Raw genomic sequence first — 144,179 nt, forward strand, 5'->3', positions numbered from 1 at the left:
ACAAGTACACACTACAGGGAGGGATGCACTTTGTTGATATTTCATGTCTGAGGTTTTCAACCACTTTAATGCACTGTTTGATCGGGCAACTATGTGGGAAATTAGGTTTAATGTTGAGCATTTTAAAATTTGTACTTGGGGGCCAAAAACATGCATGCATCATACATTCAAGGATGGGTACAACTGGGGGAGTCAGTGGCCAAGAAGGATCTGGGCATTCTCATAGAACATAGCCTTACAATTAGTATGCAGTGCCAAGCTGCAGTTTCTGAAGCAAGCAAAATACTTTCTTGTTTTAAAAGAGGTGAAGACTCCAGAGAGATTCATGACTATGCCCTTAGTAAGACCTCATCTGGAATATGCAGTTTAGGTTTGGGCACAAGTTCACAAAACATATATATGGGGAGCTGGAGAAAGTGCGGAGAAGGGCAACCAAACTGATAAGAGGCATGGAGGACCTCAACTATAGCAATGGTTATCTGAGCTGAATTTATTCTCTCCTGAAAAAGATGATTAAGGGTTAATCTGATCACCATGTATAAATGTATAAGTAGAGTTGAGCGGACACCTGGATGTCCGTGTTCGGCGGGTTCGGCCGAACTTGAAAAAAAAGTCCAGGTCCGTGTCCCGGACTTTTTTCGAACTTTACCCGGACACCGAACCCCATTGAAGTCAATGGGGACCCGAACTTTCAGGCACTAAAATGGCTCTAAAAAACCAATGGAAAGGGCTAGAGTGCTGCAAATGGCAGCAAAATATAGTTAAGAGCATGGCAAGTGCTCTTAAAAAAAAATCCCCTTTAAATTTGTACTTTTTAAATAGCAGATTAGAACAGCAATCTGTAGTAAAATATAGCTGAACGCTGCACACAACAGACTGATAAAAATATATTTTTTCTCCCTCCTCCTCCTCCTCCTCAGTGGGCTCAAGTGAGGGCAAAAAGATTGTTCACTGCACCACCCCCCACACAGCAAAATCGATGTAGATCGCTAACGGACGATTGTTCTGTCCTGTGTCTCCTAATCTCTCTCTGCCTAATCTCTCCAGCCTGTCCCTAAAATACTCAAATATCTTTCCCTGCCTACACTCCGACCTGTCCCTGCATTCTTTTCAGCACAATGTTGTTTTACCCTGTCTGTCCCTAATCAGCAGCAGCCAGCACCGTTCTGTGTGCTCTCTCCCTACACTACAGCAGACTGACGCACCGCGCTGTGTGTCTCTCGAGCTTATAAAGACCTGGGTCACATGCTTCAGCTGGCCAATCACAGCTTCTAATACATTAGTAGGCATGGCTGTGATGGCGCACACCAGTTAAACGCTTGTTGATTGGCTGTTGAAAGCCCGCCATTAAAAGCGCGCCATTACATACAAAACAGGAAATAAAATTACCGAACACGGATTTTAAACCCGAACATACAGTAAAGTTTTCGGGTCCGTGTCCGGGTAACAAAAATCCAATTATCCGGTATGGACCCGAATAATACAGTCCGTGTTCGCTCAACACTATATAAAAGTGGTCAATATAGTGAACTTGTTGCAGAGTTAATCACTTTAAGGTCATTACAAAGGACAAGGGGGCACACTTTATATCTGGAGGAAAAGAGATTTAACCTCCACATATGGAAAGGTTTCTTCACAGTAAGAAAAAACTATAAATACGCTTGCGGCAACCATAAAATTATATATACAGTATATCTAATGTAGCACTACTCCCTTCGGAGCTGCTGATTATGGGTTTTCCTGGGTTACCATTAGCAAAAACATGACAGTTTGATATTTTTCCCAAATGTTTTAGCTCAGTCAGGAAACAGTCCTGTAGCTTTGCTTTTTGTGTTTTTATTTGGAACTTGGATAGGAGAAGGGAATGAGTGGGATACTCCAACTTTATACACTATGCACAATAGGCTGGGACGACTTGAAAATGTTGAGTAACACTGAGTTACGCTGAGTAACTCTAGTCACGGCTAGGCCGCTGTTTCACTTTGCCCTTGGCTGTGAAGTATATTTAAATGAGCTTTCTGAGGTAAACTGTATCCTGAGGTAAACTGTACTGTACTGTAGAACAACTTCAGGGCCCTTCCTGGCACCCCCTTTTGTTCCTAATCTTCAGGGTCAGCTACACAGCACCCCCTTTACTGATACATTCCTGGTGTGAGCTAGCTCCTTGATCCCCTGACTTCTCTGGAGTGGTCCCCTCTCCTAGACTGACCTTTAGGCAGATCTCCTGGTACTCACGATACTGTTTTTTCCAAGATGATTCTGCCAGCAGCTCCACTTGTCAGCACTCTGGATCCTCTGCAGATCAGCCCTACACCTGGTTCACTAGGCTGACTGCCTGAACCACCTTCCTCACACTTACAGGAGGAGAGACAGCCATCCACCTCCTCCTGGGACTTTGCTCCCGCCAAAAGAAGCCCTGTCACATGCTCCCTCCCATTTATTGCGAATCCCAGGATGCATTGCAGCAATACCCACCCACTGAGACAGCCATAAACCCTGGTGTGCTACTGGCTAGGTTTCCTCCACTGTCCAACAAGCTCCCTCATTGGATACCAGTGGGGACACTCCCTTAGACCCAGTAAATCACACCTGGAAACATGCCACAGGCAAAACTAACAGATCAAGCTCCCCTGATAAGCAGCAGGAGCAAAAAGATGATTTTACCTAGCACCTGTCTAGGAGGGTGCTACACAAAAAATATTGAAATGCTTGCAGCTGCTGTTCCAAACCTTTTAGTCAAACAATGATAAATGATCCACAAGAGTATTCTCTGTGAACAAACAGTGCTTGCTTTTATAATTATGACAAATGTGCAAAAAAAAAAACACTTAATTATACACAATTTAGAAACATACACAATTTATAAGTGAAGTCCAAAGAATGGTGGTAAAGAGCTTAATTCCTGTTGACATGTATAACATCCAATATACAAAATTCTTCCTAAAAAGGACTTGTGCCGTATAGTGCCTATAATAACTGACAATTCCTCCCGAAACAAACACCACTTGCAAAGGTGAAGTGAAGATCCCCACTCACCAGATGCTGTTGACCCACTATCATTTCACTATGACCCACTATTTTTTCATATGAAAAAAAAAAAAATGACAAAAAGGGGTCAGATATAGTTTGGAAGATCTTTGTGACCAGGATGTATTCTTCGGCCACCTCCCCATGTCCCCTCCTCACGGTGGTCAGTGGTTCCAGTGTTAAAGTTTGTTAACAGGCAGGGTGAAAGGAAGAATGAAGAAAAAACTCCTAATGGCATAAAAAGTATTGTCAATTTATTAAAATCCTTTATATAAGGTCTGGCATGCAAAAATAATTAAAATTTCAATCCGTGCAGGTATCCCCACTAGCGGTGAAAACCAAGACCCGCCTAAGTAACAGCGTGCGTTCCACCTAAGCTCAGCGTATCACACCGTGCATCCTAGCTTTTAATCATCAATGTGATATCTTCAGAAGCCCTGAAGCCCTTCACAGTAAGAGCTGTGAAAATGTGAAATAGACTCCCTGAAGAACCAGGTATGGCCAGCTCAGTAAAACAAAAATTTAACAAAGTGCTGGATGCATTCCTAAATGCACAAAATACAATTGGATATCAATATTCATAGGTAATAATAACAAGACTCTAAATCTAGGAAATATCCGATGGCCTTCGGGGGATCAGTAAGAATTTTTTTTCCCCGCTTAAGCAAATTGGCCCATGCTTTATATTTTTTTTTACCTTTTTACCTTCAAATGTTAGTATAGGGTTCTGTATATGGAGTTTTTAGACATGTGCAATTTGTTTCTGTCCGAATATAAATTTGGAAAAATGTTTGGTTATCTGGAGATTCTGATGTATAGGAATCTCTGAATGAAATAGTAACACATTTAGTTGAAATTCATTTTATTTTTTTTGTATATTAATATACAAATTCCAAATTCTCAGGACAATTCAAATTTGGATCGGTCGAAAAATGATTGACAGATTGGCATTCTGTGTAAAGAATAGCTAGTTGTTAAGGAGCGGGCTGGGAAGCCAGAGGGCGCGTCCTTAACAACCGATGACTCATTAGCTGTCAGTGGGTTTCCCCACTGACAACTGAATGTAAAAACAAGAACTGCCAGCAATGAAAAACTAAAGAGAAAAAAGCTGCATGCCCCCCCCCCAAAATCCATAACAGACCCTTATACGACCATGCAGCCTGACAGGCTAGGAAAGGGGGGAACATCTGAGCGTCCCCCCTCCTGAACCATACCAGGTCACATGCCCTCGACATGGGGGGTGCTTTAGGGCAGGGGGCTCTACTTCTCCCACCCCAAAGCACCTTGTCCCCATGTTGATGGGAACAAGGGCCTATTACCAACAACCCTGGACTGGTGGTTGTGAGGGTCTGCCGACGGGGACTTATTGGAATCTGGAAACCCCTTTTAACAAGGGGACCCCAGATCCCAGCCCCCCCCATGTGAATGAGTACACATAGTACATAGTACCCCTACTCAGTCACCAAAAAAGTGAAAAAAGTAAATAAAAACACAGAGACAATTTTTGACAATCCCTTTATTAAAAATAAATAAATAAATAAATAAAAATGCCCCCTAAAATAGATACAATCAAAATGCCCGGCACTATGGCAAACCCCAAAGAAAAAATTGCCACATGGGGGAGTGGTCACCCCATGATGTCACCGGGTGACCCCACCCCTTAGCTATTTAGGAACCATCAGAGCTGGTAGATGACAGGAGCCTTCCTTGGGACCACAGGTATTTTTTTTTTTCGGGACTGCAGTTTTATTTTATTTTATGAGTATACAATTCTATATTCAAACTGATCAATCAATACCTATACATGTTCACAGCGGACATCACTTGCTTGATCTAATATATACAAAATTCTCTATAAGTGTTGGGCTAGCTCCTTCAGAAACCATCATATGGATCTAGAAAAATACATTAATTGTAGCATAAATTTGAGCTAATTAAAGGTTCCTTTTTGTGTTGTTTATCATGATTCCATGATTATTTTTGTTTAAGGATATTTTGTATCATCTTTAGAACCCGTGGTCTGAACTTTGTGACATCTGAGCAATTTGTTTTTAATTTTTACCCCCTGCAGTCTACCCTGGGATACAGAGTTATCATTGCATGGTACCACGGTACTTACGTAAAATGTGCTATACCCTCAGCTGCCAGTACCTTCCCACACTCTCATATAAAGTGTGCTACAACAACATCATATACCTATTGGTACAGCACTAAACTTCGACTAGACTTCAAGGAACCTGGACGTTTTATATCTGTCCTTATATCTGTCCTTTCTGAGGACACAAGTCCGTTTGATCATGGTCTGACAAACCATGCACCTTCTACAGGGATAGAATTCCTTTATCTGATCCTTTTATGGGGGGGTTTAATTATGGAAGTCTGTAGCCTCAAAGGAGGGCCGCCCCTAAAAACAACAGCAGGAACCTCTGGCATAATTGGGCCCAGAGCTGTATCATTCCTAAGGATGCCCCAGTGCTTCTTGAGTATATTTTTAACAATAAAATGTTGAGTAGAGTATGAAGAAAAGAAATAAAAATTGAGGGGAAATTTGGATGAATTTTCATTTGTTCTCCTAGTAGGAGGAGCTAGTATATCAATCCTATTCTGTCATACACTTCCTGGATGACACGGCCAAGCTCTACAGAGTCATACCCCTTTTCCTGGAATCGTTTTTTCAAAGGAACTGACTCTTCGGTATGGTCTTAAGCCAAGCCTTATGGTGACAACTTTTTACATTAATATACTGTTATGATTGGTGTTGTTAAAATGGGGGGAGGTCACCAATTTGTTGTTTTGTACCCTGATTTTTAAGTCAAGAAAGTGCACGTCTTTTTTACTCATATTGTGTTGGAGAATAATCCCATGGTCATTATTATTAAGGTAGGACATGAATCCATTTAAGTACCATCTCAAAGTCACCATCCCATAGGAGGAGGACCTCATCTATATACCTCCTCCAGAGAACCAATTTGGGTCTCTAGGGGATCATCAATGATGTCTTTCTCCCATTTGGTCATGAATAGATTGGTCATAATTATGTTCCACAGAAAAAAAAGTAATTGTAAAATAAATTATTGTTGTAAAGGAGGTAGGGAAGAGTCCTTACTAAGAAAACATTGCACATCTTTTCTCCAATGTTGGTGGGAAACTATGATGTAAAAAGAAACCCCATACGCTGTAACTAAGATGTAGCTCTTTTTCCACTCTTTATTTAGTAGGTTAATCACTTCAGCCATTTCCTTAAGGTAGGATTGAGTGCTAGTAACAACTGGTTGTAAGAAGTTGTCTATGTAGCGACCAACTCTTGAAGTTATGGAGTCTATCCCATTTATGATGGGCTTGCCAGGTGGTTGACGGGGCTTCTTGTGCACCTTAGGTAGATAATACATGACCGACACCTGAGGGGCCACTAGTACCAAAAAGTTTTTCTCCTTTTTGTTAAGAATGTTTTTCTGATAGCCCTCCTCAACTATGACCTGCAGTTCTTTTTTATGTCTATAAGTGGGGTTACTAGATATTGTGGAATGAGCACACACATCTGACAGGAATCTATAAATTTCTTCCGTAGATTCCCAATCTAAAATGACAATCCCACCCCCCTTATCAGTGGGGCAGACTACTATGTAATTTCTCTTTTTTAGGGATTCAAGTCCCTTCCTAAATTTGGGCTCCAATCCAGATTTTTTTAATCCTAACACTTTCCAAATCTTTCAGGACAAGGTCTTTAAAGACACCCAAGGAGGGAGCCGGGTTACCGGGGGGATTGATGGTCTCCCTGAGACCATCACAGACCTGGAACCCACATTGCACACGCTAATGAAAGACCTAATACCTTACATATCCCCACATCACCTGGAACTGGACCACTTCCATCGAGCCCTGACAGCTCCAAGATCCGATGGCTTACCTAGAGACATCATTGTAAAACCCCATTTTTATAGAGTCAAAGAGAAGATCATGGCGACAGGATATCAACCTAGTGGACACTAGATCCAAATTTTTGCAGACATCTCCCAATTGACCATACAAAAAAGGAGATCACTGAAACCATTGCAGACACACCTGATAAAACGCCAGATAAAGTAAAGATGGTCATATCAATTCCGGCTCTCCTTCACATACAAGGGGAAGTCATATTCCTTCTTGAGCTTCCATGATGGGGAAGAGGTATTGCTTGGATTAGGCATAATATCCAAGGATGGCCGATCGACCAGCTCACCAACCAGATCACCAGCGGTACCTACTAGACCAATTTCACCATTGTGGTCTCAGCCAAAACTCACGGCTCCTGCAAGGTCCCAACTACCACCCTGAGCAGATGGAAGAGAGTTTGAATTGTTTGAAACTTGAGAGGCCTGGGGGGGGGGGGTGCATTCTTGTGTCCGCTGGGATTAGAGTCTGGCTGCCCGGGTGACAAACAGGAACACCTTGCAACATCTGCAACTCCCACCAGGCCTTGATGATATAAGGTACAGGTAATGAATAAGGGAGTAGAGGGGGGGGAGACATGGTGGGCCCCTGACCTCTCCTAAAACAGACCTCCCCATCAGCCTCCAGGGCACAGGCCACATTCCAGCGGTAAACTGGGATCCTCACTTTCTAGAAACCTTTCGTACAGTCCCCCCAAATTCTTTACAATAACAGCCTCCTGATCGTTGGAGACTTTGAAACATATTGGAAGTTACAGATATGGAAACAAACACAGTGGGATCTAGAGGGCCAATTTGTTTGATGCACACAAATAGTTCTTGCTCTAATCTTGTTTAATTTGGTTTAATTCTGTTCCATTGTGTTCAATTCTGCTTACTTTTAATCCATGAGTTATTACAATCTTAAGGAGAGAAGGGAGGGAGTGACAGCCCTTGATCCCTCCCTTTGCCTCACCCTGCTCCCTCTCGGTTATTGTTTTAAATGTCTGGAGGGAAATGGGCGAGACAATACCACATGCCACTTGCTGCGACCTTGCTCATGGCGGATTGCAATGGGCAACTTCGCCGTAAGCAAAGGGGAACTGGTCCCCACAACCAACTACGAATATACAAAAAGTGTATAAAAATGATAACTCTATTGGCATCCTACCCCCTACCTGAAGCAGGGTGGGAGGGGGAGGTCAACATTTTCATTTCTAAATACCTATAAAAGTGCTGCACCAGAAATACTTAATCAATATATAAACAGGTGATATTGATGGTGTAATAAATATCAAAAGAGTCTAGAATAAAGTCCATAAGTGTCCAAATAAAGGTGAAAAGAAGAAACTTCCAACAAGGTAGTGAAAAAACCAAGGTGGTAAGAAAATCATAAAAATTTCTTCACAAACACAGCTGTGCATATATCCCACCACCGGCTAGATTGGTCTCTCACCTCAGCCACAGACCCATAAAGAGTCAGAGATCGCAGTAGGGGTCCCCTACTGAAGAAGTCGAAGGCTATTGGTTAGCTCTGACGTAACGTGTATAGGGGCGGAGCCTGCGTACCTGACGTTGTACTTTCCCTTTGTCCCAGCTGCATGTGTATCTGTCTGCATTGCGTGCACCGCTGAGTGTCGCTAAATGGGAGTACCTTTTACTATATCTAATAAAGACATTGGTATTCAGACGGAGAGCACTATATATGTCCCCTTTGTTTTATATATACACCGATTTCTGAGTTTGATTGGAGTTCATCCATCCCCACCTGAGTGATCTATGTTGGGCTGTCTGAGAGAGGTAGGAGAGGATAATCCCCAGGCTGCTACAGCTGATATATGCGATCTCTGACCCTTTATGGGTCTGTGGCTGAGGTGAGAGACCAATCTAGCCGGTGGTGGGATATATGCACAGCGGTGTTTGTGAAGAAATTTATATGATTTTCTTACTTCCTTGGTTTTTTCACTGCCTTGTTGGAAGTTTCTTCTTTTCACCTTTATTTGGACACTTATGGACTTTATTCTAGACTCTTTTGATATTTATTACACCATCAATATCACCTGTTTATATATTGATTAAGTATTTCTGGCGCAGCCCTTTTATAGGTATTTGCATATTATTTGTGAGGTGTTACACAATTTGTGTTTGCAGCCGGATTATTGCACTGATATTTGTATATTTATTTGCACCAGTATTAATTTGCCTGTTTCAATTGTTTATACCATTTTGGTTTTTTCACTAGTTGGTTGCGCTGATAATTTATTGATTAACATTTTCATTTCTAACCCTTTCTTTTTCTCTCCCTATCCCTATACTGTATTCTGCTACATATTTTTGGTAAAAAAAATTCCAATAAGCATTTATTGATTGGTTTATTTAAAAGTTATAGCGTCTACAAACTATGGGATATATTTTTGGAATTTTTATTTATTTTTTTACTCGTAATGGCGGCAATCAGTGACTTATAGTAGGAATGCGATAGTGCGACTAATTGGACACCTAACTGACAATTTTTGGGGACCAGTGACACAAATACAGTGATCAGTACTAAAAAAATATGCACTGTCACTGTACCAATGACACTGGCAGGAAAGGGGCTAACATCAAAGAGTTAAATGTGTTCCTAGGGAGTGCTTGCAAATTGTGTGAGGGAGATGCTTGTACTGTGGGAAGGCAGAGATCCGTGTTTCAGCTTAGCAGAAACACAAGATCACTGCCTTCCCTTTTCACAGAATGGCGATCTGCCTTGTTTACATAGGCAGTTCGCCATTCTGCCAGTACCTTGAGCCATCAGCCGGACCTGATGATTGGTTCCCACCGTGTCCAATTACAGCAGGACTGGGTTGCTGGCGCTGCATCTCCCCCCCCCCCCCTGAAAGTGCAGAATCACATACCCGTACCCTTGTTATGTGGAATTGGCCCCTGTCCATAACACTTTTGGCACCATTTGATTGACTTCTTGAGGAAGCTGGTCATTGTAGTGCACTTTACTGATTTGTGAATGTTTTGTCCAATAGTTATTTAGGTGCGTTGCACTGCAGTGTACTGTCCCAGTCCAACTGGGATGTGTTAGATAGTTCCTTCTCACTCCCATCAGTTGAGGTACAGCAAGCTGGAATATACAGTCTCTCACAAAAGTGAGTACACCCCCTCACATTTTTGTAAATATTTTATTACTGTATATCTTTTCATGTGACAACACTAAAGAAATGACACTTTGCTACAATGTAAAGTAGTGAGTATACAGCTTGTACAACAGTGTACATTTGCTGTCCCCTGAAAATAACTCAACATACAGCCATTAATGTCTAAACCGCTGGCAACAAAAGTGAGCACACCCCTAAGTGGAAATGTCCAATTTAGGCCCAAAGTGTCAATATTTTGTGTGGTCATCATTATGTTTCAGCACTGCCTTAACCCTCTTGGGCATGGAGTTCACCAGAGCTGCACAGGTTGCCACTGGAGTCCTCTTCCACTCCTCTATGATGACATTACGGAGCTGGTGGATGTTAGAGACCTTGCAAAAATGTGATGGGTGTACTCACTTTTGTGAGATACTGTATATATCTCCTGAGGATCCACTTGTCTAGTGGTAAAACTCATATGCTTAATTGGCACTCAATCCAGCCATAGACATCAATTGCACACAGCAATGTAAACCTATGTCAAAATAATGAGCAGCATGTGTCAGAAAACCCAATCATCCTTAGAGGAAAAAAGTACATTAAGTGCACTATGGTGTCCAAGGAGTAAATGTGTATAATTCTCTCAAATGTCTTTTGGATCATCAGGACATAGTAACAAACAGCTTGTATGTGTATACAATAGCTACTGCAGAATGTACCCATACACGACAGAGGTACCAATGATGCAAAGTCATTAAGTGAAAGTCAAAGTATACTTATCAAGAACTGATGAGGACCATGCTGAGCCCATGCTCTGTAGAGAGCAATTATATAGGGTAAGGAAGACAAGCTTGTGTGTGTCACTTCCATGTGCTCTTAAAGTGTTACTAAACCCACAACAGTAAAATCAGTCTGTATATGCAGTAAAGCATACTTATTATATTCACTGTGATATCTAAGGGTTTAATCATTTGCATTGTGTAAAAAGGCTGTTTGATCATGCCTCTTCTGTCCCTTACATCCTTTCAGTGTCTCCAACTCACCTCTGGATAATATAGAAGCCAGGGGACAAGCTGCACATGCTCAGTTTGCTGTGCATTGCTAGAAAGTTTTTCTTGGGAGAGTGCATGTGATTAGCACAGGGCCAATCAGCACTGTCCAGACAGAGGGTCAGGGTTCCTACAGTCTTATTTGACAGTGAGAGCAGAAAAAAACTCCTCCTACAAGCTTAAACCAGACACTAATAGAGTTCACAAGACTGTTATGTACTGCTAATGAGAAAATATATTTAGTAGTTTATGTTTACTAAAACTATTGCATGTCCATGTTCTGTGTACTTTGGGAGACTAGATATAGTGAATGCAGGGTCCGGGGTTTACTAGCACTTTAAGAGGGAGTGATGGGAACAATGGCTATCATTCTGGGCAAAGGCCAACATGCTAACATCATGCAAACTTCTCCAGAAAATGCATTTCCACACACTTCCCACTGCAGCAAACCCACCTCTCAAAGGGAACATGCAAACATTAACACCCATAAATACATTATAATTAAAACTAAAAACTTAAAATGCAAAAATTAAACTTAAGCTCAAACTCATTTCATACCCATTTCCCCTGACAACCTATGAAAAAAGTATGAAGCAGTATAAATTCCAGCATTTGATTTATTTGAAAATGTACTGTATATTTATTTTTATTAGTGTTATGTTTATCACAATTATTTCTAAAAAAAAAAAAAAGAATAAAACAACAAAAAAGAAAAAACTTAAACTAGCATTCAGCCCCGGGAGTTTGGTTGTCTCTGGATCGATCCCAAATCCATTTGGTTTCTTTGTGATAGACCAGCTGATCAAAATTTCATCCACGTTGGTTGTTGTAAACACATTTCACCAGCCAACATTTCAACAATTCGGTTCCCCCTTTACGCTTAAGTACTTCACAGGAGATCTAAGGTTGCACACGTTGTATGGTGCAATGTCATAGATATGATCATACAAGCATCTTCTAACAGTTCTATATGTTTTGCCCATGAAGGATCCACAGGCACAAGTCAACACATAAACCACCCCCCTCCGCACCTTTTCCACACTTAATGTGTTCTGCCCCTGTGAAGTCACGCCGTAGATAATAGTATTGTACGTCCTTTTATCATTACAGAACAAAAGACACAGCCTCTATGTCTAAATCTTTTCCTTTTGTATGGCTCTGCTTTCTCCAAGAAAATGTATTGTGTGTATGTAAATCTCGCAACGATTGAGCTTTAGGAAACACACACTGAGGTCATGTAGGGATAAACTTCGTTGTCACTCAACAATAAGTGCCAATGTTTGGCACAACTGTCCCTAATTTTTTAGGAAATGTTTGTGTATTTTAAACTGAGTATAGTAATCTCAATAGATTTAGGGTCCCTGCGTTTATATAGAGGCTCCTCCCTATACCTTTTCTTTACTCTGTAATAAAGTTCGCTAAGCCATTTTTGTCTGTATACCCATTTCACAAATCTTGTCCTCAGAGTTCCTCCCTCCCTCCCTTCAGAATATTGCAACAAATCTGGCAGGTTCTCAGATACTGCCCAATTGGAATGCTCCTGATTATTCTCTGTAGGTGGAAACTGTCTACACGGAGCAGGCTATTGGCAACAGTGCGCTTGCCTTATAATTCTAATAATAATCTCACCATTAGTTCCAGATTTTATGGCTATTTTTTTAAATTTTTTAATTTAACTATTTATTCACAAATTTTACACAAATTCACTTGGCTTCTCTGCAGACCCCACTCATAGTATTAAGATGTCTTCAATGTACCTGTACCAGACCAGAATCCTGGCTAGGTACACCAATGAAGTCCCATCATCAAAAATAATGTTTTCCCTTTCACCATGACAAATATTCAGAGGCCACTGTACATTTAGTGCCTGTGGCAGTGCCCTGAGCCAGGCAAAAATACTGTCTGTCAAAACAAAATTTGTTGTGTGCCAATAAAAACCCAAGGAAGTTTTGTATAGAACCCTCACCCGCAGAGTCTTCTTTATAATGTCCAAACCCTTTTGATGAGGGATAGACAAACAAAGTGCCTCCATAGGAGGGTTTGCTCTGGAACAGAAAAATTATCCCGGTGGTGGGAAAAGAAATTAGAAATGTCCCTAACGGAGGAAGGGGGATTCAAAATAAATTGTTTCAGTGTCTACTTTAAAAATGTCACTGTCTTTTCAGTCAGAGAACCCCTACAAGAAATAATGGGCCTACTAGGGGGGTCCCTGACCAACTTGTGAACTTTTGGTAATGCATAAAAAACTCATACCATTGGATGAAGGACCTTCAAAAGCGTTACCATTAGTGTTGAGCGAACACGGACTGTATTATTCGTGTTTGTACCGAATAATTGGATTTTTGTTACCCGAACACGGACCCGAAAACTTTACTGTATGTTCGGGTTTAAAATCCGTGTTCGGTCATTTTATTTTCCGGGTTTGTATGTAATGGCGCGCTTTTAATGGCGGGCTTTCAACAGCCAATCAACAAGCGTTTAACTGGTGTGCCTTAAGCCATCTCAGCCATGCCTACTAATGTATTAGTAGCTGTGATTGGCCATCTGAAGCATGTGACCATGTTTTTATAAGTTCGAGAGCCCTAGTGCGCAGCGTCATTCTGCTGTAGATTAGGGAGAGAGCACACATCATACGTGCTGGCTGCAGATTAGGGACAGACAGTGAAAAATTGTATTGTGTCCGAAAAGAATGCAGGGTCAGGTCGGAGTGCAGGCAGGGCGAGTTATTAGGGCATTTTAGGGCGAGGCTGGAGAATAGTGATGTCGCGAACACAAAATTTAATGTTCGCGAACGGCGAACGCGAACATCAGCAAATATTCGCGAACCGGCGAACTTTGCGAACCGCCATAGACTTCAATAGGCAGGCGAAATTTAAAACCCACAGGGACTCTTTCTGGCCACAATAGTGATGGAAAAGTTGTTTCAAGGGGACTAACGCCTGGACTGTGGCATGCCGGAGGGGGATCCATGGCAAAACTCCCATGGAAAATTACGTAGTTGACGCAGAGTCGGGTTTTAATCCATAAAGGGCATAAATCACCTAACATTCCTAAATTGTTTGGAATAACGTGCTTTAAAACATCCAGTGTGTGTATACGATCAGGTATGATGTTGTATCGATCAGGTAGTGTAAGGGTTACGCCCGCTTCACAGTGACAGACCAAACTCCCCGTTTAACGGACCGCAAACAACCGCAAACAGACCAGAACCGACCAAAATGGGACAGGAACTGGGCTTTAAGGGTTAGGGTTAGGTTTAGTGTTAGGGGATAGGGTTATGCCTTGTACACACGTTCAGATAATCGTACGAAAAAACTCGCTTTCGACCTGGTTGCACGATAATCTGATCGTTAGTACACTGCTTTCGACAGCCGATCACAACAGTTCGTCCAACAAAATCCGAAGGGACAAACAGGAAAACTTCTGTCGTACGATAGCCTAGTGAACGACAATCGAGTAATCAGTACACTATGCGTCCGCTAAAGATCGTTCGACAAACACAGCGCATGATCGGAAACAGCGAAATAACCCACGCATGTCACGCGCATGTGACGTATGTGACATCACTTTCCAAGACGTAGCTACACATTCAGGTTGCTTTCACACAATTGTACGACAGAAATCATATGTTTTTTTTTTTTTTTTTTAAAGCCCGTAGCGTGTGAAACACACTCAAAAGACTTCACCCGGTGCATAAAAAAGGGCACACACACAAACGTGAGGAACACAAAAAGTGCACAGGGTGTGCGAACACAAATGGTCTTCCCTCCGAAGAGGTAGGACCCGAACCTCGATCCCCCGGGGCGCAAGACTCCTGACAGGGATTTAAGGTACTCATGGTCTGTCTGGCCGAAACCAGACTGACCCCGTTCTTCAGGGGGACTGCCGAAACAGCCCCCACCGAGTACTAAGTGGGGCTCCCCCGAAGGGAGACCCCATGAGAGAGGGCGGACTAAGCCAAAAGGCCATATCCACCCCCTCCCAAGACTCAAGGCAGGGCCCGAGGACCCACACCCTACAAGTCGTGCAGTGAAAAAAGGTGATAGAAAGTGACAAACTACAAAGAAAAAGCACACACAAACAAAAAGGTGGGGAAGGGGAAGTGGAGAGGTGAATTAGTGCCCTTGTGAAAATACAAGGGCAGGCCTTCCGGCCGGAATAAAAATTCCTCTGGTCGAAGCCAAAAGGCCTTGCCCAAGAGGCAGGTGCTTAAAAAAGTGTGCGTAGGTGCAGTGACCATGGTGCCGAAAAACTCAAGGCGAGCTGCCCCTCACCAGTGAGAATTAAGGCACCCCTGGGCTGCCACCCCAGGGGCACATACACTATGGGCTTTTTCTACCCCGGCCCAAAGGCCAGACCAAGTGTAGCCCTATCCTACCAGGAGGCATCAGAACTTTAGACAGCTTAGGGTGAGCCTGCCTTCAACTGGGGACAAGCCTTTTGCAAGGCCAGATTCAACCCAGGAGGAAAGGCCCTCCCACTGCCATCCGCCGTTCCTTACCAATCACATACAGGAGCAGTACTAACTGGCCACAGATCCAGTTTTCTCGCTCCCTTCAAACTGGTAGGGGCGGACCCATTCAAATCAGGAAGGCAATGGAACCATCCGGCTTTCTCTGGTTTGGCCTACTCCGGTCCTCCAGTTACGCCCAGAGCGCCCCGGTTAACTTCGGCCACCACCGATACTAACCTTCCGGTTCCATACCAACACTGATAAGAACAGATACTACACTTGATCTTAGCCAAAAGGCCGAGAAGCGATCATATGGTTAGTACACATGGTTGAATTCAACATTTTGTAGCATGCTACTTTACTCGAACGATATGTCGTACGATTATCTGAACGTGTGTACGAGGCATTAGGGTTATGGTGAGATACTTAGGGTTAGAGTTAGTAACCCTACCCCTATGCCTCTAACCCTAACCCTCTAACCCTAAGCACTAAAAATAACCCTAACCCTAGCCCTAACCCTAACCCTAGCCCTAACCCTAATTCTAATTTTTTTATGGTTCTGGACATGCTACAGAGCTGAAACTTCACAGGTCCACATTTTAGACCCCCCCCCCCCCCCCCCCCAGACAATAAATCCAAAGAAATTTTTTTTTATTTATTTTTTTTCATTTTTCCAATAATTGTCTCTCTATCAAAAATGACAATTTTTAAGAACTTTTTTTGTGTGATTTAGTGTCTGGGGGGTCTAAAAAGTGTACCTGTGAAGTTTCAGCTCTGTAGCATGTCCAGAACCAGAAATAAAGATAATTTTTCAGTAGAGCAGGGATGGTGGGAACCCTCCTTTTACACCTATGTGATCTTTTTTTTCTGGTTCTGGACATGCTACAGAGCTGAAACTTCACAGGTACACTTTTTAGACCCCCCCCGACACTAATCCCAAAAAAGTCATGCCTGCCTCCAAAAATGCCTGATAAATATATAGAAAAAAATACTCAAATACCAGCCCTAAAAAGGGCTTTTGGGGACAATATATATATATATATATATATATATATATAAAAAATTACACGAATACCAGCCCTAAAAAGGGCTTTTTGGGGACAATAGATATATATATATATATATATATATATATATATATATATATATATATATATATATATATATATATATATGTATATATATCCAAAAAAAAAACTCAAATACCAGCCCTAAGAAGGGCTTTTTGGGGTGCTGTCTTTACAGCAGGAGTGTACCAAGAACACTGACTAACAAGACCGGGAACACTGACTAACAACTGTCCCTAGCTATTAACAGCAGCAGCACTTTCCCTGCTCTCACTATGGGGGAGATTTACTAAAACTGGAGCACTCAGAATCTGGTGCAGCTGTGCATGGTAGCCAATCAGCTTCTGACTTCAGTTTGTTTATTTAAGCTTTAACAATAAAACATGGAAGCTGATTGGTTCATGTGCTGAACTGCACCAGATTTTGCTTGCTCTGATTTTAGTAAATCTCCCCCTAACACACTGCTTCAGAAATGATCTAAGATGGATGCTGCCCTTGCTTATTTATAGGAGGTGGGAGGGTGTGGGAGGGAGGTATGCTGATTGGCCTGGAATGTGTCTGCTGACTGTGAGGTTCAGGGTCAAAGTTTGCCTCAATGATGATGTATAGGAGGCGGACCGAACATCGCATATGTTCGCCCACGGAGGCGAACGCGAACATACGAAGTTCGCCGGGAACTGTTCGCCGGCGAACAGTTTGGGACATCTCTACTGGAGAATAGGCAGGGTCAGTGTTCTACATCGATTTTGCTGTGTGAAGGGTTGATTGTGCAGTGCCAGTGAACAATCTTATCGACAATATTAGGGCGAGGCTGGAGAATAGGCAGGGTCAGTGTTCTACATCGATTTTGCTGTGTGTGGGGTGGTGCAGTGAACACAATCTTTTTGCCCGCTGAGGAGGAGGGAGAAAAAAATCGATTTTTATCAGTCAGTTGTGTGCAGAGTTTTTGCTTCAGTGCTGTGTTCACATGTGCTATTATTGACTGATTTTAAATTTTATACACTTTTTACACAAACTTAAAGGGGAATTTTCTTTTTTTTCCCCTTCATAGCCTGCAGCAGAGCTGATTGACATAAGACACTGCTGTGTTCACATGTGCTAGTGATTTTCAATATTATACACTTTTTTCTATTCCACTATTCAATATACACCCTTTTGGGTTAAAAAAATTTAATTGTGGCATAGTCTGTACTAATCTATTTAAAAATTGCAATCTTAAAGGGGAATTTTCTTCTTTTTTTTTTTCCCTTCATAGCCTGCAGCAGAGCTGACTGACATAAGACACTGCTGTGTTCACATGTGCTAGTGATTTTCAATATTATACACTTTATTCTATTCCACTATTCAATATACACCCTTTTGGGTTAAAAAAATTAAATTGTGGCATAGTCTGTACTAATCTATTTAAAAATTACAAACTTAAAGGGGAATTTTCTTTTTTTTTCCCTTCATAGCCTGCAGCAGAGCTGACTGACATAAGACACTGCTGTGTTCACATGTGCTAGTGATTTTCAATTTTATACACTTTTTTCTATTCCACTATTCAATCTACACCCTTTGGGGTAAAAAGAATTAAATTGCGGGATAGTCTGCATCGGTACGTGTGAGATACACCTTTCCAATTTTTGGGGCGCATCTTATACCGCCGAGGATTGCAGGGTGCTTCAGTTTGCCTCCTGCCTGTTCCGAACTCCTCCTACTCCTCATCCTGCCTTTAGGGTACAAAAAATAGTAATCAGGGCCTAGTCTGGGTCTGTACGTGTGAGATAGATACACCTTTTGATATCATATTTTCTATTCCGCTATTCAATCTACACCCTTGGGGTAAAAAGAATTAAATTGCGGCATAGTCTGTATCGGTACGTGTGAGATACACCTTTCCAATTTTTGGGGCTCATCTTACACCGCCAAGGATTGCAGGGTGCTTCAGTTTGCCTTCTGCCTGTTTTGAACTCCTCCTACTCCTCATCCTGCCTTTAGGGTACAAAAAATAGTAATCAGGGCCTAGTCTGGGTCTGTATGTGTGAGATAGATACACCTTTTGATATCATATTTTCTATTCCGCTATTCAATCTACACCCTTGGGGTAAAAAGAATTAAATTGCGGGATAGTCTGTATCGGTACGTGTGAGATACACCTTTCCAATTTTTGGGGCGCATCTTATACCGCCGAGGATTGCAGGGTGCTTCAGTTTGCCTCCTGCCTGTTCCGAACTCCTCCTACTCCTCATCCTGCCTTTAGGGTACAAAAAATAGTAATCAGGGCCTAGTCTGGGTCTGTGCGTGTGAGATAGATACACCTTTTGATAACATATTTTCTATTCCGCTATTCAATCTACAGCCTTGGGGTAAAAAGAATTAAATTGCGGGATAGTCTGTATCGGTACGTGTGAGATACACCTTTCCAATTTTTGGGGCGCATCTTACACCGCTGAGGATTGCAGGGTGCTTCAGTTTGCCTCCTGCCTGTTCCAAACTCCTCCTACTCCTCATCCTGCCTTTGGGGTCTCCAAATTGGGCACATGGCCTGAGCTTGCCCTTTACGCCTTGGAGGTGCTGGCGTGCCCTGCAGCCAGTGTATTATCTGAACGTGTATTTAGCACGGCTGGGGGCGTTATCACAGACAAGCGCAGCCGCCTGTCCAGAGACAATGTGGACAAGCTCACGTTCATTAAAATGAACCAGGCATGGATCCCACAGGACTTTTCCGTACCTTGTGCAGAATAGAGATGGATACCAACCTTACCCAGCCATTGTTCTATTTTTGCTCTTTCTCACTCTTTTGGGGTGTACCCTCATTTAAAATGACTGAAAAAAAGCAGTGTTGGCTACCTCGTCCTCCTCCACCGCCGCTTCCACCTACACCGCCACATCCACCACCACCTCAACCTCCCTCCTACTCCATATGGGCCTCGTCCTTCACAGATGAAGAAAAATTTTTTATTTTTCTGTTTTTTTTTGTTGTTTTAAGTTATTTCCCTATCCACATTTGTTTGCAGAGCACTTGCCATGCTCTTAACTACGTTTTGCTGCCATTTGCAGCACTCTAGCCCTTTCCATTGGTGTTTTAGAGCCATTTTAGTGCCTGAAAGTTCGGGTCCCCGTTGACTTCAATGGGGTTCGGTGTCCGGGTAAAGTTCGGAAAAAGTCCGGGACACGGACCCGGACTTTTTTTTCAAGTTCGGCCGAACCCGCCGAACACGGACATCCAGGTGTCCGCTCAACTCTAGTCACCATTGTTTTTATCAGTGATGTTGTCTTCAAGGACATGGTCTATTATTCCAAATAAACCCTTAATAAGGCACATAGAGGCATATTTACTACAGTATATAGTTACAAAGTTGCCCACCTTGTCTGCAGTCCTAATCTCTATATCATAATTACATTGAAATTCCTGTAAAGCCATTTTTTCTGATGTATTTATATTGTCTTTAAAATTTACCTTGGATACACATTCCTCAATTCCTATGTAAAAGCTCTGACAATGCACACTAATCCTGGAACCATTGATGGGGGAACGTTTATGTTTTTGGGTTTAACCACTTAAGCCCCGGAGGATTTGGCTCCTGAAAGACCAGGGGGTACTTTGCAATTCGGCACTGCGTGACTTTAACGGACAATTACGCGGTCGTGCGATGCTGTACCTAAACAAATTTGACGTCCTTTTTTTCCCACAAACAGAGCTTTCTTTTGGTGGTATTTGATCACCTGTGCGATTTTTTTGATCATGCGCTATAAACAAAAAAAGAGCATCAATTTTGCAAAAATAACAATATTTTTCACATTTTTTTATATGAAATTCCCCCCCAAAAAAATGTAAAAATCAAAATTTTTTAACATTTTCGGCCAATTTGTTTTATGCTACATATGTTTGGTAAACACATTTTTGTTGTTGTTTTTTTTTTTCAACGTGTAATGGCGGTGAGCTGCAATTTTTTTTGCGGTACTGCGATATTGCGGCAGACAGATCGGACCCTTGACTGACATTTTTGACACTTTTGGGGTTACCAGTGACATTTGTACAGTAATCAGTGCTATACATATGCACTGTTACTGTAAAATTACACTGGCAGTAAAGGGGTTAACTTTATTTGAGAGGGAGGGGCTGTGTGTGTCCCTAGGGGCATGATTCTAACTGTGATTGGCTGTGGCTTGAGCTGTAGGAACAATGATCAGCGGTCCTACATAGCAGAACCGTATGATCATTGTTTCTACACAGGGGAGAAGGACAGGCGGCTTGTTTACACTAGCTGCCTGCCTTTCCCCCTCTCCCCCGACGATCGCTGAGTGACCGGCGGACATCGGGTTTGGCGGTCACACGCGTGGGGGGGCCCGTGACCGCGCGGGAGCGGGAGAGCGCCGCTGGCTGCGCGCGCTCGCTCCCAGAGCCTCACAGGCTAGTGACGTATATATATATGTCACTCTGCCTGTGAGGGGCTGACCGCCGCAGTATATGTACTTGCGGCGGTTGGCAAGTGGTTAATACAGATTTAAAAGCTTTTTACTTTAGGCCCACTATAGAAAAGAACTCTGACCAGAGAGATATTGGGCAGGAACTAACACCTTTGGCTTGTTTCGAGAGCTGCCATATGCAGGTAGTTGTACTGACAGGGTGGCAGGCCTCAGTGTAGTCAGTGGCCTGTACTACTGCCCTATGCTAGCCACACATTTACCCTAGGCATATGTTAGGATTTCCGGGTAGAAAAATGCCCCCTACTCAGTAAGTTGAGAAGGTGTGGAAAGTAGGAATGAGGTGAAAGACAAAAAAAAAATATGTATTCAGTACATTAAAGCATATCCAAACTCACAAATAAATAAGTCCTTAGATGTGGCGGTGATATTTATTTTCTTCCTTTAGTTTTTCACATTAGGTTCACATCGTGATCCTGAAAATAACACACTTCCTTTAGGCTCATGTCAACATTTGCTTCTTTATTCCATTAAAGTTTAACTAAAGTCAAAACTTTTTTTAGTTTTGAAAAGATTGGGGGCTTAGAACCCTTGCCAGTTTTTATTGCTGTCTGTTCTCTACTTATCCTGTTTACCCTTGTCATTAAAAGTGAAAGTACAAGAAAATCACGTATTTTGTGTTGTCCCCAGAAAAGTAATAGAGGAGAAATCTTTCACTGGGGACACTATTTGTCAAGGTCCAGGGTCAGACTTGGAGACTAGTAGCTATATCAGTAGATAGGCTCCCAGTGATCAGCAGAATAAGTACACAAGTAGGTTACTTGGCAGATGACACGGTCTCACCAGGGGTTAGGGATCTAAGCAGTAATCAGTATTCACCGGAGCTCTTGATGGTGGAGATAGGTTTTGCTGCATGTTAGTCATGGTCAAGTCATGGTCCTCAGAATCGCCCCACCAGGAGGTGAGAAAACCGGGGTCCAGTAACAGATATAGCAGGTAGGAGTCAAGTAGAAGCACAGTCAGTAAACAAGCCAAAGGTCAGTAAAAAGTAGTTTCAGGTTGGGTTCAAGCAAAAGCACAGGTAGGTAACAAGTGGTAGTGAAGATAGGGACAGCTGCAGGTAGGCAAAGGAGCAAGATAGCGGCTGGAGAGAGCACAATAATCTGGTAAACAGGAAGTGCAGAGACATGGCTTAAATCGGAAGTTCATGGGAGGAATAAGGAGTTCAAGGTACACCACATACAAGAGACAAGGCAAGTTTGTTCTAAGAGATCAGACAGGAAGCTATCCAGCATCTGAGCAAGAAGACTAATAATGAGAACCAATCAGTGCAACCAAAACAAAACACTAAATGAAGCAAGCTGGGCACTGTAGGCAATTTTCAAAATAGCTATAGAGTAAACACAGGAAAAGAAGTGTAGCGAAAACAAAAAATATACAATAAGAAAGTCTTTAAGCTGGAATCTTAAAATAGTCCTAATAAAGTATAAATCGATACACATATTCATATTCAGGAGGTACTCAGCATGTTTACCATATTAATGTTTCATCTGTCACCCTCCACTTCACTGAATATTTGTATCTATTGATACTTTTTTGGGACTATTTTAAGATTCCAGCTTAAGGACTTTCTTACTGTACTGTATATTTTTTGTTTTCACTGCACTTTTTTTCCTGGGCTCAGCAAAAAGATCTTCTGCCAGAGGCAGCAGGGGTTGTGGGTTTAGACCCTGGTCCTGATACTAAGGAGGCCCAAGAGATTCCCTTAATTTGCAGGAATTTCCTCTAACTTTCTGGTGTGGCTATGGGACAGGAAGTGAAGGTAAATCTCCCCAATGGGAGATGGATGGCAAAAAAATATCTGACAGAGGTTATAACCCTTCCTTACTCTATCCAAAATGGTTTGCCTATAGTTCTACCTTAAGGAGGGAGTCAGGGTTGTCACATAGGCTAAAGTTCAAAAATGTCTGCCTTTGTTCATCTTTTCATTATGTGGTGAATTAATGGGGCTGGTAGTGTACACAATAAAGTTATCTTTATTGTGGTTTCTTTTACACTCTCAGAAAGTGACAAATATACTGCATTTCTTGCAAGAACAACCTATTTTATATATTAACCACATAACGACTGCCCACCACAGTTTTACTGCGGCAGGCAGCCGCTCCTGGGCAAAGCGACGTTATACTACGTCGCTCACTCAGGAGACTCTAGGGGGCGAGTGCGCCCCCGCTCGTTAGCTGGGGAGCCAGTGCGCCACCGGTCACTCGCAATCTCCTGCAGCTGAGAGAGAAGGACAGATGGCTGATGTAAACACAGCCATCTGTCATTCTCCCTGAAGTGATCACAGAGGCTATGTGATCCTGCTATATAGGATTACATGTCTCTATGATTACTTCACAAGCCACGCCCCCTGACAGTTAGAATCATGCCCCTAGGGACACATTTAACCCCTTGATCACACATACTGTTAACGCCTTCCCTGCCAGTGTCATTTTTACAGTAACAGTGCATATTTTTAGCACTGATTACTGTAGTAATGTCACTGGTACCCCTAAAAGTGTCAAAAATGTCAGTTAGGGGTCCGACCTGTCCGCCGCAATGTCGCAGTCCCGCAAACAAAAATGCAGATCGCCACCATTACTAGTAAAAAAAAAAAAAACAATAAAAATGACATAAATCTTTCCCGTAGTTAGTAAACGCAATATCTTTTGCGCAAACCAATCAAAATACGCTTATTGCGATTTTTTTTACCAAAAATATGTAGTAGAAAACAAATTGGCCTAAAATGTTAAAAAATGTAGATTTTTGGATTTTTGTTTTTGAGAATTTCATATAAAAGAATGTGAAAAATATTGTAATTTTTATAAAATTGTCACTCTTTTTTTGTTTATAAATAAAAATCGCACAGGTGATCAAATACCACCAAAAGAAAGCTCTATTTTTGGGAAAAAAAAGGACATCAATTTTGTTTGGGTACAGCGTCGCACTACCGCGCAATTGATAGATAAAGTAATGCAGTGCCGAATTGCAAAATAGGGCCTGGTAATTGAGCAGCCAAATCCTCTGGGGGTTAAAGTGGTTAAAGGTACTTATATACCACTGACAATTTAAGCAGTGCTATACATATATGTAATACATTCACATCAGTCCCTGCACTCAAATGCTTACAGTCTAAGGTCTCCCACCCTCATTCATACATACACATACTAGGGCCAATTTAGACATGAGCCAATGAACATACCAGCATGTATTTGGAGTGTGTAAGGAAATTGGAATACCCAGAGGAAACCCACCCAAGCACAGGGAAAATAGGCAAACTCCAAGGAAGTTGTGCAATGGTTGAGATTCGAATCAACGACTCAATAGCTGTCGGGCAGAAGAGCAAACCACTTAGCCACCATGCTGCCCAAAGTGTATTTTTTATACTTGATGCTCTTAGCCTAAAAAAAGAAAAGTAATGCAGCCACCATCCCAGGACTGGTAAGCTGCAATATATGACATTGGCACTGTCTGACCTAATTCATACAGTATCGGGCATAATATACAGTATGTCCCTGGGATGTACAATACACCATGGACCTTACTCAATGAGTATAGAACAAAGCAATATCTTTCCATAATGTTTGTAAAGTTTAAAGTTTAATGCATAGACCTTTGTGTTTTTTTCTCTATTTAATTTTTCAGATAAAAGTTTGATTCTCTCAGATGTAATAACTGAAATATTAGATGATATCAGTTGTGATAAATACTGTAGCTTATGGTAAGGTTGACAAAATAATTGTGCATCAACTAGAAAACTCTAGATCTCAGTGTTCATCATATACAGTTTTTTTTTTTAGTAATGTTTTACTAATATAAAGAATAAATGTTTACATATCTAACTATACTTAATGTTTATTAGATTTCTAGATCAATATTTCAGTATAACACAAAAACCTCAAAGATAAATAAAGTAATTTGTAAGACTTTAAAGACTGTTTGGGTTTCCTGTTGCTTGCTGTTCTCACTGTTCTCTAAAAGTCTGTGTAAACTGCAGTTGTAGCATAATTACATATATACAAACTTCCCAGGTCCAAGAGTCACAATGGAAGCATTCACATGTCAAAGTAAACTTCAAGCTGAGACATCTGGTACTTGAAAACCAAAATCAATGCATAGTGGACATCATGTTTCAATATAAACAGAGGACCATTAATATTACTAATTCTAGCAAACACAAATCCAAAGACATTAACTATGGAGTGAATTCCAACTTGATACTAACAAGTAAAGGTACCACCCTCCCCAGACTGAGATATGGCTTTTAATTGGTCAGGTCACATACCACTTGCAGTGTGCTCAAACTAACCTGCTGCCATTCCAGAAGTCAGGAGCCAAGGTAAGTTTCTCTCTTGATCTCTCCCTTTTTGCAATGACTTTACCTTGCACATTTGTACTTGTTCAATGTGATATTGTACAATATGTGAAGTGCTTAGGACTTTATAGTTCCTAATATTTTTAAATTATTTATAAATTGTTACCTGCTTACTTGTTTACTTCGTACTTTGATACATATATATATATATATATATATATATATATAGATATATCTATATATATAGATATAGATATATTGTATTAATATTTGCAATTGTCATTGGAATTCAATTAACCAAAAACATACTATCATTAGATATTAGGAGAATATTATTTTATTTTCTGCACACAACTGAAACTATGATAGCAAATATTTAACATTTGATGTAAGGAAATTATTTAAAAAAAACTGTACTTATGCCGACTATTATCCAACTATTATTAGCAATATTATTATTATTATTATTATTATTATTATTATTATTACTACTATTTCGAAAGCTAACTATTTTTGTTTTAAAAGATTTGTTTTTTATCACGTTTTTTGGAATTTATTCAATATATATATATATATATATATATATATATATATATATGTTTCACATATATTTCATAGATATACACACTCTGTTTTATATGTAACATAACCAAATGAAAATATTTAATCTGCAAAATGTTATTCCAACCTGAGACACTTTTGCAGTGGAAACAGGTAATTCAAGCAGAGTAGACTTGATGGGTGCTAAGCATAAAGTATCTTTGAGAATTTGACATAAATGAGAGCTTTGTACTGTTCTCAGTTCCCAGAGGAATTTCATATCCTCATGCCTAAAGCTGGTTCATAAAGACTTTCTTTCTTTTAAGCCACTGAAATTTAGTTTGTGTGTCAGTGCATTCTTGCACATGAATTGGTAATGTTTCTGGACTGAAGTTTACTGGGAGTTTGGAGATGAATAGGACAAGTGTATTGCACTATGCAACAGCTAGGGTTTTCAGGACTACTGTCATTCTCAGAGACGTTGCACGTCACATGCTTACTTACGCAGGGCTAAGTTCATTCCAGTGACACTAGATCTCCTTTGAATCAAAGTTTGTATATTTAAAACTAAATAAAGGAATACAATATAAGCTGCTAATTATTTTATAACATGATTTGATGAAAAGATGTGTTAAGGGTAGTTCTTTGTTTGAAAACAAAATATTTTCTTTAAACCAAAAATCAAACAGAGTGATTAGGTGGCACATGTGACAATATTTTTGCTTCTGACATAGCCAGTAGGGGTGCTGTTCCTTGACATTTTGTATTTGCTTATCAAAGCAAGCAATGTGGTGAGATCTCATTTAGATACATATATGCATTAGGCAACAAGCAATCATTTTGATGGAATGTTACAAAAGGGATAAAACATGAAGAACAGAATAGATGTACACATTAGCTTAGGAATGAATATAGATGTGGGCATTAGTAGGCCAATTCAGTAGAATATTTGCAGTTTACTGTTATTAGATCAGGCAAAAATGGTCTCTGATTAGCTTCTTTGGATTACTGCACTTCCTTACTGATTTAGGCTTTGCCTAATTATTTATGTCTGATAATGTACCAGAGAGCCAAATACATAATAGCAAACATTATGCAAAAGGGGCATCATGTTCCATTAGATGCTGGATGCCCAGTCTGTGGCACCGTGACTTGTATACTCAGTGGCATACATCCAAACTCTATGAGAGAGTATATTTATATGAAGGAAAGTCACTGAATTAATGCTACTGTGTGAGTTTCTCAATGCTTCTTCTTAAGTCCTGAAGTTCTGTCTGGACATAGCATCACATACTTTAGATATATTGAGACATGGGTCTACTTTACATAAACACATTAAATGTCACCTCTTTCAGCTATGGCATGAATGTTTTAAACTTTTTATTTACTGCTGTTTCAGTTTAAAGCATTGAAGAATGAAGACACTTGCAAATATAGTCCTGGGACTTTTTATAATTAAAGCAGTAGTATCTGCTCCTCCAACGGATAGCGTCAATTATGACACAGCGGCCTATGAGGTTGACTTACTTTATAATCTATATGACTACGATGAAAACACTAATATCGATCAAGGAGAGGTATGTATTTTCTCTTTATTTTAAATTTGTCATTGTTGTATAGACTAGGTTTCCCAGACACAAAAAATGATTACAGAATAAAGAGAACTATGCAAAATGTAGTAACCAACAGCAAGCAATCAGAAACACCTACCTGAATTAGCTGAAAAGCTCATATATGACTGGTTGTCATTATTAACTGTCAATTTTGCCTTGCTCTGTGTCTTTACATGGGCCCGAATATGTCTGGTTTAGCACTGTAAATTGCTGTTTACAAGCTTCACAATGCAATAAGTACTACAGGACTGATTTTCTAAAGTGTTTTCACCTGGTTTCTGAATTTGTATCCTCTATTTAAAAAGAAAAATGTATCCAGGGAGCTCTCCTTTATTGCATTCCTCAAACTCAGAAAACAGCAAGAGACAGCTGTCAAATGCTTGCTTTCTTTTAATTATTTCTTTTGTGAACCACATGTGAACAATTTCTGGAGCATAGTGACATGGTGATTTCTGGCAAAGCAAATAATCATTCTTAAGGCAGAGCCTCTGATTGGCCAGGTATGCCCATACTTAACTCACCAAAGAACCTTCAGTAGGGACTATAAAAGTAATATGTTACTTGCACCTAAGAGATTCATAGTTTATGAATTAATGAAGAAAGTTAAAAAATTGATACTTTTAAATATTTTTTGACTGTCATTTGGATTGATAAATGTAATAAAGAAAAGTTAACCATAGGATATGCCTGTTATAATGCAAACACAGGTCCTAAAACAAATTCATCTTTTAGTAATTAAATTACCCCGTATGTGTTTTATATTTATGATAACAGGAAATGACTTACAAGGAATAGATATCAGTTTAGAAGGGGATATTGATTTTCAAAAATGTAATCTACAACAATAATTACTGGCAAGAAATTCAACAAATGAAAAAAAAAAGACAAATGACTACTACATTACTCACTTTAAAATGAATTTAAACTGGGCATTCCACTACCATTTTCTTGAACAACAAAACTTTAGCACTTTCTAAAATTGTTTTAAATTCAGAAGTTAGAAATGTGATTAGCACAGTTAAGCTGAAGGGCAATGGAGCTAAGGGTAAATATACATTGTGGTGTGATATTTACACGGTGCCTCTTAACAATCAGACAGTGTTGTCTAACTCCTGAATCTGCAGACCATATGTGAAACATAGATGGCCTTATGGCATTTGATTCAAGTTAGCAGTTGGTCCCAGCAATAAATTGAAAGTTAAGTGCTGTTATAGGAAATTAAAAAAAGAAAGGGTGGATGAGAATGTACTGTCCTCTTTTTAACCTCACCATCCCAGTGAATGTTTAATGACACACCCCTATGGCTGTGATCGGGCAGTGCTTTGCTACTATAGCAAATTTTACATAAGGTTCAAACAAGTTATAAGGCTATTATTTTTACCTGGCTATCTTTGAAAATGATTTTGTTTGTTCCTATTTGATTTAATATTATTGTATACTCTTAGTTTAGTCCTCAAATGTTTCTCAGAATATTGTTTTATGATGTGCTGTTAATGTTTTCTTTCTGTTCTAATTTGCATATATAGCTTTTAAAAAAGTATTACCAAAAATTAAACATACTGTATATACTATATAACCTTACTGGCATCAAAATCTGTTTTACATAATATGATATCATTTTGATAATTTAGTGTTTTTTGAAGGCTAGTCTGGGCAAACCTTTATAGATATTGAAAGTCTATAAAAGTATAGCGAGAAAAAAAAACCTATTTTAGGTGCCTTGTAGATACCAAAACTAACTGATTATCTAATGTAGCACATTGGACTTCTACACTGTTATATTTATACCCGTGCTATGAAGTTATGCTATTAATCATTTTAAAGCAGAGTTCCGCCTTCCCCTCCAAAAATTAAAAGTCAGCAGCTACACATATTGTAGCTGCTGAATTTTAATATTTGGACACTTACCTGTCCTGGAGTCCAGCTATGTCAGCACTTACCTTTCCTGGAATCCAGCGATGTCGGATGCTGCCACCGCCATTGCCAGTAAGGAAACCCAGCAGTGAAGCCTTGCGCGCTGCGCATTCCTATTGGCTCGGCGGCAGGGGAAGGAGGAGGGGGCCGAACTTCCGGGACGGACAGCCGCGGCGCAGTGTCCCAGAAGAGGGGAAAGGGTACCTGTCAAAAATGGGTACCCCCTCCCCCCCGAAAGGTGCCAAATGTGGCAACGGAGGGGGGAGGAAGCAAAATAGCGGAAGTTCCATTTTTGGGTGGAACTCCGCATTAACTCTAATTTTTTTCTGTTTTCAACCCCCCATAACTGGAACATATCCCTAGAAGGAACATGAAGAAAAGCCTAAAACTTTAGACTAACTCTTAAAACATACCTTTATTGAAAAATGTTTTAACTTTGGATGGGGTAGGCTTTGGATTCCTATTGCTGTCTGTTACCCTATTTGGAAAATGTACCATCACTTCCTGCCCCAGACTTGACAGGAGTTGAAGTACCTCTAATTTGAGAGAAAACCCTACCTGTGGCAACTGTCACCAGAATAGATGATATCCTTATACTGTGATGGAGACTGCTGCAAAATTGTGGATTGTCCTTTCACTTCCTGTTTTGTTGACAATGGCCATTGAGACAAATAGACATGACAAATGTGTATTATGGGTCATACACAATAACAATACTCTGATAATGAGAGTTGATGTTTTTTCCCTATTTCTCCAAAACTATATATAAAAGGTATGTCTGGGGTTTTGGGTGCTTAACTTCTACCAGCAAACCCTGACAGTGCTTCCTCATAGCTGCCAAAGAAAATTATTATTTTCTCAATCCGCAGTCTTGAGTCTTTCTTTGTATGATTGTATTATTTATTCACTGTACTGGCCCTATGACCTATTCATAAATGTATTAAGGTGATAACTTTTATGGAGTTCATGAGGACTCTGAAGTACTGTAAGAAAAGGTTTTATCAGCATAGAGATGAAAAAAATTACTTGCCATGCTTAGGATTTGACCAACATTGGTCTTATTTGCTTAGAAGAACTTCTAATAGGGATTGATATGTACAGAAATGCCTTTTTGAATATTTTCTTTTTTTTTTTTTTATGTTGGCAGACTTTTCTCTGGGGCAAGGGAAGGTTTGTGCAAGTAGTCACCACAATGATCCAATCAAAGCCACCACCCAAATGTAAATTTCCCCTATGTAGTGCCTTCCTTACCCCATAATAGGATGAGTGTGAAGTTTAAGAGGAACTGTCACAGAACAAAGCAAGTTTACAGTAGTCCAGAATATACAGTATGCATATTGAGTAGTCACTTATCCCCTATCAAGCCAGCCTAGATGGTCCACTCTTTTTATCCATAGCCTCCTGGAGAATATTTTGGATTCACACTGAATAGTGATGGCCCTTGTTGAAGAACCTTTTTTTTTTCCATTTTTATTGATCATATAGAATTTGTTTGTATCTACCAGGTCCTAACCAAATGCTCATTGGAAACATTATTGTGCAGCTGCACTATTACAGGACCAAAAAGACCCTGCCCCATGCTGCTAGGATAGCACCTCTATGTTATTTTATGGACCTGCTTATCAGATTTTTTAAGACCTTACCCCACGGTACAAGTATAGGAGCTTAAAACCATACCTCTAAATCCTCATAAAACCTCAAATCAAAAATAAATGAGGGTTTCCGTTTAGCCTACAATTCGCCTACAGGAGTAAGAAATACACCTGTATCACCCATGAAGCTATATGTGAGAGACTGGAAAATCTACAGCTGTATCCAATGGAAGATGGAGCCAACTGTGACTCCCAAAGGTTGTCTCCAGTGTGCTTTCAGTAGACTTCCCCTACACACTTGAACTAGAACCCTCATCTTACACCTGAGCCTGTGTGGCATGGCAGTAACAATCACTTATCTTGGAGTCACACTTCTGATCCCTTCAGCTAACAGGGCTCTCCCAATCTACCCTTCTGCACTTGGCAATTGGTTGTTTTGCTGCCAACCAACACTAACCTTCTACTAGCTATCTAACTTTTTACTTGAGTGTTTTTTTTCCAAGAAGTTACCCTAAGGCTCAAGAGTGCCATCTCCTGACATTGGAATGCTAGGGTATATCTCATTACCTGGCCCATCGTGCCTTCCTTTAAACTTCTTCAGTTCATCTATCTTAGATTTGGCTGTCACTGTGACTATTAGTGTGACTCTCAACCATCTTACTATCCAGGGGGATACCTTGCTCACGTGCTTGTTATCTAATGAATTGGTATGCCCAATAAGTTACTGGCCATGTTTCCGCAGCTTCATCTTCTTCCCCTTCCTCTACTGTACTGTTCCTTTACTCTCTGTGGAGCCCCACTCCCTTATCCCTCTGTAGAGACTGTAGACCGGTCTTTTCCTTTTACTTGTGATTTTATTTTGTGAAATATAGAAATGTTAGCCATAGTTAGCTGTAATGTTAAAGAGCTTAATTTGTCCTATAAAAGAGTCAAAGCATTATGTTCCTTCTGCACTTTTTAAGGACGATATCTGTCTACAACAACAAATTTTTATACTAAATCAGTATGAAAATACTTTAGCAACACCTTCCCACAAATATTTCTTGCAAATTACAATACGAAAGGGGGTTCTTGATGGGCTTCCACCACTCTGCCCACTTTACTGTTTAGCAAATTTTGGCTGATACAGTGGGGAGATACCTTTTACTACAGGGCTAACTTTAGGATCATAAGTGTTAGCAACTATGCCCTAACCTTGATCATCTCCCAACTGTCATAGACACTCGTAAAAAGATAAACTGATTGTGTGTGACTATTCCAACCTGATGCTATAACTGACATTAGACAAAACGAGTGTCTCCCCCACAACAATCGATCTACAGCCAAATTTCATATACTGCTTGAACAACATACTTAATAGATATTTGGAGGATACTTTGTTAAATTATGCTGCTGAAAAACAATTGAAAAGTGTTAAGCACACTTTCTACCTTAAGGGTAAATAACAGGATCCCCTCTTGGCAAAACAGGTTCCAATGCTGGGTTCTAATTATAAACATATTGGGCTAAAAATAGGCAACCAGACTCATGTGAGAGTTACAATGAAAATCCTTCAAGAATTCAGACACCATTTGTCAAAACTTTACATTACAATGGACAATACTGGACATTTCTCCTTGTCATAGGCTGATTAATTCTTCACCCACCTGCCCCATCCCATCCTTTTTGAATTGGCAAACATTGGAACTTTTTTTTCCATCAGAGAAGGTTCTTATATAAAGCACCTAAAAAAAAGGTCCAGAATGGCTTCATGGCCTTATATAGCAAAGAAAGTGCTGGAAAACTTGCCCTGCTCCTGTTTAAATATTTTCTCAGTATCCTGTATGATCATAACTGACCAAAACACTTCAAATACTGCATATTTAACCTATGGGTCAAACTGCAGAGCAATTCCCCTACTGAACCTAGATGTTAAGTTCCTGGCAAAAATTCTAGCCACTACTCTTAGTGAAGTGATTGGGCTCCTGGTGCCTAGGAATCAGATGTTTCATGGCAAAATGCCAGGAGAGTAATGTCTGCAGGATTATACATCTTATTTGCCAATAAGATGAATCCCGGCCATCATTCTGTCACTTAACTTCAAAAAGGCCAATACTTTGGTCTCCTGGTCATTCCTCTCCTACATTCTATCTAGGTGGCGCAGTGGTCCATTTCAGGCATGGAGATAACATTCCATGACGTATGCTCTCTGTAGTTTGGCATAAAACTAGTCCTTTTGCAGACAATGCCATTATATAGTTAACCTAAACCATCACTACTCTCCCAAACCTAATGGACATTCTTTCTTGATTGACACTGGTATGTTTTATGATAAATGCCTGCTTGCAACATCCACATGTACAATCCCCTTGCCATGTATGACTGATAATTGCCTTTAGAGATCAAATAATCAATTACCTTTTATGACTATGGCCTGTGTCTGTGGCTGATCTTTTTTTTTTACAATTCCCCCTTACAGTCAATTGTCTGTTGAACCCACTTGCTGACTTAAACACCAGGACAGTGAGATATCCCCCATATCTTGCACCCTTCCTCTTCTGGCAACAGCTGCAATTCACTCAGTTTAGTTTCTATCCCCCTGCTTCCAAAAACTACCCCCCCCCCCCAATCTCATGTGCCTTTGGAAATGTCCACTCTGTCTGTAACAAGTTCAGATCTGTACATGACCTTTTATCTCCCATTTCTTTAACATACTTGCCATTACTGAAACCTGACTTAAAGATTCCTGCTACACTCTCCAATAGTAGCCTCTATTGGACTCAGTAGATGGAAAGGAGGTGGAGTTGAAATCCTTCTATCCCCATCAAGCACCCTTCAAGTCCTTCCTACCCCTCCATCTCTATCCCTCACTTCTGAGATGCACTGTATTCATATGTTTTCTCCAATTTCTTTGAGGATTGCAGTGATTTATTGGCCTCTTGGACCAGTATCATGCTTTTTTGATGACTTCTCTGACTGGTTAACCTAATCTATCTCCTCTGAAATACTCACTTGGTGATGTTAATATTCTTGGTGACTTAATATTCCTGTTAATGTTAACAGCCCAACTACATCTGAACTTCTCAACTTTACCTCATCTTTTGACCTAATACAATGGACACACAATTCCACACACTCCAATGGTAATACTTGTATTCTCCCATCTTTGCACTCCTGGAACCTCACCAAACCTTCCCTTTCCTTTCTCTGATCACAAGCTTGTCAGTTTCACTGTCAGTATCCTTGTCTCCAACCACCTATCCCTCCAAGCAGCAAACAATTACTTGTAGAAACCTTTGCTACTTAAACCCTTCTCCACTTTATTCTGCTACTGACCACCTCTATGACAAAATCTCTCCTCTTTCCTGTCCTAACCTGGCCACCTTTGTCTACAACAGTTCACTCTCATCCTGACTGGAGGCACTTGCTCCTCTAGCTACATGCAGAATCAGTCCCCAATCATTACAGCCTCGACAAACTGATGACACCAGAAATCTCAAGAGAAATTGCGGTGCTCTTGAATGACAATGGAATAAAACCAAATCCCTGCAGGACGTCACCCTTTTCAATTTTGCACTCCTACCTCAATGCTGCCAAAAACATACTTTGTCACTCCTATTAATACCTTGTTATCCAGTCCTTGTTGTCTCTTCTCTACCCTTAACTCTCTTTTTGTCCCCCACCCCCTCTACCCCACTGCCCAAAAGATTAACAATCACTTCAAAAACAAGACTGATGCAATGCGTGAGACTTCTACTGAACCAATATCTTCCCCACTTAACATACCTTGGCTACTAGTAAAGAAGTAACAAAATTTTTCTCAGATGCATTGCTCACCTAACCAATTGTCCCCTGGATCCTGTTCCCTCACAACTTCTATGGTCACCCTCTAATCCATCCTATGCTCTCTCATCCGAATCTTCAATCTCTCCCTATCTACTAGTACCTTCCTCTCCCCTCTAAAGCATGCACAGATCACCCCATACTTAAAAAGCCCTCACATGATCTCACCAACCTTGCTCGAATTCACCAGGAATCTTTTAGAACACTTAGTCTGTAACCGCTTGATCTCCTACTTCACTATAAACAACCTTCTTGACCCCTTACAGTCTGGCTGTTGCTTACAGAAGTCCACACTCCTACTAAAACTCCCTAACAATTTACTAACTGCTGAAACCAATGACCACTACTCCATGCTCTTACTACTATACCTATGTGCAGCCTTTGATACTGTTGACCACCCACTCCTTCTCTATAAACTCTCACTCCCTTGGCCTCTGAGATTCAGCTCTTTTCCTGGTTCTGCTTCTATATATCACAGCACTCCTTCAGTGTCACTTATAACTTTGTCTCCTCCTCTCCACTTCCTCTTTCTTAAGGGGTCCCCAAAGGTTCTGTTCTTGGATTCCTTCTCCTGTCTATCTACACTTCTTCTCTTGGTCACTTGATACCCTCCCATGGCTTCCAATACCATCTTTATGCTGATGACACCCAAATCTATGTCTCTACTCCTCACCTCACTCATTCAGTCCCCTCTCACATCTCAACTTACTAACTGACATGGATGTCACACCACTTCCTTTAATTACATTTTTTCTAAAACCAAACTGATAACATTCCCTCCTGCTCGTGCTCTTCCCTGTGACTTTTCCATCGAGATCAATAATACAACTATCAGTCCCTCCCCTCATGCCAGGGTACTAGGTGTAATCCTAGACTCTGACCTATCCTTTGGGCCCCAAATCCAATTGCTGTCAAAAGCTTGTAGACTACCAAGCTGCTCATTCACTCCCTTGTTTTCTCTCGCCTTGACTACTGCAACTCCTTTCTCATTGGCAATAGGACTGTTGGTGCTATATAAATCCTATAAAATAATATTATTAATAGTTTTACTTCTCTCTCCAGCCTTCATGGCAATAGCCACAGGCCCATAGCTCTTAATTTCATGTTACCTTTACAAACGATCCTCCACCTTCAACAAACCTATGATTAATGCTGGTTTTCACAATCCCTTCCTTACTTGGGGATATAAATGACTAAAGCCTAGTACACACAGGCTAAATGTCTGACGGCAATGGCTGGTTACTACTGAATTCGGCCTCTGTGTACGGCGGACGGTCAAACAGAATGACGGCTGAGTTCTGGACTGACTGGGTTGCTGGGCTGACTAGCTGGGCTGGGTTCGGCCTGTCAAAAAGTATACATTTTTGTTAGTATAGTGCAGGGGTGATTAAGTAATGCATAGTTCACATTTAAATTCTATATAATACAAAGTGCAGTGGTCAGGAGTAAGTAACACAGAGTTTAGAGGTCAGTAATGCAGGGTTCACCTGTCAGTAGTAAGTAATGCTGAGTTAACAGTTCAGAAGTAAGTAAAGAAGACTATAGAGATCAGGAGGAAGTAAAACGGAGTTCACAGGTCATAGCAAGTAATGCAAAGTTCACAGGTAAGGAGTAAGTAGTGCAGAGTTCACAGTTCAGGAGTTAGTAAAGCAGACTTTAGAGGTCAGGAGTAAGTTACGCACAATTCACAGGTCAGTGGTAAGTAATGTCACCTATCACGTACCTGGTAGCAGAGCCTGAAATGAAGAGGAAGGCCTCTCTTACACCTCTGACTGAGGGCCCCTGGTAGTATGAACAGAAGGCACCTTGCAGTGTAGCACGAGTGCCTAAAGGTCTTGTCAGAAGCAGAGCGGGTATCCGCATCAGACGGAAGAGGTCATCAGTAGACTTCAGCGCAGCAGACAGGCTGGTAGGCAGCTGGAGGATGGCAGACTGAAGCAAGCTGGTACTGGCGACAGCAGGCAGGTGAGGCATGCACTGGTAGCAGACTGTAGAACAGCAGGCACAGCAGGACGTTTCGGGAAGCAGGCAAGACGGGTTATTTACTGGCAGGACAGATCAGGTACAGAGAAGCAGGCACTGGTGTGGTCTGGATACAAGTTGGGTCAGGAGCCAATTAGTGCAATAGAAGCCAATGGAGCAGACAGAACTGGTGGTCAAGGATAAGCCAGGGTCAGTGCAGGCGGAGTTCAGAGAGTGGTCAGAGAAGCCGGGTCAGCAACTGGAATCAGGATACAGGATAACAGGAACACAGGATGCAGGGAAGGCTAAAAGACAAAGCAGCACTGATCCTGAGACTAGGCTGGGTTTTAATAGCCTGTTTGATGCCAACATCTGTCACAGGTGCAAGTGAATGCGTGATGGATTGTGTGCACGTGAGTACAAGCATGCATATATGTATTAGCCAGTGCCCAATTCTTGCGAGTATGAAAAGGAACATGTTTTAGTCTATGCAAAGAATGCCTTTCCTTACATCACCCTTGCCACTTTCTCTTAAAGCCAAACCCCAGGAATATTCTTTATTACCAATTTACATTGGCCCTGCTTGGCATGATGCAATTATTCATATGTTATGTCTGGAAGGCCCTCAGGGATACTAAAAACCACTGCAATTAGCTATGCTACATACAGCGATAGTCACGATCCTCCGTGTTCTGGTTGAGCAGCTTCCTCACTGCACATTGAACACAGCGGGTTGCTCTCTGTGCACTGCCACCATGTAGAGAACACTTTTTTGTGTCACAGTGAATGCAAGGAGTACTCTAACTTGACATGGGTAGATCATTATCTCCACTATCTGCAATCAGAGCACATTCTGTATTCACCTTATATTCATTAAAAAAGTACAAGGTATTCTTTGAAGTGACCCCCTACAATGATGAAGTCTTTCAAGTAAGACCAGTAAGATCATGACTATGACTGTATGTAGCGTGGGCTACTATAATGGTTTTCAGCATCCAAAGCAGCCACCCAGATATAACATATGGATAATTAAATCATGCCAAGCTGGACGAATGTAAGTTGGCAAAGTGATAACTGCTGGAGTTCCACTTTAAATGTGAAACTCAGGACAAGTGAGTGAACTAGTCTGTGGAGGTCAGATTTCACAGTGGATACTGAGTGAACCCTTGACTCTGTGATTCACTCTACTTTGATGACGTGCTTGTTGTGACATTGCTATGCCTTTCCATAAGTCCTACCGTTTACAACGCCAAAGAGGAACTTCATCCTTCTCATAAAATAACAACAAAGGTACCTTTAGAAATGTTTAGTTATGACAAACTACAAGCAGAAGCTAATTGCAGGCTTTTTATTATTTGTATACCTTATTTTTCTTCTCCTCCCCATTCATCTCATGGTGGCAATTTTTACTAAGGGCAGATTAATCCTTCTCCCTTTTCTTCCTGGAACTCTGCCTAGAATTCTGGGTCTGCATCCTAGATCATGTGACAGGAACTTCCCAGGATGCATTTGTGAGTCCAGGGTACATCACTTGTGCCTCAAAAAAAAAAAACAGAAAATGGAAAAAAATCATTTTAAGCAAAATAATAACAAAGTTTAAAACTCACACTACTCACCAGTGTGTCTGTGCTTTTTGAAAATCGATTTCAAAGCAGGCTAAAGGGCTGTAACTGAAACATCAATTCACTGTAACCTTTTCATTTTTATTTTAAAGCAACCCTGTCACTGAAAAACACTTAAAACTCAAAAAGCTCCTTAACACCTTCCTGCCTGGCCTATAGCAAATGGCTGGATGGCGGTTTAACTGTTGTGAATGGGCATCATATGACGTTCTTTACAACATGCTGCTCGTGCGCGCTCCTGGGGGCGCGCAGCGTGGCGATTGGTGGTGCGGTGTTTCTCTCGGACACACCGCGTCTCTGATCACGGTAAGGAGCCTATGATGTAGGCTCTTTACCATGTGATTAGCTGTGTCCAATCACAGCTGATCACTGTGTAAATAGAAAGTTCCGGTTATTGCCATTCACATATTCACGCTGACAGCATGTGAGTACTAATGAGGAGAACCAATAAGCAGGTTTCCTTACAATGGGGGTCAGCACTGAGGGACTGTCTCTGATTTGAAACAATGTTCAAGAAAAGTGGTTGTTGGGCGCTTCTGACCAGGCAAGAGGGAAGGGAGTCCACCGCTGTAGGGGGGGGCGCAGGGGATGCTCCAAATTCTTGTTAGGAGACTGTCCTGAATGGCAGGGTACAAGGCAGCACTGGCAGGAAAACTCAGAGGAATCCGCTGGCACAGGTAGAAAGAAAAGAACAGGCGCCACTGTAATTAGCCAAACAATTTATTGCACAAAATACATAGTGACTTACACATGGGTAAGCTGCAGTCCGTATCGCAGCGTCTCCAGCGCACGATCCGGCCGTCCACCGGTCCGGAGGTGACGTCACAGAAAGCTGGTCAAAGACTTGGTTATACCGGAAGCCGCAAATGGAACGCAGGCTCCCGGAAATGACGCAACGCGTTTCGGAGCATGCGCACTCGGCTCCTTCCTCAAGCTCCCAAGCCATTTCTTCCCAGGCTCTGGCAGCCCTATGTCTCTTGCCCTGTCTTTGGGCTCACATTTGCCCCCAGACACACTCAGCCCTCCTTCCCCTGGCTCTCCCCTGACGGTCATTTTGTCCATGCGGTGGGAGATCTAAACTCTCCTGGCCAATAAATATTGCAATATTATTTTTTAGTTAATTCAAATGATTGCATGAAAACCAATGTGAATAAGGTGTCCTTGGGCTCACAATCACCCCCAGACCCGCTCCTCCCTCTTCACCTAGGTTCTCCCCTGACAATCATTTTTTCCATCCATTGGGGAGATCTAAACTCTCTTGGCCAATAAATATTGCAATATTTATTTTTCTGTTGATTCAAATGGTTGCATGAAAACCAATGTGAATAAGGTGTCCTTGGGCTTACAATAACTCCCAGACACACTCCTCCCTCCTTCCCCAGGCTCTCCGCTGACAGTCATTTTGTTCATGCATTGAGCAGATCTAAACTCTCCTGGCCAATAAATATTGCAATATTCATTTTTCAGTTGAAATGGTTGCATGAAAACCAATGGGAAAAAGGTGTCCTTGGGCTCACAATGCATACTAGCACATTATGATATTGTCTTGCAGGAGGAAGATTTTTTTTTTTTTTTTTTGTTACAAGAGTTTACTATTGCTTCAATAAATTCAATTTTTTTTTTTTTTTTTGGTGACCAGTAGGGCTTTTTTATCAGCTGTTAAAAAATGTAAAAATCTTTTTGCTTAAGTTTTTTTTTCTCTGACTTTAGGGTAGAATGGGATGTGTTAAAACCTTTATTGGTTTGTATTGCTGTCTGTGTCTCCAATATGGAGATTTATTCTCTCTTTTTCTATTTGTGTTTTTTTTTACCAATTCTACCACAGAAATTTGTTTTTTTTTTAATACGTCCTTATTTTTTTACCATTATTTGTTTGTTTATTTATTTGTTTTTAGACCTTCCATAACGATACCATGATATTATAAATCTTACAAATTAGGAAATATCCTGGGCCTAAATCTATTTTTTATGGGAGAGGAGTTTTACTTTCTCATATTTGGCATATAAGGTAGAATTTGGTAATGCTGTTCATTATTTCTAAAGAAAAACAAACCTTTAACTAGAAAAAGAAAGAATCTGTGTGATTGCTACACAAGTCATTTTATAATTCATTGTTAGTAGAATTACTTACCCATGTATTGTTCCTACCATTTATGAAGCCATCAAACTAACATAGAAGTGATGTATAAATAAGGGGGGGGGGGGGGTTGAGGTAACAGGCACTGCGTCTATATTGATAATAAGGGGCACTACAAACGGACGTTTATAAGCCGGAAAAAGGCAAATATGATCGTAATAACATTTCTATCTTCACATTGAATATGATCAATAGAGATGGCCTTGCGGTTTGCCCAGCGGTCGGTTCGCGGCGAATTTTGCTTGTTCGCTACCCGCCAAATTTGCAAACACATGGTGTCGTTCTCGGCGGCCATATTTGTTTACATTGGGGAGAACCCATGACACAGCCGTCAGGTGGAATGGGACAGCCAATTGAAACATTCCAGCACATGGACAGTCCCCCTACCCTATAAATAGACCTGACCTGGCGGCCATTTCACATTCCGCTTTCTGCCAGTGTAGGGAGAGGTCTGCTGTGCTCCTCAGGGAGAGTTTGCTAGACTCATATAGCACTGTGAAGATCCAAAAAAGTCCTTTTCAGGGCTGGTATTCTTCGTTATAGGTCTACTAGTATCTTTTGAGCTTAGGGAGAGGTATCCATTGGTGGCTTTAGGGGCAGTTAGAGATTGGCTGCAGTCACACACAAATCGCTCTGTCAATGTCCACAAAAGTCATTTAAAATGCTCCAATGTTGTTATAGGGTCTATTACAGTCTCTTTACTATAGGGCCAGGTATCCAGTGGTTGCTTTAGGGGCAGTTAGAGATTGGCTGCAGTCACACACAAATCGCTCTGTCAATGTCCACAAAAGTCATTTAAAATGCTCCAATGTTGTTATAGGGTCTATTACAGTCTCTTTACTATAAGGGCAGGTATCCAGTGGTTGCTTTAAGGGCAGTTAGAGATTGGCTGCAGTCACACACGAATTGCTCTGTTAATGTCCACAAAAGTCATTTAAAGGGCTGCAAATTTGTTGGTATTGCTGTGCAGTGCACTAAAAAGGGGGGGGGGGGTAATCCACAGTATAATATACTTTGTAGAAAGCATATTATAGTGGATTAGTGCTATTATTGTGCACTGTGCAGCATTGTGACAGGTGTGGTGGTGAGACTGAGCGTTTCTGCAGCAACACTACACACAGTGACAAATGCACTTATAATGTATTATAACTGGTGTGATTGCCCCCCCCCATGCCACATATTGAAGTGGGGTGTTATCTGAGTAAACTATTTAAAGTGTATTTGTGTCATGCAACAATATTGCCTAGTTTGCTGAGTGAAGTCTGGTACACACAGCGCCAAACTCACTGGCCAATTATTTGAACTGGTGTGCTACACCAATGCCCCCCCCCATGCCACATATTGAAGTGGGGTGTTATCTGAGTAAACTTTTTCAAGTTTATTTGTGTCATGCAACAATATTGCCTAGTTTGCTGAGTGAAGTCTGGTTCACACAGCGCCAAACTCACTGGCCAATTTTTTGAACTGGTGTGCTACACCAATGCCCCCCCCCCCATGCCACATATTGAAGTTGGGTGTTATTCAACAGTATAATTTTCTAAGAGTGTATTTTAGTCTCGCACAAATTTGGCCTCTCGCTGTGTAAACAGTGCCACACACAGTGACAACAGTTACTGGCCAATTATTTGTAGAACTGGTGTAATAAACCTGTGCCCCCCCCCCCCCGCAATGCCACATATTGAATTGAGGTGTTATTTAACAGTATACTTTTCTAAAATTGTATTTTAGTCCTGCAAACATTTGGCCTCTTTTGCTGAGTTAACTGTGCTACACACAGTGACAACAGTTCATTGCCAATTATTTGTAGAACTGGCGGACTGACGGACCGGCAGATAGGGAGGAGAGGCAGGCCTAACTTGCATTGCACAAGAGGTAGAAAGCAGACTGCAAATGTATCAGGAGCGAGCCATCAACCATGTACAGTTACATCTGGCGCTCCCAGGACGCCGGCACATGGCTCCGCAGTGTGGGCTTTTTTTAACGTGTCCGTTGCTGACACCAGTGTTGCCATCTGCAGCCTTTGCAGTCAACGCATAAGTCGCGGTAAGCCCAACACTCACTAAGGGACAACCGCCTTAAGAAGGCACCTGAACTCCCATCACCGAGTGGGAGCAACACCGTCAGAACCCACAAAGCCACACTCCAGGCTCTCACTGTCCAGCCCCTTCTTCTTCTGCTTCTCCTTCTCCTCTCTCCTCACATTTGCCCTCCACTCCATCTTCCATGATGCCGTCGTCACATTGTTCTGGAAAAAGGCAGGCTTCTGTGGTCCAAATGTTGGAGCGGAAAAAAATGATGACGCCGGATAACCCTCTTGCCCAACGTTTGACTGCTGGCTTGTTGGAACTGATAGCCCGCCATCCGCCAACTACTGCCATATCAACTGGTGGACTCGGAGGCCTTTCGTAAATTTGTGGCCATTGGAACTCCACAATGGAAGGTCCCAGGCAGGAAATATTTCTTGCAAAAGGGCATTCCAGAGCTGTATGACCATGTTAAGGGGCAAGTGAATATATCTCTGGCACACCGTGTTGGTGCCAAGATACATCTGCCCACAGACACATGGTCTAGCAAACACGGGCATGGAAGGTATATCACTTTTACTGCCCACTGGGTGAACCTTCTGATGGCCGTTAAGCATGTAACCCGTGGCACCCGTGTAGATTTAGTTGTACCGCCACGGATTGCAAGCAGGCCTGCCTATTCTTCTCCTCCTCCTTCATCCTCCCTCTCCTCCTCGGCTGACTCCTCCTCTTCCGCTGCTACCGTCTCTTCCCCTGTGCCGCCCAAGATCCCCAGAACCTATTCCACATGCCAGGTGAGACATTGCCATGCTGTGCTGTGTCTGTTGTGCCTGGAAGCCAAGAGCCACACTGGTCCTGCACTCCTTTCAGCTTTGCATTCACAGGCACATCAGTGGCTGAGACCACTGAATTTGTCAGTTGGTAAAGTGGTGTGCGACAATGGTGCCAATCTGCTGAGCGTGATGAAACAGGGCAAAATAACACACGTGCCATGCATGGCACACGTCCTGAACTTGGTGGTGCAGTGATTCGTTGGCAAATACCCAAATACGGGCCATTTTCGAAGATCTTACACAGCCATGGCTCGCCTTGCTGAGATTCAGCGGCAACACAACCTGCCCCTCAGGTGTCTTATTTGTTACTGCCTGACGCGATGGAACTCAACGTTGCATGAGCTCGATAGGCTGCTCCAGCAGAAACGTGCAGTTAATGGCAGGACAGATTCTGGGGAGCTTGGATTTGTTTCACCTCGCCAGTGGCTGCTCATGCGGGACGCATGCAGACTTCTGCGGCCATTCGATCAGATCACCAAACTGGTCAGTCACGACCAGGGCGCCATAAGTGACATCATACCTTATGCCTTCTTTCTGGAGCGTGCATTGATCAAGCCATCGAGGAGCAGGAGCAGGAAGATCAGGAAGTCGCAATGTTGGATGAATTCCCAGGGGGTGCTACTCCATCTGAGACAAATCAACAGCAGGAGTCTGAAGAGGAGTCAGAGGAGGAGGATGGTGCTGGCGGGGATGAGGAGGAGCAAGAAGAGCATGCTTTAAACCTTTCTGGGATCCCTGCTGTTATCCGTGGATGGGGGGAGGAGAACGAGGATGACATTATGCTGGATGATGAGCTGGAAGCAGGCCACTATACCGCTTCCAGTTTAGTGGGAATGGGGGCCTACATGCTGCAGTGTTTTAAGGGGGACCCCCGTATAAAATGCATAAAGGCCAAGGACCAGTATTGGGTGGCAACGTACTTAGACCCCCGGTACAAACACAAAATGGTGGAAATGTTACCACAATCACAGAGGGCGGTCAGAATGCAGCACTTCCAGGCCTTGCTGCGGGAAATGCTGCATTCTGCTTTTCCGTGCGCTGGCAGAGGAATTTCCAGTCACAGAGAGACAGTTGCGGGTAGCAATCCAACAGCGCCTGCAAGAAGAGGGCGGTTGGAAGATGTCTTGGTCACTTCAGATATGAGATCCTTCTTTCAGCCGAACCATCGACTGCTGTACTCCGGATCCAGCATGAGGGAATGCCTAGACCAACAGGTGTCCGACTACATTGGGTTAACGGCCGATGTGGACGCTCTGAGGAGTGATGAACCCCTGGACTACTGGGTGGGCAGGCTTGACCTCTGGCCAGAGCTTGCACAATTTGCAATGGAAATGTTGGCTTGCCCCCCGTCCAGTGTCCTGTCCGAAAGGACGTTCAGCGCAGCAGGGGGGGGATCGTGACTGATAAGTGCACTCGCCTAGCTCATGACAGTGTAGACTACATCAATGAATGAGGCATGGATCTCTGAGGAATTCAACACATGTGACCAGTAGACCAGGTTTCATCGAAATTCCTCATGCCAGGCCACAAATTTCCGCCAGACTGCCATCCACCCACAACAATTCCTGGTCCTTGGCTTCGCTACATACAGCGGCATCAAAGGCATTTCATGTCCATTGAATGGCAAATTTTTGTGGCCTTTCAGGGCCGACAATTATTTTTTCTGTGAAAATCTAATGTACCTCCAGCCACCAAATACTAAGTTCTTTGCTGTCAGTTCAACCCATGTGAGCTAATTTTTAGAGCCTATACAGGCCCACACTTACCGTTCTGTGTACTGTGAACGCCTACTGTACCTCTAGCCATCAAAAACGAAGTTCTTTGCTGTCAGTTAAACCCATGTGGGCTAATTTTTTGGGGCCTTTTATGGCCAACACTTACTTCTATATCATGTGAATGCCTAATGTACCTTCAGCCACAGAAAACTACGTTCTTAGCTGTCAGGTAAATGCATGTGGGCCAATTTTTGGGGCCTGGAATGGCCAAGACTTACTTCTTTATATTGTGAATGCCTAATTTTTAGATAGATAGATAGATACAACTTTATTGTCATTGCATAGTACAGGTACACAGCAACGAGATGCAGTTTGGCATCTACCAGAAGTGCAAAATGTAGCAATCGTGCAAAAGTGCAGATAATATCTAGCATATTTACAGTGCAGATAACCATCTAGCATAATTAAAAAATATATATACACAAATGAATGTGAAATATTGGGCAAAATGTACTGTAATGATAAAGATACATACAGATATAAATAGTGCAGATGTACTAAGGAGTGAAAAGATATACTATGTAGTATGTACATGTATAGTACAGAGGTTATATACAGTCTTTTGTTTGTGTTTGTTTTGTAATGATTAGCGGTGTAATGTTGAGTTCAGTAATATGATGGTGGATGGAAAAAAGCTGTCCCTGAACCTGCTGGTTCTAGTGCGCAAGTTTCTGTATCTCCTTCCTGATGGAAGGAGGTTAAACAGTTTATGACTGGGATGCGAAGAATCCTTGATGTTGTGAGCTCTGCGCAAACATCTGCTGTGGTGAAGGTGCTCAATGGCAGGTAATTGGGTGCCAGTGATGCGTTGAGCAGTTTTGACCACCCTTTGCAGTGCTTTACGTTCACTCACAGTGATGGAGTTGGTCAGGATGCTCTCAATGATGCAGCGGTAGAAGCTCGTTAAAATCCCCGGGGACAAATGAGATTTCTTGAGACTTCTCAAGAAATACAGACGTTGTTGTGCTTTGTTTACCAGAGCTGACGTGTTCAGCTGCCAGGACAGATCCTCAGAGATGTGAACTCCCAGGAACTTAAAGCTGGAGACTCGCTCTACCTCGGTTCCATTGATGTTGACTGGTAGATGTCTCCTGCTGTTGGATTTCCGGAAGTCCACAATGAGCTCTTTGGTCTTTGTGGCATTGAGAGTCAGATTATTGGTGGCACACCATACTGCCAGATTACAGATCTCTTCCCTGTAGGCCGATTCCTCATTGTTTTCAATCTGGCCGACCACGGTGGTGTCATCCGCATACTTGATAAAGATGTTGGATTTATACAGAGGAGCACAATCGTGGGTGAACAGGGAGTAGAGCAGTGGGCTCAGAACACAGCCCTGCGGTATGCCAGTGTTCAGAATGAGGGTTGAGGATACCTGGTTTCCCAACCTGACAGATTGGGGTCTGTTGGTGAGAAAGTCCAGAATCCATCTGCAAATGGAGGTGCAGATACCCAGTTCCCTGAGCTTAGTGATCAGTACAGTGGGGAGGACTGTATTGAAAGCAGAGCTAAAATCAATGAACAGCATTCTAATGTATGTATTGCTCTTATCCAGGTGGGTGAGAGCAGAATGAAGAGCTGTGGAAACTGCATCCTCAGTTGACCTATTCGGGCGATAGGCATACTGGTGTGGGTCCAGTGTAGGTGGTAGGCCCGCAGTAAGGTGATTCAGGACCAGTTTCTCAAAGCATTTCATAACAATAGGGGTGAGTGCAACTGGGCGAAAGTCGTTCAAGTATTCAGCAGCTGAGTGCTTAGGCACTGGTATGATAGTAGTGGTCTTCAGGCATGTTGGTACTGTGGCTTGAGCCAGTGACAGATTGAAAATGTCAGAAAAAACATGTGCCAGTTGTCCAGCGCATGCTCTGAGAACACGTCCCGGTATGCCATCTGGGCCAGCTGCCTTACGTGCATCCACTCTGCTAAACACTGAATAGACGTCCGTTATAGAGAATGAAAGTGAGCTGTAAATAATAGCAGAGTCCATGGTTGGTGTAATATGTCCTGTGCATTGGTCAAAACGAGCAAAAAAGTGATTAAGTTCGTTCGGTTGAAAGGCACTGCTGGTTGATTGAGCTGTAGGTTTGTAGTCTGTGATTGACTGGATGCCTTTCCACATGCGTCTGGGGTCAGAGTTGTGGAAGTGCTCTTCTATGTGTAATTTGAATATGAGCTTTGCTTTCCTAATGCCCCTTTTCAGGTTGGACCTGGCTCTGTTATAGTCCTCTACACTGCCAGATTTAAAGGCAGCATCTCTTGCTTTCAACAGGAGACGGACTTCAGAGTTCATCCATGGCTTCTGGTTGGGAAACCATTTCACGTGTTTGACGGTAGTGACATAACACAATATATATGGATTAGCACAAAATTAATATATACCAATAAAGTGACTTTGTGCCCCTTATTGTGTTAACTCACATATGGTGAGACCCTTTTGTCAGTTGGTATATTTATTTGATCACTAGTTTAGGCACCTTGGGTATTTATTACACAATATTTATTCACCCACCACTAAGCACTTTATATTTATATATGCCAATTTTTATTTTATATTGTTTGATCTAATACATTACATATTTTTATTTCACATATTAGCATATTATTGCACATTTTACACTGTTTACAATTGCATGTTCATATGTATTGATCGCATTCAATGTGATGATAGAAGTGTTAATACGATCATATTTGCCTTTTTCTGGCTTATAAACATCCGTTTGTAGTGCCCCTTATTATCAATATAGAGGCAGCGCCATTTATCTCACCCCACCCCCCACCCTTATTTATACATCATATACACCCCTTTGAGTGCATTTCTGAGGTAGGCTGCAGCCTTAATTTGTTCCTTAGCGCAGATTTTTCCAACTTTCTAACATAGAAGTGAACAATGGCAACTATGGTAATGCAGTGGATGTTCTCTACAATGTTTATATACTTATATACAGAATACCTCCAGGAGTCTAATTTCCTGTTTATGTGTAATTGACTTATTGCTTTTCCCAGAAACCTGCAAAGGGTGTACAGTAAATTCAGAAACTCCATTCAAAGACTTTAGGTTTGGGAAACGTTCCTCTTTGGTTAGATGCTTGACAAGGATCCAACATGTCTGGAGGGATGCTGAGATACACACTGGCTCTTTTTGGAACTTTTGGACTGATTTTGAGACTGTAACAGGCAGGGCCTTCTATTTAGCAGAATGTTTTAGGAAGTCAGAGGAAGTTACTAAAATGACTGCATTTTAGGAGAACAGAACAAGGTAATTATCTGCAATGAAGTTTGCTAAAAATCTTACAATCTTACAATATTTCTCATCTTGAGAAAACTGTATTTTTTTCAACAAAATGGATTTTTACTTTTACTATGATATTTACTTAGTCATGCAACATTTTACCTAAATTATATATATATATATATATATATATATATATATATATATATATATATATATATATATATATATATATTTTGACAGGTAGAGCTTTCTTTTGGTGGTATTTCATCACCTCTGGGTTTTTTTTATTTTTTCTATATAAACAAAAAAAGAGCACAGATTTTGAAAAAAAAAACAGTTTCTATTATAAAATAAAATTTAAAATTTGTAAAGTGTTGCAGATTAAAAACTCTTTTTTCATAAACTTTGGCCAAAATGTATTCTGCTACATTTTTTTGATAAAATAACCCAAATCAGTGCATATTATTTAGTTTGTTTGAAAGTTATAGAGTCTACAAATTATGATATATTTGATCAACTCTGTTCTGTTGACTGCATATCTTATTTCTTAAGGCCCTAAAATTCCAGGACAGTACAAATACCCCCCAAAATTACCCCTTTTTGGAAAGTATATAGTCCAAGGTATTTCGTAGAAGACATGATGAATTTTTGCCATAATTCTTTGGAAAATGAAGAAATTAATTAAAAAATGTTTTCACAATGAATATATATATATAATATAAAATAAAGTTACTTCTTACAATTATACCCCAAAAAACATTCTGCTACTCCTCTGGAGTATGGGGATACCATATGTGAGAGACTTTTTCAGAGCCTAACCACATAAATAGGTTCACCTTAAGACTTTCATAAGTTACACTTCTAATTTCCTGACTACCTATCACATTTTCAGAGGCACCAGGACAGTTGAAAAACCTACAAAATGACCACATTCTACAAAGAAAATACCCCAAGGTATTTTTTAAGAGGCGTAATGAGTCTTTTTAGGATACATTTTTTTGCCACACATTTTTGGAAAATGCAGAAAGAAAATTATTTTTTTTTTTACACAAAGTTGTCAATTAATAAGATATTTCTAACACACAGTGTAGGCATTCTTCCCAAAACACATTCAACTAAAGTATGGTGATACCGCAAGTATTAGACTTTTTCACGGCCTAACCACATTGGACCCCAAAATCCAAGGACCACCTTAAAACTTTCTAGGGACATAAGTTAAGCATCAAATTTGCTGATTACTTATACCATTTTTGGAGGCCCTTGAGCAAAAGAACAGTAGAAACACCCACAAAATGTGTGCAAAAAACAGCGCTATGGAAGGGGCCTGCAGGCCCACCTACTACAGGCTGCCTACTGAAAACTACTAGAGAGGGTTCACAAGACCAATCACCCTGCATAATGGGGGAGTGTTGCAGTGGCTGGTTTTTACAGGAGGCTCCTGCACAGAGGCAAAATTTCACACTGGATTACTCCACAGATCTGAAGAACTATACAAAGCAATTAAAGATTAAGGTAATGCACACAGCTCTTGTACTTGGCCAATATTTGTTTATACTGGAGTTTAGCTATAACTATGCCTCATAGGCTTGTATGCTAGAGTGTAAGGACCCTCTAAACTGTATATAGGTTTATTTTTTCTAAGAAGGGGTTGCTGACATTCTAAAATCACGATAAAGTTGTGTTTTGTGATCCTTTTTAATGTCGGTTGTGCTTTATTTTAGCTAGAATATTTTTCATATCAATGTAGGGTCATTCCATCTTTCTACCTGAGGAGGCACAGATAATGCTACTGTCTCCAGAACTGGTCACTGGTGAAATAGTGTTTCAATTTGCTCACTGTAAAATGCATCTAAAGGCTATTTTTCCAATAGTTAATTTGCTTAGCTCTCCATTTTTAAAGCTAGAAGTGACTGAGTGGGGATGGACATTGATATATTGATTCAAAGTGTTCAAAAAATGGAGGTACAGGAGCCAGAGGTGGGTGTAAGTTAGGAGGAGGAGAAAAAGGGACGAGTTTTATAGAGGCTAGTCCTGAGTTGGTACATCCCCATGATGTTGGGGATATCAGATCAGGGGTGGCATTGCTGGAGCAGATTTCCTCCTCTAGCTACCAGGGGGAGGACTGCTCTGGTAAGGAAGGGGCAAGGATACAGCCCAGGTTAGGCAGATACTAGTATTGGTTGACTCAATTATTAGAAGGACAGATAGGACAATTTGTCACAAAGACCATGATCGCTGAACAATTGTTGCTGTGGGAACTGGTGCAAGAAGGAGGGCTCAGCTGATTTTTCCGTCGGTTATCGGCTTATAGTAAGCATGGACTGCACCTAAATTGGGATGGTGTTGCCCTGCTGAGGAAAAGGATGGCCAAAAAGTTAGAGGGACTTTTAAACTAGGTGATGGGGGGAGGGATCAGAGGAAGCTTTTACAGCTTGTGAACGAATGGCAGAAAGTGTGATTGTGGTTAGTTTAATCGGAGTGCCTAAAACCAACATGCATGGGCTGGCAGAATCCTACTGCAGTCTTGAAACAAGCAGGGATAAAACAATATCCAGCCATACAAAACTAAAAGGACTGTTCACTAATGGTAGGACTGGTGAACAAAATGGAGGAACTAGAACTACTAATGTATGACGATTTTGACTTTGTGGGAGTAACATAGACCTGGTTTGACAGTACATATGACTGGCTTGTGACTGTCTAGGGGTACTCCATTTATCAAAGGGACAAGGTAGATAAACGAGGAGGAGGGTTATGAATATACATCAAGAGTGATTTGGCGGTGAACATGAGGGGTGACATTACTAATGGGGAAATGGAAGGGGTGGAATCCTTGTGGCTGGAACTTTAAAGGGAAGAAGCAAATGGGAAATTAATAGTAGGTGTATGCGATAGGCACCCTACCCTGAGGGATGATGAGGAGACCAATCTCTAAGGCTGAAAGCGGGGCGATGGAGCGCACACGGTGTTGAAGAGAGCGCTGTGGGAGGCTGTGCTTTACCTTGGGAGGACTTTTCAGTGACCCTCCCTTCCCCTCTCTGGTTGCCGGAAAGCGGAAAAAAATACCTGCAGCTGAGACCTTACTACTTACTACTTGGTACAAACGCTCTTTATGAGTGATTTGGAGGTGAGCGGCCATTTCACTTATTTATGGATACATGCTCACTACTGGGTGATATAGTTTCCCGCACTACCGGCAACTTGTGAAGACACCATCACCGATGTTTTTATGCTAAAATCCTCTCATTTGAGAGTGCACAAATGTTTTATATGCATTTCTGATGCACAAGGACTTTCTTCACTTGTTTACTTATTAGTACCTCCTTTTTAGGGTGCCTTAGTATTGCCCTTTCATTACTGTTACTTTACCCACTTATTTTTGGGTTCACTCTGTTTGTACACATTGTGATTTTATCTCGCTCCCACTATTATATTGTTACTTTGATGTTGTAGCATTGTTTATATTAAACATTTGGTTTTATGCTTAAATTTTCTGATCATAATTTTTACTTGATCAGTTTTAGCACAGTGGACCTTTACCCACTGTCACCTCTAACTGCTACATTTATCTTTTAGCTTTTAAGTGACCAGTGTAGTCCCTATTAGGTTCACACTTTTTTAAGGTTATGATCACCATTTAGCACAGTGCACTTTTCTACTTCATCATCACCTTGCTATTGGCACTTTATTTATCTACTGCTCTCTGCTGATATTATCATTGATTGCTTAGTTTATTTCACCCACATGATTTTTAATATTTTTTATTACCTGTTGGTATCTCTGCTATTTATGAGATTTAGTTGTGATTAGCGCCGATTTATTTATATATATATATATTTTTTATGCTTTTACGTATGTGGTGACACTACAGAGAATTGGCTGCCAGTTTTTATTTTGTCACATTTATTTTACCCTCCACGCACTACATCCTGTTATATGGTCAGCGCTTAGGTTTCTTTACTCCCAAAGTGTAAAAAGGCACATTAAAGAGAAATAAATGTCCTTTAAAAAAATATAAGGCCAAGAGGACACCATCACCAGTCCAGCACTACAAAGAATGCAATAATTATTGCAAGAGCATGATCAGGGCAGCAAAACTAGACAAAGAGAGATGCATAGCAGAGAAAAAAGAAAGATAAATGAATCCCAAATTTTTAATTATATTAATAGTACAAAAGCAAAGTCAGAGCATATAGGCCCCATAATGGGTGATCAACGGAAGTTGGTTACAAGTGACAAGGAGAACACAACTGTATTAAATACATTCTTCTCCTCTGTTTTTACTATAGAAAAGGAGGATCTTAATAAACAAGAAGGCATTGTTAGCAAAACAGCAAGGAGTGTGCCCTTGTGGCTAACAGAAGCCAGTGTTCTAAAAAGACTAGAAAAAGGTAATGTGAACAAATCACCAGGCCCAGATGGCTTGCACCCAAAAGTTTTCAAACAACTTTGCCAAGTCATTGATAGACTGTTATTCCTAATCTTTAATAAAATCTTACTGACTGGAATGGTACCAGCAGATTTGCGTAAAGCTAACGAGGTACCAATATTCAAGAATGGGTTGAGAATACTTACCTGGAAACTGCAGGCCAGTCAGCCTTACATCAATAGTCTGTACACTATTGGAGGGGATGATAAGGTACCATATCTAGAAATTTGCAGAAATAAATAGAATCATTAGTATTAACAAGCATGGATTTATGAAAGATTGTTCTTGCCAAACAAACCTGTTAATCTTATATGAGGAAGTGAGCTGTAATCTGGATAAAGGAAGGTCGTGGATGTAATGTATCTAGACTTTGCCAAAGCATTTGACATTGTCCCCCATAAACGCTTAATCCACAAATTGAGGTCTGTTGGTGTTGATGATAGTGTATGTACCTGGGTGGAAAACTGTTTACAAAGGCATGTCCAGAGGGTGGTGATACATAAAGCAAAATCTTAATGGTCAGCAGTTGTAAGTGGTGTACCCCAGGGCTCTCTCCTTGGACCAATCCTGTTTAACTTGTTCATAATCGATATAGAGCTTGATATACATTGTTCATTCTCAGTGTTTGCTGATGATACAATGCTAAGTAAGACAATAACTTCAAAACAGGAGCAACTCTACAGGAAGAACTCAATAAAAAAAGAGGACTGGGTAAACACATGGCAAATGAGGTTCAATGTATGGAAATGTAAAGCAATGCAGTGGGGTGTTAAAATATGAATGTAAGTTATAAACATGGAGGAGAACCTCTGGTGGAATCGAGGATGGAAAAAGATCTGAGGGTCCTTGTAGATCACAGGTTCAGTAACAGCATGCAATGCAAAGCTATAGCAAGCAAGGTCAATAGAATATTAGCATGTTTTAAAAGGGGGATTTACTCTAGAGCTAAAACTATAATTCTACCACTTTACAAACTACTGCTTTGGCCACACCTTGAAGAAGAAAAAGACTGTCTTGTGTTTGTATTTATGTGACTTTTTTTGGGTAAATGAGTAGGAGTAATATGTGCCCAGTACTCATTCAAAAGAGGGGGGCAGGATCTGAGGAACCTCTCATTAAAGGGGGCTTCCAGATTCCAATTAGCTACTTCCCCACCTAAACTTCCACAGCCCCCAGGCCATGGTTGTGTGAAAGAGACCTTTGTCTTCATCAACAACATCAACAAAGTGCCCTTCCATGTTGGGGGCATGTGGCCTGGTATGGAAGGGGAGGGTTGCTTGCTTGTCCTCCCCCTATCCTGGCCCGCTGGGCTGTATGCTCGAATGAGGGTCTGATGTGGATGTTGGGGGAAGTCCCTTCAAAATTCATACCAGCCTCGGGGGGCACATACTTTTTTTTACATTTAGTTTATGTTGGCTCTTTTTTTTTTTTTTTACATTCTGCTGTCAGTGGGGAACCTCCCGCTGACAGCATAGATAACTCATTGTTGTTAGGACAGGAGCGGGTGCTGGCACTTAACAACCAATGACACATCCCTGCTGCTAACAGGGATGAGTCACTGGTTGTTAGGACACCAGCTGATGCCTGTTCCTAACAACCAGCCCAAATCATACACGAAAAGCATAACAAAAAAGCATATAGATGTGATTTTGATGCATGTCTATTGAAGTCTATGGACCACAAAATCCCACTGCGTTGAACCAAAGTAGCACAGGACCCTTCCCTAAAGTTGCATCACAGCTGTGCTGCATTCATGTGAAAGGGCAATATTGGAAACAATGTTAACAAGTTAAATCACAAATAAACGTCTTTACAGAAAACATGATCGTAGTAGGTAAAGCAGATCTTTACTCTCAAGTAAATATCATGTTGTCTGGCCTTCTCCCCCCTCATTTTCTCATTGCATAGATGGAACTTATGGATGTTACAAACATATATCGTCTTTGCAAATGCTTGGGAAATCTTCTGGGCATGTGTAGATGTGCTCAAGGGCTCAACATATTAAGTTCCATTTAATTACAGTGATTTCCACTCAGTATCCAAGCATGTTCAAAATGTCCTCGTAAGGAAAGCATGATTGAAGCTGTGGACTTGTACTCAAAGTTGGTTGAGGAGCAAGAAAACACATTCGAGGGTATTTGTTTTAATGTGCCTGCCTAACATGTAGTAGCTAATATGTACATTCAGTTTAATTGCTTTTATAGTAAAACTATGTCTGTGAACAAAGAGCAGTGCTAATTTTAATCTTGCTAGCATAAAGTATTGTGATTGGGCGGTTCTGGTCACATAATTCCATTAGTGAAAGCAATGAGGAACTGGATAGCACAAAAATTGTAATCTGGCTTCTCAATGTTTTTAGAAATCGCCATCTAGATCCCCATTGTTCAGAAAATATAGTAGAATGAGGAAGAGTAGTGGAGCGTTCAACATTTCAGCACTGGGTCTTTCCCTCTGTGTGCAGTCGCTAGTTTTCTGGTTCCTCCAGTGCAGGAATCACAGATCATTCACAGAATGGGTGCCAATCTAAAGGGGCTATTGTGTGGGTTTCTAGCAATGCCTCCACATGTTAGCAGCTGGACTCCCTGTGTTCCCTAGTGATCTCTCTGATCCCCAGTTTCTCTTTGCATTCCCTCAGTGACCCCAATGTGCCCCATTTATTTCTTGAGTGGTCCTCATTAGTGTTGAGCGAACACGGACTGTATTATTCGTGTTCGTACCGAATAATTGGATTTTTGTTACCCGAACACGAACACGGACACTTTACTGTATATTCGGGTAAAAATCCGTGTTCGGTCGTTTTATTTCCGGGTTTTGCATGCTTTGGCGCTCTTTTCATGGCGGGCTTTCAACAGCCAATCAACAATCGTTTAACTGGTGTGCCTTAAGCCATCCCAGCCATGCCTGCAAATGTCTCAGTAGCTGTGATTGGCCGTCTGAAGCATGTGACCAAGTCTTTATAAGTTCGAGGCAGCCGCAGCGGCGTCATTATGCTGCTTAGATCAGGGACAGAGCACACATCAACGTGCTGGCTGCTGATTAGGGAAAGATAGGCAGGAAAAAACCATTTGTGTCCGGATAGAATTGAGGGACAGGTCGGAGTGTTTAGGCAGGGCGAGTTGTAGGCATTTTAGGGATAGAGTCTGCTGAATTATAGGGTCAGTGTGTTCTACAAACTACAATCGATATTGCTGTGTGGGGTGGGGTCTGCACTTAGTTCTCCTGATCTACGATCTCTTCTCAATCCTGTTAGGGACAGAGTCTGCTGAATTTTAGGGAAAGTGTGTTCTACAAACTACAATCTATATTACTGTGTTGTGTGGGATAGGAGATAGGCAGGTGTCAGTGATCCACATCCATTTTTCTGTGTGTGGGCTGCAGTGAACACAATCTTTTTGGGGTGCAGTGAACACAATCCTTTTGGAGTGCAGTGAACAAAATCTTTGGGGGGTACAGTGAACACAATCTTTGTGGGGTGCAGTGAACAAAACCTTTGTGGGGTACAGTGAACACAATCTTTGTGGGGTGCAGTGAACAAAACCTTTGTGGGGTACAGTGAACACAATCTTTGTGGGGTGCAGTGAAGACAATCCTTTTGGAGTGCAGTGAACACAATCTTTGTGGGGTACAGTGAACACAATCTTTGTGGGGTGCAGTGAACAAAACCTTTGTGGGGTACAGTGAACACAATCTTTGTGGGGTGCAGTGAACACAATCTTTGTGGGGTGCAGTGAACAAAACCTTTGTGGGGTGCAGTGAACACAACCTTTGTGGGGTACAGTGAACACAATCTTTGTGGGGTGCAGTGAACAAAACCTTTGTGGGGTACAGTGAACACAATCTTTGTGGGGTACAGTGAACACAATCTTTGTGGGGTGCAGTGAACAAAACCTTTGTGGGGTACAGTGAACACAATCTTTGTGGGGTGCAGTGAACAAAACCTTTGTGGGGTACAGTGAACACAATCTTTGTGGGGTGCAGTGAAGACAATCCTTTTGGAGTGCAGTGAACAAAATCTTTGTGGGGTACAGTGAACACAATCTTTGTGGGGTGCAGTGAACAAAATCTTTGTGGGGTACAGTGAACACAATCTTTGTGGGGTGCAGTGAAGACAATCCTTGTGGGGTGCAGAGAAGACAATCCTTGTGGGGTGCAGTGAACAAAATCTTTGGGGGGTACAGTGAACACAATCTTTGTGGGGTGCAGTGAACAAAACCTTTGTGGGGTACAGTGAACACAATCTTTGTGGGGTGCAGTGAACAAAATCTTTGTGGGGTACAGTGAACACAATCTTTGTGGGGTGCAGTGAAGACAATCCTTTTGGAGTGCAGTGAAAACAATCTTTGTGGGGTACAGTGAACACAATCTTTGTGGGGTGCAGTGAACAAAACCTTTGTGGGGTACAGTGAACACAATCTTTGTGGGGTGCAGTGAAGACAATCCTTTTGGAGTGCAGTGAACAAAATCTTTGTGGGGTACAGTGAACACAATCTTTGTGGGGTGCAGTGAACAAAATCTTTGTGGGGTACAGTGAACACAATCTTTGTGGGGTGCAGTGAAGACAATCCTTGTGGGGTGCAGTGAAGACAATCCTTGTGGGGTGCAGTGAACAAAATCTTTGGGGGGTACAGTGAACACAATCTTTGTGGGGTGCAGTGAACAAAACCTTTGTGGGGTACAGTGAACACAATCTTTGTGGGGTGCAGTGAACAAAACCTTTGTGGGGTACAGTGAACACAATCTTTGTGGGGTGCAGTGAAGACAATCCTTTTGGAGTGCAGTGAACACAATCTTTGTGGGGTACAGTGAACACAATCTTTGTGGGGTGCAGTGAACAAAAACTTTGTGGGGTACAGTGAACACAATCTTTGTGGGGTGCAGTGAACACAATCTTTGTGGGGTGCAGTGAACAAAACCTTTGTGGGGTGCAGTGAACACAATCTTTGTAGGGTGCAGTGAAGACAATCCTTGTGGGGTGCAGTGAACAAAATCTTTGGGGGGTACAGTGAACACAATCTTTGTGGGGTGCAGTGAACAAAACCTTTGTGGGGTACAGTGAACACAATCTTTGTGGGGTGCAGTGAAGACAATCCTTTTGGAGTGCAGTGAACAAAATCTTTGTGGGGTACAGTGAACACAATCTTTGTGGGGTGCAGTGAACAAAATCTTTGTGAGGTACAGTGAACACAATCTTTGTGGGGTGCAGTGAAGACAATCCTTGTGGGGTGCAGTGAAGACAATCCTTGTGGGGTGCAGTGAAGACAATCCTTGTGGGGTGCAGTGAACAAAATCTTTGGGGGGTACAGTGAACACAATCTTTGTGGGGTGCAGTGAACAAAACCTTTGTGGGGTACAGTGAACACAATCTTTGTGGGGTGCAGTGAACAAAACCTTTGTGGGGTACAGTGAACACAATCTTTGTGGGGTGCAGTGAAGACAATCCTTTTGGAGTGCAGTGAACACAATCTTTGTGGGGTACAGTGAACACAATCTTTGTGGGGTGCAGTGAACAAAACCTTTGTGGGGTACAGTGAACACAATCTTTGTGGGGTGCAGTGAACACAATCTTTGTGGGGTGCAGTGAACAAAACCTTTGTGGGGTACAGTGAACACAATCTTTGTGGGGTGCAGAGAAGACAATCCTTTTGGGGTGCAGTGAACACAATCTTTGTGGGGTACAGTGAACACAATCTTTGTGGGGTGCAGTGAACAAAACCTTTGTGGGGTACAGTGAACACAATCTTTGTGGGGTGCAGTGAACAAAACCTTTGTGGGGTACAGTGAACACAATCTTTGTGGGGTGCAGTGAAGACAATCCTTTTGGAGTGCAGTGAACAAAATCTTTGTGGGGTACAGTGAACACAATCTTTGTGGGGTGCAGTGAACAAAACCTTTGTGGGGTACAGTGAACACAATCTTTGTGGGGTGCAGTGAACACAATCTTTGTGGGGTGCAGTGAACAAAACCTTTGTGGGGTACAGTGAACACAATCTTTGTGGGGTGCAGAGAAGACAATCCTTTTGGGGTGCAGTGAACACAATCTTTGTGGGGTACAGTGAACACAATCTTTGTGGGGTGCAGTGAACAAAACCTTTGTGGGGTACAGTGAACACAATCTTTGTGGGGTGCAGTGAACAAAACCTTTGTGGGGTACAGTGAACACAATCTTTGTGGGGTACAGTGAACACAATCTTTGTGGGGTACAGTGAACACAATCTCATACTTCTGAAGCTTTGAGGGTGCTGCCTGTTCTATACTCCTCCTCCTCCTCCTCATCCATCCTTTTAGGTGTACAAACAATAGTAATTGGGGCCTAGTGTGCTTCTGTACGTGTGAAAAACATACACTTTTTTTTATCATATTTCCTATTCCGTTATTCAATAAAAACCTTTGGGGCTCAATTAAATTGCAGAATAGTCTGTGTCGGTACGTGTGAGATCCACCTTTCCAAGTTTTTGGGGTTCATCTCATACTTCTAAAGCTTTGAGGGTGCTGCCTGTTCTATACTCCTCCTCCTCCTCTTCCTCATCCATCCTTTTAGGTGTACAAACAATAGTAATTGGGGCCTAGTGTGCTTCTGTACGTGTGAAAAACATACACTTTTTTTTGATCATATTTCCTATTCCGCTATTCAATAAAAACCTTTGGGGCTCAATTAAATTGCGGAATAGTCTGTGTCGGTACGTGTGAGATCCACCTTTCCAAGTTTTTGGGGTTCATCTCATACTTCTGAAGCTTTGAGGGTGCTGCCTGTTCTATACTCCTCCTCCTCCTCATCCATCCTTTTAGGTGTACAAACAATAGTAATTGGGGCCTAGTGTGCTTCTGTACGTGTGAAAAACATACACTTTTTTTGATCATATTTCCTATTCCGTTATTCAATAAAAACCTTTGGGGCTCAATTAAATTGCGGAATAGTCTGTGTCAGTACGTGTGAGATCCACCTTTCCAAGTTTTTGGGGTTCATCTCATACTTCTGAAGCTTTGAGGGTGCTGCCTGTTCTATACTCCTCCTCCTCCTCTTCCTCATCCATCCTTTTAGGTGTACAAACAATAGTAATTGGGGCCTAGTGTGCTTCTGTACGTGTGAAAAACATACACTTTTTTTTGATCATATTTCCTATTCCGCTATTCAATAAAAACCTTTGGGGCTCAATTAAATTGCGGAATAGTCTGTGTCGGTACGTGTGAGATCCACCTTTCCAAGTTTTTGGGGTTCATCTCATACTTCTGAAGCTTTGAGGGTGCTGCCTGTTCTATACTCCTCCTCCTCCTCCTCCTCATCCATCCTTTTAGGTGTACAAACAATAGTAATTGGGGCCTAGTGTGCTTCTGTACGTGTGAAAAACATACACTTTTTTTTGATCATATTTCCTATTCCGCTATTCAATAAAAACCTTTGGGGCTCAATTCAATTGCGGAATAGTCTGTGTCGGTACGTGTGAGATCCACCTTTCCAAGTTTTTGGGGTTCATCTCATACTTCTGAAGCTTTGAGGGTGCTGCCTGTTCTATACTCCTCCTCCTCCTCTTCCTCATCCATCCTTTTAGGTGTACAAACAATAGTAATTGGGGCCTAGTGTGCTTCTGTACATGTGAAAAACATACACTTTTTTTTATCATATTTCCTATTCCGCTATTCAATAAAAACCTTTGGGGCTCAATTAAATTGCGGAATAGTCTGTGTCGGTACGTGTGAGATCCACATTTCCAAGTTTTTGGGGTTCATCTCATACTTCTGAAGCTTTGAGGGTGCTGCCTGTTCTATACTCCTCCTCCTCCTCTTCCTCATCCATCCTTTTAGGTGTACAAACAATAGTAATTGGGGCCTAGTGTGCTTCTGTACGTGTGAAAAACATACACTTTTTTTTGATCATATTTCCTATTCCGCTATTCAATAAAAACCTTTGGGGCTCAATTAAATTGCGGAATAGTCTGTGTCGGTACGTGTGAGATCCACCTTTCCAAGTTTTTGGGGTTCATCTCATACTTCTGAAGCTTTGAGGGTGCTGCCTGTTCTATACTCCTCCTCCTCCTCCTCCTCCTCCTCATCCATCCTTTTAGGTGTACAAACAATAGTAATTGGGGCCTAGTGTGCTTCTGTACGTGTGAAAAACATACACTTTTTTTTGATCATATTTCCTATTCCGCTATTCAATAAAAACCTTTGGGGCTCAATTAAATTGCGGAATAGTCTGTGTCTGTACGTGTGAGATCCACCTTTCCAAGTTTTTGGGGTTCATCTCATACTTCTGAAGCTTTGAGGGTGCTGCCTGTTCTATACTCCTCCTCCTCCTCCTCCTCATCCATCCTTTTAGGTGTACAAACAATAGTAATTGGGGCCTAGTGTGCTTCTGTACGTGTGAAAAACATACACTTTTTTTTGATCATATTTCCTATTCCGCTATTCAATAAAAACCTTTGGGGCTCAATTAAATTGCGGAATAGTCTGTGTTGGTACGTGTGAGATCCACCTTTCCAAGTTTTTGGGGTTCATCTCATACTTCTGAAGCTTTGAGGGTGCTGCCTGTTCTATACTCCTCCTCCTCCTCTTCCTCATCCATCCTTTTAGGTGTACAAACAATAGTAATTGGGGCCTAGTGTGCTTCTGTACGTGTGAAAAACATACACTTTTTTTTGATCATATTTCCTATTCCGCTATTCAATAAAAACCTTTGGGGCTCAATTAAATTGCGGAATAGTCTGTGTCGGTACGTGTGAGATCCACCTTTCCAAGTTTTTGGGGTTCATCTCATACTTCTGAAGCTTTGAGGGTGCTGCCTGTTCTATACTCCTCCTCCTCCTCATCCATCCTTTTAGGTGTACAAACAATAGTAATTGGGGCCTAGTGTGCTTCTGTACGTGTGAAAAACATACACTTTTTTTTGATCATATTTCCTATTCCGCTATTCAATAAAAACCTTTGGGGCTCAATTAAATTGCGGAATAGTCTGTGTCGGTACGTGTGAGATCCACCTTTCCAAGTTTTTGGGGTTCATCTCATACTTCTGAAGCTTTGAGGGTGCTGCCTGTTCTATACTCCTCCTCCTCCTCTTCCTCATCCATCCTTTTAGGTGTACAAACAATAGTAATTGGGGCCTAGTGTGCTTCTGTACGTGTGAAAAACATACACTTTTTTTTGATCATATTTCCTATTCCGCTATTCAATAAAAACCTTTGGGGCTCAATTAAATTGCGGAATAGTCTGTGTCGGTACGTGTGAGATCCACCTTTCCAAGTTTTTGGGGTTCATCTCATACTTCTGAAGATTTGAGGGTGCTGCCTGTTCCATACTCCTCTTCCTCATCCTCCCTTTAGGGTAGGAAAAAATTTAATCAGGCCTAGTCTGTGTTTGTACGTGTGAGATACACAGTTTTTTATCTTATTCCGCTATTCAATACACACCCTTTTGGTGTAAAAAACATTAAATTGCGGCATAGTTTGCATATTTGACATTTGCATATATTGTGCCTTGTTGCGCTGTTTTGAGTACTCCACCAACATGGCCAGTGGCAATGACGCCGTTCTCAGCTTAACTATCCCACTTCTATGCCTCCTTGAAAAAACAATTCGGGCGATGATGGAAGAGGATGTGGCACAGGATGAGGAGGAGGAGGAGGAGGAGGATGAAGAGGTAACATTTCAAAGGCTTTCAGGGCAGTCATTCGCAAGGGGCTCCAAGGGTGGGTTCCTGCACACACAAACGCCAGGGACACAATTGTCCAGCAGGGGCACAGTTCTGGAGGATGAGGAGGATGAGGAGGAGGAGGAGCTGGAGGAGGAGATGGAACCATGTTCACAGCAGGGTGGCACCAAGGCCAGCTCATGGCCATCACTGTTGCGTGGCTGGGGGGATGCAGAGGACACGGACGATACACCTCCCACAGAGGACAGCCTTTCGTCGCCTCTGGGCAGCCTGGCACACATGAGCGATTACATGCTGCAGTGTCTCCACAACGACCGCCGAGTTGCCCACATTCTAACTTGTGCTGATTACTGGGTGGCCACGCTGCTGGATCCCCGTTACAAGGACAACGTACCGTCCTTAATTCACTCACTGGAGCGCGATCGCAAGATGCGCGAGTACAAGCGCACGCTGGTAGACGCGATGCTGCTGGCATTCCCATCTGACAGCGGGGCCACAGTGGAAGCACAAGGCAGAGGAGGAGGAGGAGGAGGTCGCCAACTCAACCAGGGCACCGCCAGCACCTCAGAAGGCAGGGTTAGCATGGCCGAAATGTGGAAAAGCTTTGTCAGCACGCCACAACAAACAGCAGCACCAGCAGCTCATATGGAACGTCTTAGCAGGAGGCAGCATTTTACCAACATGGTGGAGCAGTATGTGTGCACACGCCTACATGTAGTGAATGAGGGGTCTGTCCCCTTCAACTTCTGGGTCTCCAAATTGGGCACATGGCCTGAGCTTGCCCTTTACGCCTTGGAGGTGCTGGCGTGCCCTGCAGCCAGTGTATTATCTGAACGGGTATTTAGCACGGCTGGGGGTGTTATAACAGACAAGCGCAGCCGCCTGTCCAGAGACAATGTGGACAAGCTCACGTTCATTAAAATGAACCAGGCATGGATCCCACGGGACTTTTCCGTACCTTGTGCAGAATAGCAATGGATACCGACCTTACCCAGCCATTGTTCCATTTTTGCTCTTTCTCACTCTTTTGGGGTGTACCCTCATTTAAAATTTGTGAAAAGAAGCAGTGTTGGCTACCTCGTCCTCCTCCTCAGGGCCAGATTAACGTAGGGCCTATTGGAGCTGCAGCTCCATGCAGGCCCCTACCTTTTATATAGGCCCCGGGTTGGCCATATTTACTGTGACAGCTCTTCTGTCACTTGTAAACACAGAAGTCTGGCTTCTATGCTCGCTTCCCCAGGCAGCACCCTCAGAACCTCCCCACACAGCGCGAAGGCCGGACAAGGAGGGACAGTTGCCGATGCATGGATGTGTTTATGGGCTTCAGAGACAGCATCCCATGTTGAATTAGGCATGCATGGCTGCACCCTTCCTCCTCTGGGTGCATGCCAAGGCACGGCCCTTAAGGCCCTTCAAAATCCTCAGCACCAAGCCCATGATGCTCTTAATCCGGCCCTGGTCCTCCTCCACCGCCGCTTCCACCTACACCGCCCATAGGTGTGCGCAGCCTATTGCATTAGGGTGTGCACCCCAAAGTTGAAATACACATGCATGTGTTTGCCTACATGTACATGGCCCCGATACATTACTCTCCCTGCTGGCAAAGAGAAATAGAGCAGAGCAGGTGCGAGGGAGATCTTTCCCATCTCCTCACTGGCAAACAGAGCGATAATGCTATGTGCCCTAGGTGATTAGAGTGTGCCCAGGTACACCAGGCACACCCTGTGCGCACGCCTATGACACCGCCACATCCACCACCACCTCAACCTCCCTCCTACTCCATATGGGCCTCGTCCTTCAGAGATGAAGAACATTGTTTTATTTTTCTGTTTTTTTTTTTTTGTTTTAAGTTATTTCCCTATCCACATTTGTTTGCAGAGCACTTGCCATGCTCTTAACTACGTTTTGCTGCCATTTGCAGCACTCTAGCCCTTTCCATTGGTGTTTTAGAGCCATTTTAGTGCCTTAAAGTTCGGGTCCCCATTGACTTCAATGGGGTTCGGTGTCCGGGAAAAGTTCGGTAAAAGTCCGGGACACGGACCCCGACTTTTTTTTAAAGTTCGGCCGAACCCGTCGAACACGGACATCTAGGTGTCCGCTCAACCCTAGTCCTCATGTTACACAATACTGCATCCAGATTTTGAGATCCTAGTATACTTCAGCCTGTACCTTGTGCCTGTGATGTAGATCCTGCTCCTGGGATCCTTTGTGTTCTAAATTCTGTTCCTGTGGCTCTGAACCTTCTCCAATGATTCTGCTTACCCCTGCCACCTTCCTGGTATATACACTATGTTACCAAAAATATTGGGACGCCTGCCTTTACACGCACATGAACTTTAAAAGCATCCCAGTCTAAGTTTGTAGGGTTCAATATTGAGTTGGCTCACCCTTTGCAGCCATACCAGCTTCAACTCCTTTGGGAAGGCTGTCCACAAGGTTTAGGAGTGTGTCTATGGGAATGTTTGACCATTCTTCCAGAAGAGCATTTGTGGGATTGGGCACTGATGTGGACGTGAAGTCCTGGCTTGCAGTTTACGCTCTAATTCATCCCAAAGGTGTTCTATCGGGTTGAGGTCAGGACTCTGTGCAGGCCAGTCAAATTTCTCCATCCCAAACTCACTTATCTATGTCTTTATGGACCTTGCTTTGTGCACTGGTCCAAATCATTTGGTGGAGAGTTAATTATGGTGTCGGGTTGTTCTTCAAGGGTTGGGCTTGGCCCCTTAGTTCCAGTGAAAGTATTCTTTAAGGCATTTTGAACAAACATTGTGTGAACAGTTTGGGGATGGCCCCTTCCCATTCCAACAAGACTGCGCACCAATGCACAAAGCAAGGTCCAAATGCACTTCTGGAAGAATGGTCAAACATCCCTATGGACCCCTACCGAGGAAGTTGATGCTCTACGAGCTGATGTAACGCGTATAGGGGGCAGAACCTGCATGTCTGACGTCACATCCCCTCAAGGCGAGCGTCCTGAACTGCTGTAACCGCTACTTGCTTTTTAAAATACCGGATCATTTAAGTGCATTCTTAATAAACGTTTACCCTGTTTATTATATGGAGAGCGCTAGATTTTTTTCTATTATCTCTTCATATATACACCTGATCGGTACTGGACCGGAGTGAAGGTCTACACTTCCCTATATGGTGTTATCATCCTGTGCATACCCTTATTGAGGGAACAAGCTGATTAGACCCCTGGTTATTCGGGGGTCTAATAGTGAGGTGAGAAGCCATTTTTACCGGTGTAGGGTTAGTGAACACATTCACTGTGGTGTGAAGCACTGGAGATTGTCTTCATCTGATTGGATTGATTGACTTTTTGTTACTCACCTTGATGTACACCATTATTTACTATTTAACCCTCCTCTTATGTTAGAATTCCGTTACTATCCATGATGTTAGGGTCAGTTTTGACCCGTGTTTTAAATCAGCCATAAAATACCCTCTGAATAATTATTTATCATCAAATTTGTTTCTTACCTCTTGGTTACCTTGTTAGGCTTATTTATCCTTGAAAAGATTGGTTTTAATATTTTTGGTGTGACCCCTAGACCTTTCTTTTGATAGCATACCTCTCATTGTCAAATTGAAAAAATGGTAAAATAAAGTCAGCAACTCTGAAATGAATTTGTCCTATGTTTCTTCACTTTATTTAGAGAAGCAGACAAGCAGGAAAAGAGATAAGCCCCTCCCTAACTACAGCTCACAGGGTTGAAAGGGGATTGGCTGTCACTGTTACTAAGCAGAGAGAGTGTTTATGATTTCAGTTTTGGCACTTATTAGTGTCCTAAAATCCTATATTATAACTGGGTCAGAATTGACCCTAACACCATGAACGTCTTAATTTTCACCACAGTATTTTATAATTTAGTGAAAAGGATTATTTTTCTATTACATTGTTTAAATAGAGGTTCCTGACAAAGTAAAAAAATCTTGATGCAATAAACAAATTTATGTGATACTTATAGACATTCAAAACCTGAAAACGGGTCAGTTTTGACCCTAACACAAGAGGAGGGTTAAATCATTTCCTCACTGTTTATATCTGGCGCAACACTGTTTAATTTGATTTAAACATCCCTATAGACCCACTCCCAAACCTTGTGAACAGCCTTCCCAAAAGAGTTGAAGCTGTTATAGCTGCAGAGGTTGGGCCAACTCAATATTGAACCCTACGGACTAAGATTGAGATGCCATTACCGTTCATGTGCATGTAAAGGCAGGCGTTCCAATACTTTTGGTAATGTAGTGTGTGTTTGTATCTGTATATATAAATATAAATATAAATATATATATATATATATACATATATGTATATGTATATGTTTATGTATATATATATATATATATATATATATATATATATATATATATATATATATATATATATATATATATATATATTTATATATATATATATATATATTTATATATATATATATATATTATATATATATATATATATATATATATATATATATATATATATATATATATATATATATATATACTGTATGTGTTTCTCATACCTTATTTAATATCTCAAATCCCTATAACTCTGCCATTTTATTTTGCTTATTTTACATTTTGCTTTTTAACACTGTCATTTATTTGAACATATTGATTAATCCCATCCTCTATTATCACTTTCGTGGGCTTTTTATTCTGCCTCCCCAGTATCTTCATATTTATTGTATAAAACACCTGCTCATTGTTTATTCATTTTTTTTTTTTTTTTTACCTTTTTTAATGACCTTTCTTTATCACAGAAACAGATGCCTTTTCCAGACATGCCCATTGTTTTTTTTTTTAATTGCTCTAATAAAAGATATGTTTTAAACTTTCCCTGGATATCTAATTGAAGTCACCTCCAAATGTATAGTAGTGAGTGTACAGCTTGCATAACAGTGTTAATTTGTCCCCTCATAATAACTCACCACACAGCCATTAATGTCTAAACCACTGGCACCAAAAGTGAGTATACCCCTAAGTGGAAATGTCCAAATTGGGCCCAAAGTGTCAATATTTTGTGTGGCCACCATTATTTTCCAGCACTGCCTTAACCCTCTTGGGCATGGAGTTCACCAGAACTTTACAGGTTGCCACTGGAGTCCTCTTCCACTCCTCCATGATGACATCACTGAGCTGGTGAATGTTAGAGACCTTGTGCTCCTCCACCTTCCGTTTGAGGATGCCCCACAGATGCTCAATAGGGTTAAGGTCTGGAGACATGCTTGGCCAGTCCATCACCTTTACCCTCAGCTTCTTTAGCAAAGCAGTGGTCGCCTTGGAGGTGTGTTTGGGGTCGTTATCACGTTTGAATACTGCAGGGAGGGGATCATGCTCTGCTTCAGTATGTCACAGTACATGTTGGCATTCATAGTTCCCTCAATGAACTGGAACTCTCCAGTGGTGGCAGCACTCATGCAGCCCCAGACCATGACACTCCCACCACCATGCTTGACTGTAGGCAAGACACACTTGTCTTTGTACTCCTCACATGGTTACCAACACACATGCTTGATGCCATCTGAGCCAAATAAGTTTATTTTGGTCTCATCAGACCACAGGACATGTTTCCAGTAATCCATGTCCTTAGTCTGCTTGTCTTCAGCAAACTTTTTGGGGGCTTTCTTGTGCATCATCTTTAAATAGGTTTCCTTCTGGGACAACAGCCATGCAGACCTATTTGATGCAGTGTGCAGCGTATGGTCTGAGCACTGACAGGCTGACTCCCCACCCCTTTAACCTCCGCATCAATGCTGGCAGCACTCATACATCTATTTCCCAAAGACAATCTCTGGATATGACGCTGAGCATGTGCACTCAACCTCTTTGGTCGACCATGACGAGGCCTGTTCTGAGTGGAACCTGTCCTGTTAAACCGCTGTATGGTCTTGGCCACCATGCTGCAGCTCAGTTTCAGGGTCTTAGAAATCTTCTTATAACCTAGGCCATCTTTATGTAGAGCAAAAAATCTTTTTTTCAGATCCTCAGAGAGTTCTTTGCCACGAGGTGCAATGTTGAACTTCCAGAGACCAGTATGAGAGAGTGATAACACCACATTTAACACACCTGCTCCCCATTCACACCTGAGACCTTCTAACACTAACAAATCACATGTCACCGGGGAGGGGAAATGGCTAATTGGACCCAATTTGGACATTGTCACTTAGGGGTATACGCACTTTTGCTGCCAGCGGTTTAGACATTAATGGCTGTGTGTTGAGTTATTTTGAGTGGACAGCAAATTTACACTGCTATACAAGCTGCACACTCACTACTTTATATTGTAGCAAAGTGTCATTTCTTCAGTCTTGTCACATGAAAAGATATAATAAAATATTTACAAAAATGTGAGGGATGTACTCAAGTTTGTGAGATACTGTATATATGTATATATATATATATATATATATATATATATATATATATATATATATATACATATATATATATACATACTATTCAGTCTCTGCTTGAAAAAGTATCTTCCCCTGAAACGCATTGCTCCCTGTTTCTCCCGCTAAGTTGAAATCTCCTGCGCTATGCGTGCTCCAAGCTGGCTGTGGCTCGAGACTGGACATAACCCTCTCCCCTTCTTAATATGCCTTCTCAGCCTTCTCCATATTTTTACCTAACCCCCACAACTTTACCCTGGACCAGAGCTACCACAGACAATCGGAAATGCTTTTCTTTTGCACAGCTCCCTCACTACATGTCACTCTAGCTATTGCCTTTTACGCCAGCAGACCCAAGCCCACAGCCTTTTTTCAGGCCATTACTTTGGAGTACCCTACAGTGAATCTAACTTTCATGCATTGTTAATTATTTGGCCACATGCAATTTTCTCAGTCCATTGTTTTTATTACGCTAGTCAGCTGGTTAAATCCCTCCTTTCTATTAAAAAAGAAAATATTTAATAGCCTTTTTTCTTACCGCCGAGTTCAATGTCATAGGTACTTGGCCAGCGCCAGTTAAATTGAACACTAGACATGTGCAATTTGTTTCATTTAGATTTGTTTTTCAGACAAAAATTTATTTTTGGAGATTTGGATGTATCTGAATTTCTGAATAGACATAGAGACAAATGGCAACAAACCTGAAAAAAAGTTATAACGAAAAATAATGAATGTATGTTCATTCCTTTTATTTGAATGATGTTACATTTTTTTTTTAATTTATTTGATAACAAAAGGAATGATTAAAATTCATTGTACTGGTTGTTAAGCAGCAGTCGGTCGCAGCATCCTTTATAACCATGACTCTCCGCTGACAGCAGAATATAAACAAAAGAAGTGGCAGTTAAAAAAAATAATGAAAAAACAACATGCCCCCCCCCCCCCGCAATCCATGTCAGCTTCTTCAGTGACATCACCGGGTTATCCCCATCTCCATACTTACCTGTTATTCGGCGAGTGTCTCTTGACGGGACACTTCATGTTAGGGGAGTTGTTTTTTTTTTTCGTGGGCCCGCGTTCATCTCGATTTTTTTAAACATTTTTTATTTAAATTTTTTTAAAAAATGGTGTTTCTGTTTTCATTTACTTCTGACATTTTTTTTTGTGCATGAGCAGGGGTATTATGTACCCCATACTTACTTAAATGGGTAGACCGGGGATCTGGGGGCCCCCGTTGTGAAAGAGGGCTTCCAAATTTGAAGAAGTCCCCCCCACTACCACCAGGCCAGTGTTGTGGGGAAGAGGCCCTTGTCCTCATCAACATGGGGACAAGGTGCTTTAGGGGGGAGCCTCCTCTCTCAAAGCCCTCATTCATGTTTAGGGCATGTGGCCTGGTATCACTCACTCGTCTGCCCCCCGTGTTCCTTTCTTCGTCTCGTCGAGCAACATACACGGACAAAGATCTGGTAGTGGAGTTCCCTTTAAAATCCATACCAGATCTAAGGGTCTCATATGGATCTTGGGGGGACCTCATGCCATTTTTTTACATTTTGGCATGGGGTTCCCCTCAAATTCCAAACCAGACCCGAAGGGCCTGATATAGATGGGGGTGGGGGGAAACGCTGTTTTTTTTTTCTACTGGCACTTGTTTCGCTTACATTATGCTGTCAGTGAGGAATGACAGCAGTTGAGACATAGTTGTTAAGGTTGCGGCGGCTAACAACCAGCTATTATTCACAATGAATTTGGATCTGTCCAAAAGCAGAATATAGAATTTGGAAAACTTTTCGGAATCCACCCGGTATAGCGAATATACGAAACAAATTCCAAAGAAATTAAACACATTTAGAAAAGAACCGGACCAACACAACTAATACGAAGAAACAAAATATCAACTCAATGAATGCACCCAAAATGTAACGAGAACAACATTTTCCAGTGTGCATGTGTCTAATAAGCACTTGTGCACTCCTAATCTGTTTTCTCCTCTGTGCCCTTGTGATCTTGATCTCTCTGTGATATAAGAACTCTTTTCCCATACCTGCTCCCAGTTTCCAGTAGTAGCCTTCTTGGGTGAGTTGGAGGGCCACAACCTGGGAATAATTGGCAGCAAAAATCCATCTCCATCTTCAGGAACTCTGGTGAGGACAAGCTGGCCTCCTGCTCTTAGATCCTTCTAAAGAGCCTTCGCCTTCACTGCACATGCAGACATGATGGTTTTGCCCTCCAGTGCCAATAGGTATCCTGCTTCTCCCAGACTCCTCGCAGTTCTGTGTTTCCTCCATGGCCAATGCCCCTGCCTATCTGCAGCTGCAATAACTTCTGATTAGACAGTATGCCTTCTAGTGGGTATAGACTCCAACTTTTGACACTAAGAACACTAAAAGCCAGAGGAAAAATATCACTGGTGCTAATCATGAGAAAATAATCCTAAAATATGGTTTTGGTAAAGTAATATTTCTTTATAAAGAAAGCTTGTGTGAAACATAAGAGAGGACTGATGCTGAATGACTAATACATCTTGTAAAAGAGCATTGGAGTCATTTCCAGAACGGATAAAAAGCACTGTGCTGAAATACTATATATTGTTCATCAGTAGAGTCAGTATTATGTTTTAAGATGTCTAAAGCAGAAAGCTGGCAGGGGCTAATAAGGAAACACAGTGTTCCAGACTGGCTGTTTCCTAACAAAAAGTGAATCCAGAGAAAGTCTATTCATTACTATATAAAAATGTATTAAAGCAAACTCTAGGAGAGTTCTGGCTGGCATATTTAAACCACTTAAAACCTATGACTGAAATGACAAGGGTCATTGTTAAAAAAAACATATTGAGGTTTAATAGCAATATCCAATATGGCATCAAAAGTCAGTGGTTGTCAGCTTGGCTTGTCCTTCCAAAGAAGACTCCAGTTTGCAAGTGCAAATGCCAGTATGATGTAAAAAACAAGCATGCCTTTTATGGGCTTTTTATGATAACTTTAGCAGTTGAGGCACATTGATTCACCAAACACAAAGGTAGTTGCAGTGTCCTTTATCTCCTTTTCCAAGAATCCCTTGATTTCCCACAATGCCCTAGATTGCCACAACCTATGGGCACCTGGACATGCACAAGAAATATACATTTCCCTGTTTCCCACTTTCTGTAGCTCTGAGAGACATGATGAGATAGATGTGGTTGGACAAGTGATCTGGAGCCAGGTGTATGGTTGTTTACTGTTGGTTCCAGTGTGCAGCCAGCTAGGCTGGAACCCAAAAGCTTGCAGCTTCTATCGTCAACCCAGCCACTGAAGGGAGCACTGCTCCAAATGCTGCCAAAGTACTGAACTTCAAGTGGAGAGGTTCTGTTTCTCCAGCTGCCTGTCTGTATTACCAGCCCAGGGACTCCTTCAGCCACCATTCACCTGTAAAGCCAGCCCATATATCCTTCCAGCTATTCATCTGTGTACCCTGTCCTACCCTGGAATTCCTTGTGAGCGATGCTACCACAGAGGCTAGGCACTTGTAACTGTTTATGTACTGTGCCGTTTAGTGAATTAGTGGTCATTCTCTAGTATCTGTGGCTACAAAGTCTTATAGAGACTTTACTGTACTGCTACCTAGTGTCCTTACTGAGTTGCAGAGAAATTGCTCTCATGGCTCCTTGAGGAAGGCACATATTCCTGTGATGAAACATGTAGGGATGGGGGCCTTTGGATGATGTCATTGTGCACAGAGACACAGGAAGTGCGGTATCTATGCAGCTAGTCAGGTCTGTTGACCAGTGGTGTTTGTTCCCGTTTGCTATGATAAGTGGGTGCGCTCTAAGCACCATGTAAATGTGAGCGTATTGTATTTGAATTATATGAATAAAAGGATATATAAAAAAAAAGTGAAGCATTATGGATTGTCTTCTTTCTGTTGATGGTAAATGGGGGAGGAGCTGAGTTTTAAGGGGCATATCTCCTTGGAAAACTGAGAATTGGCTTTAAAGGAGACACAAGCTTTTAGTCCTTGCATGTACAGTATATGTGGGTTATATCCTAAAGATGACAGCACAAATGGTGGCGGAAGTACATAGGTGTATGAAAAGAGGAAGGAAGTGTTTTTCACATCTTTTGGGTTTTAAAGATAGAAGTATAGAGAATAGGGACTTGTGCACTTGGGAGATTTGTGTTTTGCATGTTTTTTGGTATATCACTGACAATCTTTAAGTTTGATAAGTGCACCTGAGATTTTTTTTTTTGCCATGATTTCTGTTATATTATTTAAAAGTGTGATATATATGCATTGATTAGCTCTACACCATTTTATATTTGATTTGTATCCGTAAAAATGAGAAACACATATTTGGATGTGGGCAGAAAGTTGAAAAAGAAAAGTTATTATTTTTTTTAAATAATGGTCCCTTCAGGTCTGGAAGAGCATTTCTGCAGCATGCACCCTCCCCAGGCAGGAGTCTGGGGAAAAATAGCTTGCAGCAGTTCACCCCATACATTCTACCCTTTCCCAGCATCCACCACTGGCGCAGGACACTCCTAATGGTTGTCTGAAAAGACATATATATATACGGTATCTCAAAAATATGAGTACAACACTGAAGAAATTACACTTTGCTACAATGTAAAGTAGTGCATGTACAGCTTGTATAACAGTGTACATTTGCTATACTCTAAAAATAATTTAACACACAGCCATTAATATCTAAACTGCTGGCAACAAAAGTGAGTTCACCCCTAAGTGAAATTGTCCAACTTGGGCCCAATTAGCCATTTTCCCCCAGACCCATGATACTCCCACCACCATGCTTGACCATGCTTGACTGTAGGCAAGACACACTTGTCTTTGTACTCTTTACCTGGTTGCCGCCATACACGGTTGACACCATCTGAACCAAATATGTTTATCTTGGTCTCATCAGACCACAGGACATGGTTCCAGTAATCCATGCCCTTAGTCTGCTTGTCTTCAGCAAACTGTTTGCGGGCTTTCTTGTCCATCATCTTTAGAAGAGGTTTCCTTCTGGGACGACAGCAATGCAGACCAATTTGATGCAGTGTGCGGCGTATAACCTGAGCACTGACAGGCTGACCCCTGACCAATTCCACCCTTTGCAGCAATGCTGGCAGCACTAATACATCTATTTCCCAAAGACAACCTCTGGATATGACGCTGAGCATGTGCACTCAACTCCTTTGGTCGACCACGGCGAGACCTGTTCTGAGTGGAACTTGTCTTCTTAAACCGCTGTATAGTGTTGGCCACCGTGCTGCAGCTCAGTTTCAGGGTCTTGGCAATCTTCTTATAACCTAGGCCATCTTTATGTAGAGCAAAAATTATTTTTTTCAGATCCTCAGAGGGTTCTTTGCCATAAGGTGCCATGCTGAACTTCCAGTTACCAGTATGAAAGAGTGAAAGCGATAACACCAAATTTAACACACCTGCTCCCCATCGACACCATAGACCTTGTAACACTAACGAGTCACATGACACCGGGGAGGGAAAATGGCTAATTGGGACCAATTTGCAAATTTTTACTTAGGGGTGTACTCACTTTTCTTGCCAGTGGTTTAGACATTAATGGCTGTGTGTTGAGTTATTTTTAGGGGACAGCAAATTTACACTGTTATACAAGCTGTACACTCAATACTTTACAATGTAGCAAAGTGTAATTTTTTCAGTTTTGTCACATGAAAAGGTATACAGCAATAAAATATTTACAAAAATGTCAGGGGGTGTACTCACTTTTGTGAGATACTGTATATTCCACCTTGCTTTACCTCAATTGATGGAAGTGAGAAGGAACTATCTAACACATCCCCGATGGAGTGCGACAGTACACTGCAGCGCAATGCACCTAAATAACTGTTGGACAAAACATTCACAAACCAGTAAAGTGCACTACAATGACCAGCTTCCTCAAGCTGTCAATCAAATGGGTCATTTGAGTAGTTTCTGTTGTCAATATGATTTAAAAAGAGTAAACACAGTTGATTGATAATAAATGGCTTCAGTCAAACACTAACCATGAGTGAAAGAAAAGTTTTTGTGTTATCATTCATATTCTCGGAAAATGGCCAAGAAATCGTAAATTCTGCCAGGGTATGTAAACTTATGAGCACAACCGTATATATATATATATATATATATATATATATATATATATGTTTGGTCAGGGATATTCACACCAGTAGCCTGCTGGAGGTACTTTTTTAGGACTCAGGCAGTGCTCATCCTGTCCTTCCTTGCACAAAGGAGCAGATACCGGTCCTGCTGGTATGTTAAGGACTAGGGATGAGCTTCGAGTTTGAGTCGAATATTGGCTGTTCGCTCCTTCGTAGAATGACGAACAAATGGGCTTCTTCGTGGGAACTTTGTGTTCCCGCATTATCATAGACTCTCTAACTTCTGAATTCCAATGAATAAACCATTGGCTGGCAGAGGGATTTGAGCTTGCAGCTCTCATCATTGCAAGTCTGGTATTCTACCGCCTACGCCACCATTAAGCCTGCTGAAGCTGAAGCTGAAGCTGAAGCTGAACACACTCTCCCTAACTTTTATCTCATCCACTGTGTGTAGGGTGAGATAGGAGTTAGTTAGTTAGGCAAGGAAAGTGTATTCAACCTAAGCATACTTGACTGGTGGCGTAGCTGGTAGAATACCAGCCCTGCAATTGCGATGGTTGTGAGATGCGGTTGATTTATAAGCAAAATTTCATCATTAAAAATAAATTGCTAGCAGGGAGAGAGATTTTTGCTTTTTACGGTTTGTTGAGATCAGTGCAGTGTATACCACAAAGTTTATAAATATATATATATATATATATATATATATATATATATATATATATATAGGCACTTCAGTTTATATCAGTTTATGTCAGTATTGCTGAAAAAAATGGTGTGGGCCCCCCCCCAGTTCATACCAGGCCTCTCGGGTCTGGTATGGAATTTAAAGGGAACCCCGTGCCAAAATTTTAAAAAAATGGCGTGGGGTTCCCCCTACAATCCATACCAGACCCTTATCTGAACACACAGCCTGGCTGGCCAGGATGGGGGTGGGGGCGAGCGAGCGCCCCCCCCCCTGAACCATACCAGGCCACATGCCCTCAACATGAGGGGGTGGATGCTTTGGGGTAGGGGAGGCTCTGCCCCCCACCCCAAAGCACCTTGCCCCTATGTTGATGGGCTCAGGGGTCTCTTTGCCACAACCCTGGGCTGTGGTTGTGGGGGTCTGCAGGGGGAGTCTTATCAGAATCTGGAAGCCCCCTTTCACAAGGGGACCCCCAGATCCTGCCCCCCCATGAGAATGGGTATCGGCACATCGTACCCCTACCCATTCACCAAAAAAGTGTACAAAAACAAAGACAAGTCAGTTTTGGAAAGGTCTTTTATTAAAAAATTAAAAAATACTGTCCCCCCGATGATCAGTCGCCCGTCCACCCAAAAAATAGAAGAAGAAAAAAAAGAAGAAGAAGAAGCTGCTGCTTTCCCTTATGCTTCACATGGAATGAACTGTTTTGATTTTAATAGCTCTTGTATAGTGACCTGACGTCACAAGCCGCCCCACAATGCACTGCTCAGGTGCAGTGAATAAATTACATTACAGCTGTAATTTATTCACTGCACCTGAGCAGCGGATTATGGGGCACTATAAAAGAGCTGTCAGACTCAGATAGAAGTTAGTTAGGCAGAGAGTCTTAGGTTAATCAGCTGGCTTGGTGGCGTAGTTGGTAGAATAACGGTATAATAAATGAGAGGCTGGGGGTTCTAATACCCTTGCCAGTGGGTGATCAATATTAATTATGGATTTTAATTAAAACCTAGTAATTGTCCCCGCCCCTTCTGACGTGACATCAGTAATTTATTCACTGCACCTAAACAGTGGATTATGGGGTGCTGGTGACGTCAGAGCCCTATAAAAGCTGTCAGACTCAGCAAGAAGTTAGTTAGGCAGAGAGAGTCTTAGGTTAATCAGCTGGCTCGGTGGCATAGCTGGTAGCATAACGGGCTTGCAAGTTAGAAGCTACCAGTTCAAATCTCCCCTGGCCAGCGGGGGATGTTCGGCTCATCACCATTAAGGACCTTCTAAAGCCCTGTCCAGCTCTCCGAGAGTAATTGTTGTCTCCTGGAATCTCCTCCATGCTGGGAGACACAGCAAACCTGTCAATGGCCTGTATTGATGTGGAGGAGTTGGACTGCTTGTGCAACCAGCAAAACAATACTCCTACCTTGACTTCCAGGACCCTGCCCACACAGATTGAGAGCTATAGTTCTGGGGGTATGCCTAAATCAGAAGTACCTAAACTTCTAGCAGCTGCCCCTTCATGAATTTTACAAGCCTGATTATAATGTCAGAGGGAGTAATAAAAGCTGTTTCTCCCTATAGGAACAAGGTAAAAAAAAAGGGGGAGAGGAAGGATTGTGTGTTAAGCCCCGTACACACACACAGATCGTCGTCATACAAATGTTCGTCTTTTCTCCCCGGGATGTCGGTGTCTGTTGAAAAGTGCAAAGACAGCACAAGGACAGCACAAGAATTTTGTCCGCAGACTTCAGCTGACTGCAGAAGTGATGTCATGTAATGGTTAACTTTCCCTGTGTTTTTTATTTTCTGAGCATGCCCAGTCTTGCAAATCTGCGGTCTGTCGGCTGATTTCTGTACTGACAGGCGAACAATCGTCCGTTCTGGTGTCTGCAGACAAAAATTTTCATGTTTGCAAGAAAGACTCTTGTCCGCGGATTGTGTGCAGACAGCTGTCGGAGGCACCATACTAACACGCGTACAATCGGCAGATCTTTCGTCCGCCGACGTTTGTATGACGACGATCTGTGTGTGTGTACGGGGCTTAAATGTGGAAAATCCCTAGGCATACACATTAATATGCTGTTGAAAAGGCATTTTAGTTTCTTATATTCTTAGTCTTTCTTTGGGAATAGGTGACTATGCCTGGTTTTGAGTCACTAAGGGTGCATGGAATCCTGTTTGAAATTTGTGTACCTGAACATAGCCAAGTCTTGATGGAAAGAGGGGAGCAAATCCTGTTGTTAAATTCTGGCCTTCTTTAGGGCTAATAGGCACACTACTGTTAAAAAGGTATGGGAAGCTGGTGGACATATACCAATGAAAAACAAACAGTTATAAAAAATATTATATTGTGAAGAGAGGGTCTTTTCATGCAGCTTCAAGGACAACATTAAAAATACACAAATTCTTTAACCACTTGCTTACCGGGCACTTCCACCCCTTCCTGCCCAGGCCAATTTTCAGCTTTCAACGCTGTCACACTTTGAATGACGATTGTGCCGTCATGCAACACTGTACCCAAACTAAATTTTTATAATTTTTTTTCACACTAATAGAGCTTTCTTTTGATGGTATTTAATCACCACTGGGGTTTTTTTTGCTAAAGAAACAAAAAAGACCAAAAATTTTGAAAATATATTTTTTTTATAATTTTGTCACAGTTTGTTATAAAATTTTGCAAACAGGTAATTTTTCTTTTTCACTTATGTGCGCTGATGAGGCTGCACTGATGGGCACTGATGAGGTGGCACTGATGGGCACTGATAGGCAACACTGATGGGCACTGATAGCTGGCACTGATGAGGCAGTACTGGTGGGCACTGATGAGGCGGCACTGGTTGGCACTAATGAGGCGGCATTAGTGGGAACTCATGAGGGGGCACTGATAGATGGCACTGATGGGCACTGATTGGCAGCACTGATGGGCACTAGTGGGCACTGATTAGCAGCACTGGTGGGCATTGATAGGTGGTACTAGTGGGCACTTATAGGTGATACTGGTGGGCAATGATTAGTGGCACTGGTGGGCACAGATTGGGACCAATGTCCCAGTAACCTAAGCAGGTTACCGGCTTTCTTCTTCTCTCCTTACGCTGATCTGAGGAGAAAAAAAGCAGATAACCGACTTTTGTTTACTTCTGTGATCCGCTGTCATTGGCTGGTCACGTTGTAAAGGGCCACTGTGATTGGCCCTTTACCCTATTCTGTGATCAGCTGAGTCACAAAGCATGGGAGCCGCCGGACACGGCACAGGGCTCTGAAGGAACAGCATGGGTGGCTGTTCCTTCAGAGTACATGTGCCAGTGATGTCGCTGGGTATAAGCACAGTAAATGTACACAACGTTCGACCTGCGCCAGTGAAAGAGTCAAGTACATTCGATCTTATGAAAAAAGTTTCAACTGTGGCTGTAGTTAGTCTTTTTAGGAAGTATGCAGGATAGTTCAATCCCTGGGGTTAGTGGAGATGGATGGTGGAGGTGGCTGCAGGCTTCATACAGAGCTAGAGGGACTCTGCAACAGACAAAAAGGGGTAGGAGAAGAAAAGCAGCGCCACCTCAGTGTAGATTAAAAGGTTATTTATTACATAAAAACAACGTAGTAACTCACACAGAGGAAATCGTTGATCAGCAAATAGTAATAGTTCTTCTGCAACACTGCAGGGATGTTCGGGAAGTACACTGTGGCGGCCGTGGTCCTGGCTGTGCCGGTGGAGTCCGACACTTCCTGTGGTTCTGGCAGCGTTCAGTATCCAGGCTTACATCCAATAGTGGCAGGGGGGTGCTCGCGTTCGGAGCATGCGTGCTCCTTCCTCAGGCGTAAGCCTGGATACTGAACGTTGCCAGAACCACAGGAAGTGTCGGACTCCACCGGCACAGCCAGGACCACGGCAGCCACAGTGTACTTCCCGAACATCCCTGCAGTGTTGCAGAAGAACTATTACCATTTGCTGATCAACGATTTCCTCTGTGTGAGTTACTACGTTGTTTTTATGTAATAAATAACCTTTTAATCTACACTGAGGTGGCGCTGCTTTTCTTCTCCTACCCCTATAAGCACAGTAAATATCTCCTAAATGGTGCATGTTTAGGAGAAACTTACACTACCTATAGGTAAGCCTTAGTATAGGCTTACGCATAGGTAAAATTTTAAAATAGAAGTTTACTCCCTTTTTGAAGACAAAGAAAATACCAATAATAATAATGTTTTAGAGCTTTCCCTACAGCAGCTTCCTGTACACTTACACTACGACTGTGAACTCCCCCCTCCCCTTATTCCCATTTTATAGTGAGCTTCTCTTTTTGTCTTGTTTAGTATTGTACTTCAGCATTCATTATCCCTTTCCTGTTACATTCCTTTATTTTTCTTAATAGCTTATGCCTCTGTGTCTATCTATTAATCCCTAATTTTCCCTTTTGTGTTGGTGCCTTCAAATAAACATTTGCTGAAGAAGTATAAAGGAAGCCATTACTTTCATGAAAATACTAGTTCTGTGGCTGTCATGTCAATGCAGACTTCAATGCTATCTAAAACATTGACCTGAAACAAATTCAAATCAGCAATTTGGCATTCAATCTGAATTTCCCTATCTGCATGCTTTTTCTGGATCCGTGACTCAAAACGTACAGGCATATTCAGATGAAGATCAGTAATTGCAGCCCTCAATATAGGATTCCTCTATTTTTTTCTATTATAGTATTACACTTAGTATACACACTAATTAACATGTAAGTATGAAAGTAGCCTCTGAGGCTGAAGAAGAAGCAACATGCTTTGAAACGGGTCCCTATCTCCAGGCGCACTCCCATCGGTGTCAAGTATCCTGTCCATTCAGCCTGGCTTCCATCCCTGGTCAGGTTGTCCTCCTGCAGCAGCGGCTCCCTCCTGCCTGTGTTCTTCTCCCCCTGCTCATGGCCAAAGCAGGGTAATTCCACAGCAGTTTCGGGGCTCCAGAGGTAGCAGCTTTGACTTTTACCATTTTGCACAAGCTCCCCCTTTGTGAGTGTGTTTTTATTTATTAATAACTACTGTTAACATTGTTTACTTTACTATGGAGGTTGCACTTGTTTTTTCCCTTTTGTTTTCATCATTCAACCTGTGACCCCAGAAAGTCAATGGCACTGCCCCAAAGAGAAGGGGGTGGGTGCCCCAGTGGGGATTTGACCAACCTGGAGTTGAGCTTTAAGTGTAGGGCATAGTTAAGTGTTAGGGTAGTGCTGTAATGTAGGGCTTTGGCTCCTTGCATTTTGAGGGCAAGATACGACAAAAAAACACTAAGCCTTGCCCTAGTTATCTTGCAGGGACCTGTACTTAAAAGTGGTTGTAAAATCAGAAGGTTTTTTCTATCTTTAATGCATTCTATGCATTAAGATAAAAAGCTTTCTGTGTGCAGCAGCCTCCCCAGCACCCCCTAATACTTACCTGAGCCTCCTTCACTATCCAGTGATGTCCACAAGTGCCTCAGCCATCCAGAATGCACCATTTGCTCTAGCTGCTGTCTATTAAACTCAGTTAGCCAATCAGAAAAGAGAGGGGATGGGGGCAAGGCCGAATGGCAGCTCCGTGTCTGAATTGATACACTGAGCTGCAGCTCGGCTTGGGTCCCCCATAGCAGGCTGCTTGCTGTGGGGGCACTCGACAGGTGGGGGGGGGGGCAAAAGCTCCAGCCAGGGACCAGAGATGAGGAGGATTGTGAAAAATACTGCACAGAGGATGTAAGTATAACATGTTTGTTATTTTAATAGAAAAGAAAATAGACTTTGCAATCACTTTAAGTCTTCTGTGTTATACATAAATCAGTATGTAATGCTCTCAGTGGCGGCTGGTGCTCCATTTTTTGGAGGGGGCAGCAAACAACCCCCCCCCCCCGGCCTCTCGTCCACCAGCCAGCCCACAGTATATATGCAGTGCTCCCTGGGAGGTATAGGCAAAGTTTCCTTGGATGCAGATGGCAGCGGCCAGCTCAGGTAGAAGTAGTTGGCAGTGCCCGCCAGCCCCGCACTTACCGCATCCAATTAGTGGGCGGCTTCCCTGGTTTCTTCTCCCTGCCCAATCCGGTCGCTTCTCCTCCCAGCCAATCCAGTCTTAGGACCTGCTTCCTGTCCTGATTGGCCAGGAGGAGAAGCAGGAAGACAACAACGAATCAACATTCGCTAATGTCCTAACTTTTTTTAAGCCAATTAAGGCTTCAGGCTCATGTGCTTCTAAAAAAAAAAAAAAAGAAGAATCTCATAGAAATACATGCGTCCGGCGCACTACATGGAGATTAGGGGCTGGCGCATAGGGATCAGGGGGGCGGCACCCTTATGGACCGGCCGCCGCTGAATGCTCTTCAATTCAGATCATCTTAGGTACATGGACTCCTGTTATTTTTTTTAAACATAAGGCCTAATAAGTTACTGCTGTACTGAAAAAATGTTAAATAAATATTGCATGTCCCCTAAAAAATATTGGAATGTGGAGCAAAGAATTTGTTACTATTGAAAGTTTGAGTATTGCATAGTTCAAATGTACAAATGTATACTAATATTCAATAGCATTATGTATTATATGGAAATCTCACTTTTCACATTTGTACATTTGAACTAACTGATGGCCATATACTACCCATATTTACCATTGATGTGACCAGTTCAAGTATTTTGAGAGGTAATAATTTAGTGTAGACCTAATGAGAATGTCTTGATAAAAAGAAATGTAGAAGGGAAAGTACTGTAGTCAGATATTTGGGCACTGAAGCTGCCATGAATTGTGACTGAGTTAGATTATACCAATTATTTTACAACGGCATGTACATAAATGTAATTGTATAAATATAAGCAGATGGAGAGTAAATGACAGCAGCTAATCAGCAATCACCTAATGGAAACATTCTACAATCAGAATGGAAATTGAATGTTAATGTTAAAAGTTGATAGAAGTGTACTGTATATATTATACAGTGCTCTTATTCAGACTTTGAAACGTGTTTTCTTATTCATTTTTCCTTGATCCCTTCTGACTGCAGTCTCTACATTTTAAAATATCCTACTGCTGCTAAATGATCTTTTTGGAACATAAAAGTTTCTGCTAGAACGTAAAAACAAATGTGTCGTATAGTGACACCTGGTGTTGAACTGTAGTTTCTTTTTACACACTATTCCATTACAAGAGAAGGGTTTATAGTTCTTATTTTCTGATTAATTAATTTGTGCTTTCTCCCCTCCAGATAGAAATTGGAACAGTATTGCCTGTTGTGAATAGACCAATTCTTTCTCCTGAGCCAGATCAGGAAGAAATTGAAGAAGAAGAAGAATCCACACCAAAATTAATTGATGGATCTTCACCACAGGGACCCTTGTCTCCTGGAGTCCAAACTCCGGAAGCAAGTGGAGGTTTGTGCCACTACTGTTCAGTTACAGCAGAAAAAGTAGGCTAATTTACATTTAACATTGCAATTTAGCAGAATCTGCAACTTAAGGCATGTATTCCATTCTGTCTAGGTTTCATTTCATTTTTTAAAATTATGTATATTATTTTAAAATGATGTCAAGTTAAATTTAGTCTGATTTCACCTTTTTTCTTATAACATTTTTATTTAGAAGCTAATTGCCATTTGTATCTACAACTGCAAGTGATAAGTGCTGAAGAAATATTTTATATGTACTGTATTTTGAAAAGAACGTCAGTCAGGAGAAAAATTGTCATTAAATTTGCATAGCATAAGGATATATGCATGCGGTACTTTCTCCTGTTTCCAGATTCTGCACTAGTTACCATTGCTGAATTTGAAAGATTTGGCTCAGATCACATTGTTTGCATTGGCTAGCGTCCTCATACTGTATATATACAAATCCTAATGTCACCACCAGCATGCCAAAAATTCAACCCCTAAAGTGGCCAGCCTGGTATATCAGACATGTGTACTGGTGTATTTGTGGCTGGACCAACCCTTTGGAATGATGGCCCAGTTTTTTAATTGCCATAGTAAATATGTTCAGTCAATCAGTAGCATAGGGCATCCATTAGAAAAGCTGGGGTTTATATGCTCATTTCTCTGTAGCTATGGTAACCATGGGTAAATAATTATTAGAATGGTTCAGATGACTGTCTATGGCCCAAGGCTCTGAGTCCTGAGATGCCAAAACTTGCTCTACTCACACACTATGAGAACTTGTTCTCAGTACAGGTTATTTAATATGTGCCTCACCACAAAGACGATGGTGCAATTTACTGGTGCAAAAATGTGTACATGGTGTTATCTTTAAGATGCCACTGAGGGGGTAGAGGGAATGAGTGGAGTAGTGTCGTTCTCCCCTCATTACACACTGAGGTATAATTAGACAGGTAGCTAGCTCTCCTCCCTTGCTTCTGGCTCCTCACTTTCATCAGGTGCCCCCAGAGAGAGCTGCTTTCCATGTGGGCGCGCTCCCGAGCCCCACTGCTGTGTCCATTGACACCGACAGCAGGACTCTGCCCTGCCCCATACCCCCCCCCCCCCCTGCACCTGTGTCACTGGATTTGTTTGATAGCAGTGAGAACCAATGCCTCCTGCTGCTATCAATCTATCCAATGAGGACAGAGACAGTGGCTAGATGAAACATCACTGGAACGAATGGGCACAGGTAAGAAAAAGGGGGGGGGGGGGCTCTGGAGGGGCGCTGCAACAAAGAAGGTTTTTTCACCTTAATGCATAGAGTGCATAAAGGTAAAAAACCTTGAAACTTTACAATCCCTTTAACAAAAGAACATAAGAAGCATTTGCTGAAAGACATGACAAGTGTACAAGGTTGAAAAGCAAGCATGCAGAGGCAAGAGGGGTTCAAAAATGGGGCAAGGTTAATGGAAGAGAGGTGCAGAAATAATGAGATAAGATGAAAACGGATGCAAAAATTGGTTTGGCAGGACTAATACGTTTAGATATCAGCTATCTGTAGAGCTGAAAGGGAGACCGGAAGATGCAACTGAACAACATTTATTTCTTTAATGAAAATAGACTGCTTCAAGACCTATCCATTCCTTTTAGCTGCATCTGTGGGTGAGGGAAACTTGCTGGCTTTCCCTGACCACAATCCTTACAGGCCTGAGGCAAAGGAGGACCCCACACCACATTGACCACCATTATGTACAATCTGCCGCCAAGGACTCTTTTGAGCAACACATGTCAGAGGGAAGATTCTTGATGGGTGTGAATGACCACTATTTAAAAAAACAAAAAAATGGTCAGCCACATGGAGTGTAGCTTCCATTTGTTGGATGTCTGAATAATATTTTGTAGAACACTGATTGCACACCTATACCCAAAAGTCACATCAGTCAATGTGCATGTTTGTGCACTTTGAAGATATCTCTGATACCAACCTTTGCAGGATTAAAAAATCAGTCTCAAATATTCTATCACCCAAAATCAGCCCAGGGGTGTCTAAAGAGATCAGGAGGACAGGGGGAAAATAAAGACAGGGCATTATTCTGTGACTTAATCTTATTCAACCATATTGGGTGACAATCATCCAGTGTCTAAAGATGTCTTTAAGCTAAACTCACACTGCTGCAATACGATTTTGATCCAACTTTTAGTGCAATTTTGTAGTGCTTCTTGGATGCAACTTTGATTCAACTTTGATAAGGTTAGTATATTCTACGGGGCCAAAATCACACTGGAATGGCACTAAAGTAGTGCAGGAACCTTTTCCAAAATCCAAAATGCTGAGACACATTGATGTGAACAGACGCCGCTGAAAACAATGTGACTCCCTTTGTCATGTGATTCTGTGTGACTCAATTCACATCTGGAATTGCACTAGTGTGAACCAGGCCTTAGTATTGGAGATTTAGTTAGTATATAGTCTGTATTTAATTGTTTGAGGTTGGGAGTCTTTGAAGCTATAACCCTGCAGCATGGTAGCAATGTCAACGCAGCATTTCTAACAAGTCTTTCTCATAAGGCATTTCAGTCATCATGGAACAGCTGGAAACATGATTTAGATAAAATGATAGTGAATATGACTATGGTAACATAATACTCCTAAGTGCCTTTGACAGCATAACATTATAACTGATCTGACACCCATATGCAAGGTAATGCCTCACTGACAGTTAAGTTACCGTATTTAAAAAAAATGTTCAGACTGGCACCTCTGTCATGTTAAATACACTATTTTGTGGTTAGGCCTACTAACATCTTTTACTAAGTAGCATCAAAGTTGGAGCCGTGTATACATTGACTGGAGCAGTGGATCTGCCAGTTGCTTAAAAAGTGTTTTTATTATTCAAATAAAACGATGCAGGACTGTTATTAGCTGATTACAGTTTTATGTATTCTTTAAATGTAGCAAAATATAGCACCAGGGGTATTATTCAGGCAACAGTTGTACAGCTTATGTTCCATATCAATCAGTATATGCCTTCCATTAATATCAGCTTAGACTTAGTGATTTTGGCTGTTGGCATCATAAATCTTACTTGAGAGAGATAGATATACACACCTGAACCCTTTCTATCCCTGGCACTACAGCTCTAATGGGAGTCCAAAAACACCCATTATAAGAGGACATGAGGGCGACAATTGCAGACCTCCTTTTAAAAATACTAGTTACTTGGCTGTTTCCGCCTTTAATACTACTGTCTCACGGACCTATACTTATTCTACCTCAGTTACCCAAAAAGTACTGAACCCAAAGCATCAGCAACCAAACAAATGGAATTTTACAACTGTGAACAATACAACGGCAGCCTTTATATTTATTTGATGGCAGGTTTCTGTTAATTGGCCAGTGGCCACTGATGGGAATTCCAATTAAGAACAGGTATGTTGACAGATAGGCAGATGGGGGAAAAAAGTTGGCGCACTCAGACAGTGTGGGTAGCTGCCGCAGTGTCACCTGTGGGCAGAAAATGGGGGGCGATCCGATGGCTGTACACTGGGATGGCTGCAGGCTTGTCAAGGGTGAAGTAACCCTGTAAGATACCAAGAAGTGAGAGAGAGAGAGAGAGCCCAGCGCCGATCTGAGTGTAGCACAGCAGTACTTTAATGACACACAAATTACAATGCTACTCACAAGAGGTAGATAAAAGCAGGCATCTAAAATCAATGGGGGGAAGTCTCTGTAGTCACATCCACGGTGGAAGGTCCGGTCGGGCGGGAGCGCTGTGATGAGGGAGGGCAGCCGATGTCCTCATGTGGGAGGCGGGGGACGTGCCGATCCTCTTTGATGTTGATGCAGCGTGGGACCGCCGGTCGGATGGGTGCAACGTCACTCAGGAGACACCAGGGGATCAAACGGCGACGCGTTGCGGAGCTCAGCTCCTTCTTCAGGCCGTGCGGGGGCCATGTTGGTTGTGGTATTTATGCCAGTAGTCCGGGGTAGGCAGTATGGTGGCTCGGGAGGGACAAAAATGGGGAAAAGCAAACCAGCAATGGGATAATATGTTGAACGAAGGGGGGAGGAGGCTAGAGGGCGGAGGAGGGGAGGTGTGGATGTGTGGGAAAGGGGGAGGGGGGGGGAAAGGGAAATGGATGTGATTGAATTAAAGGCAATAAAGGCAATGTAGGTGTGGCCATACAGAATGAAACTGTATGGAGAGGAGAATAAAGTACATGAAGGGGCCAAATGTTCTTTTGGGTGCACTCGGGTGCGTGTATAGAGCGACCCGAGGGATGGGAGCGCACTTATCTAGGTGTCTGTGAATAAGGATGTTGTTATGATGTGAATGGGTATGTAGAGGGTGTCAGGGAATGTTGGGAGTTTTTAACATGATAAGATAGATGGAATCCAAGTGATGTTAGTGAGGTATATGGACCTACGCTTGGAGGCATACATGGGGGGGGGGGGGAAGGATGGAAAATGTGTGTGCGTGCTAACATGCATAACTGTGCACGCATGTTGACAGGTTCTAGTTCATGGTCGGAAATTACGGATGCCAGCCCACAGGCTTGCATGTATGTGTATATAGAAACGCACACTCACAAACATGTACGTGGCGCATTGTGCATACAGATACAGAATTAAGAGTCCAACCACACACGCACAAGCACACACATGGGAATCGTTGTGCCAGTGCCCGGGCGGTTATCGAGCGGGGCATGTACAAAGGAGAGTCGTGCTGGAAATGGGATGTTGGTTAAGAAACTGTATGAAGGGGTTAACTTATATACGGTACTTACTTTGGAGTAGGCTTGGTGTAGGGAAGCATATGTAGGAGGGTTCACAAAGATCTCTGGAAGGCGCCTTCCAGAGATCTTTGTGAACCCTCCTACATATGCTTCCCTACACCAAGCCTACTCCAAAGTAAGTACCGTATATAAGTTAACCCCTTCATACAGTTTCTTAACCAACATCCCATTTCCAGCACGACTCTCCTTTGTACATGCCCCGCTCGATAACCGCCCGCGCACTGGCACAACGATTCCCATGTGTGTGCTTGTGCGTGTGTGGTTGGACTCTTAATTCTGTATCTGTATGCACAATGCGCCACGTACATGTTTGTGAGTGTGCGTTTCTATATACACATACATGCAAGCCTGTGGGCTGGCATCCGTAATTTCCGACCATGAACTAGAACCTGTCAACATGCGTGCACAGTTATGCATGTTAGCACGCACACACATTTTCCATCCTCCCCCCCCCCCCCCCATGTATGCCTCCAAGCGTAGGTCCATATACCTCACTAACATCACTTGGATTCCATCTATCTTATCATGTTAAAAACTCCCAACATTCCCTGACACCCTCTACATACCCATTCACATCATAACAACATCCTTATTCACAGACACCTAGATAAGTGCGCTCCCATCCCTCGGGTCGCTCTATACACGCACCCGAGTGCACCCAAAAGAACATTTGGCCCCTTCATGTACTTTATTCTCCTCTCCATACAGTTTCATTCTGTATGGCCACACCTACATTGCCTTTATTGCCTTTAATTCAATCACATCCATTTCCCTTTCCCCCCCCCCCCTCCCCCTTTCCCACACATCCACACCTCCCCTCCTCCGCCCTCTAGCCTCCTCCCCCCTTCGTTCAACATATTATCCCATTGCTGGTTTGCTTTTCCCCATTTTTGTCCCTCCCGAGCCACCATACTGCCTACCCCGGACTACTGGCATAAATACCACAACCAACATGGCCCCCGCACGGCCTGAAGAAGGAGCTGAGCTCCGCAACGCGTCGCCGTTTGATCCCCTGGTGTCTCCTGAGTGACGTTGCACCCATCCGACCGGCGGTCCCACGCTGCATCAACATCAAAGAGGATCGGCACGTCCCCCGCCTCCCACATGAGGACATCGGCTGCCCTCCCTCATCACAGCGCTCCCGCCCGACCGGACCTTCCACCGTGGATGTGACTACAGAGACTTCCCCCCATTGATTTTAGATGCCTGCTTTTATCTACCTCTTGTGAGTAGCATTGTAATTTGTGTGTCATTAAAGTACTGCTGTGCTACACTCAGATCGGCGCTGGGCTCTCTCTCTCTCTCTCATGTTGACAGATATCCTAATGTAGCGCCACTACACTGTCCTGTTAGGTAATATACAGTACATTGTATGGATTTCAGCAAACTTCATTATATTAATAACCTAGAGTCCTACCTGTTGTCCTTGATGTTTTTCCAGACAAAGGGATTAATCTCTATTTTGCCTGCTAGTAATACTACCAACCCAAGTATTGTAATAAAATAAAACTGCTAAGAAAAAAGGGTAGCTCATCTTTTGAGAAAAGCATGATCATTTTGTAAATAAAGTATAGAGTTCCCTTATTGTTAACATGGTTGCCACAGTAGGAATCCGTATTTAAATTTTTTTTCATGTTTCGAAAATTCTAGCTGAATGAATATTGAAATGGAATGGCCTTCTTAAGTAACATAAAATTAAAAATTATGGATTGGTAGGTTTCATAAAAACATTCTACTGTGTAAAAGGTATGTCTCATCAGATGTTAACATCTGAGGAACTTGCCTTGTCTTAGCAGGCACTAGGGTCCTCCAGGCCAGGTGTAGGGAGAGTGTTTTTCAGACTAACTGGTGAGAATATACTGCCATGCAAATTAAAAACCAGATAACACAAATCCAGGGCCAGGAGAAGGGGTGGAGGACAGGAGGGGCTGCTGCTCTCTGAGCTGTGGTATCATATGAGGTGAGGGGGCGCCACGTGGAGAGTTCCTGCGGCTACAAGCTGACAGAATTAGTGACAGAAGCATCACTTCTTCTTTAAGCTTAGCATGGAAAGTGACAAGCCAAATCAAGAGAGCAAATAAGAGCCAGGAGGAGGTGAGGTCTGTGCTCTCTCTCTCCCAAGTTCGTTCCTCCTGCCTCTGCAGCGCTCCTGTATGGGGATTGTCAGTTTGGGACTGGGAAGGGTTTGCAAACTCTTTTCAAGTCCCAATCTTACAGTCTGTGGTGTCCCTGAGCAGCAATCCCAGCAATAGCATTTCTACTCACTAGCTACCTGGCAAAACTGGTAAAAGTCAGCTTGCCCTATGCTCCTCCTCAACTCTGACATGTCAAGAAAAGAAGAAGCATAGGAGAAAGGATTGCCATGCTGCATCTGAGGTCTGTATGTTTGTGGGAGAGGGGAATTACACCACTGGGGACATGGTGGGGAGCAGAGTAAGAAACATTTGTTCTGGGGTTAAGAGTGTGCTAGGAGGGGAGAAGGAGAAGAGGATTAGTGCTAGGTGGGAGAGTTTGAGGGGGGATATGTGCCTGAAGGGGGGCTAGCCTAGGGGGGAATTGTGCATTGGGTGATTTGAGGAGATGTGTGCTAGGGCGGGTGATTGGGGGATTTTAGCTGGGAGGGGGATTTTAGGGGGAGGATTTGCACTAGTAGGGATGATTTGTAGATTTGCGCTAACCTAGGAGGGGGAAATTTGAGGGGATTTGTGCTGGGGGTGAATCGGTGCTTAAGGGGAAATTTGAGGGGAGGATTTGTGCTCGGAGGAGACATTTGAGAGGTAGAGAATTGTGCTAGGAAGGGTGCTTTTGGGGTGGGGAATTTGTGCTAGGAGGGAAGATTTAGGAAGGGAGATGATTTTAGCTGGGAGGGGGAGGGAGAATTTGCACTGGGAGGAGGGGAAATTTTTGTTTGTGGAGAATTTCAGTTTGCAAAGGGAATATTTGCTTATGGGGGTAGAGTATAGATAAGTGTTGATATTTTTATTTTATTTTTTTTTTGGGGGGGGGGGTTGCTGACACATATTCCTCATACATTTTGGGGGTCGGATGCAGTTTGACATCTTCACCCTGGGCTCTAGAAGATAATGTCTCGGCACTGGACACTTCAGATTGCTCATCGATACACACAAATTTTCCCATGCATCTAAAATACGCACACTGCACCACACTATACACCGTCCAGTACCGCCCTCCCCCCAGTGTACTGTTCATACTGAAAAACACAAAATTACAAAATTGTAAGGAACTCAGCCCTATCCCAAATAGATATAGTTAAATTACATTATTCTACACATGCTCTACTTTTATTTTGCTTCAGCACTTTGTGGATTACCTACAGTAATTGAATGTTAATACTGAATTTACTCATTTTGCCTCTGATGTTGCAATTTTAACTTTTTTAGTAAAATGTTATCCTCATAAGTAATGCCTCTATTTTACGTCACTCTTTGTTTTATAGGTATCTCTACCTGTATCCTGTGTGGATGCATTCGTACCACAGTCTACTGTGATGATCACAACCTTGATGCAGTACCTCCCCTACCCAAGGACACTACACACGTTTACTTACGGTTTAACAAGATAAGCAAGATAAACAAAAACGATTTCTCATATCTAAGTATGCAGTATTTTTAAAAGTACTGTTTTCGCCATTAAATATACAGTTGTTTTATAATATTTTCTAAAATGACCAACATATACATAGAGGGTGATTTACTAAAGGCAAGCCATTGTGCACTACAAGTGCACTTGGAAGTGCACTGCAAGTGCACTTTAAAGTGCAGTTGCTGTAGATCTGAGGGGGACATGCAAGGACAATAAAAAACAAATTTTTTGCTTGCACATAATTGGATGATAGAAATTAGTAGAGCTTCCCTTCATTTTAGATCTTCCCCTCACATCTACAGCGACTACACTTCCAAGTGTACTTGCAGTGTACTTGTAGTGCACAGTGGATTTGCCTTTAGTAAATCAACCCCAATGTCTTAATATATAGTCCTCTTATAGCTATCAATCATATTAGGTTTTATGATTATGTTGCATTAATTTCTGCTATTTACATCTGCTCATGGCCTACAGTATGATCGTCTGTGATGTTGTCTGAGGTTCTCATTTATCCAGATCGTGGTATACAGTAGCTTGAAGTGTTTAGTTGCCTTTAACTACGCTTGTCAGCATTGCTGAAGATGTTTCATATCTTATTCAAGAAGCTTCTTCTGTTCTAATGAGCATCAGGAACATACCGCAGCAAATAGATCCACACTGGTAATCCAGGAAAATTATCCCTAAACAGAATTGGAAGCCTTCACCATCATCTGTTATACATGTAATGCCATTGTAACACCTCTAGCTCTACAAGTGGACAATAATTCATACTTTACACATGTAAATTGAAGAATTAACATCTGCTGCAGCCTTCAGCTCAAGGGATCAGTCACCTCAAGGGCTGGGATTATGTAATTAGTAAAGGTTGGTTCCACAACCATCACACATTCGATGTAGTTCCTGGACAATCAACATTTGCCTTGACGTATTCCTTGGTGTCTGGGCTAAGTTCACTGAGTTGCTCATGGTGATTTTAACGTTAGGGTATTTTTTTTACACTCAAAAGAACTAAAGAAGTGGCTTGGATAAGCTATTGAATGTCTTCAACACTACAGTTAAACGTGGCAGCCATTACTAGCTAATATGTTTTTCTTTCTCTTTTGATTTATTTACCGCCGCCATCCAGGGCAAGGGAACCCGGCAGTGAAGCCTACTGCACGTGCGCAAAGCGCGCTGCGCTTTGTAATTGGCCCAGCGGCGGAGGAAAAAGGAGGGGGGCGAACTTCCAAGGGACAGCGCCGTGGCGCTGTCTCCCAGGAAGCGGGGAAGGGTACCTTTCAAAAACAGGTACCTGTTCCCCCCTCCCCCCTGAAAGGTGCCAAATGGGGCAACCGGTGGGGGGAGGAAGCAGATCTGCGGAGTTTCACTTTTGAGTGGAACTCAGCTTTAAGTTGAAATAATATATGATCAGAAAAAGATTTTTCTTTAAATTTGAGCATCCTCTTCATCTTCCTCTAGATCAGTCTACATCCAGTATCCACCAGCTGCATCCGTTTTCTGCTTCATTGTCCAATCACAGGCTGGGGCAGATAATTGACTAGAATGTATTGTCAACTGCAGTGTATTCTGATTCATGGATTACAAGACTGCTTGAATAGAAAAAAAAACCCTGTTTGCAGGGGAAAAAGATCAAATATATGTGGTACAAATATATACACTCACTGAACACTTTATTAGGTATACTTGTTCAATTGCTTGGTAACACAAATTGCTTGTTAGCCAATGACATGGCAGTAACTCAATGCATTTAGGCATCTAGATGTGGTGAGGATGACTTTTTGAAGTTCAAACCCAGCACCAGAATGGGTAGGAAAGGGGATTTAAGTGACTTTGAATGTGGCATGGTTGTTGGTGCCAGCCAAGCTGGTCTGAGTATTTAAAAAACTGCTGTTCTACTGGGATTTTCAAGCACAACTATATTTAGGATTTACAGAGAATGATCAAAAAAAGAGAAAATATCCAATGAGCGGCAGTTGTGTGGACGAAAACACCTTGTTGATGTCAGGGGAGGATGGGCAGGCAAGATTGAGATGATAGAAAGGCAACAGTAACTCAAATAACCATTTGCTACAACCAAGGTATGCAGAATACCATCTCTGAATGCACAACATATCGAAACTTGAAGCAGACGGGCTACAGCAGCAGAAGACCACTCCACACCACAGGCTCACCAAAATTGGACAATATAAGATTGGAAAAACATTGCCTGGTCTGATGAGTCTTGATTTCAGCTGTGACATTCAAATGATAGGGTCGGAATTTGGCATAAACAACATGAAAGTATAGATCTATCCTGCCTTGTATCATTGGTTCAGGCTGGTGGTGTAATGGTGTGGGGGATATTTTTTGGCACAGTTTGGGCCCCTTAGTTCCAATTGAGCTATATGTCTACAGTGTACCCATCTTCTGATGACTACTTCCAACAGGATAATGCACCATGTCACAAAGCTCAAATTATCTCACCACTGGTTTCTTGAACATGACAATGAGTTCACTGTACGCCAATGGCCTCCACAGTCATCAGATCTCAATCCAATAGAGCACCTTTGGGATTTGGTGGAATAGGAGATTCATATCATGTGCTGCTGAAAAATCTGCAGAAACTGCGTGATGTTATCGTGTCAATATGGACCAAAATATCTAAAGAATGTTTCCAATACCTTATTGAATCTATGCCATAAAGAATTAAGGCAGTTCTGAAGGAAAAAGGAGGTCCAGCCTGGTACTAGCAAGATGTAACAAATAAAATGGCTGTTGAGTGTAAATTTATTGAGCTGTTTGACTGGAGTTCAGGTGAACTCTGGTTGAGTGTAAAATGTTATTGTGCAGTGGGCCTCCCTGCACTGCTAGGGTCAGATCCTTGTTTAGTCCAGGAGGTTAGGAATAAGGTGAAGTATTTACCGTTTTCCTTGCTCCCTCGGACCTCCCCCTCCTCTCTGAACGACAGGCCAACTGAAACCACTTCTCTTTGTTGCTTGACCTGTCACAACTCTTCAAAGTTATCTCATACAATTTAGGACAAGTGGTCCTGCAAGGAAAATAAGGACACCAAGGTCACACCCTCATCATCATGAGGGTCATGGAGCACTGGCTGCCAGGGAAGTGGGGAGTAAGATAATTAAAATAACTTTTCAACCCTCCTAGACAAAATAAACATTTAACATTCACATTTCAAGGTATGTGGGGGGGGGGTGCTTTTATTTATACAGTAACCCAGAACAGAACTTTTGTGTTTCCAGAATGCTTCTTAAGGCCTCTAATACAGTATCATAATGTAAATTAAATATTGCTCCATCGGTCTCTGTTCGGTCTTGCAGATTTAATGATATGTGCAAATAATTACCAGTATTCACGTTATATAAAAATTATTTCATTTAGACTAACTAGTCCATAACTAGAAAAATGTTTTATGGGAAATGTTGGTGAATGCAGTCAGTCGAATATCATTAGATAGTATACTGGGCTGGGAAATAAAACTTCCGAGTATTATATTAAAGTACTGCTTTTAAGTTGATTCAAATGTCTGTTACATCACTAAGTCTTTAGGCCTAAAATTAATTTTAGCTTTTTTTTTTTTTTTTTCAGACAAATTACAGAAGATTGATTTGACATCAAACGTTATATCAGATATTGATGAAGATGCTTTTAGAACTTTGCCTCAGCTTGATGAGCTTATCCTACTAGATAACAGAATAAGACAACTTCCAGAGCTTCCACAATCTCTGAGTTTCCTAGATGTCAGCAAAAACAGACTGGGACGCAAAGGAATAAAGCAGGAGGCATTCAAAGTATGTATATATAACTCAGCTCAAACCCCTTAACTTGCAAGTATAGCTGCAACCAAGTGTAAAGTAACCTAGAGCCAACTGAAATGTGAAAACAAGAGGGTCTATTTAGATCCATGTATTGTGGTAAGGCACGATTAGCGCACACTACCAAAGTGCTCATACTGTTTTAAAATTTTAAATGGCACTTTAAAGAACTAAACCAGCACACACTCAATGTACCTGTATTGCAGCACACCTCATTGTGTGCAAACACACCACTTTGTGTGATGTGGAAGTGGAATATTTCTTTGGCAAGGGTGGTGCAGGTCCAACTTTAGCTCTGTTGTTGTGCATTGGCAGCCCATTTCTAATAAATGGGCTCACCTTAACCCAATACAGGTTAATCAACAGCGGAATGTGTGTTAACACAGAGCAACGGAAAGTGTGGATCAGCCCTTAGCACAGGCTTTAGATTTGTGTGATCTGTGCAATTCCACAATACAGCATCCTAAAAGAGGGCAATGATAGATGGATTTGCATATCTTTCTCAACATTTTTCATTATATTTTTTTAAATACATTATAAAACACATATTTGTGGGTTTTTTATTTTTTAACACTGCAGAATTAGGAAAATAGATAGCCCTGCTGTCACACACCTCACCCAGCAGGTAAAAGTAGCCTCAGTTCGATTTGTCCAGGCCACACCCCCAACATGTTTCACCCCGTCCTGGGGCTTAATCATGGAGGTTGAAATCCCGCACCGTTTTATCATCTTTATTACCCTGTACTATTTATTGTCATGTATTTAAATAACTTTTTATTTTAGTGGAAATTGGCTTTATGATCAATTACACCAGTGCTCCTTGCCAACGCACAGCACTTTTATGTGAGAAAGAGGTTGACACCTTCACCCTGTGTAAGTTCTGACAATATCCAACATGGAGCTTACACATAATTTGAGGAGCAACTCAGCAGTGGGGGCTCCCTGAGAATGTAATTACAAGTAGGTTATAGAGGGGGGTTTCAAAAGATGTAACCCAGAAGTGAACAGTCTCTATTGCCTTAGTAAATCAACTTCAGTGATTTTAAGCATGATTTTTGCTCTTTGGACTGAATAAAAGTATACTGTTAAAGCAGTTTTTCTTACTGTGCGTAAATAAATATTTGAATGTTCATTTTTGGTTTAAGAAATGAATGTACGTTTTTTTTTTCAGGACTTGAACGACCTTCGTCTTTTGTTCTTGAGTGACAACAACCTGGACCACATTCCAATACCACTTCCAGACAGCTTACAGGCTCTTCATCTTCAGGTAAATCATTAACCATCTGTGAATGTCTTGGAAAGAATGTGTGGTATATGAGGGCTAGGCTTGTTATATCTGGTTATTTTTGTATTTAGCTTTTTTAGCACTATGATGGACCTGCAGAAACATTTTCCCTGAGCCACACAGATCCCAAAAGAGATTTAGTTCTACTGTATTAAGAGATATATTTAATGCAGGGACAAATGACTTATTAAAGCCATGCATTTGGGTTGAACAGTTCTAGGTGCAATGGAAGCTCACACTGCAGCAGGACTGGGTTTCTACATAGCCAACCCAGGCCATGGCCTAGTACAGCAGGACTGTTGGGTGTGACAAAGAACTGCTTGCAAATTGTGTGCTGCTCACAGCCAGTGCAGTGTGTTTTCAATGGGTCCTGACACCTAAATCCTAGTTCATAAACATTCTATTTATGTATCTAAATCAGTTTGTTTTCTTTCTGTTAATTTCAGTATGGTAATAAATATGTAATTGTAAGCTTGTTTTTGGATCCTAGTGAACATATCTGTGATTACTAGTACAGTCATGGTTCTGAGTACAGCTCTGCCCATTATATACTAATTTGACCTCTGTAGAAAATAATTACATTATTTAAACCCAAGAACAAAATATATTATATGGAAGATTTCCTGTCCATAGATGTGGTGCCCACATTAGTCAATATTTTTCAGGCTTTCTTCCTTTATTTTCACCTGGTGAGCCAACCAGTACCATACTTACTGTGCTAGAAGGACAACATTCACTCACTATACTGTATCTGTGGAGTAGTGTTTCAATGGTATATATAAAGGGAGAAAATAAGAGAAGTTTATTGTTAGGGTTTGCATACAATTTAAAGTGGAAGAAAAGCCTAAATGTAACTGTTGTTAAAGGAGAAATTTGGGTTTCCGAAAAAAAAACAAACCTTCATACTCACCTCTATTCTGCATCATCAGTGTGATGCTGCAGTTGTCTCCCTCCAGCTCTAAGGTAGAGAACTGAGCAAACGCATAACGGTTGATCACTCAGTTCTCTGTCTTCTCAGAGTGGAGAGCAGTGACTGTCAGGCAATGCTCTCTGCTCTGCCCTTCCAGAGCTCGCTGGGGGCAGGAACAGCTGGCTTTAGCTCTCATCTGTTTGCTGTGAGCAGGAGTCAGCTGTCAATCAGGCAGCTGGATGGATCCCGACAATATAACCAGGATTCTTCCAGAGCCTTGAGCGACTCTGTGACGTCAGCTGACAGTGGGCTTTAGCCTGCTGTTGGCTCATCTGGGTCACAGGAGAGCAAAAGTAAGTGCACTCCTTTAACCCAGAAGAAAAATATGACTAAAAATGCTTTGCCCATACTTCTTATTTAAAAATGTTTCCTCCTCCAACCTACTACCTATCCTGCTAACCTGTATAAATATGTGTATACTTACCAATTTTTACTCCTCTCTGGTCTGGTCATGTGATCCTACAGCCCTGGCCCCCTCTGTCAGTGAGTGGCTGCTGTAGAAGAGGGAATGCAGGCAATGGCTGAGTTATGGAACCTATAGGTAGTGTCACAGCTACCTCAATTCAGAGTTGCTGTCGAACGCTCCCTTACAGAGAGCAGCGAGATCACATGGCTAGACCAGAATTGATTAAAAGTAGGTAAGTATACAGATCTTTTTTATTCAGGTAAGGGAAAAAGGATGGGGGAAACTTAAGAAAACTTAGGCTTTTGTTTGACTTAACATGGGCATGGCAATCAGGAGTTTAAAACACAATTGACAACTGTTCTCCAGTTTGACCTTCACATAAACATGAATTTCAGAGTCATTATTTAGAAAACAAATCCCCGAGCAGTTGGCCCTACAAAATGTGATAGTTTGATGGGGCATCGCACATACCAGTTAACTAAGGCAAAAAACAATTGGCCTTGGGTTGGGCTTTAAAATATAAATCCATGCACTGCAGTATAATTAAAGTGTCAAGCAAAAACTTGGTATAAAGAAAAATTCCTTACAGGGAAGCTGACAACATTGGGCCTAGTGCCTGGATTTCTCAAGCCCCACAGTATGTAAAAATGAAACACACCCAAGGTTAGCATGTGTGGAGCAAACAATATTATATCCAAACAACAATGTTTGAAAACATTTTTGGAAAAAAGCAGTGTTTGCAAAAAAAAATAAAAAATCCGTAAACTAAACTCTACAGTTACAGTATTTATTTGATGATTTCATTTCATTGCAAATGACACAATCCATATAAGTTTTGGTCCAGCTAGTCTTATGTTGGCTGTGGGGCCCCACTGGCGTACCATTTAAAACTTGCATTCTAAAGACAGATGTTTCACTTTTCATATAAATGGAATCATGTGTCCATTTGTATGGAAGCAAAAAGCCTTACTTTTAAAGATTTTATTAAATGACAAAATCATGACCTGCAGAGATTAGAATATATGTAATTCCTGACAATTAATTTCTTTTTAGTCTGGTATTTATAGCAAGGGCTTTTTTTTTCTTAGAGAATAGGTGCAGGTATCATTTTGTGGTGCAAATAATTTGTATAGAATTTGTTAATGATAAGGACCCCCCTCCATAAAATCAGATATCCTCCAGCAAAAATAGATTTCCCAGTAGCCAGCATCAATAGACCCTCCAGCACACCCCAGCACCCCTTATGTATGTCATGTATGTCATTACATACATTCAATTCTGGGGGTGATGGAACTGCGTTCCCCGGCTTTCCCACAAAAAAAAAAAAAAAAAGCCCTGATTTTAGCATTAAAATGTTTTGGTATGTCTGTTTATACATGCAAATAAACTGTTGATCCTGCCAGAGTGAGCTGATAACTTCCAGTACTAATTGATATCAAATACATTCCCAGCTATTTCTGAGGTCTACTGAATACCACCTTATCCTATGTCATAAACAAAAAAAAAAGTAAGTGGTGAGACATTCCTAACACACTTCCTGTCCTGTGATGACTACACTGCTTGCTTGCAGTACAGTTAGTGAGTGTTGTCACACTAAGACAGGGAATGCCAGGATTACCTGGTAAAAATAAAGTGGAAAAAGCCAGAGAAACAAAGACTAATACAGCCAACACATTAAATGACTGGTTAGCTGAAGTATATTACATTGTTATTCTTTGGTTCAGATATACAGTCAGGTCCATAAATATTGGGACATTGACACAATTCTAATCCTTTTGGCTCTATACACCACCACAATGGATTTGAAATGAAACAAACAAGATGTGCTTTAACTGAAGAATTTCAACTTTAATTTGAGGGTATTTACATACAAATCAGGTGAAAGGTGTAGGAATTACAACAGTTGGTATATGTGCCTCCCAGTTTTTAACCTGCCTAGCGGTATCCCCGAGCGTGACTCGGGGTGGATTTTCCATGCTGTTATCGGTATCCCCGAGTCACGCTCGGGGTGGATGTGCAGAGCGCGCAGCGGTGTCTTACCTTCTCCTGGCGATCCAGCGATGATCTCCCATTGCTGTGATCGCCAGCCGAGATCCCCGCTGCTCGTCCGTCCTCCGTCGGTGTGATGACTTCCTAGTTCCGTTCCCTGCAGGAGCAATGCTGCATGGGAGCGGAACTAGGGAGGGAAATTCAAACATTGAACGTTGCACAAAACACAAACACACACATAACATTTATATTATATATATAAATATATATATATATATACACATACATATATATATATATATACACATACATATATATATATATATATATATATATATATATACACATACATATACATATATATATATATATATATATATATATATATATATATATATATATATTTATATGTATGTATATATATGTATATATATATGTATATATATATATATATATATATATATATATATACACATATATATATATATATATATATATAATATAACGCATGAATTATAATCTAATCAATAATCTAATTTTATTATATAATATATATATATATATATATATATATATATATATATATATATATATATATATATATATATATATATTATATATTCAAACAAAGGAGTCAAAATATGGGTGACCTAAAACAGGTCTCATAAAGTGGCTCACCCCGCGCACAAAAAAACACAGTAGATAACAACACGGAATTATGAAGACGTAAAGTCTCAAAGCAGCTACTATACAAAAAGAACTGTTAACAAAGGTGTTGTAGAATATTTGATCAGAAAAAACAAACTATAACACTAGCAGCGCTAAATAAGAGGTCCATTGAATAAACCAGTGTCCTTAATGACTCATACAAAATATATATATAGTACAGTCCATGCAGTAAGCACAATTCACCAGGGTAGGGGAGTGAAGGGTCTTGACTGTTCCTCCAAAAAATGACACCACACTCTAGTGCTCCCCCCCTTTGGATGAAACACTCACCAGAAACTGGTGAATATAGAGCCTTAAATCCACCAATCAACGGGTGTGCTAATCACTGCTGGGCTGCTCCAAAATCCTCCTTCCTCCAGAGTTCCTCCGCTCAAAGTTCATGCAATTGAACAAAGTGGGGGCAACAATAGTGTAATTCTGCAAACTTTTATTAAAACTACACACAGTAAAACCCCTCTCCCCTCAAGATGTCTACTCACAGGAGGGTAATGGAGTGAAGGCATAAAGGATCAAAATATGCACACTGGATGACCGATTCGAAACTCTCCTGCAATCCCATAGGAATCACGAATGGTGTCCTGTGCAAAATGTTCAGCGACCGCGCACATCAGCTCTGACGTTTCGTCCTCACGACTTCATCTGAGAGCCCATGTGCGCGGCGCGGTCGAAATGCTTAAATAATGACGCCAGCGCGTGCGCGCCTGCGTCCGCCTGAGATGTCACCCGGAAGTACACCTCTTATTAGCTACACAGCTAACATCGGTGCTCTGATATACAGACGTGTCATTCCGGCCATGCGTGATGACGCACATCCGCCGGCGACCTCCAGCCCAATAGCTGATGACAACATCCGGTTATGACACCGGATGTGCGTCACCGTCGGGATGTTCCGATACCTCTTCTGCGGACACCCCATTAAGTCGAGCCATGGAACCACATACAATCCGAAGAGCGCCATACACCCTCAGGATGTATAAGTCCTCCCACTCGACTGTGAATATATCATCCGCCTATATCTATGGGGCGATTTAAAATGTATTTCTAATATGCAGTATACATATTTCATACTATATGCCTTACACTTTACACCGGTAAGAATCATAAGTACAACTGCAATATAAGCAAAGTAAACATATCAGGCATCAAATATGCAGTCTGGTATATACGAATAACTGAACCTAATGATTCCAATCATAATATATGGATAGCAGATAATATACATAAAAAATAAATATGTGAAACTATTAAAATCCTCATTTAAAAAGGATATACTGAATAAAACCTATAGTTAAAATATTTTTACAAAAACATGACATCCACCAGATTATCAACATTGTATATAAATTTTTTTAAGACAGACAATATAGAAAAGGTACACAAGGGAGAGAAAAACAAAAAAAGGGGGGGGCCTAAGAGACCTCAATCGTGGATGTTACCACATATCTATTTTGGGAATATACTGCCAAACAACAATCTGGATAGGGACTACCTCTGAATATTAATAATTGCTAATAAAGCAGTTAATATCCAGATCAACATTAAGACCCTTGGGGTGTAAACTCTCCGTCAGATAAATCCAATGTGTTTCGCGTTTGGATATTTCGCGAACTCTGTTTGAGCCCCTCCAAACCGGTTCCACTTTTTCTATACCCCAAAATTTGAGGTGAGTAGGATCCCTATTGTGGAAATCCCGGAAATGGAGTGACACACTGTGATCCTTGAACCCGTTACGAATGTTAGTAATGTGTTCCGACACTCTCGTGGTTATTGTCCGTTTGGTCCTCCCAATATAAAGTAAATTGCAGGGACACTGCAAGCAATAGACCACGTGGGTGGTATTGCATGTAATAAGGTCTTTTATTTCAAAGGAAAGGCCATTAGATGGAGAGGTAAAATTGGTGAAATTCCTCAAATGTGTGTTCACCTGTTTACATGTCTTACACCTCCTACATGCAAAGAAACCAGCTCTTTCATCCCAGAACATAACAGGTTTCTTTGGAGGATCTAGTACTTTTTTTACTACCCGGTCTCCAAAGGTTGGTCCCCTTCTATAAATGAAATTTGGAGACTCCGGCAGAACACCACACAAAAGCTTATCCATGCGAAGCACAGGCCAATGTTTTTTAAAAACCTGTTCTACTTCGCGATGTTGTGCACTAAACTGTGTTATAAAGCTCCACTCGTGTTCCTGTGTCCTTTGTTTAACCGAATCCCTCAGGCACTCTTCCTGGGTTAGTAAACCTATTTCAGTGATTGTCTTATCCAATTTGGCAGTTTCATACCCCTTTTCCAAAAATCTCTCCTTTAAAATTTGGGATTGTTCAAAATAATCCGCCTCCAGGGTGCAATTCCTTCTAACACGGAGGAACTGTCCCCTGGGGATGTTAGACAACCATAATTGATGGTGTCCACTCTGGACAGGGAGATATCCGTTCCGGTCGGTCGGCTTGAAGTACACTTGAGTCTTCAGCCCACCGTCCAGAAGGAATACCTCCACGTCCAGATAGTGAATCTTTTCGCGGCTCCAACTGAAGTCCAACCTAATGTTATTGGTATTGACATTAAGTTTATCACAGAACTCCACTAAAGAGGACTCGGTCCCTGCCCACATAAAGAATAGATCGTCGATATAGCGACGATACATGATCAACTCTTCACGTTGGGCAGCAAAGATTGACCGGTCCTCCCATTCTCCCATAAATATATTAGCTAGGCTGGGAGCGAATTTCGCCCCCATAGCCACACCTCTCTGTTGCTGGTAGAACATGCTGTCGAACCAAAAATAATTATGTGCTAGGCAGAAGTCAAGGGCATCCTTCAAAAAACGTTTTTGGATATCAGGGATATCGTCCCTTTTACTAAAGGCCCAATTGAAAGCGAGCAGTGCATCCTCATGTTGAATAATAGTATAGAGAGACGAGACATCTGCTGTAACAAGAAAAATGTCCCTGTTGCTCGGTAGCTTCACCTTTCTCAAAGCTATCAAAAAGGCCTTAGTATCCCTAAGATAGGACCTCAGCTGTACTACACTTTTTTGTAAGAAAAAATCTAGATACTCTCCTAGCCTAGATGTTACAGATTGAATACCGTTAACTATTGGTCTGGCTGGAGGGTTGACCATGTCCTTGTGGACTTTAGGTAACGTGTAAATTGTTGGTATTCTACTAAAGCTTGGTACCAGATAATGTTTCTCTTTCTTACACAGAATCCGATTTTGGTATCCCCTTTCCACAAGTGCTCCTAATTCCCGTCTATATTGTAAGGTGGGATCAGTACTTAAAACCCTATATGTCTCACTGTCCGCAAGCATAGTGGAGAGCTGGGTGTGGTAAAACTCTTTTTTGAGCAGTACCACCCCACCTCCCTTATCAGCGGGCCTTATAATTACGTCCTTTCTCTTTTCAAGAGCTTCCAGCCCTTCTTGGATGTGTCTTGGATTGACACATTTCTTATTTGGGATTTCTTTCAAATCCCTGATCACAAGATTTTTAAACACTTCAATGTGCTGGTTGGACGATTGTTGTGGGTTAAAAAGTGAACAATTCTTAAGCCCACTATCTACTCCAACTGTATAATTGGTTAGTCCCGCTTTGGGAGCTCCCAAAGTGCGGGCAGGGTTCAAATAATATTTTTTCAAATTAATTTTCCTTACATACTTATGAAGATCTATATAAACGTTAAATTTATTTACGGGTTGGTGTCTAGCACATTTCAAACCAGCATGTAGGATGTTCAGCTCTTTATCAGTTAGAGATACCTCTGCGAGATTGTAAATTCCATTTAATCTCCGTCCCGCCTTCTTTTTTTGTTTTTTACGTCCGGCTCTGCACCCCCTGAAGCTCGATCCCCCAAAGCATGTTGGGGACCCGGCTGCTGTCTCCACTGGGGATTGTATGGCCCCTGCGATTGGGGTGGGCCCCACCATTGAGGTCTCCCCCTCCATGGTCTGCCTCCCCTCCTCCCGCCTCTGCCTCTGCCCCCTCTCCACTGAAAAGGGCGAACGGGATTCGGAATGGGAGGCTGTGAGCCCTCATAATGGTTGAGAGCCTCATACCTATTGTGCACTGGGACTCTATACGGAGAATCAAACCGGGGGGCAGACTGGTAACCATACCCCATATGCTGACTTTGTTGGTCATCTCTATGGGATGGCGCGCCCTCCGGTTTATGTACAGTTTTGGCTCGTGCCCCAGGTGGTCCTGCTGCTGGCCCAATCGGACCTCTAGGCGTACTCGGGCCTGGGGTGGCCAGTTGATTAGTTGAATAATTGGCCGCTAATTCAGTTTCATTCTGTATCCTCTGATTAGGGACAACCCCGGGATTTTGCCAGAGGTAAATTGTATTGTTTTTAAAATCTCCCAAATCCCTATAATATTTTTTAACCTTTTTCTTATGGGTGTCTTTATCTATTTTTTGTAATTTCTTCTTAATGTCTGAATTGAATTTTAAAACTATTGGAGAATCTTTATCCTCGTCTAAAATAATCTTTAAATCTGCTATTTTCTTTTCAAGAATTTTCATTTTTAATTTTTTTCTCTTTAATATCAGTTCCTGCAGCTTGATGCCTACGTTGTTAAAAAAGTCCAACCACTCCTGGGTGGAAGTCTCATCATCGAGGGCATCTTGGGGGGTTACCTCCCACCTAAGGCTCCTCATGATAATTTTCTCTTTAATGTACTTCTCGAAGGTACAGATGTCCCACCACGTTCTCACTTGTTTCTCCAGGGCGAAACCCAAGATATTTAGATTTGAAGTGAGATCGTGCGAGACATCAGTGACAAGTTCCTCCGAGAAAATCGAGTCTACTTCCAGTTGTCTATCTCTCAAAAAGGATATTGCATCCATGGCAGCGGAGTTAAAACAAAGAATATGCAAACAAAGGAGTCAAAATATGGGTGACCTAAAACAGGTCTCATAAAGTGGCTCACCCCGCGCACAAAAAAACACAGTAGATAACAACACGGAATTATGAAGACGTAAAGTCTCAAAGCAGCTACTATACAAAAAGAACTGTTAACAAAGGTGTTGTAGAATATTTGATCAGAAAAAACAAACTATAACACTAGCAGCGCTAAATAAGAGGTCCATTGAATAAACCAGTGTCCTTAATGACTCATACAAAATATATATATAGTACAATGAAAACGAAATTATGCAGCGCTAGCTCAAAACAAAGTGTTAAGTGTTGTGATATAAATACAATAATCAGTATGATCAAATATACAAAAAAAGTGCTAAGTGCTTATAAATATCTGAGCAGTAACAGATAAATATATAATTAAATATGATAGTGCACAATAAATAAGTGATTGAAAATAGTCCAAATAAATATTCAGTGCTTGAAAAAGTCCTTATAGTGATCCAATTAAGGTGCCAAGGTGCCAAATAATTAAGGTGCTTGCAGAGTGATATGGTGCCCCTCAAGGTTCCCCACTCACCAGATTGCAGATAATCATAGACCTTCAAAGTTATTGCACATTGCCCGGGATCTTTACAGGACCAGAACTTCTCCTATGTAGCCTTGGAAATTGTTTTGGGTCAGCTTCCGCTTCCACCGTTAAACAAAAAAATGGCCATACATGGTGAAGTAAGTATGAGCAATTTTATTCCCAAAAAAAATTTTAGATGGGTACTCACAAGCAAGAATATAACTCAGGCATATACAAGGAACTCGTGTGGCGCCGCTCTCGGCGTGCGTTCCACACACAGGAAGTTCCTGACCGGAAGCTTTAAGCATTTCGACCGCGCCGCGCACATGGGCTCTCAGATGAAGTCGTGAGGACGAAACGTCAGAGCTGATGTGCGCGGTCGCTGAACATTTTGCACAGGACACCATTCGTGATTCCTATGGGATTGCAGGAGAGTTTCGAATCGGTCATCCAGTGTGCATATTTTGATCCTTTATGCCTTCACTCCATTACCCTCCTGTGAGTAGACATCTTGAGGGGAGAGGGGTTTTACTGTGTGTAGTTTTAATAAAAGTTTGCAGAATTACACTATTGTTGCCCCCACTTTGTTCAATTGCATGAACTTTGAGCGGAGGAACTCTGGAGGAAGGAGGATTTTGGAGCAGCCCAGCAGTGATTAGCACACCCGTTGATTGGTGGATTTAAGGCTCTATATTCACCAGTTTCTGGTGAGTGTTTCATCCAAAGGGGGGGAGCACTAGAGTGTGGTGTCATTTTTTGGAGGAACAGTCAAGACCCTTCACTCCCCTACCCTGGTGAATTGTGCTTACTGCATGGACTGTACTATATATATATTTTGTATGAGTCATTAAGGACACTGGTTTATTCAATGGACCTCTTATTTAGCGCTGCTAGTGTTATAGTTTGTTTTTTCTGATCAAATATTCTACAACACCTTTGTTAACAGTTCTTTTTGTATAGTAGCTGCTTTGAGACTTTACGTCTTCATAATTCCGTGTTGTTATCTACTGTGTTTTTTTGTGCGCGGGGTGAGCCACTTTATGAGACCTGTTTTAGGTCACCCATATTTTGACTCCTTTGTTTGCATATTCTTTGTTTTAACTCCGCTGCCATGGATGCAATATCCTTTTTGAGAGATAGACAACTGGAAGTAGACTCGATTTTCTCGGAGGAACTTGTCACTGATGTCTCGCACGATCTCACTTCAAATCTAAATATCTTGGGTTTCGCCCTGGAGAAACAAGTGAGAACGTGGTGGGACATCTGTACCTTCGAGAAGTACATTAAAGAGAAAATTATCATGAGGAGCCTTAGGTGGGAGGTAACCCCCCAAGATGCCCTCGATGATGAGACTTCCACCCAGGAGTGGTTGGACTTTTTTAACAACGTAGGCATCAAGCTGCAGGAACTGATATTAAAGAGAAAAAAATTAAAAATGAAAATTCTTGAAAAGAAAATAGCAGATTTAAAGATTATTTTAGACGAGGATAAAGATTCTCCAATAGTTTTAAAATTCAATTCAGACATTAAGAAGAAATTACAAAAAATAGATAAAGACACCCATAAGAAAAAGGTTAAAAAATATTATAGGGATTTGGGAGATTTTAAAAACAATACAATTTACCTCTGGCAAAATCCCGGGGTTGTCCCTAATCAGAGGATACAGAATGAAACTGAATTAGCGGCCAATTATTCAACTAATCAACTGGCCACCCCAGGCCCGAGTACGCCTAGAGGTCCGATTGGGCCAGCAGCAGGACCACCTGGGGCACGAGCCAAAACTGTACATAAACCGGAGGGCGCGCCATCCCATAGAGATGACCAACAAAGTCAGCATATGGGGTATGGTTACCAGTCTGCCCCCCGGTTTGATTCTCCGTATAGAGTCCCAGTGCACAATAGGTATGAGGCTCTCAACCATTATGAGGGCTCACAGCCTCCCATTCCGAATCCCGTTCGCCCTTTTCAGTGGAGAGGGGGCAGAGGCAGAGGCGGGAGGAGGGGAGGCAGACCATGGAGGGGGAGACCTCAATGGTGGGGCCCACCCCAATCGCAGGGGCCATACAATCCCCAGTGGAGACAGCAGCCGGGTCCCCAACATGCTTTGGGGGATCGAGCTTCAGGGGGTGCAGAGCCGGACGTAAAAAACAAAAAAAGAAGGCGGGACGGAGATTAAATGGAATTTACAATCTCGCAGAGGTATCTCTAACTGATAAAGAGCTGAACATCCTACATGCTGGTTTGAAATGTGCTAGACACCAACCCGTAAATAAATTTAACGTTTATATAGATCTTCATAAGTATGTAAGGAAAATTAATTTGAAAAAATATTATTTGAACCCTGCCCGCACTTTGGGAGCTCCCAAAGCGGGACTAACCAATTATACAGTTGGAGTAGATAGTGGGCTTAAGAATTGTTCACTTTTTAACCCACAACAATCGTCCAACCAGCACATTGAAGTGTTTAAAAATCTTGTGATCAGGGATTTGAAAGAAATCCCAAATAAGAAATGTGTCAATCCAAGACACATCCAAGAAGGGCTGGAAGCTCTTGAAAAGAGAAAGGACGTAATTATAAGGCCCGCTGATAAGGGAGGTGGGGTGGTACTGCTCAAAAAAGAGTTTTACCACACCCAGCTCTCCACTATGCTTGCGGACAGTGAGACATATAGGGTTTTAAGTACTGATCCCACCTTACAATATAGACGGGAATTAGGAGCACTTGTGGAAAGGGGATACCAAAATCGGATTCTGTGTAAGAAAGAGAAACATTATCTGGTACCAAGCTTTAGTAGAATACCAACAATTTACACGTTACCTAAAGTCCACAAGGACATGGTCAACCCTCCAGCCAGACCAATAGTTAACGGTATTCAATCTGTAACATCTAGGCTAGGAGAGTATCTAGATTTTTTCTTACAAAAAAGTGTAGTACAGCTGAGGTCCTATCTTAGGGATACTAAGGCCTTTTTGATAGCTTTGAGAGAGGTGAAGCTACCGAGCAACAGGGACATTTTTCTTGTTACAGCAGATGTCTCGTCTCTCTATACTATTATTCAACATGAGGATGCACTGCTCGCTTTCAATTGGGCCTTTAGTAAAAGGGACGATATCCCTGATATCCAAAAACGTTTTTTGAAGGATGCCCTTGACTTCTGCCTAGCACATAATTATTTTTGGTTCGACAGCATGTTCTACCAGCAACAGAGAGGTGTGGCTATGGGGGCGAAATTCGCTCCCAGCCTAGCTAATATATTTATGGGAGAATGGGAGGACCGGTCAATCTTTGCTGCCCAACGTGAAGAGTTGATCATGTATCGTCGCTATATCGACGATCTATTCTTTATGTGGGCAGGGACCGAGTCCTCTTTAGTGGAGTTCTGTGATAAACTTAATGTCAATACCAATAACATTAGGTTGGACTTCAGTTGGAGCCGCGAAAAGATTCACTATCTGGACGTGGAGGTATTCCTTCTGGACGGTGGGCTGAAGACTCAAGTGTACTTCAAGCCGACCGACCGGAACGGATATCTCCCTGTCCAGAGTGGACACCATCAATTATGGTTGTCTAACATCCCCAGGGGACAGTTCCTCCGTGTTAGAAGGAATTGCACCCTGGAGGCGGATTATTTTGAACAATCCCAAATTTTAAAGGAGAGATTTTTGGAAAAGGGGTATGAAACTGCCAAATTGGATAAGACAATCACTGAAATAGGTTTACTAACCCAGGAAGAGTGCCTGAGGGATTCGGTTAAACAAAGGACACAGGAACACGAGTGGAGCTTTATAACACAGTTTAGTGCACAACATCGCGAAGTAGAACAGGTTTTTAAAAAACATTGGCCTGTGCTTCGCATGGATAAGCTTTTGTGTGGTGTTCTGCCGGAGTCTCCAAATTTCATTTATAGAAGGGGACCAACCTTTGGAGACCGGGTAGTAAAAAAAGTACTAGATCCTCCAAAGAAACCTGTTATGTTCTGGGATGAAAGAGCTGGTTTCTTTGCATGTAGGAGGTGTAAGACATGTAAACAGGTGAACACACATTTGAGGAATTTCACCAATTTTACCTCTCCATCTAATGGCCTTTCCTTTGAAATAAAAGACCTTATTACATGCAATACCACCCACGTGGTCTATTGCTTGCAGTGTCCCTGCAATTTACTTTATATTGGGAGGACCAAACGGACAATAACCACGAGAGTGTCGGAACACATTACTAACATTCGTAACGGGTTCAAGGATCACAGTGTGTCACTCCATTTCCGGGATTTCCACAATAGGGATCCTACTCACCTCAAATTTTGGGGTATAGAAAAAGTGGAACCGGTTTGGAGGGGCTCAAACAGAGTTCGCGAAATATCCAAACGCGAAACACATTGGATTTATCTGACGGAGAGTTTACACCCCAAGGGTCTTAATGTTGATCTGGATATTAACTGCTTTATTAGCAATTATTAATATTCAGAGGTAGTCCCTATCCAGATTGTTGTTTGGCAGTATATTCCCAAAATAGATATGTGGTAACATCCACGATTGAGGTCTCTTAGGCCCCCCCCTTTTTTTGTTTTTCTCTCCCTTGTGTACCTTTTCTATATTGTCTGTCTTAAAAAAATTTATATACAATGTTGATAATCTGGTGGATGTCATGTTTTTGTAAAAATATTTTAACTATAGGTTTTATTCAGTATATCCTTTTTAAATGAGGATTTTAATAGTTTCACATATTTATTTTTTATGTATATTATCTGCTATCCATATATTATGATTGGAATCATTAGGTTCAGTTATTCGTATATACCAGACTGCATATTTGATGCCTGATATGTTTACTTTGCTTATATTGCAGTTGTACTTATGATTCTTACCGGTGTAAAGTGTAAGGCATATAGTATGAAATATGTATACTGCATATTAGAAATACATTTTAAATCGCCCCATAGATATAGGCGGATGATATATTCACAGTCGAGTGGGAGGACTTATACATCCTGAGGGTGTATGGCGCTCTTCGGATTGTATGTGGTTCCATGGCTCGACTTAATGGGGTGTCCGCAGAAGAGGTATCGGAACATCCCGACGGTGACGCACATCCGGTGTCATAACCGGATGTTGTCATCAGCTATTGGGCTGGAGGTCGCCGGCGGATGTGCGTCATCACGCATGGCCGGAATGACACGTCTGTATATCAGAGCACCGATGTTAGCTGTGTAGCTAATAAGAGGTGTACTTCCGGGTGACATCTCAGGCGGACGCAGGCGCGCACGCGCTGGCGTCATTATTTAAGCATTTCGACCGCGCCGCGCACATGGGCTCTCAGATGAAGTCGTGAGGACGAAACGTCAGAGCTGATGTGCGCGGTCGCTGAACATTTTGCACAGGACACCATTCGTGATTCCTATGGGATTGCAGGAGAGTTTCGAATCGGTCATCCAGTGTGCATATTTTGATCCTTTATGCCTTCACTCCATTACCCTCCTGTGAGTAGACATCTTGAGGGGAGAGGGGTTTTACTGTGTGTAGTTTTAATAAAAGTTTGCAGAATTACACTATTGTTGCCCCCACTTTGTTCAATTGCATGAACTTTGAGCGGAGGAACTCTGGAGGAAGGAGGATTTTGGAGCAGCCCAGCAGTGATTAGCACACCCGTTGATTGGTGGATTTAAGGCTCTATATTCACCAGTTTCTGGTGAGTGTTTCATCCAAAGGGGGGGAGCACTAGAGTGTGGTGTCATTTTTTGGAGGAACAGTCAAGACCCTTCACTCCCCTACCCTGGTGAATTGTGCTTACTGCATGGACTGTACTATATATATATTTTGTATGAGTCATTAAGGACACTGGTTTATTCAATGGACCTCTTATTTAGCGCTGCTAGTGTTATAGTTTGTTTTTTCTGATCAAATATTCTACAACACCTTTGTTAACATATATTATATATTATATAATAAAATTATATTATTGATTAGATTATAATTCTAGCGTTTGTGTTTCAAATTTATCACATCTGGGATGTCTACTAGAGTCTTGTTTTGGTCAGGTTTAAGTCAGTAATTACTAAGAATTGTAGGCCTATAATACATAACGCCAAATTTCCATGCAAAAAATTGTACCGCTTTTGGTACAGAATTCCTGACATAATCATACCGCCAGGGAGGTTAAGGAACCAAAAGTAATGGGACAATTGGCTGCTAAGCTGTTACATGGCCAGGTGTGTGTTATTCCCTCATTATCCCATTTACAAGGAGCAGATAAAAGGTCCAGAGTTAATTTCAAGTGTGCTATTTGCATTTGGAATATGTTGCTGTATCTCAATATGAGAGATCCAAAGAGCTGTCACTATCAGTGAAGCAAGCCATCATTAGGCTGAAAAAACAAAACAAATCCATCAGAGAGATAGTAAAAACATTAGGTGTGGCCAAATCAACAGTTTGGAACATCCTTAAAAAGAAAGAACGCACCGGTGAGCTCAGCAACACCAAAAGACCCGGTAGACCATAGAAAAAAACTGTGGTGGATGACAGAAGAATTATTTCCCTGGTGAAGAAAACACACTTCACAACAGTTGGCCAGATCAAGAACACTCTCCAGGAGGTAGGTGTATGTGTGTCAAAGTCAGCAATCAAGAGAAGACTTCACCAGAGTGAATACAGAGGGTTCACCACAAGATGTAAACCATTGGTGAGCCTCGAAAACAGGAAGGCCAGATTAGAGTTTGCCAAAGAAAGCCTTCACAGTTCTGGAACAACATCCTATGGACAGATGAGACCAAGATCAACTTGTACCAGAGTGATGGGAAGAGAAGAGTATGGAGTAGGAAAGGAACTGCTCATGATCCAAAGCATACCACCTCATCAGTGAAGCAAGTATTTATTGATGATGTGACTGCTGACCAAAGCAGCAGGATGAATTCTGCAGTGTTTGGGGCAATATTATCTGCTCATATTCAGCCAAATGCTTCCGAACTCATTGGATGACGCTTCACAGTGCAGATGGACAATGACCCGAAGCATACTGCGAAAGCAACCAAAGAGTTTTTTAAGGGAAAGAAGTGGAGTGTTATGCAATGGCCAAGTCAATCACCTGACCTGAATCCGATTGAGCATGCATTTCACATGCTGAAGACAAAACTAAAGGGAAAATGCCCCAAGAACAAGCAAAAACTGAATACAATTGCAGTAGAGGCCTGGCAGAGCATCACCAGGGATGAAACCCAGCATCTGGTCTGTTCCAGACTTCAGGCTATAATTGACTGCAAAGGATTTGCAACCAAGTATTAAAAAGTGAAAGTTTGATTTATGATTGTTAATCTGTCTTATTACTTTTGGTCCCTTAAAAAGTGGGAGGCACATATACAAACTATTGTAATTCCTACACCGTTAAACTGATTTGGATGTAAATACCATCAAATTAAAGCTGAAAGTCTGCAGTTAAAGCACATCTTGTTTGTTTCATTTCAAATCCATTGTGGTGGTGTATAGAGCCAAAAAGATTAGAATTGTGTCAATGTCCTAATATTTATGGACCTGACTGTATTTAAAGTCAAAGTTTAGGTATGGTGTATTTTTTATTAGTTACATTGGTTCAGCTTGAACAATGTAAGTACTGTATGTGCTAATTGTTTTCTGCAGTCTGGCCTAAATACAGTTATTATAGTATACTATATGTACATTGAACATCCTTTTTTATATGTATACATATGGGCTATGGCTTAGCAGAATGAGAAACCTTTCTCAGGGAGCCTCCTATATGCAATAGGTACAGTAATTGCACTGAAATGGTCTTGTGGATATAGATTTGTCCAAGGAATTTTTGTAAATGAATACAATTTCCTTTGTATTTTAAACTAACCAAGTATTCACTTTCTTGGGGTTAAGAATAGCACCTTTAAAATCCTTTTCCCCCTAATATTGTTTTATTCAATGCAAAAATGCAAAGTGTCCTCTGAATGATGCCCACAGAGAGCAAGCCTCCCAAACAAACCCCCCCCCCCACGCCCCCCCCCCCCCAAACCATGTTTACTAAGCAGCAGGGCAACTACTTGGCATGGGACCTGGAAGCTAGTGGCAATTTCTGTAGTAGCGGTGCCTAGACCAGGTGTGGGACATGCATACTTATGATGGTCCAAGCTGAAGCAATGTAACAATGAAAAAGAGCCATACCTAAATTTCAGTTTTAATAATGGTTATACATTTTTAATTCAAAACAGTTGTGAGGAGTGACTGAGGATCGCCTATAGGCCCCAGTGAACTTTGCTACATCATTAAATTTAGGTTCATATTTCTGTTTGTGGGGAAAGCATGCATAATTGTGCATGTTCCCAACCCACAGAGAAACACACTGCACCTGTGCAGGAGTGGGGGTGTGCCAATAATTCCTAATGGCAATGCCTCACATCAGAATACATGGCACGTTTTCCTATGCACCAAACCACATAGTATGGCAGCACCATGTGACTCAGTTTAAAGAAAAGGCCAGGGCTTCTTTTCTCGTGCTTCTTGTGTATGAAGCATCCCATTGAAATGAATGGGCTGCCCTAACCACGCCGTGCATGTGCAAATGAGCACGCATAGGTCTGAACCAAGCCCAAAACTAGACTGAAGCTAGGGGACTCATTTGCGGCAACACTTTATGAGAGCTAGAGTTTTAGAAAATGATATTGCTTAGTGATTTAATTTTTGGAAGAATATTTATGAGCCTTATTTTGATTTTAGGACAACAACATTCAGGAAATGCACGAAGACACTTTCTGCAACATGAAAGATTTTTCATATGCTCGAAGATCCCTTGAAGATATTCGACTGGATGGCAATCCCATCAACCTGAGTAAAACACCACAGGCTTTCATGTGTCTACCTCGTATACCAGTTGGCAGACTGGTCTAAAAGACCAGAACCAAAGTCAGAGAAACACCTAAATTGTTTACCTGACTTTTTAATGCATAACACTTTGCTGTTTCATATGAGTACCATTTATATGATACTTCAATCAATACATTTTTTTTATGATTAACAAGCCAAATTAATTAAATCAATTAAATGTACTGAGACCTGGAAAATACTATTACCAAAATGTACATAAAGTACTTTCTCATAATTAATTAGCATTTACTGGAGTTAAGTATTATGTGACGTTGTCTTTGTGATGTGTTGTGTTGTTGTTTGCTACCTACTAGCTCCGGGCTAACCTGTCTCATCTTGCAGTAAATGTGAAGTATGTTACACCTGAACTAGAGATGTACATAAAGGTTATTTGTTGTTTTACTTTAGCCTAAAATCTTCTGTGTCTTAATATAAGCAACTTTCTGCTAAAATGATTGAATTTACTTTACTTTAATATGTGTGTAGTAGTTATTTCATTCTATGTGCAATAAGAATGCAGTGTAGTTTAGCTGCCATCTTCTGGTCATTTTTCATATCTACATGCAAATCACAAAACAATTTCCATCATTTTTTTAATATAATAATTATGTATGAACTTCAATAAAATTACTTATTGTTACAAAGAAATTCACCACAGGATGGAGAAATATAAACAGCAATAAAAAAAGGCTGAGCCTTAAAATGTAAATGTCAATAATGATGAATGATGAAAGTCAATAATGATGAATGTGAAGCCAAATATTATTTTTGTTTTATATATGCAGGTATCAATTTTCACAAATATAAAAAAGGTCATTTGTTTGACCTGCACATGTATTTTGAAACAGTGTTACATCAGGTAAAAAAGATACAAAATAATTCAGTGTATGTACAAAAAAACTCAAATATGTCTGAATGGCTTTGTATGTTATAACAGAAGGCGAAATCGTATCAATGCATATGCACAATGCATGTAATGCAGGCTTGTCCATTAAAAAAAAGCATACCTTAAAGAGATACCATATATCTAGCTAACATTTCTAATATGTCCTAAGCTGGCCATACACTTGTTTAAACAAACAAAAATAATTTGAAAAAAAGTCCATATAAGTAAATCTGATGAATTAAAGAATGTCATTGGAAAGTACTTAAAAAAATGTGCGCATTTACCATGCAATTTTGGATTGAATGGACTTTCCTGAACGAAAACTGCATTAACAGTTTAGAAGTTTGTCCCTCAAAAATTTTTTCCATTCTACTCTATCAAATTTTCTGATTGCTGCCATTGAAAAAGAACATTGATTTGACCCCACTAACAATCAGAAAATTGAACAAATGTTACTAAAATTATAATTTTCAAATGAAATTCTACTAGTGTATGGGCAGCTTTAGACAGACACAAGGGGGTTAACTTACTAAAACTGGAGAGTGCAAAATCTGCTTTGAGTTTTTTTTTTGTCAAAGTTAAAAGTGATTGTAAATACACTGTGAACTATGCAGCCCTGGTATAAGAAATACCTGGGAAATAAGGGGTTACTGAAGTGACAACGGGTCATAGTAGGGCTAATGTTGCAAAAAATACAAACTGAAATGCTTATAACACTTAGATGCTTACATTTTAATCATGTAATAGCACTAAAACATCTAGCTCCCAGCAATATAGAATCACTATGAACCGATGTTATCTTTTTGTAAAGACACTGTGCCTAATTACTAGAATCCCCTCTGTTATATGAAGCTATGTTGCACAGGGTTTTTGTTTTTTAAAAATTATGCAGCGCAATACTTTATTTCACAGTGCCTCTGTGTGGTCATGTAACGTCCCGCTGCTCTCCTTCCCCGATCTGAGTGACCTCACAGCAGAGCCCTAAAATAAGGTATTAAGCTGCATAATTTTAAAGAAAAAAAGACACTTTGCAACATAGCTTCATATAACAGAGGGAATTGTAGTTATTAGGCACAGTTACTTTACACAGAATAGCAGCAGGAGGGCAGGGGAGGGGAGCAGATTGGCACTGACTCAATAGCTGACAGGCAGGGAGGGAGGGGAGAGGGAGAGACTGTGGGATGATGGAGGCTCATAAATTGACTATGCTATCATGGATCAACAGCCATGATTACCATGGTCAGCAAACACAGGGGGGACACAGGAACAGGCAGGATCAACCAGGTATTTTACAGCATAGACAGGGACAAATGACTCCAGACAAGCACTATGCTGTATATCGTGCTTTGAAGGAACAGGATATACAACCCATTTGGATGAACAAACTAAAGTTAGAAGCTGATTGGCCACCATGCACAGCTGCCCCAGATTTTACACTCTCCAGTTTTAGTAAACAACCCCAATCTGTCATATAAAAAGGTGTTATGCTCACTGCCCTAGAATTTGTGCACAGCCTGGGTGTCTAGAGATGGCAGTGCCTATCAAAGGCTTTTCAGACAGGCATTAAGCTTATTAGGAGATTCCCATTAAAGCAAATCTCTAGGCAAATAAATATTTAAAAAATACTTAAATCCCATTCTCATTGCATTATTCATAATGCAATGAGAATGCTACAGGCTGGATACTGCCACAAGAAGCTACAGAACTATTTAGTGTTATATTTCAGCTCTATAATGTGGTGGAGTTTTGTTAATATTAAGTGTAGCTAAACAGAATGACCCAAATTTTGGTAAGGTAGACCACTCATATATATTTTGGCTATGTATTTATCAGCTTGGCTTGTTTTTCTTGAATCCTGGATGACAAAGAGGATTATTTCATATAACAAAAACAGAGGAACATTAGCTTTTATTATAATTTTAACGTAGATTTATTGGTTATTTGTTTAGCTGGAGATCTGCTTTAATTATTATAATACTTGATGTGCAATATTATTTTTGCCTTAAGGAAAGTGGGGTGGGTAACTGGTAGCTAAATTTTTCAACTTTATTAATTAGGGCTAGAAAAGTTGAAGCTGCAAAAACTTACCTAACTCAGACACCATATTTAATTAAAGAGTTACTAAACCTAGGAGCCAGTGTTCACTATATTTGGTCTTCCACAGTACACAGAACATGGAAATGCAATTGTTTTAGTAAATCGAAAGTGCTTAATACTGTACCTTTTCTCATCAGCAATATATAGCAGCCTTGTGACTTCTATCAGTGTCTGGCCGAGCATTGGTTAAAGCTTGAAGGAGGGGTTTTCATTCTCCTCTGACTGTCCTGTGAGGCTGCAGGACCCCTAACCCACTGTCTGGACAGTGCTAAATTGGCCCTGTGCGAATCACATGCAACCCCCCCCCCCCCAAAAAAAAAAAAAAAAAACACTCTAGCAATACACACCTAACTGAGTATGTGCAGAGTGCCTCCTAGACTCTGTACTGTCAGTGGATGGATTGGGGTCAGTAAAAGAAGGTGAGGACCGGAGAAGACAGAATCAAACTGCCTTTTTACACAATGCAGAGGATAACCCCTTAGGTTCCACAGTGAGTATAACAAGCATGTTTTACTGCATATACAGACTGCATTTACTGTTGTGGGTTTAGTAACACTTTAAAGCAAGCGAGATTCCATTGTTACTTTGTTTTTTAACAGCAGAAGTAAATAAAGTACAGTGTTTTAGTCAGTAAAAACTCCACTCTCCATCAGTGCAAGATCTAAACAGAGGAGCACTGTACACTAGGTGGATGGATTATGAAAAGGATAGTTAATTATGGGAATATTCATTCATTATCTGACCAATCTACTTCCAAGTCCATTTGGCTTTTCTATTAATATATTTACCTTGGTAAGTCAAATATCTCTTTACGCAAACGCAAGGGATTTGTAAAATACCAACCTTAATGTCATTTTGGTTTTTGACATCCTGTAATACTGATATGTGGTGTGAAAAGTGACATTCTTCATTTTTCAATTAAAGTTGCCTTTTTAAAATGTGTGAAATTAATATTTGGTGTTTCAATAAAAACATTTGAAATGATTTACTTACCTATGTTGAGGTTGGGTAAAACCAAAATCAGGTTAAACCATTTTGAACCAAGCGGTTGTGTCAAGTGCTGCATGTAATACTAGTGCTTGATTTACCAAAGCAGGAAACGTTACATATTCTGGAATATTTTATTTGCAATTTTAACCACTTGCCGACTGCCTAACGCCGATCTACGTCGGCAGTCAGCCCCTCACAGGCAAAGTGACGTAGGGCTACGTCACTAGCTTGTGAGGGTCTAGGGAGCGAGCGCGCGCCCCCGGAGGCGCTCACCCGCGTGGTCACGGACCCCCCCGTGCGTGTGACCAGCGGACCCGATGTCCGCCGGTCATTCGGCGATCGGCGGGGGAGAGGGAGAATGTCAGGCAGCTTGTGTAAACAAGCTGCCTGTCATTCTCCTCGCTGTAAAGACACTGATCAAACGGATCTAGTATGTAGATCCGTTGATCAGTGTCTTTACAGCTCAAGCCACAGCCAATCACAGTAGAAAGCACGCCCCTAGGGATACACACAGCCCCTCCCTCCCAAATAAAGTTAACCCCTTCACAACCAGTGTATTTTTACAGTAACAGTGCATATGTATAGCACTGATTACTGTAGAAATGTCACTGGTAACCCCAAAAGTGTCACAAATGTCAGTCAAGGGTCCGATCTGTCCGCCCCAATGTCGCAGTACCGCAAAAAAAATCGCAGATCGCCGCCATTACGCGTTAAAAAAAAAACAACAAAAATGACAAAAATCTTTCCCTTTGTTAGTAAACGCGATAACTTTTGCGCAAACCAATCAAAATACGCTTTTTGCGATTTTTTTTTACCAAACATATGTAGCATAAAACAAATTGGCCGAAAATTTTAAAAAATTTTGATTTTTACTTTTTTTTTTGGGGGAATTTCATATAAAAAATGTGAAAAATATTGTTATTTTTGCAAAATTGACGCTCTTTTTTTGTTTATAGCGCGTGATCAAAAAATCGCACAGGTGATCAAATACCACCAAAAGAAAGCTCTGTTTGTGGGAAAAAAAGGACGTCAAATTCGTTTAGGTACAGCGTCGCACGACTGCGCAATTGTCCGTTAAAGTCACACAGTGCCGAATCGCAAAATACCCCCTGGTCAGGAAGGGGGTAAAATCTTCCGGGGCTTAAGTGGTTAACACTCAATATAGAAATAGAGATGTCGCGAACCTAAAATTTGCCGTTCGCAAATGGCGAACGCGAACCTCCGCAAATGTTCACGAACGAGCGAACCGGGCGAACCGCCATAGACTTCAATAGGCAGGCGAATTTTAAAACCCACAGGGACTCTTTCTGGCCACAATAGTAATAATAATAAATAATCTGTGGACCTGACACTCACTGCAATTATGACAGAGGAAAAAAAAATATTTTTTAAACTGCAAGGTACTGTGCCACCCGGCATTGCTGGACATCTTCTGATGTTGAAGGAAAGTAAAGCATGATGTGTCTTTCATCTGTTGCATTCAGTTTCCTTTGCCAGAGAATGCGTGTACGGTCCTCAACCTTGTCCAATCAATGTCCTCTAAGCTGAGAAATATGGGCAAATATTTATCCGTCATTCCATACCATCAGGGAGGCATGTAATTGGCCCCAAATTTATTCGGCAGCCGGAAAACAATCCATAACATACAGCCAATTTCATTAGGAACTATCTTCAGCCTAAAAAAGAACAAGGCGTCCTGGAAGTGATGGTTTAGCACATACAGCACCCTGATCTCAACATCATCAAGTCTGCCTAGGATTATACAAAGAGACAGAATGATCTGAGGGACCCATCATCCACAGAAGATCTGTGGTTAGTTCTCCAAGATGCTTAGAACAACCAACCTGCTGAGTTCCCTTCTGTTCATTTACTCTCTCCATTTTGTTAATTGATAAAAGTAAATTATTAGCACTTCTATTTCTGAAAGCCCCCTTAACTTACAGAAGTTTTTCACACCTGCCTAAAACGTTTTGACAGTAGTGGGTATAATATACATATATATATATAAATTTACTAAAAAGGGCTTTTTGGGGTGCTGTCAGGATGCTGTTCTTACAACAGGAGTGGACCGAGAACACTATCTAACAAGACTAACAACTGTCCCTATTAACAGCAGCAGCACTCTCCCTGCTCTCACTAACAAACTGCTTCAGAATGAATCTAAGATGGATGCTGCCCTTGCTTTTTTATAGGAGGTGGGAGGGTGTGGGAGGGAGGTATGCTGATTGGCTGGAATGTGTCTGCTGGCTGTGAGGTACAGGGTCAAAGTTTGCCTCAATGATGAAGTATAGGGGGCGGACCGAACATCGCATATGTTCGCCCGCAGCGGCGGACGCGAACAAGCTATGTTCGCCGGGAACTGTCCGCCAGCGAACAGTTCGGGACATCTCTATATAGAAAGCCTTTTAGCTAAGTGAAAAGCTAACTATGTGTTTTAGGCTCGTGTTATTCCTCCACCTTCTACAAACAAGTGAAATAACTAGGTAGTGCATGGTCCAGCAATATTTGGAGGCTGAACCATATTTTATTATAGTTAAGATGATAAAATTAACCTATGTATGGCTTCTTATAGGTCAGGGATCCTCAAACTACGGCCCTTCAGCTGTTGCGGAACTATACGTCCCATGAGGCATTGTAAAACTCTGACATTCACAGACATGACTAGGCATGATGGGAATTGTAGTTCCTAAACACCTGGAGGGCCATAGTTTGAAGACCCCTGCTATAGGTGAACATCAGTCTTAGCAATCAAACAGAGCCCCGGCTTCCCCTAGGACACTCACAAAACTCCAGCTGGGAAATCTTGGTAATTTGCAAATCCCATCTCTTGCCAGATTAGAATAAAGCAGAGAAGGATTGAATGCCTGTAGAGTTTTTATTTTTGTCTGTGTCCCTTTTGGAAAACGCATCATGCCTTCCAAACCACTTAAGCCCCAGAGGATTTGGCTGCTCAAAGACCAGGCCCTATTTTGTGATTCGGCACTGCGTAATTTAATGGACAATTGCCCGGTCGTGGGATGCTGTACCCAAACGAAATTTACGTCCTTTTTTTCCCACAAACAGAGCTTTCTTTTGGTGGTATTTGATCACCTGTGCGATTTTTATTTTTTGCGCTATAAACAAAAAAGCGCGACAATTTTGAAAAAATAATAATATTTTTCACATTTTTTTATATGAAATTCTCAAAAAAAAATGTAAAAATCAAAATTCTTTAACATTTTTGGCCAATTTGTTTTCTGCTATATATTTTTAGTAAAAAAATTAGCAATTAGCGTATTTTGATTGGTCTGCGCAAAAGTTATTGCGTTTACTAACTACATGAAAGATTTATGTAATTTTTATTGTTTTTTTTTAACTAGTAATGGCGGCAATCTGCAATTTTTTTGTGGGACTGCGACTTTGCGGCAGACAGATCGGACCCCTGACTGACATTTTTGACACTTTTGGGGGTACCAGTGACATTACTACAGTAATCAGTGCTATAAAAATGCATTGTTATTGTAAAAATGACACTGGCATGGAAGGGGTTAACTTTACTGGTGATCAAGGGGTTAAGTATGTCCCTAGGGGCATGATTCTAACTGTGGGGGGGGGGGGGGGCGTGGCTTGTGATGTAATCACAGAGACATATGATCCTACATAGCAGGATCGCATAGCCTCTGTGAATACTTTAGTGAGAATGACAGACGGTGTTTACATCAGCCATCTGTCTTTCTCCCTCTCCTGCGGGAGATCGCGAGTGGCCGGCGGCCATCGGAGCCACCGGTCACACACGCTGGCTCCCCAGTGAACGAGCGGGGGTGGCAGCGCGCCGCTGGTGGTGCGCACTCGCCCCCTACAGGCTCGTGGGCGAGTGATGTACCACTACGTCACTTTGCCTGTAAGCTGCTGAGTGCCGCAGTAAATAGTCGTGCGGCGGTCGGCAAGTGGTTAACTTACTTACTTACAGCAAGAGTAGAGTTAAAACCTCTAAGACTGCAGTTTTTGTTTATTATGGCCTCACGTCATCTTCATATGCCATGAGTCATACAGAACAGAAAATAAAGATAAATCTCCCTAAGGGGCAAAGAATTTCAAACCTTCTAACTCTTTGACACTCTAAGGTAAAAAAAAAAAAAAAAAAATGTTGTCTGAAGTTGGGCTTTAAAGCAGTATTAGACCTTATGTACACTGCAGCTGCAAAATGGGCGTTTAGGAGCACTTGTGCGTTTTTTCAGCCGTCCCTGAACTCTCCTCCATATGTGTACAGGTATACTGAGTCTATTTATAGAAGTTTATTGGCGGTTGAGGTTACAGGCATTTTTTTGAAAGTAGAAAAATCACGTTCAGGACTTTAGTTTAAAAGCATTTCCAACACCAAATGCTTGTAAACGTGGTAACCCGTGTTTATGCGCATTTGCGTTTATAAGCGTTTTTAAAGGGGAAAACATTTCCGATACTTTTTGAACATATAAAAATGTTGAAAAAACACACATTTCACCACAAACATATTGTAGCTTTCCCCACTATTTCTGTTTTGGTGATATTGTGATTTTCTTTCTTTTTACTCATGGTGATAACAATAAACATGATGAGTAGAAACCTGGCAGGTGCCCTAATCCCTCTCCACTTTATCCAAAACTAAAAAATGTCTTGCCTTTAGTTATGTGCTGTGTAACTCTCATGCATTGTAGGCCATATAGGCCACCTCCAGCATATAGCTGCCTTTTGTTTATCATTGATGTTGAATAGTATAGCTGTCACTATACTTCCAGCACTGTAACAATGAGACATGGTTCTCATACACAGAAACTGTACTCTCGTTAACCTGCCTCTCCTCTCCGCAGTGAATAATATGTGAGACATAATAGTGCTAACAGTGGGTAGGGCTTAAAATTTGGGCCTACTCACTGTGTACATGGTAACACATGCCACATGTCTTGTACCAACCAAATATGTTTTCATTTACTGTGCTTTAAGGAAGAGTCTAAGGCTAGCCAAAGATGGTTAGAATTGCGGCCAGTTCAGCAGGAACCGGCCGAGATTCAAACCGTGTGTGGGCAGGCTGTTTAACTTGGGGACAACCAGCCTGCCAGATTCGCTTGCGTTTATCGCTAGAGGCTGCTACAGCCACTAGCGATAATCCCTGTCTTCTCCCAGTGAGGAAGGCTTCCCCCACCTGCTCCCCTGGCCCAGGAGGAATTTCCCTGTCTGCGCTGTCTGTGTTGATGGGGGAATCGTGAAAATTTCTGTCCTGTAACGCGTTTTTTTTTTTATGTAATTTTTACTATTTTCCAAGAAATTACAAAGTAATATAAGCAAACAGATAATAAAATATAATAAAATGACAAAGAAGACGCTATAACAAGCATGGTACAAGTACCAATATACAGTAGGTGCATCTCATAAAATCATCAAAAAGTTAATTTTTTTCAGTTAATCAATTCAAAAAGTGAAACTCGTATATATTATATAGATGTGTAACACACCAAGGGATATATTTCAAGCATTTCTTTCTTTTAATTTTGATTATTATGGCTTACAGCTAGTGAAAACCCAAAATTCAGTATCTCACAAAATTAGAATATTACATACAACCAATGAAAAAAAGGATTTTTAATACAGAAATGTTGGCTTACTGAAAAGTTTGTCCATGTACAGTAAAGTATGCACTCAGTACTTGGTCGGGGCTCCTTTTGCATGAATTACTTTATCAATGCGGTGTAGCATTGAGGCGATCAGACTGTGGCACTGCTGAGGTGTTATGGAAGCCCAGGTTGCTTTGATAGCAGCCGTCAGCTCGGCTGCATTGTTGGGTCTGGTGTCTCATCTTCTTGACAATACCCCACAGATGGGGTTTAGGTCAGATGAGTTTGCTGGCCAATCAAGCACAGTGATACCATGATCATTAAACCAGGTATTGTTGCTTTTGGCAGTGTGGGCAGGTGCACTGCTCACTTCTTTTGCCTGCTTCTGTGTTTATTAGTAACAACGATCCTCTTCATAATGCTTATACAGAACCTTCCCTGCACCTTCCACATGACACAGAACAGGATGTAGGCAGGTTGTTTATTGCTTGTTAGTGGATGTCCCAGGCTGAGGATGGAAAGATTTAACCACCTTGGTGGTAATCCCGAGCGTGACTCGGGGTGGATTTTTCATTGCAGGATCGGTAACCCCGAGTCACGCTCGGGGTAGATGTGCAGAGAGCGCAGCGGTGTTCTCTTACCTTCTCCTGACGATCCACGATGATCTCTCATTGCTGAGATCGCCATCCGAGAGTCCCGCCGCTCCTCCGTCCTCCGTCGGTGTGATGACTTCCTAGTTCCTTTCCCTGCAGCAGCAATGCTGCATGGGAGCGGAACTAGGGAGGGAAATTTAAAAAAAAAAAAACATTGCACAAAACACAAAACACATTTTATATTATATATATATATATATATATATATATATATATATGCGCATATATATATATATATATATACCGGTATGCATATATCTATCTATCTATCTATCTATATATATATATATATATATATATATATATATATATATATATATATATATATATATATATACACACACACACACACACATATATCTATATATAATATATAATGCATGAATTATAATCTAATCAATAATATAATTTTATTATATATATTATATATTAAATAATAAAATAATGTTATTGATTCGATTATAATTCACGCGTTTGTGTTTCAAATTTATCACATCTGGGATGTCTACTAGACTCTTGTTTTGGTCAGGTTTAAGTCAGTAATTACTAAGAATTGTAGGCCTATAATACATAACGCCAAATTTCCATGAAAACAATTGTACCGCTTTTGGTATGTAATTCCTGACATAATCATACCGCCAGGGAGGTTAAGAGTGTATGCAAAATTCCAGGGCTTTTTGGATCAAGCCTGATATAAATATGGGGGGTGGCTGGGGTCAGGAGCCCTTTAGACCACGCTTGACTGCACCTGTTATGACTGCTGTTCCAAGCAGTTCACCAGAGGCAACGGGGATCCAGAGATCAGCCAGCACCTGGAGAACACCAACATGGGGCGACAAAGGTCAACACATCTAGTACTGGAGAAGAGCCGGAGAACTGGAGAACTGTCAGTCATGACTAAGGCTGTTTCAAGCTGAAACGTGTTGACTTTCTGTGCTGTTTACACCGCTTTACAATACTGTGCTTTACCATGGTGCTGGCTCTTCTCCTGTATTAGAATACCAGCATGGACTACCACCTTGTGGAGGAATGCCTGGGCAGCCTTTCAGGTGTAGTTAGAGATAGGAAATTGGTTCTATTCATATTGGACTGCATTACTATAGAACTTTTTAATTAAAGTTGCATCAACTGTCCTGAGCCTGGTCTGAAGTAGTGCATGTTGGTTCTGGCATATTAAAAGAACCAGGGTCTGCAAAGCTTAAAGAGGAATGAAGTAACACCACTACAAAGGAGTTTCGGAATGTTCCGAATGTTTCGGATAAATGTTGGAGATGTGGTGCGGCACAAGGCAATTTTATCCACATCTGGTGGACTTGTCCCAAAATCGAACATTTCTGGAAATCAATTGCTTCCTGGACTAAGCATATTACTGGGCTTGATCTAGACTTTGACGCCCCAACCTTTCTCCTCCACATTAATCCCCTTTCATATCACAAATATAAATTTTCTCTTGCTAGACATTTGCTAAATGCAGCGAAATGCCTGATCCCGCTTAACTGGAATTCAACCAGTCCTCCAAGAATCAAAGATTGGTTGTTTAAGATAAACCAAATTTTTGAAATGGAAAAAACTTTGGCAATGAAAACGGACAAAAATGATAAGCTCCACAAGATGTGGTCCTTGTGGTCACTCTTTACAGTGTCCCCTGAATACCAATCACTGGTCTCTTAAGCCTGAATCATGGGCTGCAGCCACTTGATGACTCCCTGGAGGAGTCCTTTCGGAGAAGTACCCTGCCCCCTTCCCCCTCCTACCCCTTCCTTCCTTCCCCCCTTTTTTCTCTATCCATTCTTCTTATGTGTGTTATTCCTCTGTTATATTGCACTGTCCATATCTAATCTGCCTTGTCTTTGGATACTATTCTTCCCCACCCGTATGCGTTAAATCTGTTGGCTATGTATCCCGTGTCCTCACTTTGATATGGTATATATATATTTTTCTTTATGCTTGCTATTTCTCTCAATTGTTTTATTACCTGTAACTTGTGTTGATTTTCTAATAAAGCACCTTTTTGTGAAAAAAAAGTTAACTCGGCAAGACAAAGAAAAGGAGTGTAGTTGCTATGAGTAACCAAGCACAGTTCAAGACACTAAGCAACCAGTCATTATATGTGGTACCCGGTAAAGGTGACAGGTCCTCTGGTAGTGAGGGGTGGATGTTCTGGCTCCCTCCATAGTGGTCGGTTTCTATGAGTGTGCCCTGCAAGAAAGGTACCCCCGCTTACAGGGCAAGTAGGCCCACCCACACCGAGGTCAACTAGACCAGCCTTGCAGCAGTGTCTCGTCCTGCAGTTCTTGCCCCCAATCAGCACTTAGCAGGAGGGATGCGAGTACCTGCATCTATTCTCTGAGGTAGGTGTTACAGGAACTATATGCATGATATAAAACATACTAACAAAAATTTATATCGGCATGTAACATTAAGTTCTGTCACAAGTGGGTATGAGTAAATACTTTAAGTAAAATAACTAACGGGATCTTTTATTTTTCTTTGCAATCACTTTTATATATCAAAAATTCCCCTTTTTTCCTTTATATTTGCATTCAGCACCTGCAAACACAGTGCTGGCAGACACAGAAGTAGCAGTTAAAAAATAAATTCCAAACTGTCCATCTACTCCTTGGCCTAGTTTTCAGAGATGAAGCAATTAATAGTTTATTGAACAGATTTAATAATTAACAGAAATGTCCCAATTTATTAGTGTCACTATTTCAATGTATTCCAATCACATATTAAAGAGGTAAGAAACCACATGATGCCTGGATAAAGCATTCCCTAGCATATATATCCTGACCACTAGAATCAGTAGGAAATACCGATTTCTTTCATTATTTTGAATTTCCTTTGAAAAATATAATTTGACAAAAGTTTATCTCTTTCTCTCTTTCAATTAAGATCTGATTATCTTAAAGCAGAACTAAACCGCCTCAATCAGCAATTAAGTAGTTTTAATCCGTATGCTGCTTGCCTTAGTTAATATACAGGGAGCTATATTATATTTTCTTGTTCATACCTTTTTTTTTTACATTTCTTTTGCTGCTTACTGGTTACTGGTCTAGACCAAAAATATGTCATACATTCCGAGAGTCTTTAAAGACAATTTTTTTCTTTTATCTGGATGAGGCGCTTTCCCAGATCAGCACACCTTTCTTCTTGCATGCTTGAACTAAGGGTAGATTGATTCCGGGAAATAAATGCTACATAAATCTCAAGATAACTGTGGCTATAAATGTTGGGGGGGAGTTTTTCAAAGTGATTTCTCAACCAAATAAAGCATGGAGACATGGATGGATGGATTTTTGGAGCATTTTTGGTTGGTGGTGCTCAGATACAGTTGAGTTCTGCTTAAATCTCAGAAGCAGAATGTGGTGCAGCATGATACTCCAATGCTTTCTCTGCCTAACATCACATCAATCTTTTTTTTGTTACAAATTTGTGAGACACACATGTTAAAATATAAAACCATTCTGATTTCACAATATTTCTATTAGAACTATAGTATATAGAAATGTCATCTATTGTATTTATTGCAATCTAACTATATTAGGAAGGCAAGATTTAAAGTGGTTGTTAAGTCATTACAGGTCCTTAGTAGAATCCCTTCTATTATAATCTGTTATATTGCTCAGTGCCTTTGTTTTAAAAAAATGATGCGGCACAATACCTTATATTGAAGTGCCGCTGTGCAGTCAGCTGATGTCCCGGCACTCTCCTGCCCCGCTCCGAGGACTGCAGAGGGAGGGGCTGAGGTTCTCTCTGACGTCAGCTGTGAGATAGGGGGAGAACCTCGGGCGGTCTCGTAACCACTCAGTGGCGGTTTTTAATAAGGTATTGCGCTGCATCATTTTTATAAGACAAAGGCACTGAGCAATATAACAGGTTATAATAGAGAGGATTCTACAAAGGACAGATCGTTTTTTTACATTGTATAGCAGCAGGGGAGGACATGGCTCACACACACACACAGGAGCTGACAGGCAGGGAGGGGAGGGGGGAGGAGGAAAAAGGAAAGCAGACAGGAGGGCTGCGGGTGACGGAGGCACGTACACTGACCCTGGTGTCAGGGCTCAACAGCCATGATACCCTGTGGTCAGTGTACGGGGGGAGGGTAGAAACTGGCAGGATCAGCTAGGTTTTTTAGGTGATAAAGAGGACCAAATGAAACAGCACAAGCCTGTGCTGTATAATATGCTTTATAGGAACAGGATCATATATTTTTTCTTTTAGGGTTACAAACACAAATGTTAGCAATATTTATAGTTCATTAGCATTACACATCAGATGTATAACACTAGGTGGTGCTATTTCCAAGTCAAACCATAAATAAAACAGTAGTGAAAAGGCTTTTTTTAATCCATTACTGAAATTTGTTAAGACAGTTTGGTGCATTCAGCCTTAATGATTTCTTCTTAAATAATTAAAATGTTTTAACATTGCTTATTATTTACATAATTATAGAAAATACTGAGGAATTAGTACAGATTATCGTGCATGATTAACTAGATTCACATAAATTAACACCAAAGAAAACGACTTTATGTCAGATGGCAAAGCCATACTCCAATTGAATGTCTGGTAAAAACTGTTTAATGGCAGGAACAGTTTCTCTGTATAGAGATAAGAATCACACACTCTTTTTGTGCATTGACTTTAGAAAGGTGGAAACCCAGCCACATTATTATTGATGTACATTAAAACCCATTTTTTTTTACTATTAACATTAAAGTGGAGTTCCACCCATTTTTGGAACTTTAGATCTTTGTAATCCCCTTTAAAATGGCTTTTACCAATGGAAACTTTTTTTTTTTTTTTTTGCTTGTAAATACCTTAATTTTGGCTTTATTCCTCCTCTCCTCACTTCCTGGTCCGATCGGCGATGACGTCATTCGGCGATCCGCAGTGTCAATACAACTCAATGAGAGGAGGCGGGGCGGAGGCTGGGCAGAGAACAGCCTTAATACATTCATACAATGCAATTCAATGAATTCGGCGATGACGTCATTCGGCGATCCGCAGTGTCTGCTGGGATGTATTCTACTTGCAGTAGCTGTATCAGGACTGAGCCGTGCCTGCCCCGCCTCCGCCCCGCCTCCTCTCATTGAATTGCATTGTATGAATGTATTAAGGCTGTTCTCTGCCCAGCCTCCGCCCCGCCTCCTCTCATTGAATTGCATTGTATGAATGTATTAAGGCTGTTCTCTGCCCAGCCTCCGCCCCGCCTCCTCTCATTGAGTTGTATTGACACTGCGGATCGCCGAATGACGTCATCGCCGATCGGACCAGGAAGTGAGGAGAGGAGGAATAAAGCCAAAATTAAGGTATTTACAAGCAAAAAAAAAAAAAAAAAAGTTTCCATTGGTAAAAGCCATTTTAAAGGGGATTACAAAGATCTATGTATTCCAACCTATTAAAAATGGGTGGAACTCCGCTTTAAGTGCTAAAGTGGTTGTAAAGCCATTTAAAAAAAAAAAAAAGTTTATAGTTACCTGCTCTGTGCAATAGTATTGATTGAACTTCCTCTTCTGGGGTCCCCCACCAGCGACCTTGGCTCCTCCATGTCTGCCCACAAAGCAAACTGCTTTCTACAGGGATAGGCATGCATACTTGCTCTCAAGCTGGGCTGTGTTTATCCATAGACACACACAGTGCGGCTTGGCCCCGCTCCCTGCTCTCTACTCACTGGGTTTGATTGACAGCAGCTCCCACTGCTATCAGCAAAGCCTGTGAGACCAGGAAGTGGGGAGAGGAGGCTTGCAGCTGGACACAGCGCTGGATTGATAAAGCACTCAGGTAAGTGTTGATCAGAGGCGGAACAGGCAGTGCAAAGTGTATTTTATCTTAATGCAGAGAATGCATTAATGTAAATAACTTTCAGTCAAATGAAAACAAAAGACCTGTGTTTTCAGTATTAGGTTAATGTATAGAAAAGCAGCTGACACAATTCACTGGTGGCGAATACTGGCATAAAAAATTACAGAGGTGCAGCGCTAAAAACTAACAGTGTTTATAACCACTTTAAGCCTGCACATATAGACAAAATTAAATACGAAATACTTGAGCAGTTGATAAAGACGCTGAGGTGGCTTAGTGCTAGGTTCAGGGGGCAATCCTTGACTTTTTGGGAGGTGAAAGGAGGAATTGGGCTCCAGTCACATCAAAAGGTACAATAAACTCAAGAGTTTTGCTTTTGGGCACAAGATACCTATAAATGGCTCCAGAATTCTCTACTAGCGACAGTCAATACAAGCTATGGACCTTAAAAAGAGAAACTTTAAAACTTTTTAAAACTTTCTCAGAAAACTTTATTTTCAGGAAAGACTAACAATCAGTATACACTCAGTGTTGAGCATCACCAAGCTGCACACGTAACTTTTGGAGCAAGTAGATTCTAGGTTCTCCCTGTAATGTCCACCAACAGCAGGTTGTACCTAGCTTTCCAGGACCCTATTCAGCAGCAACGCCTCTTCCCCAGGTACTCCAGCAAAGCAGAGACACTCTTTTAGGCCCTGATGTCATAACTTTTGCTCTAGAGGTAGTGCCCAGGAAATATTCCTGGGTGGCACATACCTCCAACACTGCCTTCTTTCCTGGAAACAGCCCAGGAGGCATGGACCTCCCTCCAACATCACCCCAATTATTTATGTCCTTCCCCAGTATGCACCACTGGCAATAAACCAGAGAGACATAAATATTTGTATCTCTGCACTATTGTTTGTTCTTGCTCTTTCTATTGAGTATGTCCCCCAGCAACAGGAAGAAGCAAACGATATCTTGAGGTTAGGGTAAACCCAATGAACACAGAACCATAACAATTCAAAGCTTAGGGTGACTACAAATGAAAATAATCTAAAAGTGTGAATAAAGTTCAAGAGACCGGTGTATTCAATGTGACTCTGAGCTAAATAACCCAGGGGGATGACCTAAAACTAGCAGGGAAGTTAAAAAGTGATTTTAAAAAGTATTAACTTACCGGAAATGGCTTTGATCGGGTCTCCGATGACGTAACCCGGAGTTCATGACGTCACTTCCGGGTTACTGTGCTGCAAAAGGCGGCAAATTTAAAGAACGGCTGTATGCAAAAATGCTGTTTTCGGCGTTTTGCATACAGGGAAGTGTAGTGGAGGGGTCGAGGGTCTTTTAGACCCTCGATCCCTCCATGAAGAGTACCTGTCACTGCATATTGGTGTCACTAGGGATGTTTAAATTGCTTGTGACAGCAATAAAAGTGATCCGATTTTTTTTTTTTTAAAAACCTGTAATAAAGTTAAAAAAAAATAAAATAAATAGGAAAAAAAAATTTTAGCTGCCGCCGTCACCGTTAGCTCGCGCACAAAAAAAAACGTATACGAAAGTTGAGCCGAGAATGAAACCGCTGTTCAAACCACACATGCGAGGTATTGTAGCGATCGCCAGAGCTTGAGCAATAATTTTAAAAAAGAGCTACACTCTAACTCTAAACCGCTAACCGTTAAAAAAACTTAAAGCGTCGCCTATTGAGATTTCTATTGACCGTAGTTTGTTGCCATTCCATGGGTGCGCGCAATTTTAAACCGTAACATGTTGGGTATCTGTTTACTCGGCGTGACATCATCTTTCACAATATACAAAAAAAATGGGCTAACTTTACTGTTTAGTATTTTTTAAATGCAGTGAAATGTGATTTTTCAAAAATTTTCCAAAAAAATTGCGTTTTAAAGACCGCTGCGCAAATACCGCGTGACAAAAAATATTGCAATGACCGTCATTTGATTCTCCAGAGTCTTTGCTAAAATAATATATATAATGTTTGGGGGTTCTAAGTAATTTTCTAGGAAAAAATACTGATTTTAACTTGTAAACAAAAAGTGTCCAAAATAGGGCTGGGGCTTAAGTGGTTAAGTTCATTAAAGGTTCTTACTTTAACTAAAGCCCTGATGAAGGGGCAGTTTTCTCTGACCCCTGAAATGTGCTGACTGTTTTTAAAAGTATAAACTAATACATTAATTTAGACTTTTTGATCCTTTATTCCAGTGCACCTTCTACTAATGCATGTTATGTTCTTTTCTGGTAGCCTGCTGAGGTACCCACAGTAGGGTAGCCTTATCTGTTGTGAGCAGCCTAACCTGAGCCAGTGAGCTGCTCACTACTTTGTATGATCTTGCATCAAAGTCCCAGTGCCTTTTGGAAACTTTGTTCTTCATTGAAGCCCCCATGGGACGGTACAGGGAACCTTTAATCATCTGTGCGTTTTCTAGAAGGTTCTGAAGTTTTCTACCCACACACTATTTAGGTTGCTATGAGTACTAACATATAGCCAATAAAGCTGATGCCTGCCTGGACGCCACTTACTTCGGCTTACGCCACCAGCGCTGATGAGAGGATCCCTGCTGGTTTTCTCAAGCTTCCCTCCTAATATTTATATATTTTGTTAAGAGGAGAACTATCATCTAGCCCAGTGATGGTGAACCTTGGCATTCCAGATGTTTTAGAACTACATTTCCCAAGATGCTCCACTATACCTGCAGAGTGCATGAGCATCATGGGAAATGTAGTTCCAAAACATCTGGGGTGCCAAGGTTCGCCATTACTGATCTAGCCTGATAAATAGAGATACGGTCTTTAGTTTTGATCAGTAAGTTATGTTAGTAAAGTTAGGCTGATAAAACTATGCTATGTTTTATCATTTTTATAATTTTAATTTATTTATTAATGTTAGATTTGCAGTTTGTTAAATTGGCAATCCTATAATACAACACCACAGCCTTTTCAGCCATTTGAAACACTTATACACTGTCTCCGTGTGTACACATATATTTGGCCTCACTAAAGTGGGTCTTCTTCCATGAGGATGCATATATGCCCGCATGTCTTTCATGCTAGGAGCACGCTGCACAGCATGCTACCAGCACATGGACCAGGCTCTCACCTATGATTGGCTGTCACAGTGATCAATCACTGTGAAGCCCACTCCTGTGTATGCCTTCTTATCTGGATGGAGAGAAAGATGCATTGTGTCTTTCTCTCCTTGCTAAAGGAGAATCATGTAAATAAACAAAAGTGTGTTTAAAAAAATAAAGAAAGAAAGAACAAATTGCTAAGTCAAGATTTGAGCTAGGTCAAGTGTCAGGAATAAAGATAGGGTCAATAAGGTCAATGTCAGGATCAAAGATTAGAGTCATAGGTCATGATCACCATATTTTAGGTAGAATAAAAAAATTAATTGGTATCAATGCCAGTTAGGGGTTTATTTACTAAAGCTGGAGAGTGCAAAATTAGTCTCACTTCTGCCGAGAAACCAATCAGCTTCTAACCTTAGCATGTTCAATTAAGCTTTGGCAATAAAACATGGAAACTGATTGGTTTCTATGCAGAAGTGAGACTGATTTTGCACTCTCCAGCTTTAGTAAATAAACCCCTTAGAGTCGGTTCACACTAGCGCGACTTGTCAGGCGACTTGTCAGCCTGACAAGTCGCGCTCCCTCGCCATCCATTGACCGCTACAGGACCCGTTCTAATAGGAGCGACACAAGTCGCTCCGACTTAGAAAAAGGGTCCTGTACTACTTTGGGCGACCTCGGAGCGACTTGCATAGACTTCCATTATGTGAAGTCCCTGCAAGTCGCTCCAAAGTCGTGGTGCATGGAAATGCACAAGTCGCCCCCGAAGTAGTAAGGAGTCGCGTCGCCTCAGTGTGAACCGGCTCTTAGTGTCAGTGTATTTTAGGAAGGAAAAAATGCACACCATTGTTTCTGGGTCATACTGCAGGTAAAAACTACAAATAACATACACATGTGGCATCACTGCAACCATCAGAAATAGGAGAATTATTTTGAGGTATTATTTGGTTGTGGGTTATGCTATTAGGGAGAAAAATACAGTACATTCAATTTTTTTAATTACTATTTTGGGCCAGTTTTGATTTTTGTTCACACAAATAGAGCTTTATTTTGGTAATATTAAATCATCACTGGATTTTTTTTAATTTTTTGCTAAACAAAAAAAAAAGATCGAACATTTTGGAAAAAAAATAAATAAATAATTTTTCATAGTTTGTTATAAAATTTTGCAAACAGGTAATTTTTTTCCTTCACTGATGTGCGCTGATGAGGCTGCACTGATAGGCTGCACTGACGGGCACTAATGAGATAGCACTGATAGGTGGAACTGATGGGCACTGATGAGGTGGCACTGGTGGGCACTGATGAGAGTGCACTGATAGGTGGCACAGATGGGCACTGATAGCCGGTACTGAAGGGCACTGAGAGGTGGATCTGATAGGCAGCACTGATGGGCATTGGTAGGTGCAACTGACAGGCACTGATAGTTGGCACTGATGATCAATAGTAGGCACTGGTAGGCAGAACTGATGGCCACTGATAGGCAGCACTGATAGGTGACACTGATGAGGCAGCACTGATTGGCGTTTGTTTGGAACCACTGATGAGCACTGATAGGTGGCACTGATGGGCACTGATTGACAACACTGGTGGACACTGATTGGCAGCATTGGTGGGCACTAACTGGCATCAGTGCTCTGATTATCAGTGCTGATGTTCCTTAAACATAAGTCGTTTATCGGTTTTCTTCTCTCCTCACACTGTCAGCATGAGGAAAGAAAATCCGATAACTGCTGGCTTGTGTTTACATCCTGTGATCAACTGTCATTGGATGACAGCCGATCACATGGTAAAGGGCCACTATAATTGTCCATTTACCTCTATCTGTGATCAGCTGAGTCCGTGGACATCCTCCTGGAAAACTAAGCCCGAGTTGTAGCCATCTTTCAGCTATAGTGCGGCCAGGAATAGTTAATAAACAAAAAAAAAAATAGGAGATATCCATTACCCTTTACCACCAAATGAAAGCCCAATTTGCCCAAAAACAAGGTATAATTCATCTGGATACTCAAAGTAGTTGTGATGATATGTACAGTTTTACTAACACATGTCATGGTTGCAAAAGTTTTAATGATATACACATCCCATGTGTCATTCCATGATAATGGTGTTCATGATTATAAATGCCTACATTTTTTGCTTTGAACCCCAACAAATATATACTGTTTTCAGAATATTCATTAATAAAAGGCATATTTTGTTTATACACTGCTCAAAAAAGGAACACTTTGAAAACACATCAGATTTCAACAGGGAAAAATATCATGTTGGATATCTATACTGATATGGACTGGGTAATGTGTTAGGAATAAAAGAATGCCACATCGTTTGATGGAAATGAAAATGATCAACTTACAGTGCACTGAATTCAAAGACTCCCCAAAAATCAAAGTGAAAAAATGATGCAGCAGGCTAGTCCATTTTGCTGAAATTTCATTGCAGCAACTCAAAATAGAACTGAGTAGTTTGTATGGCCCTCACGTTGCTGTATGCATGCCTGATAATATCAGGGAATGCTCCAAATGAGATGACAGATGGTGTCCTGGGGTATTTCCTCCCAGATCTGGACCAGGGCATCTGAGCTGAGCTTCTGAACAGACTGAGGTGCAACCTGGCAGCATCGGATGGACCAAAACATAATGTCCCAGAGGTGTTAGAAAAATATATATAAAAGGGTTAGGGGCAAGCCCGGCACACGATCAAGCCAAAAGGCTGAAGGGATGTCAGAGCTGGAACTTTTATTCCTAACACATTACCCAGTCCATATCAGTATAGATATCCAACATGATATTTTTCCCTGTTGAAATCTGATGTGTTTTCAAAGTGTTCCTTTTTTGAGCAGTGTATAAACAAAATATGCCTTTTATTAATGAATATTCTGAAAACAGTATATATTTGTTGGGGTTCAAAGCAAAAAATGTAGGCATTTATAATCATGAACACCATTATCATGGAATGACACATGGGATGTGTATATCATTAAAACTTTTGCAACTATGACATGTGTTAGTAAAACTGTACATATCATCACAACTACTTTGAGTATCCAGATGAATTATACCTTGTTTTTGGGCAAATTGGGCTTTCATTTGGTGGTAAAGGGTAATGGATATCTCCTATTATTTTTTGTTTATTAACTAATTCCTGGCCGCACTATAGCTGAAAGATGGCTACAGCTCAGGCTTAGTTTGCCAGGAGGGTGTCCACGGACTCAGCTGATCACAGATAGAGGTAAAGGGACAATCATAGTGGCCCTATACCATGTGATCGGCTGTCAGCCAATGACAGCTGATCACAGGATGTAAACACAAGCCAGCAGTTATCGGATTTTCTTTCCTCATGCTGACAATGTGAGAGGAGAGAAGAAAACCGATAAACGACTTATGTTTAAGGAACATCAGCACTGATAATTAGAGCACTGATGCCAGTTAGTGCCCACCAATGCTGCAAATCAGTGTCCACCAGTGTTGCCAATCAGTGCCCATCAGTGCCACCTATCAGTGCTCATCAGTGGTTCCAAACAAACGCCAATCAGTGCTGCCTCATCAGTGTCACCTATCAGTGCTGCCTATCAGTTGCCATCATTTCTGCCTACCAGTGCCTATTATTGATCATCAGTGCCAACTATCAGTGCCTGTCAGTTGCATCTACCAATGCCCATCATTGCAAAGGCAGCAAAACCATACGGATAGAAATATTCTGTGTCCATGTAATTCAAACCAACACCATTAAAGATCCTCCACCAAAGTAAAAAGTGAAAACTCACCAGACCCATATGCTGTCATGTCAAGACAGCTACTGTGTGTTTAATGAAGCCAAATAGAGGTCAGGCCGGGAATGATCTTCTTATCCCTCCAAAGGAAAGAGTTAATTCAGATGTTGAATCCGAAAAACCGGTATCCGATATAAAACAAATAAAGATCCATACAGTGCAATGGCATATAAAAAACTTACATAGAAAGCCACCAGACTCTGATTAAGAATGGTGGCTTATGGACCTCTGGCATATAACCCTGCTCTACGGCCGTTTCGTGCCACGCACTTCTTCAGGAGCATTGGTTTTTAAATGGCAAAGGTAAATCAAGCTCCACAGTGCCGAGCAGTGAGCACAGGGCCCACTAGAGGATGTCGGGCCCTCAGAAACATTCACACCAGTGGCCTGCTAGAGGTCATTTTGCAGAGCTCTGGCAGTGCTCATCCTGTCCCTCCACAAAGGAGCAGATATCGGTCCTGCTGATGGGTTAAGGACCTTCTATGGCCCTGTCCAGCTCTCCTAGAGTAACTGTCTGTTTCTAGTAGTGATGGATGAACATCGGCCAGGGCGGTTCGCGAACGTTAGCCGCAAACTTTCTCAAATGTCCGCGAACCGCAAGTTCGCGGCCGGCCCCATTGACTTTAATGGGAGGCGAACTTTAAAAAACTTTAGGTCATATTTGTAGCCACAAAAGACTTACTAGCTGTGCACAAATAGTCCCACCACATGGACAATGTCACGTCATAGCAGAAGTATTGTAATTGGAAAAGTTGCCCTAAACATTTTTATTTTTTTCTTTACAATAAATTTTTTTTTTTTTCTAAATCAGCCAGAACTGACAGCAGCCGGTAAATACATGTCAAATACATATAGGGTCCATTCACACATCTGTAAAATGGGTCTGCATCCATTCCACAATTTGGCGGAACGTTTACAGACCCATTGATTTTCAATTCCAGTCTGAAAAATTCGGCATTCACAGGATAAAGAAGTAAGTGTCGGCCATTCCAGGCCCCAAAAATTAGCCCACATGCGTTTACCTGACAGCTAAGAACATTGTATTCTGTGGCTGAAGGTACATTAGGCATTCACAGGATAAATAAGAAAGTGTCGGCCATGAAAGGCCCCAGAAATTAGCCCACATGGGTTTACCTGACAGCTAAGAACGTTGTATTCTGTGGCTGGAGGTACATTAGGCATTCACAGGATACAGAAGTAAGTGTCGGCCATAAAAGGCCCCAAAAATTAGCCCACATGGGTTTGTCTGACAGCTAAGAACGTTGTATTCTATGGCTGAAGGTACATTAGGCATTCACAGTATAAATAAGTAAGTGTCAGCCATAAAAGGCCCGAAAAATTAGCCCACATGGGTTTACCTGACAGCTAAGAATGTTGTATTCTGTGGCTGAAGGTACATTAGGCAGTCACAGGATAAATAAGTAAGTGTCGGCCATAAAAGGCCCCAAAAATTAGCCCACGTGGGTTTACCTGACAGCTAAGAATGTTGTATTCTGTGGCTGAAGGTACATTAGGCATTCGCAGGATAAATAAGTAAGTGTCGGCCAGTACAGGCCCCAAAAATGAGCCCAAATGGGTTTACCTGACAGCTAAGAACGTTGTATTCTGTGGCTGGAGGTACATTAGGCATTCACAGGATACAGAAGTAAGTGTTGGCCATAAAAGGCCCCAAAAATATCCTACATGGGTTAACCTGACAGCTAAGAATGTTGTATTCTGTGACTGAAGGTACATTAGGCATTCACAGGATACAGAAGTAAGTGTCGGCCATAAAAGGCCCCAAAAATTAGCCCACATGGGTTTACCTTACAGCTAAGAATGTTGTATTCTGTGCCTGAAGATACATTAAGCATTCACAGGATAAATAAGTAAGTGTCGGCCAGTACAGGCCCCAAAAATGAGCCCAAATGGGTTTACCTGACAGCTAAGAACATTGTATTCTGTGGCTGGAGGTACATTAGGCATTCACAGGATACAGAAGTAAGTGTTGGCCATAAAAGGCCCCAAAAATTAGGCATTCAATGGACATGAAATGCCTTTTCTGATGCTGGATTTACCGAAGACAAGGACCATGAATTGTTGTGGGTGGATGGCGGTCTGGCGGATATTTGTGGCCTGTCATGAGGAAAATTTGTAATCAAACATGGTCTACTGGTCACATGTGTTGAATTCCTCAGAGATCCATGCCTCATTAATTTTTATAAATGTGAGATAGTCAACACTGTCATAAGCTAGGCGAGTGCGCTTATCAGTCATGATCCCCCCTGCTGCGCTGAACGTCCTTTCAGACAGGACACTGGATGGGGGCAAGCCAACAGTTCCATTGCAAATTGTGCAAGCTCTGACCAGAGGTCAAGCCTGCCCACCCAGTAGTCCAGGTGTTCATCACTCCTCAGAGCGTCCACATCGGCAGTTAACCCGATGTAGTCGGACACCTGTCAGTCTAGGCATTCCCTGATGCTGGATCCAGAGTACAGCTGTCGATGGGTTGGCAGAAAGACGGATCTCATATCTGAAGTGACCAAGACATCTTCAAACCGCCCTCTTTTTGCAGGCGTTGTTGGATTGCTACCCGCAACTGTCTCTCTGTGACTGGAAATTCCTCTGCCAGCGCACGCAAAAGCAGAATGCAGCATTTCTCGCAGCAAGGCCTGGAAGTGCTGCATTCTGACCGCCCTCTGTGATGGTGGTAACATTTCCGCCATTTTTTATGTGTACTGGGGGTCTAAGTACATTACCACCCACTACTGGTCCTTGCCCTTTATGCTTTTTATACGGGGGTCCGCCTTAAAACACTGGAGCATGAAGGCCCCCATTCGCACTAAACTGGACGCGGTGTAGTGGCCTTCAGCTCATCATCCAGGATAATGTCGTCCTCGTTCTCCTCCCTCCATCCACAGACAACACCAGGGATCCCAGAAAGGTTTAAAGCATGTTCTTCTTGCTCCTACTCATCTGCCCCGGCACCATCCTCCTCTGACTCCTCTTCAGACTCCTGTTGTTGACTTGCCTCAGATGGAGTAGCACCCCCTGGGAATTCATCCAACATTGTGACTTCCTCATCTTCCTGCTCCTGCTCCTCGACGGCTTGATCAATGAAACAACGCAATGCACGCTCCAGAAAGAAGGCGTAAGGTATGATGTCACTGATGGCGCCCTGGCCGTGACTGACCAGTTTAGTGATCTCATCAAATGGCCACAGAAGTCTGCATGCATCGCGCATGAGCAGCCACTGGCGAGGTGAAAAAAACCCAAGCTCCCCAGAACCTGTCCTGCCGCAGAGTTCATACAGGTAGTCCTTAACTGCACGTTTCTGCTGGAGCAGCCTATCAAGCATATGCAATGTTGAGTTCCATCGTGTCGGGCAGTCACAAATAAGACGCCTGACGGGCAGGTTGTGTCGCCGCTGATTGTCAGCAACGTGAGCCATGGCCGTGTAAGATCTTCTGAAATGGCCAGAGATTTTCCTGGCCTGCCACAAGAGGTCCTGGACCCCAGGGTATTTGGCAATGAATGGCTGCAAGACCAAGTTCAGGACGTGTGCCATGCATGGCACGTATGTTATTTTGCCCTGTTTCAGCACGCTCAGCAGATCGGCACCGTTGTCGCACACCACTTTACCAACTGTCAAATTCAGCAGTGTCAGCCACTGATCTGCCTGTGAACGCAAAGCTGAAAGGAGTGCAGGACCAGTGTGGCTCTTGGCTTCCAGGCACAACAGACGCAGCACAGCATGGCAACGTCTCACCTGGCATGTGGAATAGGTTCTGGGGATCTTGGGTTGCGCAGCGGAAGAGACGGTAGCAGCGGAAAAGGAGGAGTCAACCGATGAGGAGATGGAGGATGGAGTAGGAGGAGGAGAAGAAGCGGCAGGCCTGCATGCAATCCATGGTGGTAAAACCAAATCCACACGGGTGCCACGGTTTACATGCTTGACGGACATCAGAAGGTTCACCCAGTGGGCAGTAAAAGTGATATACCTTCCCTGCCCGTGTTTGCTAGACCATGTGTCTGTGATCAGATGTATCTTGGCACCGACACTGTGTGCCAGAGATACATTCACTTGCCGCTGAACATGACCATACAGCTCTGGAAAGCCCTTCTGCGAGAAATATTTCCTGCCTTGGACCATCCATTGTGGTGTTCCAATGGCCACAAATTTCCAAAAGGCCTCCGAGGCCACCAGTTGACATGGCAGTAGTTGGCAGGCTATCAGTTCCGACAAGCCAGCAGTCAAACTTTGGGCAAGAGGGTTATCCGGCATCATCATTTTTTTACGCTCCAACATTTGGGCCATGGAAGCCTGCCTTTTTCCAGAACAACGTGAGGACGGCATGATGGAAGGTGGAGTAGAGGACAATTGTGAGGAGAGAGAAGAAGGAGAAGAGGCTGGACGGTGAGAGCCTGGAATGTGGCTTTGTGGGTTCTGACTGCATTGCTACCACTGGGCTCAGTGATAGGTGTCCAGGTGCCTTCTTAAGGCGGTCATCCCTAGGTGAGTGTTGGGCTTACCGCGACTTATGCGTAGACTGCAAAAGCTGCAGATGGCGACACTGTTGTCAGCAGCGGACACATTAAAAAAAGCCCACACTGCAGAGGCATGTGTCGGCGTCCTGGGAGCGCCAGATGTGATTGTACATGGTTGATGGCTCGCTCCGGATACATTTGCAGTCTGCTTTGTCCCTCCTGTGCAATGCAAGTTCCGCCTGCTTCTCCTCCCTATCTGCTGATCCGTCTCTCCCTCTTAACTCCCCTCCTCTTCCTCTTTTGTGGCCACCCATGTGATGTCCATAGACACATCATCATCCACGTCACCTTCCCCACCACTAACATTCGAGATCTCGGAGTAGGCAGCAACAGCAGGGACCAAACTCCTTGGGCTGATCTGGGTACTGTCGTCAGACTGCTGAGTGGCGGCTGTTGCTACCTCCTCTTCCTGATCCAATGCCAACAATGGCTGCGCATCGCAAATGTCTTGTGATGGATTGGAAAATAATTCCAGTGACTCAAGCAGAGGGTATATGGTGGTGGTGTTGGTGGTGGTGGTGGTGTCTTTGGGGGTGCACACAGCAGAGAGTGAAGAGGGTGCACATAGAGAGGATGAGGAGGGTGCAGAAGAGGAAGGCTGAGTGAGCCACTCAACCAAGTCTGGTGCGTCCTTTGACGTAATTGAACGCACCTTCTGAAACTTCACACTTTGGCTCCGGCCTACTGCTCCTGCCCTACCCCTACCACCCCTGCGTAAGGGCCTGCCTCTTCCTCTGCCTGTCATTTTTTAAATTACCCTGTGACAAAAGTCTCTAGAGAAGCACAGTATATGTGGAAGAAGGTATATAACACCCCGCTTCAATCTGTGGTATTGGGGGCCACTGGTTTATCACACCAGTTCTACAAATAATTGTCCAGTAACTGTTTTCACTGTGTGTAGCCCAATTTTTTGCAGGACTAAAATACACTCTTATAAAAGTATACTGTTAAATAACACCCCACTTCAATATGTGGTATTGGGGGGGCACTAGTCTATCACACCAGTTGTGCAAAAAATTGGCCAGTGAGTTTGGCACTGTGTGTAGCAGAGTTAACGCAGCAAAAGAGGCAAAATTGTTGCAGGACATAAATACACTTATAAAAGTATACTCAGATAACACCCCACTTCAATATATGGAATTGGGGGGCCACTGGTTTATCACACCAGTTGTACAAAAAATTGGCCAGTGGGGGCGTGGCCTGGAGCTGCATGAAGTAGGAAGCTAGTGCACGGAGCTCCGCCGGCTGATTATCCTATTACCCCGTTTATCCTGCATCTCGGACCCTACTTTTTGGCTCTACAGCTTCCTGCCGGTGTCCTGACGCCCCAGGTATCATGTCGCCGCCGAAGAAGCCTACAGACACCGTAGCGAAGCTCGATAAGTTCCGCCGTCAGGAGAAGGACAGTGCTGCCCAAGATGGCGCCGAGGCGGGAGCGGGGGGGAGCGTGGTGGCTGCAGACACTACCCGTGTCTTAGATGCAATCTCGGTATGCCAAGCCTCCCTTACGGCGAAGATTGAGGAAGTTAAGATGGACATATCCCTGCTCCGCCAGGACCAGCAGAAGCTGCGGGAATGGGTCGACGAAGCTGAGCACAGAATCAGTGGTGTGGAGGATTCCCTGCCCCCCCTGCAGCATGTCTCTGATCGCCTCCAACTTCAGGTGAGCCAGCTATTAGTCAAGCAAGATGACATGGAAAATCGTCTGAGACGCTGTAACATCAGACTGATCGGGCTACCTGAGGGGGCTGAGGGCAGGGACCCGGCTGATTTTTTGGAACGTCTACTGACCGATACTTATGGCCGGGAGGCCTTCTCCCCCACATTCACTGTGGAACGTGCCCACCGTTTGTCGGGAAAGCCCCCT

The 144,179-nt window shown here is 41.9% G+C and overlaps 1 protein-coding gene across 1 annotated transcript; it reads left to right on the forward strand.

Annotated features, from left to right (window-relative positions):
* The first annotated feature begins 26,373 nt into the window (after nt 1-26,373).
* On the forward strand, nt 26,374-115,342 carry EPYC (epiphycan). Its single transcript, XM_082254835.1, has 7 exons — nt 26,374-26,484; nt 27,340-27,510; nt 82,922-83,087; nt 91,323-91,481; nt 95,054-95,256; nt 96,452-96,547; nt 114,798-115,342. Exons 2-7 carry the CDS (start codon nt 27,349-27,351, stop codon nt 114,966-114,968), a joined length of 957 nt encoding a protein of 318 aa, XP_082110961.1. The 5' UTR covers nt 26,374-26,484; nt 27,340-27,348; the 3' UTR covers nt 114,969-115,342.
* The last annotated feature ends 28,837 nt before the right edge of the window (nt 115,343-144,179 follow it).

Source organism: Pelophylax lessonae (genome assembly GCF_965119305.1).
Source record: "Pelophylax lessonae genome assembly, chromosome: 4".
NCBI classification, from domain to species: domain Eukaryota; kingdom Metazoa; phylum Chordata; class Amphibia; order Anura; family Ranidae; genus Pelophylax; species Pelophylax lessonae.

Coding starts and splice junctions, on each gene's coding strand:
- EPYC (XM_082254835.1), top strand. CDS start 27,349: ATGAAGACACTTGCAAATATAGTCCTGGGACTTTTTATAATTAAAGCA. Junction 95,257..96,451: donor TAAAGCAGGAGGCATTCAAA/GTATGTATATAT, acceptor TTTTTTTTTCAG/GACTTGAACGACCTTCGTCT. Junction 96,548..114,797: donor TACAGGCTCTTCATCTTCAG/GTAAATCATTAA, acceptor TTTTGATTTTAG/GACAACAACATTCAGGAAAT.